The sequence below is a fragment of the Silene latifolia genome, chromosome 6 (assembly GCF_048544455.1).
Source record: "Silene latifolia isolate original U9 population chromosome 6, ASM4854445v1, whole genome shotgun sequence".
In the NCBI taxonomy this organism is placed as follows: Eukaryota; Viridiplantae; Streptophyta; class Magnoliopsida; order Caryophyllales; family Caryophyllaceae; genus Silene; species Silene latifolia.
In genome coordinates, this window is record NC_133531.1 from 366,293 (window position 1) to 486,627 (window position 120,335).

Below are 120,335 nucleotides of genomic sequence, written 5' to 3' on the forward strand. Positions count from 1 at the left end.
AGTAGGAGGAGGAGGAGGAATGCCGGTGAGTTGAAATTTGCCCAAAAAGTTGTTGTGTGTGGCCTTTGGAAATGACGCGACAGCCTCATCTGAGTTGATTTGGAAATTGGTAGTAAAACAAACGGAGTCACATACAAAACTGCGGATACGCACAACATACGTTAAGTAAAACATTTCGGATTTTGATTAACAAAAGATCATAAAAAATATTTGACTTACAAGCTATATGTTCTCTCATGTTACATTCCTATTTTCAACCAAAACTTCTTAACAACCTAACCAACTGCACAATCAATCAATACTATATATTAAATCCAGAAACCAAGGGACTTCAATGTAATTAAAGAAAGTTATACAAATTAATTATACTATATAGTTTTAAATCACTTGCACCGTGTGATGGACCCGATTAAGGGATCTTAATGCAAATATTATATAGTTTGGGTTAAAATTAAATTATATAGAAACTTGGTAATTTTCCTAAACATTTGTAAGAGACTAAAACATGGTCAATTTCCTCAAAATAAAATAATTAATTAAGATGGTCAATTTTCTTAAAATAAAATAATTAATTAAGATGGTCAATTTAAGGAGACTAAAAAAAAGATGCTTGGTAATTTTCCTAAATATTTATAAAAGATGGTCAATTTCCTTAAAATAAAATAATTAATTAGTATAAACATGCACACTTATGGTATTAATTATTATCATCATAAAATTATATATTAAATTTAAAATTTATGCAACTTTATTAAACTTTATAGTTTATTAGATGTATAGAGATGTTAATTATTTAACATACAAAAAATATAATATAAGTAGGTTATAAATATTTCAAGTTAGATTCCATAATATATAATATTGCATAATTTTTCGATTTGATTTAATGCATATATGTAATATATTTATATAAATATATAATCCTCCTAAAATTGCATGTCTAAGTAGTAAAAATAATATCGTCAGTAAAAAAAAGAATTGTAGTAACATTGAATATAGTTATATGATAATTGTTCCGGGTGTAAATCCAGAGCAAGTATAGTTACCACCCGTGGCTTGTCGAATGATGTCTTGAGTTGGATTCTCCCTTGGTCTTAATCGTTCCTCTCGGCCTCTCCTGCAACAATGAACGAACTGAGGGCTTGGCTTTGAGCCAAGCGTACCCACTCCGACGCCAAGTCGAAGAAACTTAGATGTATAAGTTGTATGCTAATAGGCTAGGAATATATTGTAGAGAGATAAGGAAGATTATACCAGATGAATAGTGTATTTAGGTTAAGTTGTGTATTTCTGGATTGGGATGGATCCTTTCCTCAATGAAGGTTGAGGAGTATTTATAGACTTCACCCTTTGTCACGTAGTGGCCAAGTGGCCAAGTGGCTAGCAGGTGGAAAGACTGATCTACCCCTCGGCCGAGGGACCTATGGCTGGCCGGCGGGCCCTGGTGACTCACCGCCGAGGGGTCTTGGGTATGAGTACGTGGGTATGTGTCCATTTGGCAGGTTGTCATGCCAGGGACCCAGTTGGCAGCCGATGGGCCGCATCGGCCAGGTCGTCTAAGTCGTTGACTTTTTGTGGATATCATTGACCTTGCTCAATATGTTGACTTGGTCAGCGGTGCGAATATGCCCCATCAATTTGCCCCGCCGTAGTCTATGCCGTGGTATGGGCTTCGATGTACGCCTACGAGCGTATATTCTCGCGCAAGTGATTTGTGAAAAATTTCTTGCATCGGCTTCTTCTGCGCGGCTTTCCTCGCTCTTCCTAGTCTTTCCTAGGCCGTCATCAGATCCCCCTCCACATGGATGTGTATTGGGCATCCGATGTGGAAAAGAAAGGGACAGTCGAGAGACTGGATTGAGAGTGCCGGTAGTTTTTGATTGCCCCGCCTGTTTGTCTAGCCTGGTTGTCCATGTGGCCGCGGAGAATGATGCTTGGGAATTTGTTGAGGAAGGTGAATAGGCGGAGAGATTTGAATAGGCGTGTTGAAGACGTTTGGTCACTGTTGCATTGATTGACACAACTGTTGTAACGATTGACATCCCGTGGTTGCATGTCCGACACGTGTCTGCACGCTGATTGGTTGACGCTTCATGGGCTGTTCTCTGATTGGTCCTGCTTCATGGGCTTTTCCCTATAAATAGGGTAGTTGCTCCAAAAAAATTGGCCACCAAATTCATTCTCCAAAATTTTCTTCTCTCTAAACTTCCAAGGGTTTCTTTGTCTTCTGATTTCCAGAGTTGTTACTCCGGCGAGCGTTTTCTTTAAGGTAAACAAACAAACTTTCCAATTTTTAATTTTGTAAGTTCATTGTAGACATGTCTTCTGCTGATGCCGGACCTAGTAAGCCGGGCCCTAGGTCTCCTTCTCCCGAAGTCGATCCTCGAATTCTGGAGGAATGGGAGGACGATTCTGATGTCGATGATGACGCAGGGGATTTTGGTGATGATGCTGAGGAGGCTCGTCCTAATAACGTGAGGCAGTACGTTATGGATCACGGCCTCGCCTGTAAGGTCCGTCTTGACTGTACTTGGACCCATAAGTTAGCCCGCTGTTCCGGCGAGGTATTTTTCGAGAAACACTTCTTCTTCGGTGAGGGCTACGAAATTGTTATCCCGGAGGAGGGTCAGGCTGTCTGTTGCCCTCCACCGGGCCACACCGGCGTATATATGCGACATTTGGAGTTTGGGCTCCGGTTTCCGCTGAATGGGTATGTTGTGGCCATCCTCAAGGCCATGAACGTCGCCGTTGCCCAATTGCACCCGTTGGCTATGAGGACCATAATCGGGTTTGTCTGGCTTTGTCTCTTCAAGGAGGAGGCCCCAACGGTGAACTTATTTCGCCGACTTCATTACCTCCAGCCGTCATTCTCTGGCCGTGCCGGGTGGCATAGTGTGCACACGGAGAAGGGTTATGTCACTGCTAACAAACTTTCCTCTTGCAAGGGCTGGCAGGGTCGGTGGGTGTACGTTAAGGTGCCGAACGACTATCCGCTACCCTGCTCCTTTCAGCATCAAGTTAACTTGCGGTGTGAGACTAAGGCGGAGCATGACGGATGGGTCTCCGGAAGAAACTCAAGATGGATCTTTGGCAAGGTTCTTCTCTCGGATGACGAGAGGCTGGCGATGCGGCTTTTTGAGGTAGACAAGGGTGGGCTGCCGAAAAGATGGATTCCCCCAACGCAGATCATTCTTCAGGACGAGCCGCTTTGCCATGTCGGCCTCATACCGGCCCTAGCGCAGGGTGAGTGGGGTCGGTGTGAGACCCATCACCGTTCTCATCGTGTCTTTGAACTTTGATTTATTTCTTCTTCTTAACTCTTGCTTTGTTTCCTTCGCAGGCCATTTTGGACCGGACACAATACGAGGATATCCTCAGGAGAATGGGATCGAACAAAGATAAGACCGTTGCTAACCTACATCCCAAAGCTCTCCCTAATGACCGCAGGAGGTCGCCGATCGATCTCTTGGAGCGGTGAAAAGCTTGAGTGCGGTGGAGACCCGGGCGAAGGTCGTTAGTAACGTGCCGCGCCACACACGAAAAACGAGGTCCTCGGCGGTGGTGGCGTCGACACCGGCTCCGCCTTCCATCCCCCCTGTTCAGAAGAAGGCGGTGGAGATCGTTTGTATCTCCAACGGGGATGACTCCGACGAGGAGGAGGGGTCGCCTCTTGTCCGTAAAAGAAAACAGACGGCCTTTACCGCGACCGTTGATTCTGCTGCTGACGAGGAGACGCGTCTTTCGGCCAAGAGGGCCAAGCACGGTATTGTTCTATCTGTGGCTTCAGATTTAGCCGGTTCTTTAGGCGCTGCTTGTGACAGGTTCTCCGGCATGTCTGCGTATGTCGATACTTATGCTTACTTTAAATTTTGTAGATCGGCCGCGGTCGTCCACCGCTCCTGTTGGACAGCAAGTGGAGGGGAGTTCTGTGCGGGCTGGTGATCAAAATGTCACCGTGAACCCTTCATCCCAGAAGGTTTTCCTCCCCAGCTGCAGGCCGGTGATCAAAATGTCACCACTGTCCCTTCATCCCAGAAGGTTCCCTTCTCCCAGCTCCAGGCCGGTGATCAAAATGTCACCACTGTCCCTTCATCCCAGAAGGTTTCCTTCTCCCAGCTCATAGATGAAGGCACAGAGCTTATCAAGGAGCTGGCGAGGTGGAACGGTCTTACCGGTGCTCGTATCGTAGAGCAGGAGAAGGCCTTGGCTCAATCCGCTTTTGAGCTTAATGCCACGAAGAAGGTGGCCGCGAAGGCAAAGCAGGGTCTTCTCAATGAGCAGAGGCTTAGGGGGATCTTTGAGAGGCGCTCTTGGCGGAAAGAAAACTTAGGCGGGACGCAGAAAAAAAGAGGTCCTTCTTGAGAGAGCCAAGGCCGAGGCGGCGGCGAAAGCTGCCGCTAAGTGGGGGAAGTGTACACTTGTTCGAGGCACGCCGACCTCTACCTCCAGCAGAGGAATGAATCCGGGGACTGTTTAAGGCCCGGGCGGAGGTGGTTCGGATCGGGAGATGCCGTCATTAGGCAAAAGGAGAAGGACATTGAGATGCTCCAAACCGTCATGCTCCCTAACATGTGTGTCTTTGAATTCGGGATTTAGAAGGAAAGGAGCTGCTAGGGAAGTGATTGAGGAGCTCTTCCCTCTTGATGGTTCCTTTCCGTGGGACGGATATGACAAGTCGCTCGATGACAAGCTCGAAGCCAAGGAGAAGGCGTGGCGGAGAAGGCTAAAGAGGCGGTGAGGGCGAAGGCGGAGAAGGAGGCGGCGGCCGAGAAGCGCAGCTCTGGCCGAGAAGGCTAAAGAGGCCCAGGAGGAAGCCAAGCGGGCAAAGGCGGCCGAGGTCGCCGAGGCTAAAGCCGAGGTCGCTAAGGAGGCTATTTGGGTTACCCATCGAAGAAAGTGCGTGCCGTGGCGATGGCGAGCAACAACGGACATAGGAGATAACATCAGTAACCTTTTGTCTTTTGGTGATCCTTGTAACTTCTTGTAATTCGTTGAACATATTTAATAAGAGTTTGTTTTTACTTCACCTCTTTTCCTTGCGCTAGTATTTGAGCTTCGATTTGTCCTTTTAGCGTCTTCGTCTTTGTGCAGGTTGTCTCCTTCCGTTATTAATTGAGTGTCTCTTCCGTTCCCGCCTTGGCTTGGCGAGGCGATCTAAAGTGCGTATCTCAACCGAGTAACGCTTCCAAGGCATTTTGATCGTTTGTTGAGTATCAACCGCGCTGGTTATAACCGTCGCGGTGTCTGCTTCCTTAGGGTGCATGCCACTCTTGTCGGTATGACAGTGTGAGCCGTGGCGTCTGCTTTTTGATGGAGACTCCCGTGGCGTCTACTACTTGGAGTGACTGCGACGGCGTCACACCTCTTGGGGTGACTGCCGTGGCGTCTACTACTTGGAGTGACTGCGACGGTGCACGCTTCTTGATGGAGACTCGTGGCGTCTACTACTTGAGTGGCTCTGCGACGGCGTCACACCTCTTTGGGTGATCGCCGTGGCGTCTACTACTTGGGAGCTGCGACGGTGCTGTTTCTTGACGGAGACTCCGTGGCGTCTACTACTTGGAGGATTTGCGACGGCGTCACACCTCTTGGGGTGGCTGCCGTGGCGTCTACTACTTGGAGTGACTGCGACGGTGCACCGCTTCTTGATGGAGACTCCGTGGCGTCTACTACTTGGAGTGACTGCGACGGCGTCACACCTCTTTGGGTGACTGCCGTGGCGTCTACTACTTGGAGTGACTGCGACGGTGCCTGTTTCTTGACGGAGACTGCCGCTCTTGTCGATATGACAGTGTGAGTCGGCGTCTGCTTTTTGATGGAGACTCCCGTGGCGTCTACTACTTGGAGTGACTACGACGGCGTCACACCTCTTGGGGTGACTGCCGTGGCGTCTACTACTTGGAGTGACTGCGACGGTGCCTGCTTCTTGATGGAGACTCCCGTGGCGTCTACTACTTGGAGTGACTGCGACGGCGTCACACCTCTTTGGGTAACTGCCGTGGCGTCTACTACTTGGAGTGACTGCGACGGTGCCTGTTTCTTGACGGAGACTCCCGTGGCGTCTACTACTTGGAGTGACTGCGACGGCGTCACACCTCTTGGGGTGACTGCCGTGGCGTCTACTACTTGGGTGCTGCGACGGTGCTGCTTTCTTGATGGAGACTCCGTGGCGTCTACTACTTGGAGGATGCGACGGCGTCACACCTCTTTGGGTGGATCGCCGTGGCGTCTACTACTTGGAGTGACTGCGACGGTGCACATTTCTTGACGGAGATCGCCGCTCTTGTCGATATGACGGTGTGAGTCGGCGTCGCTCTTGATGGAGCTGCCGCTCTTGTCGATATGACAAAGTGTGAGTCGGCGTCTGTTTGTTCTCTAGCGGCCGTGGGGAAAGCGAATTCTTGACGAAAGACTTGGGCAATTTTTATTCAGATGAAAACATGCGTCGGGGTGCCCCAATTTGTTTGGACACCTCGCCGCTACAAAAATTACATCCGAGATTCCCAGCGTTTTAATGGCTCATCAAGGGCTCACCTTCCCGATCAGCCGCTAGTTGCATCCATGAGGTCGCCCTCTGTTGTAAGGATGGACTTTTCCCCTTCTCGATTTCTCTCGCCACTTTGAGGGATTGCATGTTGCATCCTCGGCGACTATCCTGGACATTGACCACCTCGTCATTCTCGTCTTTGGAGACGAGCTTATGCGCTTCCCCCCGGTCCGAGACATACATCAGTGTCAGGGCCCGGATGGACATCACTGCGTCAGCCTCACTCAGGGTGACTCGGCCTATGAGGGCGTTGTAGGCGGACGAGCCGTCAATGACCACGAACTCAGCTAGGAGATTTTTGGCCGCATTCCCTCGGCCGAACATCATCGGCAGCCTGATTGACCCGAGCGGTACTAGGCCGGCCCAGAGAAGTCATGCGGTGGACTTGTGCGGGGGCTTAAGTCTTTGACCTTCAGACCGAGGCCGAGGAAGCACTCCCGAACATGATGTTCGTGTAGGCACCGTGTCAATCAGGCATCTCTTGACCAGGTGGTTGGATATGTCCAAATTGACTACAAGCGGGTCGCTATGAGGAGAGACGACTCCCTCGTAGTCCTTCCTTCCAATAGTCACATCGGGGATGTTGGAAGCGGGGGTCGCTGTGCTGGGCACAAAGTTGATGGCGTGGTATAGTTCGTTCAAGTGCCGCTTGTACCCATGAGCGGACCCTCCGTTCTCATTACCCCCTATGATGACGTGGATCACTCCTATCCGTTCGAAGACGGATTTCCTATCTGAACTGCTGGCATCGGTCTTTTGGCCTTTGGCGACGTACTTGCCGAGGCTCCCCTTCCGGATCAGCTCTTCAATGGCATTCTTCGGATGTCTAGTCGTTGGTTAAATGGCCGGTGTGGCCGTGGTACTCACAAAGATCTTGGCTCGTGTCACCGTCACTCTTCGGCTTGGGGGTCTCTCCCGCCGGCCCTCGTTTTTGCTCGGGCGAAGACTTGGCGGCCGACACAACGAGAGGGGTCTTATTATCATACCGCCTACGGTGGTACGTTCCCGAACTCCACCCGCCGCCCGCCGAGTCTCGTTTCTGGCATTTATCGACCGTGACCTATTATTCTCACGACGTCGTTCATCGGACCGTGACCCATTGTTATCACGGCGTCTTTCATCCGGGTCGTCCTCCCGGCGCTCTTCTTTCTCGAGTGCTCGGCCTCGCTGGGGCCTACCCGTGTCTTGTGGTAGTCCTCCACCTTAATGGCTTGGTCGGCCATCTTCCTGGCGGAGTCTAATCTTTGGCCGCCGCACTTGATGAGCTCATTTTTAAGTCCCTCTTGGGAGACCTTTCATCGGCGCGAAGGCGGCCACTCATTGTTCGATCCCGAACCTCCGAACCTTGGCGTCGAACCTCTTCACATAGCTTCGGAGAGTCTCGCCTCCCTCCCGCTTGATGGTCGGGAGGTCCGATGTTCGACGGCCCCCTCTTATTGCAGGAATCTTTGGGCCAAAATCTCTCTCTCGGTCGCCATACCGTATATCGATCCGTCGGGAGTCCTTTGTACCAGCTTTGTGCCATCCCATGCAAGGTCGTTGGGAAGACACGGCACCAGACCTCATCAGGCTGTTCCCATACCGACATGTGGGACTCGAAAGCCTCCGCGTGGTCGGATGGGTCGCCTTCTCCTGAGTACGATATGGGTGGCAACTTTAGCTTAGTTGGCACCGGGATTTCTAGGACGTAGTCGCTGAGGGGCTGTCTGACCACGTGTCGAACGGCACGCGGCGATCGGCTCCTCACGTCCATAGTTCGGCTCCTCTCCCCGTGGCGAGGAGGGCTTCTTCCCTGACTCTGGCGAGTCGGGCTTCTTCTTCTCCGGCTCTGGTGAGTCAGACTTCTTTCATTCCTCCGGGGCAGGCCTCGTGGCTGCTGCGGTGACGTTGTCCTCCCGCGAGTGCGGTTAGGACTTATGTCCATCATTTGCATTCTGGGCTCCTCCGGCGTTTTTACAGGGCCAACTTCTTCTAGTGCTCCATTCAAGTCTCTTGGAGTCACATTCTGGGCCCTGGTCTCCTGGGCGGGTTCCGTCGCTCTTGTCGGTGTGACAGTGTGAGCCGACGTACTACCAATGAGGTCCAGAAGTTGCTTCAGTAATGCCACGTCAACCACATGTCCCATGAGGGTGACTTGGTTGGCGGGCAGTGGCGCATCTGGTGTTATTGGCATCCCGAACTCCGGTTGGATTACCCCGCCGGTGGAGGGCTGCATGACTCCTGAATTGTTAAAGGTATCATCTGGGTGGAGGGGCTCGTCGGTTACGAACACCTCTTGCTGTTTCGACATCTTCTCAGCTTTTTGGGTGGGTTTTTGTTGTTTTTTTTTTTTTTTGTGTTTGGGAATGAATGTGACTAGCTTCTAGTGTCTTTTCCCACAGACGGCGCCAATTGTTCCGGGTGTAAATCCAGAGCAAGTATAGTTACCACCCGTGGCTTGTCGAATGATGTCTTGAGTTGGATTCTCCCTTGGTCTTAATCGTTCCTCTCGGCCTCTCCTGCAACAATGAAGGCGCGGGGCTTGGCTTTGAGCCAGCGTACCCCACTCCGACGCCCAAGTCGGTAAACTTAGATGTATAAGTTGTATGCTAATAGGCTAGGAATATATTGTAGAGAGATAAGGAAGATTATACCAGATGAATAGTGTATTTAGGTTAAGTTGTGTATTTCTGGATTGGGATGGATCCTTTCCTCAATGAAGGTTGAGGAGTATTTATAGACTTCACCCTTTGTCACGTAGTGGCCAAGTGGCTAGCAGGTGGAAAGACTGATCTACCCCTCGGCCGAGGGACCTATGGCTGGCCGGCGGGCCCTGGTGACTCACCGCCGAGGGGTCTTGGGTATGAGTACGCGGGTATGTGTTCCGGCTGGCGGGTTGTCATGCGGGACCCAGTTGCGCAGCCGATGGGCCGCATCGGCTAGGTCGTCTAAGTCGTTGACTTGTTGTGGATATCGCTGACCTTGCTCAATATGTTGACTTGGTCAGCGGTGCAGAATATGCCCCATCAATAATAATCACTCATTTGAATAGTAAAAGTAACAATATTATCAGCAATGCGGCAATAGTGAAACTAACAATAATTACGGCGGGAGTAGTGAAATTATCAATATTAATGCGGCAGTAGTGACAATAACAATAATTACGGCGGAAGTAGTGAAAGTAACAATGATTACGGGCAAATAGTGAAATGTTATTACTATTATTTCATTAATAAGAGTAAAATATTAACAGCGGGAGTAGTGAATTTGTCTTAAAATTTATTTTATCGTAATTTTAGGATGTCATAGAAAAATATATTAATGATAAATTTATGGATTATGCAACTTTAAGTAATTTTATTTAATGAAAAAAAAAATAATGGTAAGTAGAGGTAGCCCGGGCGAAGCCGGGCACCAATACTAGTATCTACATAGTATAAAAGCCAGGTTTTTCTTTGGCTTCTCATTGGTTGATAAGTTTTAGGAGTATAACTTATATGGGTCCCCCCATGTTTTTTGTGTCAATTAATTACCCTCTCTCCAACTCAATTCCTATTCTAATTAATTCTAATTCATCTTATTCAAATGTCTATTCTTAAATTGAGAGATTACTTATTAGTGAATACGAGGGCAGAAAAAAGTAATTTAAAAAAATTACCATAAAAACTATGAAATCAAAATGCTTTAATTATTGAAAGAAAACAACCGAAATCAAATATACTTCTAATTAAAGTTTAAATATTCTCTAATTTTCTAGATCTAAATTTAATCAAGGGATTTTATCAAAATAATAGTTTAAAAAATTGAATCTTTAATGGATTGAATCTTTAAAAAACAAGAAACAGATTTAAAAGATTGGATCTTTAATAACAAATTTAAAAAGATTCAATTGTTATATATGTCATGAAATCACAATTACTTAGAACGTGTTATAATAGCAAAATAAATTACCAGAAAAATGAAGAACTTGCTTGGAATAAAAGAAAAAAAAAAAGCTAATTTTGTAGAAAAATAAAACTGTAAAAAAATGTTAATAAGAAAATTAACATATACTGTACAATAATATCAATAAAAAAATTTGGAATTACCGTATGCAAAAAGAAAGAAATCATCTTCACTCGATTTATAATAATTTTTATATTTATACACCTCAACAAAATAATTTTTATATTTAAGGATGTAGTTATAGAATCGAATTTAATGGCGGCAATGTGTTTAGGTTGGGGGAGACAGAGTGAGAGAGGGATGTGAGTTGCGTTAAAGAGTGGTATATTTGGGGCGATGGATTATATTAGTGGGTAGTTTTACTTATATGGGTTTAGGCTAGGTTTCTTACTTTCTTTATGGGCCAAATTTGTCGAACAATTTTTTTTACTTAGATACGTAAATCCATTTAAATTGATTTCTTATGTGGGCAAATGTATGCATAAAAGTTATAATGAAATTTCACAAATTCTCATTTATATATAACGGGTATATCCGTTATAATTTTAAAACGAGCCAAGTAGTTAAAATAAAATAAAAGGAGAATGCATGTGTATAAGCAATATACATTTGTCTTATATGCACATGCAAAATAATACTTGACCTGTTTTACTGTTGAAACAGATATAAAGGAGACTTATTGTTGAAATTTATCATAGACATGGAGTATATGGCTCATAAAAACGAGTATTTTTATAAGTTTAATTTAAAAAATATTTCATTTTATCGAGCGTAGTTAAGTTTTCAATATTTATGCATTTACTTTATGATAAAAAGTACTGCATAGTTATTATGGTAAAATAAATGATACGTTATTTTTAAAAATATACTATACCCGTGCAATTTTGTTGCACGGGCTTAAAACTAGTTGCACATGTGAAGGTGAGACCATAAGAAAAACGTGCACTCCCTTTTTGTTACATTCCTATTTTCTCCCAGGTATACTCCGTTACTGCAAAAAACACCCCTAGGAGGCGGTTTTTTACTAAGCCGTCTGATGTTCCTGAGTTGTGCTCCCCCACAGCATTATCAGTACGACAAAAAAAGCTAACATGCTATCAACCGTATATTTACCCTCAAAACAGGCACCAATAAAACTTACTCCCTTCATACCACACCAATGGTAACATTGACTTTTTCACACTTGTCGAGACACGTTTTGTAACGTGAATATCTTTTGTTACACATTATTAAAAATTATAAAAATTTGATATTCTTATAACATTCATGACGATAAATCAATCAAGATCTCACATGACTATATTTTGTCTTATAGATTAAGAATAATATCAAAGATTCTCTATGACCATGAATAGTGGCAAAGGGGTCAATGTTACCATTGGTCTGTTATGGAGGTAGTATAACTTGATTAAACCCTCAAAACAAATCAAACAAAAAAGAGCAAAAAATGCTAGTTGGCAATTAAATTAGTTGGATCAGATATCTAACTTGGTTTCCTCATTTATTTTTCTGAAGTTTTGTTGACTACATATGCAAAAGAACAGAATGGCAGTTGTTGGGCGATATAAAAAAAGTTTTCGAGTTTCAATCAACAACTTGCATGTCTTGGAGGCCAATCTGTACACTGTTAGCAACTTAAGCATCTGGAGGTCATGCGGGTTGGAAGAAAAAGCGTAGAGGTTCTTGTTGAATTTTCTTTTCAACCTTTTCACTTTATCCAACAGCTGATTCTAGGTCCGTTCCTAAGCTTTCTGAAACCCAGGGCGAATCCAACAGTTGGTTCTAGGCCTATTCCTAAGCTTTTTGAGGCCCTGGGCGAAAGTGTAAATTGGAGCCCTTAGAAAAATTTAGCAAGCCAAATAATTATGTATTTATTTTTATTTTATTTTTTTTAAAAAGAAGAGAAAATGTTGAAAAAAATTGTAGTATTAATTCATTAAAATTTGACTTTTTATTCTAAAAGAAAGTAAATTAAACAATCATTAAACATAAAAACAAATACTATTAGAGATTTTATTGTTAAAATAAATCTTAAGAACAAAACCAACATTATTTTTATTTAAATATACAAATGACCGGGAGGAAAGAAGTATAACAAACAAGACGAAAAAATTGGAATACAACTACAATAATAACAATAATCGTGGCAAAACACTATAATGTAACAATATTCATGGCAAAATACTAATAATCCGTGGCAAAATTTTAGTAAATGGTGGTCAAATACATAACATAATTATAACGATATATTATGGCAATATACGTACTGATTAATAGAAGAAAAAAATTCTTATGAAGTTCTTTTCTCCGCAAATCCCAATGCGATCACAAATTTGGGCTTTCAAAGCACCACCAACTTCAAAAAAAATAGCTAATCCCGTAAATTTCATGGCGAACTAGTATCATATTCAAAAACAATCTCAATCGGCAGTCATATATCTTAACATTGTGCCGTTGAAATTAAGAAGTCATTACTTTAGAATTAGAAGTATACTAATTAAAAAACAAAATACTGGATAATTTGGGTCTTGAATTGGAAAAAAATGAGAGAATGTGTATTGAATTGGGCCCTAGGCCACCGCATTCCAGATTACCCTCAGAACCGGCCTTGGATAGTTCATGGTGAATTCCTTAGCAAACTTAGCTTTAACAAAAGCAAATTATAACCATTAGAATTGCAATCTCGTCTTCTAAACTCCAAAACCTAAGTGATTTCTTCACAACTTCCTCTTCAACTGGTTGGGGTTGGATTTCGGAATTAAGAACGGATTGTTGTTCTTCAAATTCATATTCGGATTGTTATTCTTCGGATTCATGTTCTTCCTACTCCTCTTTCCCATCTTCTTCATGGAAATCGAAAGGGTCGACATAAGGAGGAGTTCGATTTCCCATTGAATATGAGGGTAGGTGAATGAATGAGGGATTTGATTGAAGATTTGGGGAAAATGGGTTTATCGATTGGTTTCTCCCTAAATCTAGGGTTTGTTGGTTTCGATGAAAGGGAAAGTAGATTGTGCCGTTTGTGCGGGTTTGTGTTTTGTTGATATTTTTTTTTTTTTTGATAACAATGGACTTGTGACTAATCTAACGGACCAATACATATAACTACTCAGCTGGACTCTTGCTTGGAGACATGTGGACAAAACATGGACCTCTGACAAAGGACAATGCCTAGGACTAAAGTAGTTGACTCTCTAACACTACTTTTCACTACTTACAAAACCAGGGGCGGCCAATGAGTTCGGGAGGCCCTGTTCCGAATATTAAGTAGAGGCCTCAAACCTAAAATCAAACACAAATTCTTGTTTGTGACGGAGATACCCGTCGCAAACTTGCGACGGGTCAAATACATACCGTTTACATGCATGTGGTACCCGGTTGCACAAAACAAGCAGTTGACAGCACAACAAAAGCAGGCGGCTGCCATTGTTCACCTATTAATGTCTAATTGTACTCCATGCATTATTTAATTGGCAAATGTACTTCCCTTAACATATTAAATTCCAATTATTAGTAATAATACAACTTTGCATTTATTGCTTCTCAGTTCATCTCCTCCTATGCTTAACCCTACTTCCATTTTCACCATTATTTTCCACATTTTCCTTCCATTTTTCTCTACACTTTCTATAATTTACAATTGAAATGGCGTAAAAATTGCACGTTATCATTCACATAATTCGAAAAAAATGGCGGATCTTCAATAATCTTTCACAGAAATGTTAGTTGATGGTGCCCTAATCGTTCAAACAACCATGGATGACGAAAATAATCATGGTGGGATAATTCATCAACCTTCAACGAAAAACACGACGAGTAAAGGTATGTATTTTATGGCGTTTTTATTGTTGAGAACGTAGAGCAAATTATTGTTATTATTAATATTACTATAGAACATCTTAACAAGAAGCAAATAACAAGTTTCTATTTCATTATATTGATGAGTTTGTGATATTTATTGCATGTTAGTGATGTTGTCATCTCATGGAGTATAATGTTTGATTTGTGTGCAGTTTTATCATCATTAACTGGAATATTAGTTTTTAGGTTTGAAGTGTACCATATATGTTTGATTTTACGCTATATATAATGGATGTTTACATTTATCGTGTTAATGTCTGTACTGTTGGTCCAAATGTCACCCTGTCAATTCATTAACTTGATTATTATTTTTTAGGTTTTCAATGTAGCATATATGTATGATTATAATGAATGTTTAAATATAATGGATGTTTACAGTTTTTGTGTTAATGTCTGTACTGTTAGTTCTAATGTCACCCTGTCAACTATAATGTATATTCAAGATATTTATCTATTTAATGTCGTATATCACATTAATATCTGTACTTTTTCCCTAAGGTCACTCTGTCAACTATAGTGCATGTTGTTATTTATCTATTTAATGTGTGCATTTTTCTACATAATGTCACTCTGTCAACTACAGTGGGTCGGATTACTTGAAAACAGATTTTGTATATCTAACCAATGTGTCTAATTTTTGTCCTAATGTAACCCTGTAACTAGAGTAGGGATGAATATGTAAATGCAGATGTTGTTGTTTATGTCATAAATGTTTATACTTTTTCGCCTAATGTCACCCTGTAAACCTTTGCAGGTACAGATTATTACAAGTCACTGTTGGGAATGAAAGCAGAGAAATGAGAATTAATTTATGACATGTTTAAGAAACACTCACATGAATAGTAATTACGTCCTTTGTGATATCATTTTTAGGAAATGTGTATTAGTACTATATATGAATTTGTAGTCATATACTCTAAGAAAGTTTATAATTTTGTTCATTATGTCACCTTGTCAACATACATACTGATTATTGAAAGTATGTAATTGGGCTCAAATGTATGTCTATGTAAATATCCCAATATAAGTATAGCTATGAAATATTTTTAAACATAACAATGTTATGAGAGCAGGGCAATATGACACCATTTTTACATGATAAGTTACCACTTTATTGCAATACTAAATGATTTAACATCAGGTGTAATATGTTACTAAATTGTTATATTTTGTAAAAGCATATAAACATAGTGTTGTATAATAATGTTAACATATTACACATTACAACATGTGAAGTCAATGATCCAATATGTCACCATTTTAGGCTATTAATATGTTATCATCTCAGATCACTTACATTCAGCTATTACTGTAAACAAACATCTGCATAATGGAAACATATTACACATTAACACATGTTCACAAACATACTCAATATGTCAACAAATGTTTAATATTTCTTAATTCTTAAACATACAACAAACTGCAATAAAACCTAAGAAATCAACAAGACAACTATAACTAATTTCTCGCTTTTCTTATGTTTCATAATTTATATTTAATTCTACAACAACCATCTTCAACTTTTCATTTTTTATCTTCAGATTCTTCATTTTCTCTAGCAAGTCGTTTTTCTTCTCTAAATCTTCACTTTCCGTCATGACATCAACAAATTGAAAAAAGCCACAACCAGTGTACTGCAAGTGTTGAACAATAAGGAAAGGATTATGCAAGATATAATCAAATTCAATTACAAAAATAAATTAACAAACAACAAATGAAATCAAATAACATACCTGCCAAAGAGAACACCCATAAAACTTTTTAAGTCTTGAATTCCATGAATTAGATGAAGATGCATAACTTTTTCCCATCACTACGAAAATGTAACAACCTCCGTTTAACATGTGACCACTTCAATCGAACCACTTAAGTAACATACAGTCCATAACTGGTTACATATATACTTTCATTAAAATGTATATACAGTTGTCCAATATGTTACTATTAAAAGAACATTGGTATCAATTTGACAATCATTAAAATTGTAACAAATTACATTTTAAACTCATTGACAAATTACTGACTACTAGAGATATACAGTCTGAAAATGATCGCATACATACATTTTTCATGTAAGCATATATTTTCTTTATGTTACCATTCATTGAATGATAATGAATGATAACATGAATACCATAAATGTCAACATATAGACCATTCAATTTCCTTTATTAGCTTGTTGACAAAATTGTTCAATACCCAGAAAATCAAACGACAAACCCATAAAAATATCAATAAAGTTAGAGAATCCAACAACAAACCAAGGAAAACAAGCAACAAACCCAGAGATTCAAATAATAAACCCAGAAAATCAACACACGAGACAGATTTATCCATTCACAAGAAAGATTTATTCAAAACCTTAGAAAATCATAATATAAAACATTTCTCCACTCACATATTCCAAACAACATGAACTAAAATACTAAATTTAATTCTTTTTTTGACCCAAACAATATCATGATGATTCTAAACATTTGAAAATAAACAAATTAAATGCATGTTTGAAATTACCTTTGACATTGTTTTTCTTGTCACTTTTTTGTTGTGTTTTGATGATGCCAGAAGATGAATATGTTCTTGGTAAGAGTTTTTTGTATTTTTTTTTTATGATGGAAGAAGATTAAAGAGGGAGAAGTTTTTAATTTTCTTTGAAAATTGTAATCTAATTCGTCTGATATCACAATGTCACCATTTTTAGTTGATTTGTGAAGAGTTTGTGAAGGTTTGATATAAGAGAGAGGAGAGAAGATGAAGAAAGAAGATGAAAATGAGAGAGGATGAAAAATGTGGACGTAAATGAGTGTATTATATTAAAGATGCTTTTTCAAATTAGTGGTCAACAAGTACTGTGTAATGTGTATGCACAGTAATAGACAACAATTACTGTGTATGCACAGTACAGTTTTGTCTACCCATTTAGTACTTAAACGGTATTATCCAACCCGTCGCAAACTTGCGACGGGTATCTCCGTCACAAGTAAGACGGACTGAAAATCAAATTACACTACTACAAATCCAGGCAACTACAACGCCCCTTTAACAACGATTATTCACGAAAATCACAATAGACGTTGTAGAATGTATGGCGCGAATTTTACTAAAATCAATTACAACGGGTATGGTTATAAAAACCGTTGTTATTAGTTTTAACAACGGGTCACACATGCACAACCGTTGTTAATAATTTGGCGCAAAATTGGCGCAAAGTTAGTGAAAAGTAATCACAACGGTTATTTTTGAAACCCGTTGTTAAACCTTATTTAACAACGGGTGTTTTTTACTACCGTTGTTAAAACTTATTTCACAACGGTTGTTGTTTAATAACCGTTGTCAATACCTTCCATACTATAAACCACACAAACAGAAGTCTGCTGCAGCCACAAAACACAACCCTTAATACACAAACACAAACACAGCAGACAAACAAACACAAAACACATACACACTCTCTTTCTCTCTTTCTCTATTTCTCTATTTCTCTCTTTCTCATCGTCGCTTTATCTTCTCGCCGTCACTGTGATTTCATCGTCTATTACGTTCTGTATTTATCGGGTAAATCTCATTTCATCCTTTGTTAGTTTCATCGTCATTATTTTCTTTTTCTATTTATTTCTTTTGCATGTATGTGTTTTTATCGACCATTATGTTATTTGTTTAAGTATTGTTCGCATAATTAGTTAGTAAAACAATGAAGAAGCAAGATGAAGAAGTAAGATAAACATAATTAATATATATATATATATATATTTATAAATACATAAATTAAAAAAAAAATTACATATGTAAAAATGCAATTCTTATATTTTCATGGAGGATCTTATTCTGCTCTATCGTATCCGTCCTCTCCTCTTTGGCTATTTGGAGGTTCCGTTCAGCGGTTGCTATATCGTCATATAGCCGCAATCGCTCGGCTTTGCTCCGTCAAGCCATCTTCTTTGGCGTGCTTCAGTGCGGATCGAGCATCCGCAAGGTAGCTCCTGAAACTTTCCTCAATATGGAGGAACCGGCGGATGAAGTTGTTGTTGTTCTCGATCATGGTAAGAGTCTTAAGGATGAAATCATTCATTTTGTTGGAGTTTTTTGAGTTTGATTTGAAAGATTAAGTAGAGTTTGTTTTAGCAGTTAGAGTTTGGAGATGAATATATGAGATAATGGAAATGTTAGTTGAGATATGCAATGTATTTATACTAAGCAATGTGTGGGTTGAGTTAATTGCTTTTTAATTAATATATATGTTAGGAAGTTGTGCCATAATCATCATCATATCTCTCAATAATGCTGCTTCAAATCCTATTACTAACCCTTCTCATTCCATATTATCCGTTCATATGTACAGTGATGTCAGTAATAATGCATGCATCGTAATTCTAACAGCCGTAATTATGCATGCATCTAGTAATATTTAATTTAATTTTTTTTTATTTTTTAAGAACAAACAACAACGGTTATTTTAAAACAACCCGTTGTCTTTAGTTATAACAACGGTTTTGTATATTAAAACCCGTTGTTATAACTTTCCCCCCAAAATTGAGTCACACTTTCCACAACGGGTTTTTATACATAAAACCGTGGTTAATAGTTTTAACAACGGTTTCCTTAAGTAAACCAACCGTTGTTAAAACCTTCTACAACGGACGCTTTAACAACGTCCGCTTTTTTATATAACAACGGTTTTTGACCGTTGTTATAGCCTGTATCTGTAGTAGTGTTACCATTTACTTGAGGTCCTAAACGAAGATTATTGATCACCATTCACTGACTCTAAATTGATCATCATCGTACATTTATACGAAGCAAAAGGAAATGCTAAGTTATATTCTAGGCATTTGTAAAAAAACAAATTATAAAATAAGACGGTCTCACACTATAAAAACATATGGTGTTGTATTACTAGATATTATACTATGATTCTAGCAACATGAAGAACTGAACATAATTCAAATAACAACTACTGAGTACTTGAGAGCAAGTAGACATGAAACAAAGTACAAGTAAACAAGAATTATGGAATAAACAGGAAGAAAAACCAACAAACCAAAGATAGTATTGAGGAGGTTCTTAATAGCTTGATTAACAGCGGCTTCACCAATAAGAAGGTCAGAGTCATTGAAAGCGACACAAGAAGGAGTAGTACGGTTGCCCTAATCGTTAGGGACGATCTCAACACGATCATGCCGCCAAACCGCCACGCAAGAGTATATCGTCCCAAGATCTATCCCTATCACTCGCCACTCCTCTCCTTTTTTTGCCATTATCTTTCTTTTTCTGACCTCTATAATAATACAATCAGAAACAGTTTTATATAGTATGTCTTTCTAGTTTCTAAGAGTATTTAGCTGCCTAGTTTTATACTGGAGACTGTAGATTGTTATACCAGTTGGAATTTAATTAGTTGAACTTAAATGTGCGCCTCTTTAGTTTCTTTTCTACATTATTACTCCGTAGCATTTTCCCAGGAAAAAAAATACAGTACGTTATAAGGAGGGATGTATGTAGATTTGGTGAACAACAAAATTTATTAGGCACATTGATGCACGTAAGGTTGGCTGCTTGTACCGTTTATAATTAATAACAAATCTTGCAATGTACCTATATGAATTTGTATGAGTGATATATCACCATTTTCATATCTTGTGGAAGTGAGATTTTGGACTTTGTCTGTCCTTGAACTCAGTTAAGTGCTAATAATTTGATAGTCATAACTCGCGATTTTGAGGAATCATTAAAGATTTCGCTATCATAGGATGGAGAATCGCTACAAGGCAATAATGCGAAAGTTGGAACAGGCGCGGGATACAACAATTGGAAAGAAGGTACCGCACAAACAGCTGCACTAATGCTAAATAGCAAGTTGGTTATTCATTTTTTCCTTTGTTTTAGTTCTAAAGAAGGACAAAGTTGATCCAATCTAATGACAAAGTGACAAACATGGCGCATTTATAATTAAATGAGAGCTAATTGGTGAAAATTGATAGGGAAACAGTCGGATTGAGGGTCGTCGAAAGCACGTTGAGCAAGGATGGCGTTAGCGGCTTCGGTAGTATGATAAGCATCCCAGAACACATATTGATTCCTGTTTGGACAGGGTGTTGCTGCTGGCAAGCACGTTACTTGTCCTAGTCCACAACACGCTATGTCCACCACTGTAAATCCTACATTTACATAATGTTATTAGAAATTGATCGAGTACATAAAAAGGTAATACATAATAATGTTGAATAATGAATTGACATGATTACCATAAGAAGCTGGGTTGTTGAGGATGTCACCAACCACACCATATGCGTTGAAGTACACAAATATTGCAGCAGGATGGTTAGCATTTAATTGCACTGCAAGCGCTCTAAGACCTTCATTAAACGGGCCTACCATCTCATTTACTGGATCTAAGCATCGCCCTGGTGGAGCTTGACCCCCTCCTCTCTGATTCGGAATGCAACCAATGGGTGCCAGCCCGACAAGGAAGAACTTTCTCAGTCCTATATCGTATAATGCCTTCAAAAATGTCTTTCATTAGTTTTATTTATAATACTATACAAGTGTAGCCATATGAGTAGATATTGGACGTACCGAAAGTTGACGTGCATAATGATTTAAGAGAAGGTTGGCGAATTCTGGAGGTCTGTAATTGATGCTTGAACCATAGATAGATGGCAGAAGATAGTTGTTGATGTAATCGTTGCTACCGAATGACATGAAAGCTACGGATCTTTGGAGATACCGTGTCATATTTTGTCCACCTATCAAATTTCGTAGTTGATCTACAGTTCTTTCGAAGTTTACCACCTGCTGGCTCAAGCTAAATCGAGCTCCCTGTGTAAATTAAATAAGGTAGTGTTGCTATACACTAGACACTGATTTTATTGAATTTTTTTTCCAAAATAGGCATTTTCCACAACTTAATTATCAAAATGGGTCGACTTTCAAATTTATTACCGAAAATGAGTCCACGTAGGATCGGATTTATCGAACCTAGGTTGAGGAGCCAAATCGCCAGCCCGCTTGGCGACTTGTTTCGTTGTATAATCCAGAAATCACCTTCCACTTTCCCACTTCAACGCATTCCCGATCAAAAAAAATTGCAAAGATCGCCAGCCCACCTGGCGTTTTGAGAGCTGGATCAAATTTTGCAAAGCTTTGGCAATATAATTCCTCGCCTAGGCGCTTGGCGACCCCAGTCTTGATCGCCAATTCGGGTGACGACTTGCTCTAAAAGGCAAACATCAGGTTTGGTTGTCTATTAAGTGAAACTTTGGGTAAAGTCGCTGACCGACTTGGCGACTTGGATCCGAGCCTAACTTTGGTGATGACGTGGACCCATTTTGGGTTAGTTTGAAAGTCGACCCATTTTGATAATTAATTTGTTAAAAATGCCGATTTTGGAAAAAAATTAGATTTTATTTGAGTGTTTGTGTGGCTATATATGTTGTCACGTTTTTATGGGTACACAATTTTTAGAAAAAACTTTGTCGGAAAAATGAAGGCTACAATAGCAAGAATTTATGGTGGAGATAGGGAAAGGGAAATTACCCAATGACGGCCAGTTTCATCTAGGATTCCGGCGCCTGCAGACGCATAATTGACTCCTGATACGATCTTTAAGCCAACTGCAGTTGGATCAGCATATGCAGGAAGATACGACATACCCAATCTTTGTCCTGCTTTATATACGTGCACATAAGATCACAGTTGTATCATTATTATATACTTCTAACAAACAACTAATTCAACAAGGAGGACTAACAGCGACACTTATCCGAGTAACAAAAAATTTCAAGTTTCAAGTTAAGAACAACGATGTTTTTTGTATGTTTTAAATAAATCCTGGTTACACCATTGCATATGGTTAGCAATTAGCATAGACTTAGGAACAAAAATACGTGGAATTAATAAAAATAGGTTACCTAGCAAGTCTATTACAGTCTGGCCATTACAAAAACGTCCAGTAGGACCTTGACTGAAATCAACACCATAAGGCCAGTAATTAGATTTTGCAATAGAACTAAGGAAGTTATTATTTCCACTATCAATAATAGAGTCTCCAAAGGCAAACATGCCGGAAACTGGGGACGAAGATTGGCCTTGTTGTCCCGGAAATTGAGCAAGTGAGCATTTAAAATGAAGCATTAAGATCAAAGATGATATGTAGCAGTAGTAAGGCATGGATGCTGTTTTTGAAATAAAATTCATGCTTTTTTATGTTTAGGAAAAATGTACTCTAGTAAACTATAATAGAGAAGAGGTTTGTTTGTTGGAAAGGGATGTGATGAAATTTTAAGGTGGGTGAAGAGTGTTTTATACTGGAAGAGTAAGCATGGAATGTGATATTACTGTCACAAGTTTAGCACCATGCATGCATCATTGCATCATAGATTCATAAGGAAGGTTCATATCAATATTCATATACATACTTTCCCATTTAATCATAATATATATTGGATAGATGGATTGATTTATGTGCCGTAAAACGTTGTGTTAATAAAATGACATATTTAATCATGTGAGATAATTAATCGTCTTTGACAAAGATATTTAATTTTTAAATCATGACATATATACGGCGTGTGTGTATACGAGTTAGTGCATGTAACACCCCGTATTTTATTAAGATGGATAAAATTCTTTTAATTGCTATTTTGAATTTAATTACATCATTTAACGATTTATATATATATGCTTAGCTAATTAATTAATTTCATCATAATTCGATACGTTAATTTTAATAATCATTAATAAGTTTATTTAAAGTTAGTTCGAGTTTATTGAAATTAGTTCGAGTTTATTTATTTAATAATTTCCGTTTCTTTACGAGTCCTTATGAAAGTTGTTTTAAGTGAACCCGAGATGGATTTTGGGAACAAAACCGTCCAATTAGCTATTTTGAGCTTATTTCACTAAATTAGCAATTTTTATTAATATCCGTTAGTTTTGTAAAAATCGCTAATAATTCCGATTCAAACTGATGTTGTATTATTTACGTTAACTAGCTGAGTTTATTTTATTTTCACTCATTAAATTTATTTATTATTGATTCCGTTTTATTACTGAAACTTTTACTTAAATCGGTTAAATTTAACTCGAAACGGTTTTAATAACGATCGAAGTTTCTTAACGACGAAGAAACGTACGTATACTAAATAGCAGGCTAGCAGGCTGCTGTCTCATTTATAAACAACGCACGTCTTCTTTCCTTCTTCTTCCTTCTTTTTCCTTCCTTTTCGTACCTTTCTTTGAATTTTGATCTGTTAATCGACGTCGGTGCTTCGTTCCTTATCCGTTTTCAACTATTTTTGTTCCATAGCGCTCCTTTCGTCGTTCTCGTCAATCCGTTGTAAGTAAAATTCATTTTCGTTATGTATTTTTACAAACCCATTTATATTTTCAGCTTTATTTATTATAAGACGGTTGTATGTACTAAAATAGACGATGCAGTAGAAGATTTGTTAGTATGTTTTATAGTTGAGACGGTGTATAATTATATATAGGGATCCTTATGGATGTTAATTAGTCAGTTGTATAGTTGAGACGGTGTATACTGATATGTGGAGATGATTGAGACGGTGTATACTGACCTCTAGGGATCATTTGGGATGCTAGCTAGTAAGTGGTATATTTAAGACGGTGTATGCTGACATGTATGGATTGTTTTGGGTGCTAATTGTTGTCTTTTATATTTGAGACGGTGTATACTGACATGTAGGGTTTGTTTTGGGGCAGTTTGGGATGGATAAATGGTGCCTTTCGGGATTTGTTTTTAGGGCGTAAGAGTGATCGATGTTGGACGGTTTCTGTGTATTTTTGGGACCGCTATAATGTGTTGAGTAGGCTGTTTCGTGGGGTGATGAGGGACTATTTTAGGACTGTTTTGAGGTCTCTTTGTGCGGTTTTTTGAGTTGTTCATGGATTGTGGTGGGGTTGTTTTGGGATGTTCTGTTGCAAGGTTTTGGGACTATTTTAACGTGATTGAGTGGGCTGATTTTAGAACAGTCAAGCATGGGTTTTAGTGGTTTGAGATGGGTAGTTGTTTAGGTGGAGTGTTGGAGAGTGTGCTTTGGTCGTAGCTTAGCGATGGCTTTGGCCGTGGCCTAGGCAAAGTGGCCTAGCTAAGTCACGAGTTTGAGGTCATGTGTAGTTGGTGGTTAGGCCGAGTTTGAGGTTGTCATAATAACTTTTGAGCCGTGTCCATAAATTGTTTTGACGCTAGTTTGGTTTATTTAATATATAATTAAATTAATTTCCGTCTCATATTTTATATAAAGATAATTCGTTAATATCGTCCTTTCACATAATTATTTTAGGTGGCTCATATGTGGTTGAAGATGAAGAGTAATTTTGGGTTTTAGAAGCTTTCTCAAGTTTATTGCTTGTCTCTTTGCTAGCTTAAGGTAACTATTCCGAGTTACTCGACGAATTAATGTCACATAAGTAGTAAATGTGGTGCTTGTTGTTTGTTAAGTGTTTAGGTGATTGATAATGTTTTACTTTCATTTTTCACATGATAGAAATTGGAAATAGCATGAGAATAATATAGCGATAAAATTTGTAATTTGGGCCAAAGTAGGCCAAGACTCTGAGCTGGGCCAGTTGACCGAACGAGTTTGGTCAAGCTAGGTTTAAACCAGTCAGCCTCGATTTGACCGATGACCCGTCGCGGGACTCGGGTCGAGGGTTTGTCTTTGAGGTGAGATTGGTTGTTATTGGAAATTTCATGTTATGTCTTGATAATTGTAATTATCATTTCACATGTTGGTTGTTGGATGAATTGTCGCCTTATACTTGATCTTGTTGCCTCTTTGCCATTTTAGTTTGTTCTCATGAATTATGAAATTAACGGTTGGTGGAGTTTGGATTATTATTGATATTGAGGATATTGTTGGATTGTTCATTTGAATAGACATTTATATAGCCTTTCACATGATAGAATGTTAGCATTTATGTTGGTAAGTGGGACTTTCTGCCCTCTTATGGTTAAGTGGGTGTCTTAATTGACTTGTGTGGTGAGTCGTGTGTGGTGTGGGCTAAAGTATTCAAGCTGGGACTAGCTGGGACTAGGTCCTAGGTGAGTATTTCGGCCTTCATCATAGATAGGTCTTTATAGTCTCTGACGAGTATATGTTCCTTTGCTTGATAGCCTTTGTGTTCTGACTAGTGGATTTATATCCAAGTTGGGGCATGACCTCGGTACTTATTTTGATAGTATGGGGTCGCTTAAGTACTAGCCAACCCTTCGGTGGTGTCCTTAGGGTACTCACTTCACTTTGTTTTAAAAAAAGTTGTGGGTCTTGGGTGCGGTGGTGTGTATCCGCATGTCTAGGTCTGCATGTGATTTTAGGCTAGGGTTGTGTTGTCTCTTGGCCATGTTTTCTTAATAGTAACCGCTGAGCCAAGATACCGGTTCGATTACCTTCCCTACCTCGTGGTATAGACTCGAGTTACAAAGTGACTATTGACGGTACTAAGAACTTATGCCTGTCTTTGATATATTGCCCTTTCTTGTTTGATGATTTTATGAATCATAGAAGGTGAGATGCAAGCCGGCTATGGTTGATAGAGTTTGGATTCCTGGATGTTATGTGACTCACATGATAGTGTAGCTTGAGTCCGTCTAGTATTCACATGCTAGGACTGTGTTGTTATATTGTTGTTCACATGATAAGCACGATTGTCTAGCATCTATATGCTAAGGCATTGTGTGATTCGTATTCATATTCTTATGTTTACATGTTATATTAATTATGACATTTCGTGTCTGGGAGAACTCGGAGTTACTCCCCATTGACCGTGGCTTTCGTATTTGTATAAAATGCGATTGGCATGTAGGTGATGCATATATGGGGTACATGGACGAGCTAGCGAGCAAAGTAACCTTGGGACCTAGACTGGTTTTATTTTATTGTGACCCTTAAACCCTTTTTATGTCACATACATTTTAGGGACATATGTCTCCCTTTCTCATATTTGGTTTGTATAACTTTGTTTCACGACTTTAGCGATGTTTCATTCATGAGATTTATTTTGGACCTTGCATGTTTGACACCTTCCCTTTTGGATATCTTTATAACAGGTTCAGGTTTTAAAAATTACAGGTTTTTACTATAATGAACCTATTACAAACATATCCATGCAGTTTTATTCTAGAATTACGTGTTTACTTTTCCGCAATAAATGAGGGTGTTACAGTGCATCTTGATTTTCTTTAATTTAAATAAAATTTTATAAACTTTTTGTGCGTATGAACCATTGAATATAGGTTAACTGGTAAAATTATGAGTAATCCACTTAAAGTCCAAGCTCAAATCTCTCAATATAAAAATTACCCTTGTGATATGTTCACACCAAAAACAATTAAAAGTGAGTAAAGAACATGTGTATGAAATGTGATAGCTAAGCAAACAAGAGTAGTTGTTATTTGGTAAACTTTAATTCAATGCAAAACTAAAAATTGCTCACTATATGCATGCATGTATGAAAAACAACGTTGTTTGCAATATGAGGTCACATGTATTGTATGTATACTATACAATAGGATAGTGATAGGGCGCCACCGGGTGACGCCCAAATTGGGTGCCACCCTCTCACAACAATTGTTTATTGAAGGGGTCCTCACTCACCCCATGTGAGAGGGTGGCGCCCAAATTGGGTGTCACCGGGTGGCGCCCTTTCATTTTCCCTATACAATATACTCCTTTAGGCTTTACCCATATTGGCTCTTTATATATAGTAACGACTTAGATGACGTCATTAAGGACGGGATAACATTTTGTCTGAGTTCATCATCGCACCTTTCCTCAATTTAAGCTTTATTTTTGGAACTGCATAGTAACGTCTACTATACTATACGCCTACAATACCTTAACCCCCCTTTTCATGGTTTTTATTCCTCCATTTCTACTTCATTTTCAGGTTCTTTATCATCCTAATATTCGATATTTTGAATAGGGGCGAATCAAGGATTTAAAATCCGGAGTAGCAAAAAAAGTTTAGCTTATAAATATTAATAAATTTTTGAATCTTAAAAAATATACATAATTTGTTAAATGTAATCCACAAATGTATAAAATATTGAGAGGCAAAAAAAGAGAATATGCATGTAACGGAATTAGAACCTGGGGGCAAAAGGTGGAACCAAAGTTTTTACTTTTTACCATTGAATCATAAATGTTTATCGTACATTTCATAGGATAACAATTACTTATATACTATTCAGCAATATTTGGGGTAGCAAAAACCCGTCTTCTAAACCAATTTTTTTTATCTGACATTATACGTTATTGTACACCTCACATTAACAATACATTAATTCATGAACAAAAGTTTTCTAGATGGCAATTTATATTAATTCTTATTTAAGACGTCAATATCCGCTATAGAGGTCAAACAGATCCATATGATAAGAAAAGTTGCCAAGATATTAGCAAAGAATTTGCTTAACTATCATCAAATGGTAGTATTTAATATTTTGATTTGTCTTACACTCTTACCATTAAGACGGTTACTGTCGTCTTAAAAAGAGTGCAAGATTAATATATCAATTATTAAAACAGATATTGTTGCCTTATTATCAACGAGTGTTTGAATGACGAAATAAATATTTGTAATTCAGATTAACAGGTTCATTAATTACCGGTTCAGGTTTATTAGACTCGGGTTTCTTTCGGGTATATCAAAATTCGGTTTAAGTACTTTTTCAGTTCAGGTTATATCGGACAACATTGAGGTTATCATATGTATTCAATTGGTATCAATTTAGATAATTTTAATTGATCTTTAGGTTCAGTTTTATTTTGTCAGGTCTTTATTAGTAGCCCATAATTTACAGTGGGGATTATTTGTCTCATTCTATGTCCCACTTCAAACACATCTTAACATATCAACACATTAGCATATTTGTTTTTTTTTATTTGCAACTAGTGATTTGTCAAGATGTGTATGGAGCGAAATATAGAATGTTACACAAAAGTGGGACAGAAGATCTTCACTGCATAATTTGTCATTGATACGATCTTTAGAAAAAAAAAACAAATACTTTTAAATGGCAATAATTAAAATATGTGTTAAGCGGGTTAGATAGTTTGAATTGGGTTAGTTCTGATGGCGGGAATTTGGATGGAGTTTACTGTTTAGTCAAAGCGGGTATTGGATCAATTTCAAATTTGAGCAGTCGTCAATTTTGAGTGTTGGTCGGGTTTCAAGGGATACGGCATACATACATACATACATACATACATACATACATACATACATACATACATACATACATACATACATACATACATACATACATACATACCCCGCCAAATGAAAATTTAAATCTAAAAATCGACTCAGTTTCCTTTATATTTTTGGCAACCACAAGGAGTAAACCCTACTATATGATTATTTGCCTTCCATTCTGAAGATTGAATCATTAAAAGATGGGAGAAGATAACAAGGGAAAAGCAGCGGCAATAGGAATCGATCTTGGAACGACGTATTCATGTGTGGCAGTTTGGAGGCGTGGCAAAGTCGAAGTCATTCCCAACGATCAGGGTAACAGAACCACCCCGTCTTGCGTCGCTTTCACTCAAACTCAACGTTTAGTCGGGGATGCTGCCAACAACCAAGCAACCGTCAATCCTTCCAACACTATCTTCGGTTTGCTTGCCTTTTTTTCTCTTTTCATTTTCACATGTTTCCTTGATTCATCTTTATTAACCGTATTAATCTTTAATTTGCCTATATCGGAGGCTTGGTTTTACATAAAACTTATTGCTTTTATATACATAAGCCTGATCAGATGTTGTTTACGTCTTTTATGATTGAGTACAACAATAATATTACTACCTAAGTGTCTCAACTATGCAACCTTTCCCCTTATCTTAGCAACATAAAGGGATTGTTTCCCAAATTGTCCGTTTATATCAACTCATTAGTTTGAATTATGTTATCAAGTTTGTTTTTATTTACAAATTAAACCTGATTATTAATCTTATCGACAACTGATGATAGATGCAAAGAGGCTGATAGGCCGGAAATTCAATGATGAAGCTCTGCAGAAAGACATAAAACTTTGGCCTTTTAAGGTTAGCCCATCTTCTAATGATGACAAGAAGCCTTTGATTGTGGTCAGTTACAAGGGAGAAGAAAAGGAATTTGCAGCTGAAGAAATATCGGCTATGATCCTTGCTAAGATGAAGGAAGTTGCTGAGGATTATCTCGGAACTACTGTGAAAAATGCTGTAATAACCGTTCCTGCTTATTTCAATAATTTGCAGCGCCAGGCTACTAAAGATGCGGGAATGATCGCTGGACTTAATGTTATGCGTATTATCAATGAGCCTACGTCTGCTGCCATTGCGTATGGATACGATAACAAGGCTACCGTCACTAAAAATGTGTTGGTTTTCGATCTTGGTGGAGGAACATTTGACGTTTCTCTAGTTACTATCATAAATGGTTTATTCGAAGTGAAATCAGTCAGTGGAAACACTCACCTTGGTGGCGCAGATTTTGACAGCAGAATGGTTACCCACTTTGTGGCGGAGTTTGAGAGAAAACATGGCAAGGACCTCAGTGGAGACCCTCGGGCTATTGGGAGACTACGAGCTGCTTGTGAGAGAGCTAAGAGAACCCTTTCTTCGACAACCTCGTCCTTTATCAGTATCGATTGCCTCTATGAAAGCATTGATTTTTGTTCTACCATAACCCGAGCCAAATTTGAGAAATTGAACATGGATCTGTTCGAGGAGTGCATCAATCCTGTAGAAAAGTGTGTGAATGATGCTAAAATGGAAAAAGGTGATATTCATGACATTGTTTTAGTTGGTGGCTCCACCAGGATCCCCAAAGTTGAACAGCTGTTACAAAATTTCTTCTGCGGTAAGGAGCTGTGCAAACAAATTAACCCTGATGAGGCCATTGCTAGCGGAGCTGCCACCTATGCTGCTATCCTGAGCGGATTAGACGACAATGATTTCTCCCTGTCGGATGTTACTCCTTTGTCGTTGGGTGTCAAGGATCCTGATGGAGCTATGAGTGTCGTGATTCCTAGAAACACTCGTATACCATGTAAACGAGTGAAGACTAGAATTACTGTGAAAGACTTCCAGACTAGAATGCGATTCATTGTGTTTGAGGGTGAGAGACCAGTAGCGTGGGACAATAATCTTCTGGGTAGTTATCTTCTCACCGGGATTCGAGCAGAGCCCATAGGTGTAGTTGATGTAGACGTATACTTTGATATTGATGCTGACGGTATCCTGAAATGCTCGGCCCAGGAAAGAGATACTGAGAATAGGAGTGAAATAACAATAAGCAACCACAGTGGGAGGTTGCCCAAGCAGGAAGTGGAGAGAATGCTGAGGGATGCTGAGATGTACAAGGTTGAAGACGAGCAGTATCGACACAAGGTTAAAGCGATGAATGAATTGGATAATTATACTCATTACTTGGCGTCAATGCTAAAACGCAGTGGTAAAAGAGTTGGTCGAAAAGACGAGAGGAAGGTGGGTGATGCGATTGAGAAGACTAGACAATGGGTGGACTGGAATTTCATGCTTGCTCAAGGAATTAAGTTCGAAGATAAGTTGAAGGAAGTGGAGAGTATTTGTGAGCCCATCATTGGAAAGATGAATCAGGCGGAGAAAGACGGTGTCACACTTCAGAAAATTGAAGTAATTGACATAGATGATGAATAAATTAAATTAGATGCTCTTATTTGGTTGTTACTTATTTTTTATTGAAGTTGAGTATGGAGTAACATTATTATTATTATAGTGGAGTAGACTTAAATATTGCATTTTATTAGCTTAATCAATCTGGACGTCCCCGCGCATAAAATAATTGTGAAAGCCGCGGCTAGGTATATAAAACCGAAAGATAAGAAATTTAAGGTGTTGTTTGGCTTTGCTTATGGAAAATGACTTTCCCTTTTTTGAAGGAGTTTATTCACAAGTTACTTTTCGGAAAAGTTTTAGTTGTTTGGCCATACTTTTGTAAAAGCGGTGTCTCACAAAATTTATATGTTTGGCCTAACTACTTTAATACAACTTTTGTTTGCTTATTTGGTTATTTATGTAAAAAGTAGAATTAGAAGTAATAAATATCTACTTCTCGTTTTGGGGGTGAATATCACTTTTTGACTTCTCAAAAGCACTTTTAAAACTCTCTAATTTACCATGTTTGGCCAAGCTACTACTTTTTCAACTACAAAAACACTTTTTAAGCTTGGTCAAACAGCACCTAAATACTACTAGTGTAAATGTAGAATGTAACTATCTAGAGGAGGAAATACTGTATTAGTTATTACAAGTTGGTCCCACAGCCAGAGCGAGACCGACGTTGGAGGGAGTTGGATTAAAGAAGCTAAAATAAGAGTCAACAAGAAGCCACATTTAAGAAGCCCTCATCACTCAATCTCAGATCTACTCAATCAAAAACTAAACAAAATATCCCCCCTCTCCTCTCCTTAAACAAATTTGGAGGAGGAGGAGGAGGAGGAGTAGTATACGATTACAATTAAGAAATGAGAATACCAAGTTTGGGTGGTGTGTGTTCTTGGTTACACGACAAGATCATTGACCCTTTTCTCCTCATCCTTCGCAGGTCTCTCTTTCTTTTCTTTTCCAATTTCATCTATTTACTATCAGTCATAATATAATGAATAAACAAGGTCTATAAATGATTGGGTATATACTCCATATGTGATTAAATTTTGTGACCATTGATTGTTAGGGGTACAGAGCCTAAACAGTTGGCATTCTCAGCAGCTCTGGGTACCACACTTGGTATTTTCCCTATTGTTGGTATGTATCTTTCCTCTTTTTGCCTTTCTCAATTTTCCCTTGTTTTTTCTCTTTAATTTTAATGAATTTTTTTTCCATAATACTATGTTGCCTGTATTTCAAGTTATTGATGGAAGACTTTGATTATCGTATTACTAAATCCCTTTTGTTGCCTGTATTTCAAGTTATTGAATTAGAACAAAGTGATCATCTTTGATACATTGCTATTAAACTGATAACCTAATCTTCAACAGGGGTTACCGTATTCCTATGTGGACTGGCTATTCCTATATTGGGATCCCGCTGCCATCCCCCGACTGTCTTGTTGCTTAATTTTGTGGTTACTCCTATTGAGTTGAGGTATTTTTGTATGTTAGAGTACCATTTAACTATAAGGTTGCTGATACTACTTTTATTTTATGTCTGATCTTCTTACATTTTAATTCAGTCTCTTTGAATTGTAGTCTGGTTGTACCCTTCTTGCGACTCGGGGAAACTATTTGTGGCAGCTCTCATTTCTCATTGACCTCTGATGCTCTCAAGAAGGTCTTCACTGGCCAAGCTTCTACTCAAGTTCTTCTCACCATCCTTCATGCCGTAATTACTCTCTCTCTTTTTGATCTGAGGAAGTACTGCATATTAAGAGGCTTTCTTCATATCTTCTTGGTGCCTAATCCTTGTTTCCCTTGAACTGTGTTTGCAGATGTTGGGATGGCTATTTGTGGCGCCATTTATTCTGCCCTTGCTCTATCTACTATTGTTTCCTTGTTTCAAGGTTCTGGTTCGGAGATTTAAGCCCAAAGAAGCCCAGCTCAGAAGTGAGGCTTAAGGCTAAGGGGTATCTATCTCAAGTACATGTAATTGGTTTTTTTATTTGTAGGTCATCTATGTTTTAGCTGATGACCTTGTTGTATAGACTTCACTTGCTTGATTGTATTGAATTTGTTTGTATAGACCAGTTCAATGCTCTTAAAACTCACCTGAATTTTCATTGTGAATGGAACCTTTGCTCATCTTCTTCTGTGTTCGCTTATCCATAGTTCCAGCATTTTGAGAAGGATCAAGATGTGAGCTTATGATAAATGTTTTAGTAATGTTAAAGACTTTTTTTGTTTTGCTGTCAAGTATTGAAATTATAAAGATGATGCACAGGAACAGAGGTCTAGGTCTCTGTCTGTAAAAATCGAGTCTCTCGGTACTCCATTATCCCAGCAATGAAGCTATTGATCCATCAGATGATCAGATTCATGGCTGACATGGTATATTATATGCTGTAATGTTATGCTCAATCTTAGAGCAGTAAATTGCAATACTTTTCGAGGCATCCCTGGCCAAGTTCGGAATTTCCGACCAACAGAAACTGAGCATTAGTGCTCAGTCTCTGTAACTGGGGGCTGTTTCTTATGATTAAAAAAGAGATTATCATAATTTAGATGAAGCTTGCTATGCACACATCGAAAACTTTGTCTACAAGCCCGGCCCTTGCCATATGCGGCCTGTGATTCAAGAGGCCTATACATAATTTTTGCTATGTAATGTACTCTCAGACTGAATTGGTGGTATCAATAATTTTCATACTTTAAAGGACCAGAATTTGAGGAGCGGATTTTTAACTAACTCAGTCCCAAAGTGCACCTAAATCAGATACCATGATATCAATGAACTCTCTCAGGCAAAAATGTACAGCAAGGTCCTCACAACAGTAAGGTTCAAATCATAGAATATTGTACTCATATTATATCACCTGAAACATGTCTACGGCAAAATCAACGGCTTTACATAACTATCAGTGACTGTTCTGATGAAACTCTGATACAGCATTGAATATTATTAGCTCTATTACGAATTTAGTATTTACTCTCCAGTACCATAAAACAAAAGATTCATCGAATGCACTGGAAACCTTTACAAATGGCCAGCCAAACTACAAGTAGTATAATGCACACAACAGCATCAATAGCAAGAACCAAGCGCACCAAGCGACACCATTTTCTTCTGACAGTCTGAGAAGACGACCTCCTCCTAGATGCATTCATCTCCTTTGACAATGGGTCTGGAGACACTATCGTACCAGTTAACCCTCTCTCCGAAGACTGACACTGCTCTTCTACTTCAAAACCTCTCATGGTAATAACATGATCCTCACTCCTTTTCTCTAGCTTACCGGACTTGGTACCCAACAAAGGCGCCATAGTAGAACTCCCACACGGAGATAAGGACGAGTTAAACGTACTGTCACTGCTAGCCTGGCTCACATTCTCAAGGGAAGTAATCAACTGTTTAATAACAGGAATCAATTGCTCCTGCAAATTAACTGAGTTCAAATTCGAACTCGACCTACTTCCCTTCCCCTTTGCCTTCCAACTCAACCGAAAACCAGAATCTCTTTTCACAATCTTCTTAAACTCGTCCCTATAATGTTCTAGAAACCTAATTACAGCCTGATTTCCAAGACCCTCTTCAGCAATTGCAAAATAAACCAACCCATCTTCCATCAAATAGCAATAACTCCTCTTATTCATAGTTTGGGAATACCATCTATGAAACTGAGGAACTTTTTCCAAACACAAAGCAGCTAACTTTTCGATTTCCGGGTTTTCATTAGAATCACCATTTCCATCATTATATGACTGTAAAATTCTTCCCCCTTTTGCCACACAACAGTAATGCACAAAACCCTTTTCCATTGAACCCATATGGGTATTATAAAGATCCAAACTTTGATACACTTTACACAAGAGAATAAACTGAAAACAATCCAAGATTTAGCAGAAGATTAGATCTTTAAAGTAAAGAAAGAAGTGAAAATAGGGCATACCATACCATTAAAGAGATTACAATTTGATGAAGCAAAGAGCAGAAAGTTGGAAGCTTTGTTTTTGTGGAAACAAATGATGGTAGGTAGTGAAAGGAAGATGAAGAGGAAGATGGAAGAGACAGCCAATTATTCCATTAATCACACAATTCACAAGTCATACGCTTTTCTCAAATGTTCAAGTTTATTGACCCTTTCTTCTTTTAAGCTCTGCTCAGCTTTTCACGGTCCTCTACTTTTACACGCTTAACCGGTAATTTAAACGGTAATTTCCAAATTAAATTTAAAACAAATCAAATATACTACCTCCATATCCATCATTTGTTTACCTTCCGTTAGAGATGAAAGTGGTTGTGTTGGACGGTGTCTCGTGCTGTCCCACCGTACCTAGAAGAGGAAATGGCACGGCCCAGTCCCCGAATGTGGACTTCGAGCCGTGTCGGTGAAGTAGAATGGCGGCCCGAACACGACCCAACAGCGTGTGGTGTTTGAACATGTCTAAACAATTCCTCCAATTATGCTTTATTTCTTTGTATTTTAAGCGTGCCAGGTGGTGTTGTACCCAGGCTTGGCACATTCTTTTTTATTAAATTTCCACCCAGGCGGCAGGCACATGCCACGTCCCATGTCGTGTTGTGTCGTGTTGGGTCGTGTCATGCTAAAATAGACCTTGGACCGTGCTGGGGCGTGTCGGCTCATCGCCCTCGCTTGCCCACTTCCATCTCTACCTCCATTTATCTTTCTATTTTCCGGAATGCCTTTGGGCAATTTGATGCACTTGTCACCAGTAATTGGTCACATCCTCTTTTCTTGGTTTGCGCCAAAACAAAATGTAAACAAATAAACACGATAGAGAAAATACTAGATAAGACAAAAAACTACTTTTGATAAATACGTTTTCATCTTAAGATGGTGTTCGAAGAGAGACTTAAATGCATAAACTTAAAAGTTTTTTCGATTTAATTACTTTTATTGCAAGATCTTTAATTTAGAATAAAACATTTTCATTTTCTAACCTCAGGAGTTATATTTCATCAAAACTTTTTGATTGAATAAACATTAATTAAATAATCATAACCACGACAACAATTATAAAAAGAATGATGATTTACTTTCGATTTCGCAAACTCTCAGTCTTTATAAGATTTTTTATTTGTAAAAGAATTTTATCTTTTCTGATGATTAAATAACTATTTTTAATTCGTAATTTTAATTGAGTCTGAGCCTCATTTTAACTCTTCTTGATTTATAATAGAACACCTTTTCTTTTTTCTTTCGTATATAAATAAATGGGTTTTTTTTGTCGAAAACTACCTTACATTTAGGTGTCTTTGTAAAATAACTACCTTACTTTATTTTTTTTGTCAATTGCTACCTTTTGTATTTTTGATTTGTATTTTTAGTACCTATTCTAACTTCCCGGCCAAAAAAAGTCAATACTTAGGCATTGACTTAAGTTCACACATGAGAGCTTATGTTTATGTTCTTGTTTTCTTTATATCCCTCGTTCCCCTGCTTTTCTACCTCCTATTTCTCCTCTTTTTTTTACTTTTCTTTTTCTCTCTCCTATTTTATTCTCTTCTTTTCATTAAGATATAAAAGCTTTTGAGGAGAATTTGTGAAGACTTGAATCCAAGTACAATGACAGACTTGAAAATATTGAAAAAGAAGATGAAGAAGTACAAATTACTTATTGTTAAAAGTAGAGTTTTTCTTAAAAATTAATATATTTCAAATGCTAGAAGTAAACTCGAGTAGCTGAGAACCTGGATGATGATGATCAAGCCAAATGCAAGGACTTGATGAATTATTAACAAAGGCTTATACTTGTTTTGTTGAGAGAGGGGTAAGATGAGGGAAGTGTAAAAGTTAGAGGAGACACTGAAAGAGTGAAAGTGAAAAGGAGTTGATTAGGGTTAAATAGTAAAAATGTAAAACAAACACATAAGCTCTCACGCGTGAACAAGTCAATGCCTGAGATTTGACTTTTTTTGGCCGGGAAGTTAGAATATGTACTAAAAATACAAATAAAAAATATAAAAGGTAGCATTTGACAAAAAAAATAAAATAAGGTAGTTATTTTACAAACACCCTTAAATATAAGGTAGTTTTTGATAAAAAAACCCTAAATAAATAACTAAAACGGGGTATATTGAAGTAATTATGAGAAAATTTTTAGGATTTACGGCAAAACAAGTAAAACATCCGGAGCGAAAGTTCGTTTCCGTGTCGGCGTCTTTCTTTTCCACCGTGTAACTCTCTCTCCTTCTCTCAATCTCGTCACATCTCTCATTTAACACCTCAGCTTCCATTATTATTTTCTTTACGGAGTATTATTCTTATTTTAATTTTAATTTAATTTACAACGAAATTCCACCAAATTTCCGACATCATACACCACACCATCATCAATTCATCATCATCATCTTCGTCGTCGTTAATCTTGATAACATAATACAATCGGTTGAATCAATCGATTGTATTATGCATTAATCGTAATCATCATTATTATTCAATCATTTGATAATCCCCAAAATGTCGTTAAACATGAAAACCCTAACACAAGCCTTCGCTAAAACCGCTGCAGTGATCGAGAAAACAGTCCAAACAACGGTTCAGGAAGTGACCGGCCCGAAAGCGCTAACCGACTACGAGCTGCTAGACCAGATCGGCTCTGCCGGACCGGCTTTAGCATGGAAATTGTTTGCCGCCAAGCCACGTGGCACTGCGTCGGGACAGTACGCCGCGGTATGTGTCTGGTTACTAGACAAGCGAGCGTTATCGGAGGCGCGTGCGCGTGCGGGGATGTCGAAGGCGGCGGAGGATGCGTTTTTTGATGTGTTACGTGGTGACGCGGCGAGGTTGGTGAGGATGCGGCATCCAGGAGTGATTCACGTGGTGCAGGGGTTGGATGAGACCAAGAATGCTATGGCGTTTGTAACGGAACCGATTTTAGCGTCTGTGGCGAATGCGCTTGGTGATTTGAATAATCTTGGGGATAGTGTTCCTAAGGAGCTTAAAAGTGCTATGGTACTTGTATTCTTCTTTCGAATTTAAGTGATTATACTCGTGTTTACTTGATTATTTGATGACTTGCTGATTGAATTTTGCTAAATGTCTTAGGTTGAGTGTGTTTTGGTGTCGTAGATAGTGGTGGAACTAGGATTTCAAGTGAGTCGGGGACACGTAGATCGGAAACGTTAGGGTGTGAATTAGTAATGCTATTCAGTAACTTGGAAAAAATCGAAAAATGAGCTTTGTAGTGAATTAGTAATGCTATTCAGGAACTTGGATATACAAAATGTGAAATGAGATTTATCTTACTGTAGCAGTATATTGCTCTTTCTCCGCGATTCTATGTTAAGCTGAATTTTTTTATTAATTCAGCTTTAGTTTTGTTGGTTAAATTTGGCGGTCAAGTGTGTTTTTGTGTTATTGTCTAGATAATTTGTTTTCAGAGTGCTATGTGATAGTCGTAAATTGCAGTAACAATGAAAAGCAAGAAAACCAGAAGAGATATAACCCGATTAGTAGTGACGTGGTATGGAAGCCACTGCCTTGAAAACTATATTCCGGTACGACCGTGGTGGTGATCATCTAGTGCCGGTAGTTCCCCAAGGATAACACTACAGTCTCCACTCGCCGCCCACTCGGGCGTGAGACTTGGAACGGTAATTTGCTTCACCCAGAAATTATAGAGGAGAAGAGAAGAGAAGAAGAGATGTGTTGTTATGTTTTTTCTGAAGTGAAGGGAGTGTTTATATAGTAAAAAGAAGCAGTCATTAGCAGCACTTTAGTGGAGCATTAACAGCACTTTTCTACTAACAGCACTTCCCACTCAGCACTTCAGTGGCAGAAGCATTAACAGCACTTCCCACTCAGCACTTCAGTGGCAGAAGCATTAACAGCACTTCCCACTAACAGCACTTCAGTGGCAGGAGCATTAACAGCACTTTCAGTGGCAGGAGCATTAACAGCACTTCAGTGGCAGGAGCATTAACAGCACTTCCTACTAACAGCACTTTAGTGGCAGAAGTATTAACAGCACTTCCCACTAACAGCACTTCAGTGGCAGAAGCATTAACAGCACTTTAACCTCCATTAACAGCACTTTAAGCTCCATTAACAGCACTTTAAGCTCCCACTAACAGCACTTTAAGCTCCCACTAACAGCACTTTAATCTTTATAAGCCCCTATTTCCAACACTATGGTGGTACGAATTTGATTGATATTGAAGATGTTGTTCCAAGGAATTCGAGTGAAATTTTCTGCGTTATATAGCTAGTGATTCTATATCTGGACATGTGAATGGTTCACCATGTAATATTTCGAGGTGAATTATGAAAAATGAACTTGGAATAACAAAATTGGTGTTGCTTTGTCGTTTTTGGAATGTGTTTCCTATCGAATAGATACTCCCTAGATAAACACTGTTTTTTAAGGATGTGTTTTTGAGTGTGGATATTTATGATGTGTAGGAAATGGGACTGTTGGAGGTGAAGCATGGGCTGCTGCAGATTGCAGAATCGTTGGAGTTTCTGCACAATAATGCACGTCTTGTTCACCGTGCTATCTCGCCTGAGGTTAGTCGTCCTTTCAATCTACTAGGTTAGCTACTTTCTGTTATTAAAGCTTCATAACTGGTTAGAGTATTTAGAGGTGGTGTTAACTTTTGAAATAGGTTTTGCTTTTGGATTAGGAATACTGTAAATGTTGAGCAATTTGTGATAGTCAAATGTTCCAAGATTATTCAACTGTACTTTTGAAGATGCAAGCTTTAAATCACTAAACAATGGATTTGTTGATTGTCACATGCCGATGCTTTGGTGGACGATTAGATTGGAGTTTGTTTCCCTCCTATTTCATTTTTTCTTGCCTGTTATGGCGATGCTCTTAAACACTGGCGAAACATTTCTGAATGGAGTTTGATTAGGAATTGTTGCTAAATTGCCCACTTTGTGCTATCTACCATGATTCCCAGTTTACATCACATCATGTAGTGAACTTTTGATAAACTAATAAAGTGATAGTCAATTGTATGTTTCTGTTTCAAGGGAACTAATGACTCAGTATTACTTGGTTTTGGATTATGATGAAATAAAGCAAAATGGCTCGTTTCTTTTTTATTGCGAAGTAGTAATCATTCATGCAATTCTCAACAATTTTCATTTTGGGTCATCTGGAAACAACTTATTTGTGTTAGCATTGGTAAGTTTGTGAACATCCGACCCTCCCTTATCCCGTAACAAGTAGTAGTCGTTGAGGCATTTGGGGTAATGCCCTTTTATGAAAGAGCTCTTCCCCTACCCCTAGTTATGGAGAAGTGAGGAGGACTTGCTATCAACTGGTATCACTAGCACTAGGGTTTTTCCTTTTCAGAGTATCTTGATTACAGCAAGTGGTGCATGGAAGCTTGGTGGTTTTGGTTTTGCAATATCAAGTGATCAAGTAGCAGGTGGTTTGTCGAATGTGCAGGCTTTCCACTATGCTGTAAGTGTCCTCTTTGCTTCTCTGGACATTTGATTTATAGCAAGAAATTTGAATCCGAACAAATGTTTAGTTTAAAGGTGCATGTATAATCAACTAAGTATCCTCCATCTGTTCTTTTCTTCCTTGTTATACATCGGCCCTCATGTTAAGCTAATGATTTGCAGGAATATGATGTGGAAGATTCAGTACTTCCTCTTCAGCCATCTCTTAATTACACTGCTCCTGAGTTGGTTCGCAGTAAAGAATCTTCAGGTGGATGTTCCTCAGATATCTTCAGTTTTGGATGCCTTGCCTATCACTTGATAGCTCGTAAGCCTTTATTGGACTGCCACAACAACGTGAAGATGGTACCTTATCAATTTATTTGTTATTGATGTACTCTTTTCTATGTTATAAACTAGATATTATGAATATTTTAATGTGTATAATTTTGTGTTGAAGAGGGTTCTAGTGTATCTTATGTGTACCTTATGCATATTGAAATGAATTGAGGGATTGTTTTTTTCTTTGTATTTTAGGGTGTCAACTGTCAAGGATTAGTAAATTAGTCCGTAATATTGGAGGCTGAGAGGTAATATTGCTGGTAGAGGAGGCACCTAAGTTCTGATGGTAGAGAAAATTAGAAAAATATCTTCCCTAGCCATATATGTAGCTTAAAACTTAAAAAGGAAGGTGAATGCTAACCTCAGGTGTGTGGGGGGCCTGGGGCTGGTGATCACCAAATAAACTCCCAATAGTTGTTGTGACACTTATACATTTTCCTAGCCTGGAGTTTATCTCCTCTGCTATTCAAATACCTTGGGAATTGTGTCCTTATACTACTCTCCTTGGCTGTTTCTCAGTTAGCGAGTTAGCTGCTGGAATTGACTTTAGAATCCACAAGGTTTTCTAGATGATAGTGTACTCTTTTGTTTGTATAGATTGATAGAATATTAGGATGGAAGGGGAGAGGAGGGGGAATGGAGGGGGAAAGATAATGATGAAGTAATACAAACCGGGTTGGTTACAGGGGGATGCAGGATGATGATGATAAACATGATGCACAATGAGCAACATGCCTGTTTTTTTAGCTGGGCTTATCATTACTGTCCAGATCACTGTAGCCTCTCATGTGGCGTCCGTATGATGGTTTATCAGTAAGCGAGAGATTGGGACTGTTTCCCTTCCAAATCATTCCAAGGTTGGATAATATTTTGGCGTGGAGGAGGGAAAATGAATCTCTCCATTTGCCTTTCCCGTCATCCCCCTTCCCCCCATATTGCTAGCCAAAAGGGAAATTGATTCCCTCTCTTTACCACTAAATCCTTCTTCCAAAGAAACCCTTAAGAGGTACTGCTTCGGATTGGGTGTTTGTATTCCCATAAGCTTTGCAGTTTAAAGTTTCAGTGTATGGGTGCATCTCGACTTTTGCATATTATGCTTCTCAAGCCCATCATTTCTTTGGTGGTTGTGTAAATATAATGTGATTACAGGAAAAGTTCTATTGTTGAAGAACTGTTTGCTAAATTGTCATTGATTTTCCTGTGTCTCTTCTGCCCTTTAGTATCTTACAGTTTGTGTTATTTCTTTTATTTGTTCAAGTCATTTAATGGTTTAACTTTCAGCAGTTGCCACTCAGGATTAATGTTGACTTTCTTGTACTTTTCTTTTACAGTATATGAATACACTAAATTACATAACTAGTGATACATTCTCTTCTATCCCACCTGAATTGGTTCCAGACCTACAAAGGATGCTTTCATCTAATGAATCTTCGAGGCCGTCTGCTTTGGATTTTACAGGTACCAGGCGACACATATTGTTTTTTTTGTGGGATTATACTTGTAGGCAGAATTATATTGACTTACAAAAAGGCAAAATTTGTGGCATGAAATGAGACGGGTTTTATTACGCCTCTGATAATGATGGTTCGGCTCTTTTGGATACTAAAGTTGAGCCTTTGAAATAAAATGTAGCCTATGTAGATTGTAGGCCCATTGTTTCTACCTGTCTACATTTGGTCTAAACTAAAAGCAACAAAGAAGTCTATATACAAGGTTTTATAAGCCTTTTACTTCACAATATAGGCAAATAGAATCAATGTAGTCAATTTAGTTGGATGTATGTTTGACATTTGATTCTGCACTCTTGTTTGCAACCATGCAATTGGATTCCACAAGTCAGTACTGTGTATTAACTAAGCTGAAGTGCTAGTGGTAGGTTCTGAAATTTCCATAGATTCAAGGATATTCTGTATTTAAAAGATCATGTGTATCTTATGGCTGTCGTATGCAGGACAGAATGAGCTTCTAAGTCAACTTGGAACTTTACGAGCTCATCCCACGACACTAATTCCTCACCTTGTCCTACCTTAGGACTGTCTTTCTAAGTCTTTGTCTTTTTTAAAGAGAGAAGATATTTATAAATGCTATGATTACGTATTGTTAATATGTGCACGTAATCCAATGTGCTTCGTATTAATTAGTGAGACAATAAGTATACCCATTTAAGTGTAATGTAATGAACTTAGGTGTGGCAGCATTTACTGTTGTGATGAGTAATGAACTTCCTGTGACCAATATATGTTAAATTATGACCAATGAAACTTATATTTTCTGATTGTGCGTAGGTTCGCCTTTCTTCCGAGATGATACAAGACTTCGTGCTCTTCGCTTTCTAGACCATATGCTTGTAAGAAGGCTATATTTCCCCTTTAGCTTTTAACTATTCTTGTTTAATTAGTTTATAAGACAGATGTATTCTTGTTCTGTAGGGACGAGATAACATGCAGAAGTCCGAGTTTTTGAAAGCTTTGTCCGATATGTGGAAAGATTTTGACTCAAGAGTGTTGCGGTATAAGGTTGGACTATCTTTACTATACTGCATCTGTCTGTTATCTTTGCTTTTCATACTCACAGTGGACATTAGACTGCCTGGCTATGTGTTGGACTCAACAAAATATCTATTTGCTAGATAAGTTTTTTTTTTTTTTGAATTGACTCTGCAACATTTATCTCTTAACAAACCAAATGGGGTTTTATTTGGTAAATAAAGAGCAGCTTGGGGATGGATGCTCAAGAAGGCACCTTTTTATCTGTAATTGTTTGTGCATGATATAAATAGCTTTATTGGTGATGAAATGTCGAACAGAAATTGTTCTACTTCAACTCTACAATTAAAATTGGGGTTATGCCCTTTCGTGGACATGATTGACCACTTTACCCCTCACATTTCTACACCCATGTTTATCAATCTCCTGTCAACCACCACCCTTGCCACCGCCAACCCTCCCCCACCAACCACCAACTCCCTCCTGAGCAGCCGTTGGCCTGATCCGCCCGAGCCCCATCCCTCTAGACTCGCCACTCCACCACCTTTAGACCCACCGAGATCCACCCAAACTCGCACTCTCCTTCTCAACCCGACCAGACTCCTCCTCGCAACAACCCTCAGATACCCACCGTCTCCTCCGTCACCCAGCCGCCACCATCAGCCCCCTTCCCTGCCACCTCTTCTCCATAAACTCTACTTTTCATAACCCCCAATTTTTCTAACCCTAATTTAATTTATTTTACTTAATTGATACAAAAAAATTGATGCATAACCTAATGAAATTAGAATTAGTACTTGATTAATATGGGAATTAAATCCATGATTAAGTAATTTGTTGAAGATTTGATCAATTTTGAGGAGTAAAAGAGGGAATGTATTTCTTTGTTTTTTAGAGCAAGGGCAATGTATGGAAAAATTACGGCAAAATGTCCATGAAAGAGTAAAAATCGTACATGAAAAAGCAACTACATTAAAATTGTTGTTAAAAAATTAAGCTCCTTATGACAAATTTTAACTATGTTGTAACTTGTACATAGCTGATAGCTGGGTGGAGAGAATATAACTACACCAGGATTAAAGTGAATGCCTTGGCATGTAGCTCACCCTGATGTGAATCACATTACATCTGAGTTTTCCTTGTTCTCCACATCCTTAGAAATGCTCTATATTATCCTAGTGGTTTATTTTTTTATCATGCTGTTTACAGGTCCTTCCACCCCTGTGCGCTGAACTCCGCAATGTAGTAATCCAACCAATGATACTGCCTATGGTCCTCACTATTGCGGAATCACAGGTATAGTATTTTTTAAAAGAGCTGCACTTGGAATAATATTTTTCTTTGTAACCACATTCACAAGTGGCTTATTTGCATTTCATACTGTTTTTTTTACTCGAGGTTTCTCTGTAAAGAATAAAGATTACATGCCTATGGGAATGCACATTTAATTTACCCATATGGCAAAGGCAACTACAATATTTACTCGTGTATTATTCTTTTTCTCAGCAATCCTACAGTAGCTATCTTTATTGTGGATTTATTCCGTGAACTTGTGATTGGTTAAGTTGTCCAGTTTTGGCAACTGAATATCGTATAGTGAAACGGTAGTATGTTGCTTTTTGTTGCTATACCCATTTGAGTATTACAGGCATTACGTTGATGTCACTAATCCATTTCGATATGAACATATAGCAGTGGTCAATCTCTTGCAAGATTGTCACTGAGGTTCCGCTTGTGATAGCTCATGCTGGGGGTAGCCTGCTTGTTCCGTTTGCTAGTATAATTTCTCCAAGCATATTGTTTGATTTTGTCTTGCTTTCCCCGAGCTTGTCATGAAACATTAAGTTCTTTTCCAGAAAGAAAGTCAATCTTGAATGTTTCGTAGATTGACTTTATTTTACACGTCTTCATTTTTTAAAGGAATTGTTTTGCTATGATGAATGCATACTTTATAATTTATATCCCTTAATAAGCCGCACAAACATTGGATCATTGATTTCTATGTTCTTCAATACCTTTTCGCTGTTGCCAGTAGAGGACGGAGCTGTGCTCATAAGCTGCTTTTTTAGTAAATTTTTCTTAAGATATTATGGAATACATCATCACTACATAACTTGCGTTGGTTTAATGCCCATGCAGGACAAACATGAGTTTGAGCTATCAACATTGCCGGCTCTTGTTCCAGTTTTAAATTCTGCTGCTGGTGAAACGTTGCTACTGCTTGTGAAGCATGCAGAGCTAATAATAACCAAGGTGTTAAAAACTTGGCTTATTTTCTTCTTTTTTTTATTGTCATTGATTAATGCCTACATCTAGTTCGTCCCTTTCTTTCTTGGTCTCACATGGTGTTCCATGCAAAGTACAATTAGTTGTTCAATGCTTTGATATTCTTACCAGTTTGCAAACAGTGTATTGCTCAGTATGTGATTGAGTGCTTGATAGCATGCTCGACTCCTTCCCTCGACGTCACCCCTTTCCTCTCATCCTCGTCAATTTCTATTTCCCTAGGTGTGGCTTGGTGCCGTTGGACTTCCTCTCGTCGATTTTTCTGCCACTTCCTCCTTACTCTTTTGAGTTCTTATTTCCAATACTATATTTCTTCAAGGATGTATTGGGTGAAATCTTTCACTAGGTTTTGAGGCAAATGTCAGAAATGTGTTTGGCTGTTAATGGATGCTTACAATGTCGTTCATAAACCGTCAATGGATGTTTTACCTAGACGCCCGCCGACATTGGGTGGACAGTTATTACAATTGTCCCCATCTCTGGGGACAGAAACTGCTGTAAGGTGGGCAGAAGTGTGGGGGTAGGGGTTGTTGGGGAGGGGGCGGGTCACAGAGGGTCCGTGGTAAAAGAGTTGTGGGAAGGGAAGCTACGGGGGAGGAGAAGTAGGTGTGTTGTGGGAAATACATGGGGCTGAACAATGGATATAGTGTGAGGCTTAGGATGCTTGAACTTTTGAGTTTGAGACGTGAGAAAGGCACAGGAGTAAATTTCAAATTAGGTTGGATAATGTAGTAAACAGACAACAGATGAGTGACAAATAGCTTTTAACTTATGGAAAGTAACAAACATGTCATTCGGTGAAATTTGAGAATCACAGCAGCAGTGTTACCCTTATTGTGAGGGAGGATTCTATCACAGCAACATAATGTTTTTTTTTTATTGTTAACAAACAATTAGAAAAAAAATTGCGTAGCAGAGTGGTGGGTATGTTGCATTTGTGATGGTGTGTTGGACATGCCAGACGCAAACAAGCCTCTGCCACCTAGGACGCCCTCTTTTTTCAGTTCAGAAATTTACCTGTGAAAAGTGAAAACTGTAGATGTGGAATTCAGGCGTCAGTTATAATATAACATGGGCCCTCCAGCGATTGGATTAAGTTGGCTCCCATTATGAGATCCTTGAAACTGATTGCTAGTCATACCGACTAGTCATATAGAACTGTGGGCCATGATATATTGTATTCTCTTTTTAGGCAGAACTGCTAACACAGGACTAGTATTTGAAATGTTACTTTAGAAGTAAGCGGATTAAATGCCACTTCAGGCTACCAATTTTCTCTATTTATGTGAAGGTTTCTACTTTCTACCACGATGTCTTAAACAATTGTCCTAGAAAATAAAGAGAACAGAGGAAGTAGCCTTACTCATGTAATCCAAACTTCAGTCTGTAAGGATTTACCTAGATATTACTCCATCCCTGACAAAAGGAGGTTCAGATTCTACCAACTGTTTTGCCTGCAAACAGGCTTGAAGTAATATATGTGTATACATGTTGCATGCTTAATGTGGAACAGTTAGACCTTCTTGTGTTCCATAAACCTGTTTCCAGGCTTTATAATTTTAAATTCCTTAGATCGTTCCACTTCTTTCTTTTTTTTTTTTTTTTTTCTTTTTGATGGCTGCTGGTTTGATGGCTGCTATTAAGTATCTCTATGTTTGTCATGACTCAGACTGGTCATGAACACTTGGTATCATGCGTGCTTCCAATGCTTGTTCGTGCTTATGATGATACTGACCCTCGCATACAAGAGGAAGTTTTGAAGAAAACTCTTGCTCTTACAAAGCACTTGGATCCTCAGGTGTGGCTTGTCTTTTATGTTTCATCTTTCAGTTAGTGGATGAATTTAATGCTTGTAACTTGTTTAAACAATCTTATTTTTGGGTTTTATGTATTTATACTGAAATTTGTTTGTTGGATCACTTGGATGTCACAAATGGTGGTTGTATATCTTGTTTGGACCACTATTTTAATTACCTTGATAAATGAGCAATTAACTAATGTTACACCGCAAATGTTTCAATTGTAGTTGGTTTGTGTTGCTAACACGCATAAAAATTAACTCCAATTGTATTTATTACAGTTGGTGAAACAAGCTCTAGTTTCTCGTGTGCATGCCTTGGCTCTTAAGACAACTGTTGCTGCAGTAAGTATCTATTTTCTCTATCTTCATCCTTCTTGCCTGTAAAATGGAAGTTGTTGGATCAACTGTCTAAGTTTATTCACAGTACGTTCCAAAGCTTTTATCACTATAAAGGTAAATAGGAGGAACAAAAAGATGTGAAAGGAGTAATATTTATGTTGGTTGGGACACTTGAATCAGGTTGGTCAAATCTGCAAATCATCACCAAATGGCCACTCCAATTACAGTCTCCAACCCATGGGAACGGAAAGAGTGGGGGTAGTGAGTTTATGACTCAACCACCACGAGATAAGACTCCGTTTTATTTACTTTTGAGTTCGTACAAAAAGGTTTTGGTTTCTAGATTACAAGCATGGGCATTATGGAGTTACAAACATATATTGAGCTAACCGAGTATCAAAATCGTTGACGTTTTTTAGGGTGGCTGGTAGTGGACCATTAATTGTGGACATTAGCAAAAGGTCACTCCAATTGTTTGCAAAACAAATGAACTTGGGGTAGAAAAGAAAAGAAGTTATTGTGCAACATGTCATCTGTCGTCAAACTAAAGACAAAGTAAAACAGAGTTAAAAACCACAGTAAATTTGGCTACTAATCCAAATGGAGATTATTGTATAAAGGAGCAATGTGCCTCTCAAATTCTGAATATCTGATTATTATTCTCTCATTGGTAGGTGAGAGTTAATGCTCTCCTGTGCTTAGGGGAGTTGATTCACACGCTTGATAAACAAGCTGTTTTAGAAGTATTGAAAACAATCCAACGATGTACTGCTGTCGACCGTTCTCAACCAACTCTTATGTGTACCCTTTCTGTGGCGAACTCTGTCCTAAAGCAGGTAAGCATTCCACATTTCTGGCTTTACTTTTTAACGAAGGATATCTACTTGTATTAATCCATGTTAGAAACAAGATATATGTATTCCACTTCATCGTGCCTTTTGCAGTATGGGACGGAGTTTGTTGCGGAAAATGTCCTCCCTCTACTGGCTCCGCTTTTGATTGCCCAGCAGTTAAATGTCCAACAGTTTGCAAAATACATGGCCTTCGTTAAGGACGTCCTAAGGTATTAAATTCTGGGTTACACGGATGGCTATTTTTCTGCACCAATTATTCATCATTATCTATTTTCATTTTAAACTTTAATATGCAAATGTTGACTCACCTAACTGGTAAAGTTTTTTAGTGGTGATACCCGTGTCTTAGGTTCGATACTTATTAGGATCAAATAACTCGTGTTTCCTTCACAGTGGAATCAATATTATCTTAATTTATGGTTATGGTCTGATGACAGGAAAATAGAGGAGAAAAGAGGGGTGTCCGTGTCAGATTATGGAATTCCAGAGGTAAAAAAATCACCTGGTCCAGGAACTCAGTTGGAACCGTCAAAAGAAATCAACGGAAAAATCTCGGTATCAGCTGTAAAAAAAAGTGCGTCATGGGATGAAGATTGGCCTGGTGAGAAGAAACCAGGCACGTCTACCCAATATTATGCAGGCAATGCGTCTTATGTGAAGCCTGTCAATGAGACCCGGTTGGGAAATGGAGTATCGGTTCAGTCCCATTCAACGTTGAAACCTGTTGTCTCTGATTCACAATTAATGAACTCGTACCCGTCAGTTGACCTTGAATGGCCGCCTCGGACATCTTCTGGTGCCATCTCTCAAAGTGATAATGTAAGACATAATCAAAGCACATCTACAACCAGCTTTGATGACATCGATCCTTTTGCTGACTGGCCACCTAGACCGAGTGCCACCGGAGTATCCTCTAACAATGACGTATCCAATTCCAGCTCAGTTTTCTCAAACAATTCAACTCTACCGGTCAATAATGCAGCAAATATGTATCAGGGAAGTTCGGGATTCAACAATTTTTCTTTTGACAATGGGCTAGGATCCGGCCAGTCCTTGGGCTCCCTTAAACACAATCACAACAACTCCGGGGCTGGGAGTAGCTATTCTAGTAAGAGCGGGTCTGATCTTGGTTCGATTTTTGCTTCTACGAAAACCGACAATAATGCCATTAGGCTGGCCCCGCCACCCTCCACTGCTGTCGGAAGAGGGAGGGGACGAGGTCGAGGAGCTCATGGTCAATCAGGGCCAACACGTAAGGCTCCTTCTGAACAGCCGCCTCTCTTGGATTTGCTATAATGGTGTCAGTGTTCAATTGTTGAGAAATGTGAAGATTCAAGATCATCTTACGTACGAGATTTTGTTGCTGATTCTGTGATTCATAATTTCATACAGACATGGGAGTGGTGATGGTGTAGGCTTAGCTATTTTTTCATTTGTATCTATTGTAGGAAATTTGTATAATGGTAATTTTTTGTGCTTTTGCTTTCCTCACGACGTTTCAGTGAGTTGTAGTAAGCTTTTGACGTATACGAACATGAAGATCGAAGAAACAGGTAAAACCAAGATGAAGAGCCCACATGTTGCAAAATATAGGTGTATGAAGAAAATTTGATATTGTGACTTGTAAATTTATAGTATTTCAGTTACCATTGTGAAAACTCGAGTTAATAGAGGCATCACTTCTCAGTTCTCATGTCCAACCTGACCTGTTGTCGATAATTGCTGGGTGGAGCATGCAATAAGTAGCGAAACAAAGTTGATCAATATGGAGTACTATTGTTCTTTTGTGTATTCTTAGATGCTCTTAAGTTTATTTAAAAGATCGTCGTGTTGGGTAATTTTTTTTTTCTAATTTCCTTCTTATGTGCATTCATGGCTTCATGCTCATGCTTATGTGCACAAGACGAAATGATTACAGTACCACATTATTAAAAGAAAGTAGGAAAACAATCCGAAGCCAAATTATGTTCCCAACTAGTTGAAATTGGGTGTCCATTATTTTGTTGCATAATGAGCGCGATTTCCTTTAACCTCCTCTCTTTATTGTATCTTGGAAACCTGAATATATTTGGCAGTTTTTAGGAGGGCTACTTCCAATAATATAGGATCTTGGCCATCGACCTTTTATTTTCAACACTTGGCCAACAAATTATATTTTAATTTAATATTTTAGGCTTCTTTCACATTCTAATCACGCCCTTTATGTATCGATTAATAGTTATCTATTAATCTATTATCGTTGACATAAAGACCTGGAGGAGAAAAATAGGTGATTTTGTTGCCAAGAGTTAACCCTAATCGATGTTAGCCCCAAGTAGTAACAAGTATTAAAACATTTCTAACGAGTCTTTGATTTCCGTTCAAAATCGGTTTATCGCACAAAGGCAGCCTCAAATGTCCTCTGTTGCTCCTAAATTTTGTGAGGCCACTTCATTTGACCCAAGAAATCACCCGTAAATTTTACGGACAATTTTTTTCAAAGAGTTTAGAATCCCGAAAAACGTGTATTATACCTTACAAGTTGAACCGTTCGACAGACCGATCCGAGTGGTGTTTCTTTTTCTCCTGATTTTTCTACCACATGTACGAGTTTGCTTCAAGATGTACATTATTCATTTTCAGCTCCATATAAATAGTATTAAACCATTTTTAACAAGTATCTGATTTCCGTCTCTCACTTAATAATAGCACACCGACAACCTCAAATGTCGTTCGTTATTCTTCAAAGTTTGTGCGAGCGCTTTATCTGACCCTGTTTCTATATCTCCTGGTGTTTCTACCACGTGTCCAAGGTCGTTTCAGAAGTTACCCTGTTTAATTTTAACACCAAATAAAAAATACTAATCGATTTCAAAACCCCAAAAAACAAGTATTAAAACATTTTCAACTAGTCTCCGGTTTCTGCCCAAGACTTGTTTATGGCACACCGACAGCTTCAAATGTCCTTTATTGCTCCTCAAATTTTGTGAGGCCACTTTGTCTGATCCAATAAATCATCCGAGTGATTTACGAACATTTTTGTTCCAGGACCTTAGAATCCCGAAAAATGTGTATTATACCCTTCAATTTGAGCCGTTCAAAAGGCCGTACCGGGTCGTGTTTCATTTTCTCCTGATTTTTCTACCACGTGTCCGGGTTCGCTTAAGGAGATACATTATTCATTTCCAGTTCCAAATAAATAGTATTAAACCATTTTTAACGATTATTCGATTACCGTCTCTCACTTAATAACCGTACACCGGCAACCTGAAATGTCATCCGTTATTCTCAAAACTTGTTAAGCTGCTTTTATCTTACCCTAGAAAGCGACTGTGCGATTAACGAACATTTTTTTTCAGGACTCTAGAATCCTGAAAAACGTGTATTATACACTTCAATATAATTTGAGCCGCTAGAAAGGCCGTACCAGGTCGTGTTTCAATTTCTCCTGTTTTCTACCACGTATCCAGGGTCGCTTTTGGATTTAGCCTGTACAATTTGAGCACCAAATAACAATAATTAAACCAATTTCAACGAGTATACAAGATTCACCCGAGATTGGTTTTATTGCACACCTACAACCTCAACTGTTATCCGTTACTCCTCAAAAGTTTTGAAGACGCTTTGTCTGACTCGAGAAACCGTCCGTATAATTTACGAATATTTTGTTCCGGGAACCTAAAATCTCGAAAGTCGTGTATTATACACTCCTTTTTTAGCCGTTCGGGAGGCCGTATAGGACCGTATTTTTTTGTCCCACTTTTTCTAGCACATTTCCACGGTCATTCAATTTCAGCTTCAAATAACAAGTATTAAACCATTTTTAACAAGAATCCGATTTACGCCCGAGACCGGTTTATCGCACAACGCCAGCCTCAAATGTCCATTGTTCTTTCTCAAATTTGTGAGGTCGCTTAAACTGACACGAAAAACCGTCCTTGTGATTCAAAGACATTTTTATTCTCACACCCTAGAATCCCGAAAAACGTATATTTCTCCCGGACCCTCTTTCTTTTTCTCCCGGGTTTCTATCACGCGACTAAGGTCATTTCAGGAGTTAACCTTATCGATTTCAACCTCGGATAACGAGTATTAATACATTTTTCACGATTATCCGAGGTTCGACGAATGCTGGTTAATGGCATACCGGCACCTGTGTGGCCGCTTTATCTGACCCGAGGAACTTTCTGCGTGATTTCCGGAGAATTTTGTTCCGGGACCCTGATATCCCGAAAAACCGTGTTATACACTTCAATTTCAGCCGTTCGAGAGGTCGTACCGGACCATGTTTATTTTTCTCCCGAGTTTTCTATCACGCGTTAGAGGTCATTTCAGGAGTTAACCTATTCGATTTCAGCCTCGGATCACGAGTATTATTACATTTTTCACGAATATCCGAGGTTCGACGAATGTTGGTTTATGGCATACCGGCACCCCAAAATGTCTTCCGTTGCTACTCAAATTTTACGTGGCCGCTTTATCTGACCCGAGGAACTTTCTGTGGGATTTCCGGAGAATTTTGTTCCGGGACCCTGAAATACCGAAAAACCGTGTATTATTTACTTCAATTTCAGAGGTTCGGGAGGTCGTACCGGACCCTGTTTTTTTTCTCCCGAGTTTTCTATCACGCGTCCTGGGTCATTTCAGGAGTTAACCTATTCGATTTCAGCCTCGGCTAATGAGTATTACTACATTTTTCACGATTATTCGTGGTTCGACAAATGATGGTTTATGGCCTACCGGCACCCACAAATGTCTTCCGTTGCTACTCAAATTTTGTGTGGACGCTTTATCTGACCCGAGGATCTTTCTGGGTGATTTCCGGAGAATTTTGTTCCGGGACCCTGGAATCCCGAAAAACCGTGTTTTATACACTTCAATTTGAGCCGTTCGAGAGGTCGTACCGGACCCAGTTTCTTTTTCTCCCTGTTTTTCTATCATGCGTCCGAGGTCATTTAAGGAGTTAACCTATTCGATTTCAACCTCGGATAACGAGTATTAATACAATTTTCACGAGTATCCGAGGTTCGACGAATGCTGGTTTATTGCATACCGGCACGCCCAAATGTCTTCCGTTGCTTCTCAAATTTTGCGTGGCTGCTTTATCTGACCCGAGGAACTTTCTGTGTGATTTTCGGAGAATTTTGTTCCGGGACCCTGAAATCCTGAAAAACCGTGTATTCACTTCAATTTCAACCGTTCGGGAGGTCGTACTGGACCCTGTTTTTTTTCTCTCGATTTTTCTATCACGCATCCGAGGTCATTTCAGGAGTTGACCTATTCGATTTCAGCCTCGGATAACGAGTATTATTACATTTTTCACGATTATCCGAAGTTCGACGAATGCTGGTTTATGGCATACCAGCACCCCCAAATTTCTTCCGTTGCTACTCAAATTTTGCATGGCCGCTTTATCTGACCCGGGGAACTTTCTGTGTAATTTCTGGTGATTTTTGTTCCGGGACCCTGGATTCCTGAAAAACTGTGTATTAAACACTTTAATTTCAGCCGTTCGGGAGGTTGTACCGGAACCTGCTTCTTTTTCTCCAGGTTTTTCTATCACGCGTCCGAGGTCATTTCAGGAGTTAACCTATTCGATTACAGCCTCGGATAACGAGTATTAATACATTTTTCACGATTATCCGAGGTTAAACGAATGCTGGTTAATGGCATACCCCCCTCCCCTCCCCCCCCCCCCCAATATCTTCCCTTGCTACTCAAATTTTGTGTTGCCGCTTTATCTGACCCGAGAAACTTTCTGCGTGATTTAAAAATAAATTTTGTTCCGGGACCCTGGAATCCCGAAAAACCGTGTATTATACACTTCAATTTCAGCCGTTCGGGAGGTCGTACCGGGCCCTGTTTATTTTTCTCCCGGTTTTCTATCACGCGTCCGGGGTTATTTCAGGAGTTAACCTATTCGATTTCAGCCTCGGATAACGAGTATTATTACATTTTTCACGAATATTCGAGGTTCGACGAATGTTGGTTTATGGCATACAGGCACCCCAAAATGTCTTCCGTTGCTACTCAAATTTTACGTGGCCGCTTTATCTGACCCGAGGAACTTTCTGTGGGATTTCCGGAGAATTTTTTTCCGGGACTCTGATATCCCGAAAAACCGTGTATTATACACTTCAATTTCAGCCGTTCGGGAGGTCGTACCGGACCCTGTTTTTTTTTTCTCCCGAGTTTTCTATCACGTGTCCGGGGTTATTTCAGGAGTCCGCCTATTCGATTTCAGCCTCGGCTAATGAGTATTACTACATTTTTCACGATTATTCGTGGTTCGACAAATGCTGGTTTATGGCCTACCGGCACCCACAAATGTCTTCCGTTGCTATTCAAATTTTTTGTGGACGCTTTATCTGACCTGAGGTACTTTCTGGGTGATTTCCGGAGAATTTTGTTCCGGGACCCTGGAATCTCGAAAAACCGTGTTTTATACACTTCATTTTGAGCCGTTCGGGAGGTCGTACCGGATCCAGTTTCTTTTTCTCCCTGTTTTTCTATCACGCGTCCGAGGTCATTTCAGAAGTTAACCTATTCGATTTCAACCTCGGATAACGAGTCTTAATACAATTTTCACGATTCTCCGAAGTTCGACGAATGCTGGTTTATGACATACAAGCACCCCCAAATTTCTTCCGTTGCTACTCAAATTTTGCATGGCCGCTTTATCTGACCCGGGGAACTTTCTGTGTAATTTCTGGCCATTTTTATTCCGGGACCCTAGATTTCTGAAAAACTGTGTATTAAACACTTTAATTTCAGCCGTTCGGGAGGTTGTACCGGAACCTGCTTCTTTTTCTCTCGGTTTTTCTATCTCGCGTCCGAGGTCATTTCAAGAGTTAACATATTCGATTTCAGCCTCGGATAACGAGTATTAGTACATTTTTCACGATTATCCGAGGTTCGACGAATGCTGGTTTATGGTATACTGGCACCCCTAAATGTCTTCCGTTGCTACTCAAATTTTGTGTGGCCGCTTTATCTGACCGGAGGAACTTTCTGCGTGATTTCCGGAGAATTTTGTTCTGGGACCCTCGAATCCCGAAAAACCGTGTATTTATACACTTCAATTTCAGTCGTTCGGGAGGTCGTACTAGACCTTGTTTCTTTTTCTCGTGGTTTTTCTATCACGCGTCCGAGGTCATTTCAGGAGTTAACCTATTCGATTTCAGCCTCGGATAACGAGTATTAATACATTTTTCAACATTATCCGAGGTTCGACGAATGTTGGTTTATGGCATACAGGCACCCCAAAATGTCTTCCGTTGCTACTCAAATTTTAGGTGGCCGCTTTATCTGACCCGAGGAACTTTCTGGGTAATTTTTGGAGATTTTTGTTCCGGGACCCTGGATTCCCGAAAAACCGTGTATTATACACTTCAATTTCAGCCGTTCGAGAGGTCGTACCGGGCCCTATTTATTTTTCTCCCCGTTTTCTATCACGCGTCTGGGGTCATTTCAGGAGTAAACCTATTCGATTTCAGCCTCGTATAACGAGTATTATTACATTTTTCACGAATATCCGAGGTTCGACGAATGTTGGTTTATGGCATACAGGCACCCCAAAATGTCTTCCGTTGCTACTCAAATTTTACGTGGCCGCTTTATCTGAACCGAGAAACTTTCTGTGGGATTTCCGGAGAATATTGTTCCGGGACCTTGAAATCCCGAAAAACCGTGTATTATACACTTCAATTCCACTCGTTCGGGAGGTCGTACCGGACCCTGTTTTTTTTTGTCCCGAGTTTTCTATCACGCGTCCGGGGTCATTTCAGGAGTTAACCTATTCGATTTCAGCCTCGGCTAATGAGTATTACTACATTTTTCACGATTATTCGTGGTTCGACAAAATGCTGGTTTATGGCCTACCGGCACCCACAAATGTCTTCCATTGCTACTCAAATTTTGTGTTGCCGCTTTATCTAACCCGAGAAACTTTCTGCGTGATTTCCGAATGAATTTTGTTCCGGGACCCTGGAATCCCGAAAAACCGTGTATTAGACACTTCAATTTCAGCCGTTCGGGAGGTCGTACTGGGCCCTGTTTATTTTTCTCCCGGTTTTTCTATCACGCGTCCGAGGTCATTTTAGGAGTTAACCTATTCGATTTCAGCCTCGGCTAATGAGTATTACTACATTTTTCACGATTATTCGTGGTTCGACAAAATGCTGGTTTATGGCCTACCGGCACCCACAAATGTCTTCCATTGCTACTCAAATTTTGTGTTGCCGCTTTATCTAACCCGAGAAACTTTCTGCGTGATTTCCGAATGAATTTTGTTAAAGGGACCCCGGAATCCCGAAAAACCGTGTATTAGACACTTCAATTTCAGCCGTTCGGGAGGTCGTACTGGGCCCTGTTTATTTTTCTCCCGGTTTTTCTATCACGCGTCCGAGGTCATTTCAGGAGTTAACCTATTCGATTTCAGCCTCGAATAACGAGTATTAATACAATTTTCACGATTATTCGAGGTTCGATGAATGCTGGTTTATTGCATACCGGCAACCCCAAATGTCTTCCGTTGCTTCTCAAATTCTGCGTGGCCGCTTTATCTGACCCGAGGAACTTTCCGTGTGATTTCCAGAGAATTTTTTTCCGGGACCCTAAAATCCCGAAAAATCGTGTATTTATACACTTCAATTTCAACCGTTCGGGAGGTCGTACTGGTCCCTGTTTTTTTTCTCCCGGTTTTTCTATCACGCGTCTGAGGTCATTTCAGGAGTTAACCTATTCGATTTCAGCCTCGGATAACGAGTATTATTACATTTTTCACGATTATCCGAAGTTCGACGAATGCTGGTTTATGACCTACCGGCACCCCCAAATGTCTTCCGTTGCTACTCAAATTTTGCGTGGCCGCTTTATCTGACCCGGGGAACTTTCTATGTGATTTTTGGAGATTTTTGTTTCGGGACCCTTGATTCCCGAAAAACTGTGTATTAAACACTTCAATTTCAGCCGTTCGGGAGGTCGTACCGAACCCTGTTTATTTTTCTCCCAGCTTTTCTATAACGCGTCCGCGGTCATTTCAGAAGTTAACCTATTCGATTTCAGCCTCGGATAACGAGTATTAATACATTTTTCACGATTAGCCGAGGGTCGACGAATGCTGGTTTATGGCATACCGGCACCCCCAAATGTCTTCCGTTGCTACTCAAAGTTTGCGTGGCCGCTTTATCTGACCTGAGGAACTTTTTGTGTGATTTCCGGAGAATGTTGTTCTGGGACCCTCGAATCCCGAAAAACCGTGTATTAGACACTTCAATTTCAGCCGTTCGGGAGGTTGTACCGGACTCTTTTTCTTTTTCTCCCGGTTTTTCTCTCACGCGTCCGAGGTCATTTCAGGAGTTAACCTATTCGATTTCAGCCTCGGATAACGAGTAACAATACATTTTTCACGATTAACCGAGGTTCGACGAATGCTGGTTTATGGCATACCGGCACCCCCCAATGTCTTCCGTTGCTACTCAAATTTTGTGTGGCCGGTTTATCTGACCGGAGGAACTTTCTGCGTGATTTCCGGAGAATTTTGTTCTGGGACCCTCGAATCCCGAAAAACCGTGTATTTATACACTTCACTTTCAGCCGTTCGGGAGGTCGTACCGGACCCTGTTTATTTTTCTCCCAGTTTTTCTATCCGGCGTCCGAGGTCATTTTAGGAGTTAACCTATTCGATTTCAGCCTCGGATAACAAGTATTAATACATTTTTCACGATTAGCCGAGGTTCGACGAATGCTGGTTTATGGCATACTGGCACCCCAAAATGTCTTCCGTTGCTACTCAAATTTTGTGTGGCCGCTTTATCTGACCGGAAGAACTTTCTGTGTGATTTCCGGAGAATTTTGTTCCGGCACCCTGGAATCCCGAAAAACCATGTTTTATACACTTCAATTTGAGCCGTTCGGGAGGTCGTACCGGATCCAGTTTCTTTTTCTCCCTAATTTTCTATCACGTGTGCGAGGTCATTTCGGGAGTTAACATATTCGATTTCAGCCTCAAATAACGAGTATTAATACATTTTTCACGATTATCCCAGGTTCGACGAATGCGGGTTTTTGGCATACCGGCACCTCAAATGTCTTCCGTTGCTACTCAAATTTTGCGTGGCCGCTTTATCTGACCTGGAGAACTTTTTGTGTGCTTTCCGGAGAATTTTGTTTCGGGACCCTGAAATCCCGAAAAACCGTGTATTAAACACTTGATTCGGTAGTTCGGGAGGTTGTCTAGGACCCGCTTCTTTTCTCCGGTTTTTCTATCACGCGTCCGAGGTCATTTCAGGAGTTAACCTATTCGATTTCAGCCTCGGATAACGAGTATTAATACATTTTTCACGATTATCCGAGGTTCAACGAATGCTGGTTTATGGTATACTGGCACCCCAAATGTGTTCCGTTGCTACTCAAATTTTTTCTGGCCGGTTTATCTGACCGGAGGAACTTTCTGCGTGATTTCCGGAGAATTTTGTTCTGGGACCCTCGAATCTCGAAAAACCGTGTATTTATACACTTCAATTTCAGCTGTTCGGGAGGTCAAACCAGACTCTCTTTCTTTTTCTCTCGGTTTTTCTCTCACGCGTTCGAGGTCATTTCAGGAGTTAACCTATTCGATTACAGCCTCGGAAAACGAGTATTAATACATTTTTCACGATTATCCGAGGTTAAACGAATGCTGGTTAATAGCATACCGGCCCCCCAAATGTCTTCCGTTGCTACTCAAATTTTGTGTTGTCGTTTTATCTGACCCGAGAAACTTTTTGCGTGATTTTCGAAGAATTTTGTTCCGGGACCCTGGAATCCCGAAAAACCGTGTATTATACACTTCAATTTCAGCCGTTCGGGAGGTCGTACCGGACCCTGTTTATTTTTCTCCCGGTTTTTCTATCACGCGTCCGAGGTCATTTCAGGAGTTAACCTATTCGATTTTAGCCTGGGATAACGAGTATTAATACATTTTTCACGATTAGCCGAGGTTCGACGAATGCTGGTTTATGACATACTGGCACTCCCAAATTTCTTCCGTTGCTACTCAAATTTTGTGTGGCCGCTTTATCTGACCAGAAGAACTTTCTGTGTGATTTCCGGAGAATTTTTTTCCGGCACCCTGGAATCCCGAAAAACCGTGTTTTATACACTTCAATTTGAGTCTTTCGTGAGGTCGTACCGGACCCAGTTTCTTTTTCTCCTTGTTTTTCTATCACGCGTCCGAGGTCATTTCGGGAGTTAACCTATTTGATTTCAGCCTCGGATAACGAGTATTAATACATTTTTCACGATTATCCGAGTTTCGACGAATGCTGGTTTATGGTATACTGGCACCCCCAAATGTCTTCTGTTGGTACCCAAATTTTGCGTGGCGGGTTTTTCTGACCCGAGGAACATTCTGTGTGCGAGGTCATTTCAGGAGTTAACCTATTCGATTTCAGCCTCGGATAACGAGTATTACTACATTTTTCATGATTATCCTATGTTCGGGGAATACTGGTTTATGACATACCGGCACCCACAAATGTCTTCCGTTGGTACTCAAATATTGCGTGGCTCTTTATTTGACCTGATGAACTTTCTGTTTAATTTACGGAGAATTTTTTTCGGGGACCCTGAAATCCCGAAAAACCGTGTATTATACACTTCAATTTGAGTCGTTCGGGAGGTTGTACCGGAACCAATATCTTTTTCTCCCAGTTTTTCTATCACGCGTCCAAGGTCATTTTAGGACCTATTCAATTTCAGCCTCGGATAACGAGTATTATGGCATACCGGCACACCCAAATTTCTTCCGTTGCTACTCAAATTTTGCGTTGCCGCTTTATCTGACCCATTGAACTTTCTGTGTGATTAACGGAGAATTTTGTTTCGGAACCCTGGAGTCCCGAAAAACCGTGTATTATTTAAATATATAGACTTCAATTTCAACCATTCGGGAGGTCGTACCGGTCTCTCTTTCTTTTTCTCTCGGTTTTTCTATCACGTGTCCGAGTTATTTCAGGAGTTAATCTATTCGATTACAGCCTCGGATAACGAGTATTAATACATTTTTCACGATTATCCCTGTTAAACGAATGCTAGTTAATGGCATACCGGCACCCCCAAATGTCTTCCGTTGGTACTCAAATTTTTCTGTGGCCGCTTTATATGACCCGAGAAACTTTCTGCGTGATTTCCGAAGAATTTTTTTCCGTGACCCTGAAATCCCGAAAAACCGTGTATTATACACTTCAATTTGAGTCGTTCGGGAGGTCGTACCGGACCCATTATCTTTTTCTCCCGGTTTTTATATCACGCGTCCGAGGTCATTTTAGGAGTTAACCTATTAGATTTCAACCTCGGATAACGAGTATTAATACATTTTTCACTATTATTCGAAGTTCGACGAATGCCCGTTTATGGCATACCGGCACCTGTGTGGCCGCTTTATCTGACCCAAAGAACTTTTTGCGTGATTCATGGAGAATATTTTTCCAGGACCCTGAAATCCCGAAAAACTGTGTATTAAATACTTCAATTTCAGCCGTTCGATAGGTTGTATAAGATCCTGCTTCTTTTTCTCCCAGTTTTTCTATCACGCGTCCGAGGTCATTTCAGGAGTTAACCTATTCGATTTCAACCTCGGCTAACGAGTATTAATACATTTTTCACGATTATCCGAGATTCGACGAATGCTGGTTTATGGCATACTGGCACCCCCAAATATCTTCTGTTGCTACTCAAATTTTGTGTGGCCGCTTTATCTGACTGGAGGAACTTTCAGCGTGATTTCCGGAGAATTTTGTCCTGAGACCCTCGAATCCCGAAAAACCGTGTATTATTTAAATACATAGACTTCACTTTTGTGTGGCCGCTTTATCTGACCCGAGGAACTTTCTGTGTAATTTCTGGTGATTTTTGTTCCGGGACCCTGGATTCCTGAAAAACTGTGTATTAAACACTTTAATTTCAGCCGTTCGGGAGGTTGTACCGGAACCTGCTTCTTTTTCTCCCGGTTTTTCTATCACGCGTCCGAGGTCATTTCAGGAGTTAACCTATTCGATTACAGTCTCGGATAACGAGTATTAATACATTTATCACGACTATCCGAGGTTAAACGAAAGCTGGTTAATGGCATACCCGGCACCCCCAAATGTCTTCCGTTGCTACTCAAATTTTTCTGTGGCCGCTTTATATGACCCGAGAAACTTTCTGCGTGATTTCCAAAGAATTTTGTTCCGGGACCCTGAAATCCCGAAAAACCGTGTATTATATACTTTAATTTCAACCGTTCGGGAGGTCGTACTGGACCCTGTTTCTTTTTTCTCCCGGTTTTTCTATCACGCGTCTGAGGTCATTTCAGGAGTTAACCTATTCGATTTCAGCCTCGGATAACGAGTAATAATACATTTTTCACGATTATCCGAAGTTCGACGAATGCTGGTTTATGGCATACCGGCACCCCCAAATGTCTATCGTTGCTACTCAAATTTTGCGTCGCCGCTTTATCTGACCCGGGGAACTTTCTATGTAATTTCTGGAGATTTTTGTTCCGGGACCCTGGTATCCCGAAAAACTGTGTATTAAACATTTCAATTTCAGCCGTTCGGGATGTTGTACCGGACCCTGTTTCTTTTTCTCCCGGTTTTTCTATCACGAATCCGAGGTCATTTCAGGAGTTAACCTATTCGATTTCAGCCTCGGATAATGAGTATTAATACATTTTTCACGATTATCCGAGGTTCGACGATTGCTGGTTAATGGCATACCGGCACCCACAAATGTCTTCCGTTGCTACTCAAATTTTGTGTGGCCGCTTTATCTGACCGGAGGAACTTTCTGTGTGATTTCCGGTGAATTTTGTTCTGGGACCCTCGAATCCCGAAAAACCGTGTTTTTATACACTTCAATTTCAGCCGTTCGGGAGATCGTTCCGGTCCCTGTTTATTTTTCTCCCGAGTTTTCTGTCACGCGTCCGAGGTCATTTCAGGAGTTAACCATTCGATTTCATCCTCGGATAACGAGTATTAATCTATTTTTCACGATTATCCGAGATTTGACGAATGCTGGTTTATGGCATACTAGCACCCCAAATGTCTTCCAATGCTACTCAAATTTTACGTGGCGGGTTTATCTAACCTGAGGAACGTTTTGTGTGATTTACGGAGAATTTTGTTCCGGGACTCTGGAATCCCGAAAAACCGTGTATTATACACTTCAATTTCAGCCGTTCGGGAGGTCGTACCGAACCCTAACTCTTTTTCTCCCGAGTTTTCTATCACGGGTGCTAGGTCATTTCTGGAGTTAACCTATTCGATTTCAGCCTCGGATAACGAGTATTAATACATTTTTCACGATTATCCGAGGTTAAACGAATGTTGGTTTATGGCCTACCGGCCCTCACAAATATCTTCCGTTGCTACTCAAATTTTGCATGGACGCTTTATCTGAGTCGAGGAACTTTCTGCGTGATTTCCGAAGAATTTTGTTCCGGGACCCTGGAATCCCGAAAAACCGTGTATTTATACACTTCAATTTCAGTCGTTCGGGAGGTCGTACTAGACCTTGTTTCTTTTTCTCGTGGTTTTTCTATCACGCGTCCGAGGTCATTTCAGGAGTTAACCTATTCGATTTCAGCCTCGGATAACGAGTATTAATACATTTTTCAACATTATCCGAGGTTCGACGAATGCTGGTTTATGGCATACCGGCACCCCCAAATGTCTTCCGTTGCTACTCATATTTTGCGTGGCCGCTTTATCTGACCCGCGGAACTTTTTGTGTGATTTCCGGAGAATTTTGTTCCGGGACCCTGGAATCACGAAAAACCGTGTATTATACACTTCAATTTCAGTCGTTCGGGAGGTCTTACCGGACCCTGTTTCTTTTTCTCCCGGGCCCTTCAGTTTGAGTCGTTCATGAGGCCGTACCGGGTCGTATTTTTTTTCTCTTGATTTTTTACCTTGTGACAATGGTCATGCTAGGAGTTACTCTAATCGATTTCAGCCCAAGAAACAAGTATTAAAACATTTTTAACGAGTCTCCGATTTCTGCCTAAGATTTGTTTATCGTACACCGAGAGCCTCAAATGTCCTCTGTTGTTCCTCAAATATTGTGAGGCCGCTTTGTCCCACACAATAATTCATCCGTGTGATTTACGGACATTATTGTTCCGAGACCTTAGAATCCCGAAAAACGTGTATTATACCTTTCAATTTGAGCCGTTCGGGAGGCCGTACCGGGACGTACTTTTTTTTTTCTCTTGGTTTTCATACCTTGTGGCAATGGCCGTGCATGGAGTTACCCAAATCGATTTCAGCACCAAGAAACAAGTATTAAAACATTTTTAACGAGTCTCTGATTTGTGCCTGAGACTTGTTTATCGCACACCGGCAGTTTCAAATGTCCTTTGTTGCTCCGCAAATTTGTGAGGCTGCTTTGTCCGACCCAATAATTCATATGTGTGATTTACGGACATTATTGTTCCGGCACCTTAGAATCCCGAAAAACGTGTATTATTTCCTTCAATTTGAGCCGTTTGGGAGGCCGTACCGGGTCGTATTTTTTTCTCACGGTTTTTCTACCTTGTGGCAGCGGCCATGCTAGGAGTTACCCTAATCGATTTCAGCCCCAAAAAACAAGTATTAAAACATTTTTGATGAGTCTCCGATTTCTGCCTAAGACTTGTTTATCGCACATTGACAGTTTCAAATATCCTATGTTGCTCCCCAAATTTTGTAAGAACTCTTTGTTTGACCCAATAACTTATCCGTGTGGTTTAGGGACATTATTGTTTCGGGACCTTAGAATTACGAAAACTGTGTATTATACCCTTCAATTTGAGCCATTCAGGAGGTCGTACCGGGTCGTACTTTTTTTCTCTTGGTTTTTCTACCTTGTGGTAATGGTCATGCTAAAAGTTACCGAATCGATTTCAGCCCTAAGAAACAAGTATTAAAACATTTTTAACGAATCTCCGATTTCTGCCTAAGAGTTGTTTATTGCACACCGACAACCTCAAATGTCCTCTGTTGTTCCTCAAATTTTATGAGGTCGCTTTGTCCGACTCAATAATTCATCTATGTGATTTAAGGACATTATTGTTCTCAGACCTTGGAATCCCGAAAAACGTGTATTATACTCTCCGATTTGAGCCGTTCATGAGGTCGTACCGGGTCATACTTTTTTCTCTTGGTTTTTCTACCTTATGGTAATGGTCGTGCTAGGAGTTACCGAAATCGATTTCAGCCCCAAGAAACAAGTATTAAAACATTTTTAACGAGTCTCGGATTTCTCCTAAGACTTGTTTATCGCACACCGACAACATCAAATGTCCTCTGTTACTCCTCAAATTTTAGGAGGCCTTTGTCCGACTCAATAATTCATCTGTGTGATTTAAGGACATTATTGTTCTCAGACCTTGGAATCCCGAAAAACGTGTATTATACTCTTCAATTTGAGCCGTTGGGGAGGTCGTACCGGGTCGTACGTTTTTTCTCTCAACTTTTCTACCTTGTGGCAATGGTCGTGCAAAGCCTTGCCCTAATCGATTTTAGCCCAAAAAAAAGTATTAAAACATTTTTACTGAGTCTTCCACTTCTGCCTAAGACTTGTTTATCGGATACCGACAGCCTCAAATGTCCTCTGTTGCTCCTCAAAGTTTGTGAGGCGCCTTTGTCCGACCCAGTAATTCATCCGTGTGATTTACGGACATTATTGTTCCGGGACCTTAGAATACCGAAAAACGTATATTATATACCCTTCAGTTTGAGCCATTCGCGAGGCCGTACCGGGTCGTACTTTTTTTTTTCTCTCGTTTTTTCTACCTTCTGGCAATGGTCGTGCTAGGAGTTATCCTAATCGGTTTTTCTACCTTCTGGCAATGGTCGTGCTAGGAGGCCGTAACGGGTCGTACTTTCGAGAAATTTTATTCTAGGGGTTTAATCGGCCAGAAAAACATGGATTATTATTTTCAAAATCAACGGTTTTCGGCGATCAACCGAATCAGAAAAGAATTTTGTTAAATCTTTATATATGGTCATTATGTCTTAAAATGACAATCAGGTGTCTGGATCCTTCTCAAAACGCCAATGAATGAAGTATACAAGTTGTTTTGTCTATTTAAAAAGTAGTGTTAATTAAGGTTTTTAAATTTCTCTATTTAAAACTGTATGTTAAGTCTGTTGCCTTAAGATATTTTTATATGGTATATAAAGTTCTTTTAGAGACCGATATTCAACTTTGAAATAAATCTATTTTAACTCAACTTCATTAGAAACTAAATTACATGGTACTCCGTAATATCGAGTCCAATATAACCAAATAAAATGAAGATATTTTGTGATCTATGAGTCTATGACCACCCCAAGCAGAGGTCGCGACCTGGTTTTATTCTTAATCCCACTTTATTTATCTTGACTTACATTTACCATTTCCAGCAGAAGGTCACGATCTAGGCCATTAACCCAAACATTTTTCACATTCCAACCAATTACATCTCTCCACATTATATCACCTTTTCATGTATATTTTTTTGTATTAATTATTAATATTGTCAATCAATCACATATTTTAACATATAAGGCTATAAGTTGGGTCAATTTGCTCTATCAAAGGTCACAAATTAACCTCTTCTCTTCAAAGATCATCATAATTTTCTAGTTAAATGATGATTAGTGTGACCAAGTAAGGTCATGAGTTTCATGACCTAGCAATTGATCTATAAGAGAGTTTTATAGTAGTCACCTTCATGTGCCGGGGGCATGTGTGTTGACCTGCCTGCCTTGGACCTAAGTATGCATTTTTTTTAATCAATAACACAAATTCTCATTATAAGTGGAAGATATCCGTTTATAATTATAGACGGGTTAAATATTCACCCACTTTAAGCATAAGACAAGCAATTAGTTGTATGGTAGGCCCAAAAATGTCACCACTTTAAGTATATTTGATCCGTCTTTCTCTTTAGACGGATATATCATAGTGAGACTAATTGAATCAATAATTGTATTGCGTCCCTTAAGAATGATTGTTTGGATATATTCATATCATATATACCTTCCTACCATTTCCGTTAATCTAGTTAGCTAACCAAACAACTAGTTTACACTTTACCCTAAAGTACTTCACATTCCAACTTTCTTAAGTTTTACCCAATTGACCACTTTTAAATCTTGGGAGGAGTTGCACTCAAAATTAGCACAAGCAAGTGTAGAAGATCAGATTTTAGAAAGTGTGACAAAATTAAATAAATTATGATAGATATTATTTTAATCATAATAACTATCGAGTATGATCTATCATCTGCGCGATATCAGTCACTACCATAGTATCATGCCAGTAGGCTAAGACTTCTTGATTCGAATTTGATATCATGCACGGAGTAATAATATAACCGTGAACGATCAACTTACATAACTTAGAACTCCCGGAAATAATAATAAGGTCAATGATTTGGGAGATAAGTCCCAAAATGGCTAACATAAAGTAGTAAAATGTCAATTGTAAGGACGGGAAACAAGGGTACGTTAGGTGGATGATGAACAACCTAAAATGAGGAGCATATAGTGAATAATTAAGCTGCTAATTTCCGGAATACAAGTACGTAATTTAGAAAATACACAAGATTGCTTGTTAGATAACCAAATAAACTAAAAGGAAGTTGCATGCAAAGCCTTAATTAACGCATAATCATCTCAATTACCCAAATCTACCTTTTTTCTTCCTTAACTAATACGTAGTCTAATGGAGTAATACGTTATGTATACACCCGTACGTGCAAGTATATATATACTTGGGATAATTCAAGCTTACTAGACCACACTTAATTAGATTACCACTAATCATACATTTAACTTATATTAGTGGTAATTAACAGCCACGAGTATGGGTTCATTTAGAGGTTCGAACCTGTTCTCGTTGCTGTTTTTTGTTTACTGCTTAGGAACAAGTACACGAGTTGACGCTGCCCAAAACTACAAAGATGCCTTGTCTAAATCCATCTTGTTTTTCAAATCCCAAAGATCTGGTAAACTTGCCAAAGACCAACAGATTAATTGGCGTGGCAACTCTGGCCTTCGTGACGGCTCTCTTGCCGGTGTATGTTAGTTACCCTCTTAATTAATCGGCCATCTTATTTATTCTTGTATAACACGCACGGTCCTACAATATAACCTGAATACGCACTTAATTAGATGAGTAGCACCTGATGGAGTAATAATAACCCATTTAAATTAGTCTTACTAAAAATATACCGACTTGAAAACCACTATCTAACACAAATACTTGATTTTGTTTCTTGAAACAATGCAATGGCAGGTGAATTTGATTGGGGGCTATTACGACGCAGGTGATAACGTCAAATTCAATTTCCCAATGGCCTTTACCGCAACCATGTTATCATGGGGAGTACTCGAGTTTGGGGGTACCATGGGCCCACAACTGAACACGAGTCGAGCAGCAATCAGATGGGTGACCAGCTACCTATACAAATGTGCAACTGCCACTCCTGGGAAGCTCTATGTAGGTGTTGGTGACCCTAATGCTGACCACAAATGCTGGGAGAGACCCGAGGACATGGATACCCCCCGAACTGTCTACTCAGTCTCCCCCAGCAACCCAGGCTCTGATGTTGCAGCAGAGACTGCAGCCGCACTAGCAGCAGGTGCTTTAGTTTTCAGAAGCACTGACCAAAAGTATGCAAGTATGCTTTTGACAACTGCAAAGAAAGTCATGCAGTTTGCTATACAGTATAGAGGTGCTTACAGCGATTCACTTAAATCCGCTGTCTGCCCTTTCTACTGCTCATATTCCGGTTACAAGGACGACCTGCTATGGGGTGCAGCCTGGTTGTATAGAGCCACAAAACAGACATATTATCTGGATTTCTTGAATTCTCTGGGCGCTAATGACGGGACTGACATCTTCAGTTGGGATAACAAGTTGGCGGGTGCACGCGTTCTCCTTTCAAGGGTTAGTAGCTTACCAAACACATCTAAGTTGTAACTATATAAACCAGCATATAAGTGATACATGGATGAGGAGTAGGTCAGATTTTGTATATAAGTGATCACATAATTAAACTAAGAGTTGCTTGGTTGTTTTCAGGGAGCATTGGTGGATAATAACAAGAATTTCGAGGGTTATCAGAAATCAGCAGAAGACTTCATGTGCCGAATACTGCCTAATACACCGTCTACCTCAACTCAATACACACCTGGTACATTTTCCTTTTTGTTTTTTGTATATAATTAGTAATTAAGAGTTTGTTAACAAACATTAATAATGTCAGGTGGTCTTATATATAAGCTGAGTGGGAGCAATCTCCAGTATGTGACATCCATCACCTTTTTGCTTACAACTTATGCAAAGTTAATGAAGTCTTCAAAGCACACTTTTACATGCGGCTCTGTGGTAGTCACCCCCACCACTTTAAGACGTCTTGCCAAACGACAGGTTTATGTTTTCTTTTAACATTTCTATGCTTAACACTAGAAACAGCAGCAAAGCTAATGCAGAGTTATTAAATGATCAATTTCAGGTAGACTACATACTCGGAGACAACCCTATGAAAATGTCGTACATGGTTGGGTATGGCGGAAACTATCCAAGAAAAATTCATCACAGGGCATCATCCTTGCCATCGATGACCAGCCGTCCGCAAAGTATTGGTTGCAGCGATGGGTTTCAATACTACACAAGCTCCAATCCAAATCCAAATGTTGTAATAGGGGCCATTGTAGGAGGTCCAAACAGCAATGACGCTTACAGTGATGATCGGACGGATTACAGCCACTCAGAACCTGCTACATATATAAATGCAGCCATTGTTGGACCGCTTGCCTACTTTGCTCAAACATAATCGTCAAATGTATGACACATGATCAAGAACGTCTAGTTTAAATGTAGGGATTCTCTTTTGTTCTATTATTATATCCTATCTTGTAGTGGAGGGAATTGATCAAAAAGTTATGATCGATATATCAGTCTCCCTCAAGAAGTTAAATGTATTCATGAAACCAACTTAATTCAGAACAACATAAACCTGTCGCCATGCATGTTAATCATCAAAGTTTCGAGTTAAACTAAAGTCACAAACGGAAATACATAGGAAAAATCGTCTTGGACCAAAGCGGCTGATGATGAATCATTTAGCAACATTGTTTAATTTTATAGTGTGGAGTTGCCAAAAACTACCAAGTATTATTATAGCAAACGGAAATACATAGGCCACTCCCTCATTCAGCAGCTTCCATCGCCGCTGACCCATTTAACAACTTAAATATACAACTATAAGTAGACCCATTTTTTAATTTTTTGATGAATTGTTTCACCTTTATTTGCCACATTTTGATTATTGTTTTACTTCTAATACTTTTTCTTGTATTTATCGTACAAAAAATCTCAAGGATGCTTTTGGTCTATACTAAAACCAATATTACATAGGGACCATTACATAATTAAATTTGATGGAATAAATATTTAATAGAAAGAATCGCATAAAAAACAAAAATAAATAGTATCACTATTTCAGTGTATTCTTCTCATTTACTTTTTAGAGTTAAAATTACATAACTTGACCGTCACTATAAATAATAAAATTATTAATAATAGTCTAATACTAAAATATTTACTTGTATTATTAAATATAAAAAACGTACATATAGATACAAATAAACATATTTTAAGTTGTCTCAAATACCGCAAAAAAAAAATTAATAACAATTGATCTTCCTTATGATAACATCCATTAAAAAATTAAATTGTCACTTTTAGATATAAAAGTTACACCAGGTTATTCAACATTATTTCTCCCTTAAGATAATCCTAGCTAACATTCTGTTAGACATGTCACACACAATCTTAACCATCTTTAAGTCATATTTTCTACCCATTTTACTTTCTATCAGATCCATTTATTTGATCAATTGTATGTTCTAGTCAATACATCGGTCTTAAATAAAAATTCGTACCAAAGTTGCCGGTGTAAAAAATAAGGGCTTTTATATCTTAAACAAGTGGTCGGAGTTTCGATTTCTGACTCTGCCTTGAGTACCCCGAAGAAGATACTCGTGGTCAACCCTAACAATATTCGCATGACCCTCAATGTCAAAGGCCTCAATCCTGAAAGCCCACACCTATTGAAAACCCCCAATTAGCACAGCCATAAGAAATCGAAAAACCCTAACCTCCAAATAAAACCCTCGTCTGCTCCCTCCATCAACCTCTTTCGGCTATCCCTCATTGTTTTTACTGTGAGTTTTTCCTCTATACAATCTTATTTTTTCGTTTCTGATTTTAGTACTCTAGGATTCAATCCAAATTGATGTTATCTTGTTTCTCATCATTCAATTATTTAATTATTCGATGATTGTGAGTTGTTTTCTGTATTGTTTTGTTAATTAGTCCGTCAATGTGCGCTAATCTACCCAATTATCGATTGTTTTTGTGTTGCTGTCAATTTTAATGGTTATGTATTGAATAATTTGTTTGATTTTGTAAGAATCCGGAACTGTTGTTGATTGCTGAGATATCGGATAGTCAAAATTCCAATTTTCCAAGTTGGGTTTGTAGTGTTAGGTTGTTAATTAATGTCCATCAATTATCGTTCGTCGTGAGGCATGTGTTGTCTATGTTGTTCCAGCCTTGAGGTTTTTGCTATTGTTCTTCTGATTGATTTTCAGTTATCGGTGGTCGTAAAACATGTGTTGCCTATGTTGTCTCAGCCTTGAGGTTTTTACTTTCTTTTTGTTACGCACTCACCATATGAAAGATTATAGGTAAACAACTAAAATATGAGATGATTGAGAGTTTAGGGGTAGCCAAATATGAATTTTTTGAGCTTGTCAAATTGTTCTTCAGCTTGCAAAGTTAAGCCGTTGGATAGTATAATTATAATTATTACTCCCTTTCTCCCAATCATTTATTTAGCTTTGATTAAAATACCCCACACAATGAATATAAAAGATAAACAAATAATTAGGATGGAGGGAGTATATGTAAATCCTTGGGCCATATTTTTGGTAGTTCAGTGTGGACTTCTTGTCTTTTTTATGTGTTGATGGGTATCTAGCTATTTGTTCTGTTTAGGATCTAGAATAGCATTCCGTACAGGGACGGCTATTAGTTGGTTCATCTGGTTAACGGAACAGAGCCCCTACATTTGGGCTGAAAAAAGGAAAATTATATACTCCGTATTATGTTCAAGGGTCCGATGAACGTTAAGACTTCACGCTTGAATGCTTTCTATATAAAGTAAATTGAATGGCCTTTGTTGTTTAGTTTATACTGTCTAACTAAATGTTGTGTTTCTGTCAGGGACTTGAGTAGAAATGGCGGAAGATGCAGGGATGTTTCATGTAAATCAGACTATTGGCAGTGTACTATGCTGTAAATGTGGTGTTTCTATGCAGCCAAATGCCGCTAATATGTGTGTCAGATGCTTACGTTCAGAAGTAGACATTACTGAAGGTTTGCTCAAGCATGTGACCATCTTATTTTGTCCTGATTGTGAGACGTACCTACAGCCTCCAAAGACTCGGATTAAAGCTCTGCTAGAATCAAGGGAACTCCTGACATTCTGTTTGAAGAGGCTGAACTTAGATAAAGCCAAAGTAACATTGGTGCATGCCGAGTTTGTATGGACTGAGCCTCACTCTAAGAGGCTTAAGGTTAAACTGAGGGTTCAAAAGGAAGTTCTTCATGGCGCAGTCTTAGAGCAAGCTTATTTGATCGAGTATGTTGTACACCATCAAATGTGTGAAAATTGCTCTAAGCTTGCGGCAAATCCGGATCAGTGGGTGGCATCAGTTCAACTACGGCAACATGTTACTCATCGTAGGACTTTCTTTTACCTCGAGCAACTTATACTCAAGCATGATGCTGCTACTCAAGCTGTGAGGATCCAACAGTTGGATAAGGGTATTGACTTCTTCTTCGCTAATAGAAGTCATGGGGTGAAATTTGTTGAATTTGTTGGTAAAGTGGTACCCATCAAGAGTCGGAGCGATAAAGAGCTTGTATCTCAGGATTCAAAGAGCAATGTTTATAACTACAAGCACACCTTTTCTGTTGAGATTTGTCCTATTTGCCGTGAGGACCTAATTTGTCTCCCTCCAAAAGTCTCCCTTGGTTTAGGAAATTTGGGTCCTCTCGTGGTGTGTACCAAAGTGAGCAGCAGTATTATGTTAATGGATCCAAACACCCTGCGATATTGTTTCTTGGATGCTGATCAGTATTATAGGTCACCTTTCGAGAGCCTGATTTCTAGTAGGAGGCTTGTGGAATATGTTGTCCTAGATATTGACAATATCTCAGCTGAGATTAGCGTTGCAGGTTCAAGATATTGTCTAGCTGATGCCCAATTAGCTCGAGTCTCAGATTTTGGAAAGAATGATAGGATTTTTAACATCAGGACCCACCTTGGCCATCTCCTAAATCCTGGGGATTATGCCCTTGGTTATGATCTTTACGGGGCTAACCCTAATAGCTCTGAACTTGAGAAATATAGAGGACTTGTCCTTCCTGAAGCAATCTTGATAAAGAAAAGTTATGAAGAGAAGCGTCTAAGAAAGCGTGGGAAGCCTCGTGCTTGGAAGCTAAAGTCCCTTGGCATGGAGATTGATGAATCTGCGAGGGGTAAAATTGACCAAGATAAAGTGGAGGATGAGTATGAAAAGTTCTTGAGAGATATAGAAGAAAACCCAGAAATGCGTTTCAACATATCTTTGTACCGTAACAAGGAATATCAACCTTCGGAAACTGCTTCAATGACTGATGGTGACGAATTGCCTTTAAATGAGCTGCTTGCTGATCTTGAATTGAATGATGACGTTACCGAAGAGGGTAACATGACGGAGTAATAAAGTTTATTAAGTTTGAAATTTCCATATGTTCCCCGGTGTGCGCTGTGTTTTTGCTGCTGTCTTTCTCCTTGCAAACCTTAAGCTGTATGTTTACATTTATAATACAAATATTGAGTATGCTTTGCTTCTATATTGGTTTCCCATAAAATTCCGTAACAGGCTCTGCTTGTGTGACTTGCCTGATCCTGTATCACTCACTGTATGTATCTGCTTTGTTGTGAGATTTGAATACGATTGAGGTAATCATCCTCTGCATCAAATGATTCATTACCTGTTCATATGACCTGAACTTGTTTCATGCCTACAGGTGTAGTGAATGACCTTAAGAGGTTAATATATATTAGTATATTTACGGGTGAAAAGAGGGTGACCGGTAAATGGTATGTCGGATGAAGCTTCATCCAATTGGGGTGACGGGTAAATGGTATGAATCTTCATCCAAGCTTTGCCAGGTCTAGACTACTCACTAGTCACCAACATTTTCTCCGAAATGTTTAATTAAGATATTCATTTTATTCACTCCATCCGTTTCATTTATGTATGAACAATGAATGGTAAGCGTCCTGACATATTTAATATTTTGTGGATAACAAATTATAAGGCGAACCTTTTAAAATAGGAAGATAGAAACTAGATGAAGGAGGAATCACTCAATCCAAACTCGACCCATTGTTTTTTTTTTTTGGAGGGTAAACTCAACCCATTGTTGAATAAATAAAATACAGTACTCATTAAACCTCAATTTAAGATTGATGAGATGATTTGCTATGAAATATTGTACGAGTAAACAGACAAAGTAGAGAACGGGGTAACATGAGGGGATCCAATGTTGCGATCCCAGCTCACTAACAGTTGTATTTGCCCATCTTTCCAATTCCCAAAACTTAAGGTACACCCAAACAAACATATGGACTACTTTAAAAACACACACCGACTTCTATTGAGTATTGAGTCACTAATTGTCCTACTGCTTTCTTACAAAAATTAAAATAAAAACTCACTTTAATTGCATAATACCACCAATGATTCTCGGTTTTTTTTTAATTAGTTTCTTAATGTATGTCTTAAAGCACATTTTAGAAAAATTGCATCATTCCCGATATCCCGTCACAGTTATTTGTTTACGATTAACATTTTAATGTGTCTCATTCACTTGTTTGTTTTTTTAATATTTGCAAAGTTTTTATAAGTAATTTAATCATCAAATGACTCTACTGTCTACTTGTCATCCATTGACTATAACCACTTGGTCACCTATTCCCTACTTGGTATTTGTACTAAAAGTAAACGTAAATAAAACCGATAATAAAGGGAGTATAAATTGTAACCTATCCTTTATTTTATCTAAACAAAGGTGAAAATATAATACAGTAATATATGTAAATTGTTGTATGTATGTATGTATGTATGTTCAGGGGCGGACCCAAGTACAGCCATGGTATGGCAATTGCTACACCATAATCCAAGAAAATTAAGAGAAAGTAAAAGTTTGCTACACCATTAATATATCATTAATCTATCATTAACTTTCCTTATTCTTCCCGTAATGCTTGCTCATTATTCCCTATAATGTATGTACTGTATTTAATTATCTTAATGACTCTTTATTACTCCATATTTTCCTTGGAATCTTTTCTCATTGAACATCACAATTTCCATAGCACATTAATTAGTTTTTGCTTAATATCACTTTGCTCTTTTCAAATTCAATAAGAAGAGAGTACTGATCAATATCTCGATGTAGAAAATATGTAGTTCATTTCGTAACATACTTTCTGATGTTCTTATAGTTTTTTTTCCATGAATTTTATTGTGTTTGTGTTCAAAATTTGCGTCATTGTTACATTCTTTAGCAATTGAATAGAGGTTGAAGGACATTAATAAGTTTGGGTATTGATTTTATTTCGGAAAAATGTACTGTATTATCTAAAATGTATTCAGCGAAAATAAACTACACTAAGTTTCTATGAAAAAAAAAAATGGCAAAGAATTGAAATGTATGGGCTTATTATAAGCGATATCGTAAATTTCGATCGATCCAAAGTTTATTTTGAGAATTGTATTTTTTTTTTGCTACACCAAATTCTAATGTCTGGGTCCGCCCCTGTGTATGTTATACATGGAGTATACATGAAATCAGTGACGGAGCCAAGATTACCCATTTCTAAACGGATCGTTCCTTAAATTATATGCTGTTCAAGTCTTTAATTTATCAAATCTGAGTTGTTAAATTTTAGTAAGCATGGTCAGAGTAGTCATGTTTGATGTCGGTCACATACATAAACCCAAAATGATGAACAGAAAACAGTTTGAAGTGAACCAATGACGTGGAGTCTACACGTGGAAGATCGGCGCATTAAAGATGACGTGGCTTATACGAATTCCAACCAATGAGTCGACTCCAGTTCATTTTATTTAACGCGCCATTAGATACAAACAAAAAGCATGCATAGTCTACGTAAATATTGTACGGAGTACTACAAATCAATCAACTCAAATTGTACTACAAATCAATCAACTCAAATTAAACCACTTCACTCGCATCATACTAACTTCAACCAAATTCAAATATCACAAAAATCTTGTTTTGTGACGACATATCAAATCATTTCTTGATGATTTGATACCATTTTCACTTACAAAGATCTCCACTTTTTCTCTCTGCATATTAAGTATTCATGCCATTCCCTTTCTTCACTAACTCATTTTGTTACCATTTTATCTCACAAAATATCCGGCACAAATGGTAACCCGTCACAAGGGAGACCAATTGTTCAAACATATAGATATATTCGTATTAAACTTAAATTTATAATGGATCGAATAAAATAAAATAATATACAAATAAAATGTCTAAAAATTATCAAAAAAACGTCTTTACTAATTGTATAAAATGTTTATAAAATATAACTATTTTAATAATCACTAGACACTATACTTACGGGTTGTTTTGCTAATAATTGTATTAGTAGGTACACTTTGCATACTTTATGGAACACGCCTAAACTAAATGACTAAAGTCACTAATACACTAATTGCATTCTTAGGATTAGTTCGTACTTAGTAGGGCCGTATTTCGTCATGCTAAAACAACAAACACCAATTTCAATTATAGACCAAGTGACCATTTAAATTTCTAATCAACGCCAATAAAATGTGCAACTTTTATTTAAAGAAGTTTATAAGCTTGTATAAGTGTATAACCTCAAGATAATATATAAATTATATTTATTTAAAAAAAAACAAGTTACGCAAAGCATGTCGAGTTTATTCTGATTTACATCAGAGACAATAACTAACAGAGTAACAGTCGATCTAAAAACTTATTTGCATTAATCTTATTTGTAACCCAAACTTGTGTACAGAAGAGAATCGCCATCTTACTATAAAATGACACAATTTTAAGCGATAAATTATCATATATAATCGCCGCACATGTGATGGACTTGTAATTAGAACTAACAAACTTGATACGACAAACTTAACACTGACTCGATCCAATCTAAACCTATCTCAACTCGAGCCTGATCTGGGTCGAAGTGAGTCGGCCCAACCTTGAGCAGACTCGAGATGACCTGACTCAAATGTCCCATGTGATAAATCTACTTGCAAAGTTGCAATTGGTTTATATTCCATCTTGACAAAGACTTGAATTTTCAAATTATAATTTGAGGTACACTCCAATTCCATAAATGAGGAATTTAAAAAGGAAGAAAAAAGGAACAAGTCATCTGAAATTCCAGAAATACCCTTAAAATATGGAATACATATAAACAAGTGCAAATTAGCATTGACATTTGGAAATTGGCAACTGGAGAGCCTTCCTTCCAATTTTCAATTTTCAACTCCACCAATACTAGTTGATTTTGAATTAATCAACAATTATTTGCCTTCTTTCTATCAGTTACAGACTTCTAATTCGATTCGAATTTCCCAATTTATTCCGTTGTAAATAAATTACATTCCTTTGATAAATTTATTACACAAAAAACCCTGTTTATTGTGTTAGAAAAGCTTAATCATAGTTCATGAGTGCAATAAAATTGTGTTAAGCATTGAGACAACAAAATTATGATCTGGGTTACTTCATCTTCAAGCTTTCTTATCAATTCTTGTTTATCAATTATAATTGGAGATTATATTCCTCTGATTTTCTATGACTGTAAGCTTCTTGATCTTCGTCTTTTTTTTTTGATGGGTTTTATTTTAATTAATCTGGGATTTTGTATGTCTTTCTGTAAGTTTGATAATCAGGGTTTGATCAATAGGATATGTATAATTTTCTTCCAATTTTGAAATAATTGTTGCGAATGTGATCAAATTAGGATTATGCTGATTTCTTTCTGTTTCTGGGTGATTTGTTAATTTGTTTCTGGGTAATTTAACTATTTGTTTCTTTTTATCTGCATAATTTGAATGAAATTGCATAATTTTATTTAAAGGGGAGAAGAAAGATGGGTGCTTTAATTAATTAGTTGATTGATTGATGCAGTTCTGGTGGTATGTATTAAGAATTTACTTAACTTTGAATGTTTGTTTAGGCTAATGCACAAATTCTTACTTGAGACGTCTCATAACCGTTTTAAATAATCTTAAAAAGGAAAGGGGCTGTGAGACGTCACAAGCAAGAATAGCGGATTCTAATGAAAGCTAGTGTTACTGAGCTGTCATTCTTTAGTTGCAAGCCAAGTGAAATGGGCTTGCTTTACTCATCATTGGCTTTGCTTAAGTTCAAATTTTTGTTCTTTTTCAATGGGGTTTAAGTAGTTCAATAATGATATTCATGTGTTTGTTTTAAAATGTTGTAGGGTGAGAGACTATGGTGTAAAAGTTGTTAGCTTTGCTTGATTCTTCTGTTTTGGATGGTTTGTCAATTACTGAATGATTGATGATGTTTTTGTGTTTGTTTTTTTCGAATTGGTGCAGGGTGAAGACTGGTGGTGTAAAGGATTGATGAACGATGCAGAAATCACGTAGAGCTCTTCTGCAACGAAGAGCCTTAGGGAAGGTTATTGGTAGGGATCATTTGTTTAAGTTTTCGCTGTCACTCGTTATCGTTCTTTGGGGCCTCGTCTTTCTTTTGAACTTGTGGATCAGCCATGGTGATATCGATACAGATACAGGTAAGCTGTTTTTTGGTAGTATACTAGTATGTGTGCTGTTTCTTGTTAATACTTGGTTTTCGCATCTTCAATTCTATTAGTGGTTGAACCTGAGCCTGAGGCTGTGTATATCTCAAGCTCTTCTATTTATTTTATATATCTATTTAGTGGAGTTGTTTTTCTGCACTTCTGCGGTCTTGATTCAATAAAGCAAAATGACTCACTGAGCTAGTTTTGTTCCTTTTCATTGTGAAATACTTGTCATTCGATGCAATTGTTGATCCAGTTTTCATTATGGGTCATCTTAAAGGCCTTAAACCAGCCTATCGGTATTAGAGTTGTTTTTGTAACAGAAGTTAATGATGGACCTGCTATCTTAGTAGCTCACTTCTTAGCTGGTGGCCTGTAGTGATTGCTTTCCTATGTTTGTGTGAAAGCCCGATAGGGGACTGTAGATCTACTCAGGTTGGCTGATCAATTTGGGGGTGAATGTTAAAGACACTTAGATTTGGTTGTCCCTGCGCTAATCAAGATTATCACAGAATGCACATGTATCTTGACCTTTTATTGAAGTTTTTCTTCCTCATCATCTTTCAATTATTTATTTGCTGAAGAGCTACTTTTACTGCAGAAGAATCAAGGCCTATAACCGCGCATAACACCTCAAGCTGGGACGAAGGGAGGCCAGAGAAAAACCCATTGCTTGATTCCTTAGAAACAAATTCTTTTCCTTCATTAGACAATCAGCACTTATCGGAAACTTGTGCTAATGTAGATGAAGTCACTGGCGAGGTACAGTCTGAAAACACCACGAAAGACAAGACAGTCATTGGTGGCTCAGGTTCTGAGGAAAGTTCTGCTGTAGGAAGTACCAATTCAGTTGTGGAACACAGAAAAGAATCAAAAGATAATGGAAAGGCTGACAGGCAAACTCGTACTGTGCCTCTTGGTCTAGATGAATTCAAAAGTAAGGCTCTCAATTCTAAAAGCGCTTATGTATCTGGTGGCACGGGGGGTGTCATTCATCGTATGGAACCTGGGGGTGGTAAGTACAACTATGCTTCTTCTGCAAAAGGAGCTAAAGTGTTGGATTCTAACAAGGAAGCCAAAGGTGCTTCTAATATTTTGAACAAGGATAAGGACAAGTACCTCAGGAACCCATGTTCAGCTGAGGAAAAATTTGTTGTCATTGAACTTTCCGAGGAAACTCTAGTAGATACAATCGAGGTTGCAAACTTTGAGCATTATTCTTCCAATTTGAAAGAATTTGAGCTTCTGGGTAGTTTAGCTTATCCTACACAGAAATGGGTTGAATTGGGTAACTTTTCAGCTGGAAATGTGAAGCATGCTCAAACATTTACTCTCTCAGAACCCAAATGGGTGAGATATTTAAAATTGAAGATATTGAGCCATCACGGGTCCGAATTCTATTGTACACTAAGTAGTATTGAAGTATATGGCGTGGATGCTGTTGAGAGAATGTTGGAGGATCTTATTTCTGATCCCGATAATCATCACGCAGCTACTGAAAAGGAATCAACACCCCATGTTCCTGAATCTTCTGAGCAGAACAGCCCTGATAAGAACGCTTCCAATGGGAACAATTTGGAAGCGAGCCCAAAATCGAAGACGGAATCCGTGACCGATACTGCTCTTGATCCAGTAGAAGAGACACGTCCCCAGCCAGTTAGCAGAATGCCTGGTGATACTGTTCTTAAGATACTAATGCAAAAAGTTAGAGCACTAGACTTGAGCTTATCTGTTTTGGAAAGGTATTTGGAGAATGTTAATGCCAAATACGGTAGCATCTTCAAGGAATTTGACCAAGAGTTGGAAGAGAAAGATGTGGTATTGGAAAAGATAAAATTGGATATGAAGAATGTCGTGGATAGCAAGGATCTCATTGTAAGTTTCTCCATTTATATATTTGCCTTGACTGCTGTTCGCGCCTTCGCAAAGTAGTCCGTACATATTTCTGACCCTTTTTGTTAATGACATATTTTGTTGTTCTAGGCAAAGGATGTTGATGACCTCATGGCCTGGAAATCGCTCGTTGCTGAGCAGATAAATGACTTAATAAAGGATAATGCCATTCTCAGGTTGGTCATTGGTGTTTGCTTCCTCAGCTTCTGTGTTTTTAGTTCCATTTTCTGCTTATTTTTCCCCTGTGAACATATAGTGTTTCAAACTTCAAAGTATTCTAGTGGAATGAGGCTAGTCGGGCAACACTACAGTTTCCTGGCCACACGGGCTTTTCTTTCTCCTTTCGGTTAATTGCAACAGATTGCAACTTTATAATCTATTGCATAATCATCACTTTTTTATCTGCAGCTCTATACCATTAAGTATGAGGTGGCTACATGTAAGCATCGGCGAAGGCATATAAGTTTATCGCTGGGTTTATTTCCTGACAACTGTGAGATGAGGAACTCAATAGGGTCATATTTTAGATCCTCAGCCCTAATTTCTTCCCTTTTTCCCCCTTCACTTCAAGCTTTTGCCTTCCCGACTTAATGTTCGGGTTTTGTTCGGTTACGAATGTTGTTGACCCAAGTTTCAGCTACATAATTCGCGAATTTTCATGATTAATGCAAGCTGATTGTGTTTGTGGTTCTTAAGTTATATCTGACTGCCATTGTAATAACTAATTACAACTGTTTTGCAGGTCGGACGTGAGAAAGGTGCGGGAAAATCAGATGTACATGGAGAGTAAAGGGATTGTGGTGTTTGTGATAAGCCTGTTTTTCGGGTTTTTGGGCATTGTAATGTTATTCCGAGATGTAATAGTAAATAGTGTTAATAAGTCGCAGAAGTCCGGGAAATTTTGGTGGGTGAGGTCTTCCTGGAGTTTCCTATTTTTGAGCTGTAGTATTACTGTACTCATCCTTTCATTATAATTAAGTAATAGTATCTGCTATTTATCTTTCAAGTTCTCACATGTACATATTAATTTGTATTCCAGATTATTATTGTGATAGTCTCTGCATTTTCAATTCTGATCTCAAAACTAGATTTACATACAGTGTAACTCTTGATGCATACTTTTTTCGCAAATCGTGGGATCCAATACAATATGATTATATGAACCACACACGCCCCCTCCCTAAAAAAAAGATCTTGCTTTGATGAAGTTTACAGAACTGAAGAATGTATGATCTCTGTTTTCTCTCACTTGTTCATTTTGACTTTGTGGACCTTGACTAGACCATGCCATCTACCACAGTCCATCGCAGCAGCCACTTTAGCAACAGACAATCTGTCGTTGCAACAAATGGGGACACTCGTTTCTAGAGATGGGAGACAATCCGCCGCAAAGACAACTTGGCAAAACACTTCCAGTATTTCCGATGAATTTTTCCGTCGCAAATCCCATGTTTAGTAGCGGACAGGCCGTTCCATCATTACAATAGGAGTTGAGTAAATCCGATCCAAATGGTCTCATTCATTGAGATGACAATGTCTATCTTCCCCATGTAGACTCAGTCACATGCTGATTATGTAATCACATGAATTCCACCCGAGTTTACGACAATTTCATCTCATATATTGAGGAGAGATTTGAAATCAACAGGGAAAATATACTGATCACTCCCCAAGATATTGAGATCTGCGCCTGTGTACAGAAACAAGTGACTGCCTTCACAGCTTTGTGCAGCTCAAGTACATATTTCACATGTTTCAAAGAATCCACCATGAATAACAAGAAATTGCAATAATCCGTGTAAAAAAGAACTGCACTGGGTCATTGTTGTGTAACAAAAAATTTATCCAAAAATGAACAGTTTTGACAGATGTTAAGTAATGTTCCCCATTTAGGCCTCTGAGAATACAACTTAGGGAGAAACAATGAAAATAACGAGAAATGAACAATATATCAAATATGACAGTGTCTAGTTAATGTGATCCTGGTTGGAGGAGTCAGTCTGAATAGGGGTGTCTGTGTTTGGGCCTACAAAATCGGCTTCAGCAAACAGTTCCCAAGAAATGTTTCAGGATGAGTTCCTTAAGCGGTTTTGAAGCTCTTGGACCATTGTATCTCTAGGGATGGAGACCTCTAACTTGGTTTTTACGTCTCTCACTTTGACAATCCCGGCATTCAGTTCCCGGTCACCGACCATCACTGCTAAGGGAATTCCTGATGCTTCGGCACGCTCAAATATTTTCACAACCTTTTTAACAATTGTGTATTCTGCTTTTATTTTGGCCCTCCATAGCTCACTTACCAGTTCTGCTGCCAGGGTTAAATCGTCCCCCATTACACCAACCAATACCTCGGTTTCATTAGCTCGAATCACCTGCCACAAATGTTACATTGGTATCCTTGTCAGTTGTCAGTTGTCAGTTGGATGATCGAAATCTTTTAAATTACATATTACCACGGAACTGACTCAAAAAAAAAAACCAAGAAATCTGGGCTAAGTATCCTTCCACAAAAAAGCCTAAACTGAATTTAATTTAGAAGTTAGAGTTTACATCACTGAACTCCATTGTCTCAGATTCTCAGAAAATTGTTTCAAATAAGGGTAGGGAGGATTACAATTAACATATTTCAAGAAGTTCGGAACTTCAAATAAGGGTAGACAACCAAAGTGGCTTGAGTGTAGTGGAGTGCGGGAGTGCCTCAAAGCATTGCAATGGCAACGAATTGAGAGGTCCCGGGTTCGACTCCCTACACGGGAGTGCTGCGGTTACCTGTCACCCTAAAGGATGTCTTACATGGCACACGTGGTTTGCAGGGTATTGCATGTGCCCGGGGGGATTCAACCCCTCGTCACCAAAAAAAAAAAAAAAAAAAAAGGGTAGACAGTCCCTGAGTCCCACTAAAAAAAATGGGAGTCTGTCCTTAAGATCAAATTTCTACTGTCAATGACCTTTATTAATAGAGCAACAGATAGACATGATGAACAGTTGAACAATCACATAACTGCATAAAATATGAAAAGATGAAAGCAAAGAACTGCAGAGAATAAATATTTCTGTGACATAGCCACACCCATATCATGGATGGCACAGGCAAACTAGCATTCATTTTTTCACCTACAACCTGAATATAGCACATGATGTGTCAACTAAACAGGAACCAGCTATCTTTTCATATTCACCTGATTTTGGTCCTTTTGATTTTGTTCCATTATAGCGAATACACGCTCAATTCCCAGACTGACACCAACCGCAGGAACTTGTTTAGATCCAAACATCCCAATGAGATTGTCATAGCGCCCTCCTGCAGCAATTGAACCAACCTGCAACAGATTTTTGAGTTGGTCATTTACTTGGTGTGTACTAAGAGAGGAATATATACATGAAAAAGAATTGAGAAAGTGCGCGGTGTTTTTGCTTTTTAATTTTCTGTAAGACAGAAGTTACATTCATAACCCCTTTCCCTTTCTCCTAATTGAGGAATGGGGAGCAAAGGATAAATTGAACAACAGCACATTGCAATCGCACAAAAGCAACAATGATCATAAATGTCCAAAAAGCTTTCCACTTCAGGATACTACTGATTATATAATAAATGGCCTTAGTAGGTTCTTTTTTTTATTCTTATTTCGGTAAAGTAGTAGGCTGGTCAGTTTGAATATACGTGGGTACATTCCCTGGGGAATTTCGTAGCTCAAGATGTAAGAGCCTCCTCCCAATCGTGTGCATTCCAATTAAGAAAAACCCTCTAAGGAGCCTTGTTAACAGATTGACATACTGGCTCAAAAAGGAACAGACTGAGGTGTGCCTATATTCATGAGCTTTAGGAGAAGAAAACAGTATATATATCATCACTTAATGTCGACAAAAACTTTAATGGATGAAAGGTAATATGGTGTTATATAACCATGAACAAAACATAAGGAGTAATAAGAAAGACGGTAACTTAGATGCAAAAAAAAAAGGTTCACTGTCACCTGTGTGGTTCCTTTAAAGACAGCTTCATAAATCACCCCAGTATAATAATCAAGACCTCTTGCTAGACTCAAATCAAAAACTATGTTGTCTATGCCCTTTGCCTTTGCAAGAGCATTGAATAGTGTCTCCAACTCACTAAGTGCGAGCGCAGATCCTTCATGTTTTAAGAATTCACTGCCTTCTTGTTTGAGCTTTGCTAGTAGTTCAAGAGGAGATCCCCTGTCTTTAACAAAACTGCCAATCCTGTCAGCTATTTCAGCAGTTAAACCCTTTTCTTCCACCTGTATATTAAACGCCCAACCAATCAAATAAAGTCTTCCTACAAACGCGCAACTAAAAATTAAATGAATGTGTGAAAATTTTTACATGTGGATCTAGAATTTCAGTAAATTTTATATCACAATATAAGAAGTCCATATTGTTAAGTGAGTCATTTTGCATGATTCCAAGCTACGGAGTACTTCAAAGCCAAGCCATATAATACTAGTAACATTAGCAAGTTTTAGCTCTAGTGGAAAAAAAAAAAAAAAAAAAAAAAAAAAAAAGGAACATGATACAAGGTAACAAATTAAGAATAACATTAACAGGAGAAGTTGGAATAATTTATCAGTCAAAGGGCAAAAAGAAAAATTAAAAAGGGCATGAAAATAAATCTCACCATCTCCTTTTTTACTTGGTCAAATGATTGCTTGTCTAGCTTATCAATACTTGAGCAGATAGTTCTAAACTTTTCAGGAGGAACACCACAAATGTCTAACATACCATCCAGTAACTTGCGGTGATTCAGTTTTACCTGAAGCCACATTTTCAAGGAATAAGACAATTTAGCAATCACACATTTCTTGATAGATTATAGTAGTGTATGCAAATATGCAATCTGTGTAGTTTCATGTAACATAAAATTGAAAAGACAACGAAAATTACGGGAGATTTATAAGATAGATAGAAATTGACACATGTATTTCATTCGCATATGCGGACTAATTATTTCGGCATCAGCTTTTAATACAATTATTTTAAGATAGTATCATACAAACGGCTTCAGTATCATTAAAATGGTAAAATACATGTGTTCAAAAGACATACCTCATAGTTACCAATATTCAATTCATCAAGAAGTTCCGTCAAAATCTTGATCACCTCGAAGTCAGGCCCCATCTTCTCATATTGGCCAGCAATGTCAAAATCACATTGATAAAATTCCCGATATCTTCCCTTTGACGGGTTGTCCCTCCTATATACTTTAGCAATTTGGTATCTTTTGAATGATGTAAGACTATTCATCGCCACATATCGAGCAAATGGAACAGTCAAGTCATACCGCAAAGAGCAGAGCTCTCCGCCCTGCAAAATTGTTCATCATCCCAGAGAAAACATAATAAGCAGCATGAAGGTCCAGAATAACATGACAGGAGGCAAGATGTACAGGGTAGGCCACATTATGGGTGCTTAGAACTTATTTTCTTAAAACAACAAAAAACCTGTAAGATGCCCAATAATACTCAAATTATATTTTGTGTCCTACTGACCCTCGTCCCATTTACTGGGGGTGATGTAATAGTAACAAAACATTAAATAACTTGATAAAGGAAGAGGCATAACAGAGATATAACCAAAGGGGCAAATAAGAGTACTTAGAGATGGGATATCGAAAAACGATTCTTGTTTGTCGCTGAAAATCATAATACTACTACTAGGCTTTAATGTTGAGATGGTGTTGCATAACCTTCACCACCATCTAGACAATTGAAAACACTCGATGGTCATTTTAAGACATGCTCGCCATTTAGAAGATTGCCTAAAATGTCGATTTTAAAGGCTATTATCGACAGTTTTGGGTCAACTTAGCCCAAATAAAATTCGCACCACAAACACTACATACCATATCAAAATGTCCAGGAGTAACAAAGGGGGATACGGTTGGAAATAGAGATATCTACAAGTCTTAATAATCCTTTTCTGGGTCCTGTAGGAAATAAACAAAACATAATATATCCACCATCTAAGTCGGTTTAGAAAGTTTTGAACACTCAATAGTCATTTTAAGGCATACTAGCCTCATTGAGAAGGTTTCGGCAAAACATATCTCTGCTATCAACGGGTCGCCGAAAAATGCCGATATTAAAGGCTATTATCCACAGTTTTTGGGTCGACTAGGCTCTGAAATAAAAGGTCTAGAAATTCACACCGCAAACACTACGTACTATATAAAAATGTCCAGAAGTAACAGAGGGGGCATATTATTTGAAATAAAGACATTTAGAGGCTTAAAAAGTAAATTCCAGTCATGGTCGGAAATAAACGAAGTGTGATATATATAATATGGGCAGTACTAAATCTGCGGGGAAAGAATACGGAGTCACGGGAGTTGTTGCACACTTCACTATGCTGCCCTTGCCCTTGTTTTACGGTTTTTCCCCTATTAAGCAAATATCTGTCTATATGAAATAAATCCAGTGGGCCAGTTCCTTTTATGCGTGAATTTATGCATGCCCTATAATATACCCCATTTTAAAGTAGGTCTCAAAATTTGAACCGCAAAATTTGGGTAAGCTGGGGGCAGAATAGTAGGTCTCAAAATTTGAACAGCAATCAGTCCATACCATATAAAATTATACCAGGGTAGCAGAAGAGGTATATGGAGGTTTGAAACAGACGGCTACTCTTAAGCGTAGTTTTCCAGCCGTGCCGAAAGTGGAAGAAAGAAGCTCTATATTTCATTATAAGTCATTTCAGAGGGTTCGATAATCATTTTAAGGCATAATGTCCCTACTGACAAGGCGGTTACAGTAAAACGCTAAAAAATGTCGACTCTAAAGGTTATTTTATCCACGTTTTTTAGGCCAACTCCGCAATAAAAGGTCCCAACATTCACACCGCAATCACTACATACAATATAACAAGATTTGGGATAACATAAGGGCCATATGGCTTGAAGTAGAGACATTTAGAGGCCTTAAAGTAATTTTCGAGTAGTGTCGGAAAAAGATGAAAAAAGCTATAGGCATACCCGCCCTACAAGATTTTGGCAAAAAAATTCACGAGTTTCGGAAAGCCGAAAAATGCCGATTTTATAGGCTTTTATGCATGTTTTTTTTAGACAACCGGGACAGGAACATGCCAAATTTGCAATGCAATCACCCCTACCCACAGGAGAAAAAAAAGTTAAGGCACAATACAAAGAAAACATAAACTTGGCGAGGCCCATCCCAACGACTTGGAAGAAAAGCTATACAACAGAAATGGTTAGCATTTTGTCATATTTAATAAATAATGAATCAGAAATATACCAACTAGGATAATGATATACTTCAAAAACTCAAAACATCGATAGACTAAACAACAGGTGGTGTCTACAGCATTGATTAACCATCAAAATTCAATATAACAAAACTAGTAAACACTAAACAGTCAAGAAAAATGGTATAGATAGAGAGCAAGAGAAAAGTAACAGTACCTGATCAGCCAAATCATATATTAACTTTGAATCCTCTCCATATTTTCCCATCAAAGTTTCCCGTAATTCAAAAACAGGAGTATCTAAAGCCATTGCTCCATGCCTCTTGAAAACTTCGGTAATTATAGAAAAGGCCTTTTCCCGCACAGCCATCTGCTCTTTGGCAAAATCACGTGTGCCCTGGTATTTAAAAGAATTGACAGATTCTAGTTAAGTATTAGTTGGCAATTGAAAGGGCACATATAAACACAAAAAAGTATAATCAATGGAAATACTTGATAATAACAAATACCATTGTATTGACTAACATACAGCACTTCAAACAAATTCAGATTATTAATACATCAATAAATATATGTAATTGCTCATTCATGGACGAGTTTTACACTTTCATGTACTTTTTGTCATAACTTTTCCTAATACCACCCTTCTCAATAACAAATCTTCTCTTCTCTCTCTAAACCCTAATCAACTCCTAAATCCAATCCGAATTTGAATGGTGTCTACATAAAATTAAAATTCATCTTACATAACAAGAATTAAAATTTCAAGTTTACGAAAGCCTTAATTTTAAAAAACGCCCAGGTTCGAGTATCAGTTGGTCGATGAATTTCGTTCAGGATTTGCAATAATGGATTTAGATACAGATGTTTAAATAGCGGATTATGGTATTAGCATTTAAAAGTTAGAATTTTTCCTTTCAAATCGATTCGATTTCAGTTGAATCTCGCCCTTAATTACCATCATCCCTACAATGCTGCAAGTACATGATATTTGATCCTAAGAAAAGATTGTATGGGGCCAATGATGGTACAACAAAATAGATGGAGAAGTACATTACATCAACTGGAAATAAGATTCGCGTTTGCCTGGAAATAAAAAAGTCATTTATGTCCATGAAAGAGTAAAATTCGTCCATGAATGAGCACCACCCTAAATATAAAGATAAAAAAAGAGTTCTTAAAAATAAATCTCTGTTTGAGAGCTACATGGAAGTCGATAACATTAGCTCTATGACACGTACTCTGCAAAAAGGAGACGTCATTAGTTACTGATTGAAAGCTTCTCTCAATAATTACTAGTGTTATAACTAATGTTAACGTAACCCTCATTTTGTGGTCAAAAGTCAGATCTGCGTATACATATAAGTGTCACAATTATTTACAAAATGCTTCAAAAAGGAGTCAAAGTACCAATGGGCTCTTAAAAAAGAATATTTGTTGTTTACACACTGACAGGAAATAAGACCACATACAAACTTGTACAGAAATGGCAAACATTATAGTTCAGCACATTTTTTTGGCACAAGGGGTATTTATTACTCCCTCCCATTCACTCAATTAATATCATATTGACTTTGGCCTAATTCTAAGGAAAGATAATAATAATAATAATATGTATAATTTGACACTTTTACCCATACCTTATTCATCTTCTCTCCGCCCCACCACTGACCACCACCTTCCCAACACCGCTGCCCTCTCCACCACCGGTGAATTTGACCCTTTACCGCCAACCTCCTCAACCCACCCACACCAGAAACCTTTACCCATCATTAAAACCACCTCAACCAATCCGGAAATGTCCCCAGCCACCAAAGGTTTTGGGTCGACATGGTGGTGGTGGTGGTTAAGGTGGTCAGCTTGAGCTGGGGTGGGGGGAGGGGAATGGTGATGGGGTGACTGGTGCCTGAATTTTGGAGCTGGGAGGAAGAAGGGTATGGGGTAGTTAATATGACAAGGGAAATGGGTCAATTGCAAGATTTTTTTTGCCATTTAAGGAAATGGTATGAATATAGTAAATGAGCCGAAAAAGGAAAGTGGTACGAATCCAGAGAATGGGAAGGAGTATCTATTAAGCAAACTCCAAGCTACAATTATAAGCAAATTAAGAGCCTGTCAAATGGCGCTCTTTGAACAGCATGCTAGCAGAAGACGAATGAAAGCACTTAAACTTACTTTGTTATCCAAACTCAAAAGACCACATGGTTGATAATAACACATGCTAATCATGTGTTCGAATACAAAAAAACAAAAACAAAAAAAAAAGGAAAGAAAATAAAAACGAAGGGAGGGTCGGGGAATGGAGAAATGCGATTTTCCATTCAAATCCTAAGTTGGATGCCGCTATTTCCCTCCCACCACACTAGCTAAACGAACAAGAGATTTTATCACCTTCACTTTTCCACCAAAACCTTCCATTCAAACAAAACACAAGTTTCAGAACACAAGGAAAAGCTAGATTAAAAGTGAGACAAAAAGGAGAAAATGTAGCTACATTAACAAGCTTTGGTTGGGCAGGTTCAATTGTTCAAATTTGTTGGCTCTAGAAGAAATACCACCAGTTACACAAAAATGGTCTCAAATGAACATAGAGAGATGCGTAAGAGCATAGAGCACTCATTGAGATATTAGATATGCTAGGCCGAAAATACGAACCACCCATGACCTGCCTCCTTTATTGTACCGGCATTGAACCTCTTATCTGACAAATATGTTACAAAAACTTCACAACCCCAAAATGTATATCATGGCTACATCCCCGCATATGAACAATCGCAGGGATATATATGTCTGCTTTAAACATTTAATTCTCCCATCTGATAAGCCAGAGAGGTAACAATTATAGAAAAAAAATCACATGGCATTCATAATGACACAAGCACACAACAATATAAAAAGACTAGATAAAATCATCGAACCTTTGCAAGCTTCGGAAGTCTTCTGCTCTCATTGCTTTCCACAACTTCTTTAATCTTCTCTAAGAAATCATCAAATCCAGGGACTTTGGGATCCAACATGGAGTGAATCTCCTCAGCTAACTTTTGCAAGGAAGTAAACTCATCAGCGCTATCAAGGAAACTACCTGGTAGTCTATCTTTAATAAACTGCAGAACAACTGCCGTCCCCTTCCCTAAAATTTTCTTCCTTTTCTCACTCTTTTTATCCACTTTCGCATCCCCTTTGTTAGGCACACCACCCTGCTTTCTCTCGAGCAAATCACTACCCTCCAGAGCAACAACAGATGTCACCAACTCCCATGAAACCACACTCTTCACCAAGCAAAACAATGTATTAACTGTCTGCGCCAACTGAACATACATCTCCTCAAAAGCCGCATCTGAGGCAATCTTAAAAGCTTCTCTCAAACTCTTACGACTAGGACATTTCTCGTCAATTAAACGCTTCAAACTCTCCCTGAGATCCTCACTACCAACGGAACCAACATTAATCTCTACCCGGCTTAAACTCCCCTCACCCAAATTCCTTAGTGCAACCGCCAAAGACGTCAGTACTGTCCCCCACGCCTTTTCGGACCCGTTCACCCCACCCTTAATCCCGGAATTCAAACCAACCCTTACCCTTGAATGCACCGCCCTCACCACCTCCCTGAAGCTCCCATAAAGCTCAGGGATACTCGATACCGCTTCCACCTCAATCTTTCCAGTCAATTTTGACCCATTAAGCAAAACCTTGACGTCACTAGCAACCCCAGCCTCATCCTTCAAACACTTCCCATCCCCAGAATCCACCAGATTAAACGCCGAAACCTTCGCATTTACCGCCTCACACGACAATGCCGCCACCATTTCAGCAACCGGAGATAATTTCGACACCCCATGATCTAACAAAGCACATATACCATCCAATGTAGCAATCGACAAACAATTATCGAAAAACCCCTTTTCCCCTTCACTAACATCAACCGAATCAAAAATTGTCCTACCTGAGCACAAATTTAGGGTTTCCGAAATCAAATTGGGGATTTCAGCGTTAATTGAGGACGTTGAAAGTAAAAGCTTATTTAAGAGCACAGTAAGTGATGCTCTATATTCTTCTAGGGTTAGGAAATCTGGAAATGTAATTTGATGTTTGATAGTCGATGATGATGAAGATGATGAAGAAAGTTTGTCGAGGATTGAAGAATCGATGCGTACCTGGGAAAGATTGTTGGCGATTGAGAAAATGGAGGTGGAGGTGAGAGAAGAGCCTTTGCCGCCGATATTAATGGCGGTCAATTGAGGTTTTTCTGCCATGATTAATGGAGTTTTTGATTTGATAGGAGGGAGGAATTGGGGGGGTTTAGGGTACTTCACTTAGACGGGAGAAGTATGCAGTGTCCGGTTCGACTTGGGGTACGTACGGTGACCCAATCTGAGAAACCCGACTCAACTTATGCAAAACCCAATTGGCAATTACAAAAGGTAAAATGGATAAAAGATAATCCGTACAACTCCATTTAAACCTACCCAAAAGATGAAATTAAAATAAAATCGGAATTGGGATAACCTGTACCTAATAATGACTAAACTTATGACCGATAAGAAACAATTTATATAGTAAAATAATTTAAATAAGACCAATTTAACATGGGTTTTTCTAACGTGTGAGGGCATACATTAATAAACCAAATAAGGAAAGATTCGCATTAGTAAACCAAATAAGAAAAGATTCATAGAATATGTTGTAAATCTTTCCATATTTGGTTTATTAATGTGTGCTCTTACATTATAAAAAACCCATTTAACATTAATCTTATTTTATTTTTTTGAAAAGAAATTTAACATTAATCTTATTGATTATATCTTGAAAACAAAATTAGTATGGAATAAAACTCATGATAGCCTAACTAGGAAATTACCGAACCAAACTTGAAAGTAGAGTACACGATAAAGCGATGATAAATAGCTTAACTCAATGATGTTTCAATTCGGAGTTCCTAACCCTTCACCCATGATGAACCCAGTTGACACCAACTCGGCCCGATAGAAGATATTGATATGACAAAATCTGAACTTGATGTAGTCCAACCCGCCTAACTCGCTCGTGTGCTAATTCTTACATATTTAATTGAACGAACCAAAGCTCATAAGAAATTAGGACCAAAGCAAAAGAACAAACATTGACATAGCCAACCATAACCTTTAGCAAACAACGGCAAAATAAAATGTCTATGCAATGTCCTACTCGTAACCTTTAGCTCTGAAAGTCTATGTGAAGATACCGAATATCTATGTTTCTATGAACAATGTAGTCAAGCTAGCTTGCCTAGAAGAGACTAAAGAGTTCTATTCTGAACATTTCATTCATTTAATTTTTGGAATATGGTAGAATTTCGGATCCCTGAAAAATCTCAAGGTAGTCTCTGCATTGTCAGCTGAAAGGTCGATGGTTTACAAAATATATTCCTTTGATGCTTAGGCTGTTACTTCAATTGATCTGATAGCTTGATTGAGCTGGAGAAGGAAGATATACAGTTACAAATTAAAAGGTTCATCACTAGTTACAAGTCTTACAACTGAAATAATTCACCGAATGAATAAACTTAGAGCAAGGATAATAAATGATACTCCGTATAAGAGACCAACTTACACATGAAAAGACACTCGTATATGCAATTATCCAACTTATTTCATATGTTCAACCCTTTTAATCAATTCAATAATTAATATCATCCTCATGTTAGTCCATCTATTCCTCATTTATTTAACTTTGATTTTCGCATATATAAAGATCAAAGAGAGAAAAGATGACCATTTGAAGGTATTATTATTAAGTGACAAGTGGTCAATAAATTATATAAAATAAATTACATTTGTTTTGACATAAAACTTAATCACGTTGTTAAGAGCGAATTCTTATTAAAACGTGTCCGATTTTCAAGATATTTTAGTTTAACATTGTCATTGAAAACTTGCCAACCTTTACACAAGTCTTCCCCATTAAAGCAACCAGTGATCATCTAGTCATCACACAATTATTAGACACTACTACAAATATACAGAGTATAAGAAAACAGCCACAGAATTAACGAGTTAACAAAGTCGTTGCTATAAAGTCAACCATGAAATGTTTCTAGAGGGCTGCAAGCCTGCAACCCAACTGCGTTGACCAGCATTCCTTCCATATATACATACCCGGATACCCCATACGATAAACAAACAAGCCAAAAGACCCGTAAATTCAAATATATAACAAATTGAGGCGATGTCTAAAATAACCTTGTTATATTCATTAGTTTTTGGCATTTTTTGCTTACAAAGCTTAATACAAGGGTGTTTAGGTGAAATGGTAAACCGTCAACTTAGTGAAAACTCAAATTTTAAAGTGAAAGCAGTTAATTTGGGAGGTTGGCTTGTTACTGAAGGATGGATTAAACCTTCTCTTTTCGATGGCATTCGTAACAAAGATTTGTTGGTTGGTAATTTTGCTTTTTTTATATTACAGTAAACAATCTTACGTCATATTAACTGTTTCATAGTCAAGTCACATTGTTATGACTTATGAACGTAACTTATGTATATGAATAATATATGTTTCGTTATATAGTCCCTCTTGTTTATGACACACAATTAATGATGTAGCGTTGTTGCTGATGTTATATTGTCATAACGATAATCTTTCCAGACTATAAATTGTAATACTAACTAAATGTATACAAAAATAATCAGGATGGAACACAAATACAGCTGAAGTCAAGGTACATAGGCAAGTATGTATCTGCTGAAAGTGGTGGAGGAACTATCTTAGTTGCCAACAGAACCTCTGCATCAGGTTGGGAAACCTTTAAGGTATACACCGTGTATGTCGAAATTACTAACGTGCCAATGTTGTGTTTATAAAATGGATTAATTTGTTCGAGGCGCATGGTTTTTGTCAATATAGCTTTGGAGAATCAATGGAAACACGTTCAATCTCCGCGTTTTCAGCAATCAGTTTGCAGGAGTGCAGTCTAATGTCAGCGGTCCTGGAGTGGTAGCCTTCGCCACCACTCCTGGACACTTTGAAACCTTTCGGATTATAAGGAAATATGATGACCCTTCTCGTGTTCGAATTCAAGCTCCAAATGGTCGATTTCTCCAGGTTGAGGCATAGCATTTTGACTTCCATCTCGGTTAGTTCAAGTAGATTGTGGCTGCGGCTTAACTGAATTTTCTGAGCATATATTTGGAATTGCAGGCAAAAACACAAGATTTAGTGACGGCAGATTATGTAGGCTACGGCGGCTGGGGATATAATAACCCATCTGTTTTTGTTATGACCATAGTTGCAACTCTACAAGGAGAGTACCAAGTCACTAACGGTTATGGACCTTACAAAGCTCCTCAAGTCATGATGGTAAGTAGTAGTATATTATCAGACGGTCTTTCAAGAGATTAATTGTTGGCTAATTTGTTTATATCGGCAGGATCACTGGAACACATTCATTGTAGAAGACGATTTCAGGTTTATATCAGAGAATGGATTAAACGCCGTTAGAATTCCTGTGGGATGGTGGATAGCCAGTGACCCAACACCACCTAAGCCTTTTGTAGGCGGATCTTTGGCAGCCCTGGATAATGCCTTCATTTGGGCACAGTATGTACCGACTACTGAGCATTGATCGTATTTTTTAAGTTTTAAGTACGTACATTCACATTTGTTCATGATACCAACATTATTCTGAACCTGTAGAAAATATGGCATCAAGGTGATTATAGACCTGCACGCAGCTCCTGGATCGCAGAATGGTGATGAACACAGTGGTAGTAGAGATGGGTCTCTTGAATGGGGGAAAACTGATCAAACTATACAGCAAAGTGTTGATGCTATTGAATTCTTGACTGCCAGGTACTTACTTGAATTCTCGACCCCATTAATTTGACAGCCCGTCTTATGTTCAACTCTGATATGTAAGTCGATGCAATTTTCATCTTTGTAATGCAGGTATGCGCAAAATACTCAATTGTACGCAGTGGAGTTGATCAATGAGCCACAGTCTTCAGGAGTAGCTTTGGACACCCTCACAAAGTATTATCAAGAAGGATATAATGCAGTACGCAGGCATTCATCAAGCGCCTTTGTGATAATGTCGAATCGCCTAGGAGGTGGCGTGGACCCAAAGGAGTTGTTTCAACTAGCCAGTAACTTACAGTTGACTGTTATAGATGTCCATTATTACAACCTCTACTCTGATATGTTTAACACCATGACTCCCCAACAAAACATCGACTACGTCAACCAAAACAGGTCATCAGATTTGAGCTACATCACTACCTCTGATGGGCCGCTCACTTTTGTCGGTAATTTACCTAAAACACAACTCTCCAACTGTTAACATACATACACAGTCAATAATTACACATATGCTCATTGTACCTGATGCCTGCAGCATTTATACATTGGATGATATAATGATTGTTGTTGAATTGCAGGAGAATGGGTGGCGGAATGGGTGGCAAGAGATGCAACAGAGGGTGACCTGAAGAATTATGCTAATGCACAACTGCAAGTGTACGGTGGCGCATCATTTGGATGGGCTTACTGGACGCTGAAGAATGTCAACAACCACTGGAGTCTCCAATGGATGATTCAGAATGGATTATATTAACCTCACCAACTACATTTAAATGTGGAATCTTAGATCCGATCTTTAAATGTGGAATCTTAGATCCGATCCTATCAACATGTAACAAAACTACCCAACAGTTTATCTTTAATAAACTGCTGAACAACTGCAGTACCCTTCTCCAAAACCTTCTTCCTCCGCTCACTCTTTTTATCGACCTTCGCATCATCACTACTAGGAACTCGAGCAAATGACTACCCTCCAGAGAAACAACAGATGTCACCAACTCCCATGAAACCACACTCTCACCGAGCAAAACAATGTATTAACAGTCTCCACCAATTGAACATAATACACTGATACAAGTGGATATTTGCGACAAAAAATGAATCTTAATTTTCATCACCCAATTGAAACCGACACGACCCGATAGAGGATACTGATACGACAAAATCTGAACTTGATGTAGTCCAACCCGCTTTAACTCGCTAGTGTGCTGATTCTTCCATATTAACTGAAGGAACCAAACCTCAGAAGAAATTAGGAGCATGGCAAAAGAACAAACATTATTTGTCCATCTATCGGCATAAATCTATACGACGAAATTAAACTAAGCTAACACGATTCTTAATCTTCATGCTCCAATTCAATAGATAACTTTACAATTCAATCAAAGAGCAGCGTTCTTGTAGAAATTCCAACGATTTTGAGCCTTATAATAGCATTAACACTAACATTTAAAAGAACATTGTTCAATTCAAACAAATAGTTCGGCGCAATTACATTAACATTTAACATTTCCTTCGTTAATCGTAAAATCTAAGACAATTCTTGATATCGCCTAATTCTACCACTAAATTAAAATTTCCTGCATATTGATTGAAAAAGGAGATGAATAAAGCTTGAAATGATAGTAATATTAAGAATTGTGACCTGATTCCATTGCGTTTATGATTCAAATCGAGGAAGAAAAACAGTGTTATGAAGCAGAAATTGCTGAATTGATTCTTCTTGACATCTACGGCTTTGAATTTTCGATTATTTTGCTGGAAATTCTAGGGTTTTGTTGATTGGGGAATTCAATTTGGGAAAAGAGGAGAATGTGCGCGCGAAATGGAAATCAAATGAGGTCAGAATGATCAAGTCGTCGGTTTATTTCCGTCGGGTCATTTTCTTGTGGGCTTGAGCGGTTGAGACTTGAGCGTGTCTAATGGTTTAAGTCGGGTTAGTTTTGGTCAGATAGTCTGTATATGTGTAATCTGAATTCGAGTCGAGTAGATCTCTATCTAACGAGTCACGAGTTTTACCTCGGTTGTATTCTCGAGACTTAAGTTCAAGATCTTTAATTAAGGTAGAACAATATTTTAGGAGTTGATCTATTATTTGTGATATCTCGTATATTTAATAGGTTTTTCTAATGTGTGATCATATAATTAGCCGCATAATATAATCTAAAGCCCAACTTGCACATGAAAAAAATGTGTTTACAAGTTCTCAATCATGCTGATGGGCATATTCTGCACCGCTGACCAAGTCAACATATTGAGCAAGGTCAAGGATATCCACAGCAAAGTCAACGACTTAGACAGTCTAGCCGATGCAACCCATCGGCCTGTCACCTGGGTCTCGGCTAGGCAACTAGCCAGCCGGGATACATATCCGCGTACTCATATCCAAGACCCTCGGTCGGCCTGCCATGGGTCCATCGGCCGAGGGTAGAACGGTCTTTCCACCTGCTAGCCACTTGGCCACTTGGCCACTACATGACAAAAGGTGAAAGCCTATAAATACTCCTCAACCTTCATTGAGGAAAGGATCCAGAAATTAACCTAAGAATCACTATTCATCTGGTAATATCTTCCTTATCTCTCTATAATACCTCCTTAGCCAAGTAATAACAACTTATCCCCCTAAGTTTACTGACTTGAGCGTCGGAGTGAGTACGCTTGGCACAAAGCCAAGCCCTCAGTTCGTTCATTGTTGCAGGAGAGGCCGAGAGGAACGATAGAGAGGAGGGATTCAACTCAAGACATCATTCGACAAGCCACGGGTGGTAACAATACTTGCTCTGGAATTACACCCGGAACAATTGGCGCCGTCTGTGGGGAAAGACACTAGAAGCTAGTCACATTCATTCCCAAACAAAAATATACACACAAAAAAACCCACCCCAAAAGCCAAGAAGATGTCGAAACAACAAGAGGCATTCGTGACTGACGAAACCGAATTCTACCAAGATGATACCGTCCACAAACTGAGTTGTGCAACCCTCCGCCGATCGGGTGATTCAACCGGAGTACGGGATGCCAATAATACTGCAGACACTCACGCCCGCCGACCAAGTCACCATCATGGGGCATGTGGTTGACGCAAAGAAAAGCGAAGATGCTCCGGACCTAATTGTGAGTACGCGGCTCATCTTGTCACACCGACAAGAGCGGTAGTCTCCATAAAGAAGCGTGCACCGTCGCAGATCACCCCCAGTAGTAGACGCCACGGCAGTCACCCCAAGAGGTTTGACGCCGTCGCAGTCACTCCAAGTGGTAGACGCCACGGCCGTCATCAAGGAATAGACGCCGGCTCATACTGTCACACCGACAAGAGCGGTAGTTTCCATAAAGAAGCAGGCACCGTCGCAGTCACCCCAAGTAGTAGACGCCACGGCAGTCACCCCAAGAGGTTTGACGCCGTCGCAGTCACTCCAAGTGGTAGACGCCACGGCCGTCATCAAGAAATAAGACGCCAGCTCACACTGTCACACCGACAAGAGCGGCCGTCATTACCAATAAGCAGACGCTGGCTCACACTGTCACACCGACAAGAGCGGCAATCACCCTCAGGAAGCAGACGCCGCGGCAGTTACGGCCAGCGCAGTTGATACTCGCAGGAACGATCAAAACGCCTTGAAAGCGTTTAAACACAGTTGGGATGCGCACTCTAGACTGCCTCGGCCAGGCCGAGGCGGAAACAAAAAGGCAACCCAGACGAAGACGAAAAAAGACCTCGGCAAAGCCAGAGACAAAGTGAAGACGCTAAGTACAGTTGATACGCTCAACTATTAGCGCAAGGAAACTCAAAGTGAGGTAAAGACCTCGGCCAAGCCGAAGACAAAAGAAACGAACTCTTATTAAAAATGATAAGTTACAAATGAGGAGAATACAGACGACGGCCGTCCCCATAAGGACAAGCCAGAACACAACCTACCAAAGTTGTACGGAATACAAGGAGAAGAAAAACAAAAGATTACAGGTATCATTTGAAGCGCCAAAAATGGCGGGGAGGAAGGCTTAATAATCGGCTCCCGACAGTGGCTATCCGAGACGCCGGGTGAGCCTCGGTGACGACCGCCCGTCTCCCTATGCTCGTTCTTTGCTTGCCATCGGCAGCGGTAGCAAGCATCTTCTTCGATGGGCAACCCGGCGGCGTTCTTAGCGCCTCGGCCGGCGGCCTCGGCCTTCGCCTCGGCAGCCTCAGCTGCCCTTGCCCTCTCGGCTTCCTCCTTGGCCGCCTTAGCCTTCTCAGCGAGGGCTGCACTCTCCGCGGCCGCCTCTTTCTCTATCTTCACCCTCACCGCCTCCTTGGCCTTCTCCTCCACGGCTTTCTCCTTAGCTTCGAGCTTATCGTCAAACAGCTCGTCAAATTTGCCCCACGGGAAGGAACCAAAGAAGAGGGAAGAGCTCCTCAATCACTTCCCTGGCGCTTCTTCGCCGATCCCGAATTCGGTGCACATGTTAGGGAGCATGACGGTTTGGAGCATCTCAATGTCCTCCTCCTTTTGTCTAATAATGGCCTCCTTGATCCGAATCACCTTCCCCTGGATCTGAAATTTGCCCCTAAATTCATTCCTCTGCTGAAAATAAAGGTCGGCGTGCCTCTGAACAAGGTCACACTTCTCCAGCAGCTTTGCAACTTCGGCCGCAGCAGCCTCGGCCTTGGCTCTCTCAACAAGGACCTCCTTTTCAGCGTCCTCCCTAAGTTTTCTCTCAGCCAAGAGCGCTTTCTCAGCATCTCCCTTGAGCCTCTGCTCATTGAGAAGATCCAGCCTCGCCTTCGCGGCCACCTTCTTAGTGGCATTAAGCTCAAGAGCGGACTGGGCCACGACCTTCTCCTGCTCTATAATGCGAGCACCGGTCAGCTCGTTCCACCTCGCCAGCTCCTCGACCAACCTCGCGCCTTCCACTACAAGCTGGGAGGGGGAAGCCTTCTGGGATGAAGAGTCGATGGTGACGTTTCGATCACCAGCCTGCAGCCGGGAGGGGGAAACCTTCTGGGATGAAGAGTCAATGGTGACGTTATGATCACCAGCCTGCGCGGATTTCTCCTCCACTTGCTGCTCATTAAGAGCGACGGCCGACAGCGGCTGCTCTGCAAAATTTAACGAAAGCATCAGTACCAACATGCATAGACATGCACTACTACAAATTTAGGCAACTACAACGCCCCTTTAACAACGATTATTCACGAAAATCACAATAGACGTTGTAGAATGTATGGCGCGAATTTTACTAAAATCAATTACAACGGGTATAGTTATAAAAACCGTTGTTATTATTTTTAACAACGGGTCACACATGCGGAACCGTTGTTAATAATTTGGCGCAAAATTGGCGCAAAGTTAGTGAAAAGTAATCACAACGGTTACTTTTGAAACCCGTTGTTAAAACATATTTGACAACGGGTGTTTTTTACAACCGTTGTTAAAACATATTTCACAACGGTTGTTGTTTAATAACCGTTGTCAATACCTTCCATACTATAAACCACACAAACAGAAGTCTGCTGCTGCCCACAAAACACAACCCTTAATACACAAACATAAACACAGCAGACAAACAAACACAAAACACATACACACTCTCTTTCTCTCTTTCTCTATTTCTCTCTTTCTCATCGTCGCTTTATCTTCTCGCCGTCATTGTGATTTCATCGTCTATTACGTTCTGTATTTATCGAGTAAATCTCGCCATCCTTTGTCATCGTCATTATTTTCTTTTTCTATTTATTTCTTTTGCATATATGTGTTTTTATCGACCATTATGTTATTTGTTTAAGTATTGTTCGCATAATTAGTTACTAAAACAATGAAGAAGCAAGATGAAGAAGTAAGATAAACATAATTAATATATATATATATATATTTATAAATACATAAATTAAAAAAAAAAATTACATATGTAAAAATGCAATTCTTATATTTTCATGGAGGATCTTATTGTGCTCTATCGTATCCATCCTCTCCTCCTTGGATATTTGGAGGTTCCGTTCAGCATTTGCTATATCGTCATATAGCGCAGCTGCTCGCCGCTCCGTCAAGCCATCTTCTTTGGCGTGCTTCGGTGCGGATCGAGCATCCGCAAGGTAGCTCCTGAAACTTTCCTCAATATGGAGGAACCGGCGGATGAAGTTGTTGTTGTTCTCGATCATGGTAAGAGTCTTTAGGATGAAATCATTCATTTTCTTAGAGTTTTTTGAGTTTGATTTGAAAGATTAAGTAGAGTTTGTTTTAACAGTTAGAGTTTGGAGATGAATATATGAGATAATGGAAATGTTAGTTGAGATATGCAATGTATTTATACTAAGCAATGTGTGGGTTGAGTTAATTGCTTTTTAATTAATATATATGTTAGGAAGTTGTGCCATAATCATCATCATCTCTCTCAATAATGCTGCTTCAAATCCTATTACTAACCCTTCTCATTCCATATTATCCGTTCATATGTACAGTGAATGTCAGTAATAATGCATGCATTGGAATTCTAACAGGCCGTAATTATGCATGCATCTAGTAATATTTATTTATTTTTTTTTTTTTTAAGAACAAACAACAACGGTTATTTTAAAACAACCCGTTGTCTTTAGTTATAACAACGGTTTTGTATATTACAACCCGTTGTTATAACTTTCCCCCCAAAATTGAGTCACACTTTCCACAACGGGTTTTTATACATAAAACCGTGGTTAATAGTTTTAACAACGGTTTCCTTAAGTAAACCAACCGTTGTTAAAACCTTCTACAACGGACGCTTTAACAACGTCCGCTTTTTTATATAACGGTTTTTGACCGTTGTTATAGTCTGTATCTGTAGTAGTGATGCCAGAGAGCCCGTCATCAGCAGCGCCTAATGAACCGGCTAAATCTGAGCCACAGAATAGATCAGTATCATGCTTGGCCTTCTTGGCCGGAGGACGCGTTTCCTCGCCAGCAGCAGAAGCAACGACAGCGGTAGAGGCTGTCCCCCTTCTCTTACGGACAAGGGGAGACCCCTCCTCATCAGAGTCCTACCCATTGGTGATATCAACGATCTCCACCGTTGCCCTCTGAACAGGGGGAATGGGAGGTGGAACTGATGTCGACGCCATCGCCGCCGAAGACCTTGTTTTTCGCGTATGGCGCGGCATGTTACTAACCACCCTCGCCTGGGCCTCCACCACATTCAAGCTCTTCAGCTGCTGATCCATGAGATCATTCGGCGACGTCCTGCGGTCATGGGTTAGAGCCTTGGGATGCAAGTTAGCAACGGTTTTATCTTTGTGCAGCCCCATTCTCCGGAGGATATCCTCAGACAAGTCCGGTCCAAAGTGGTCTGCGAAGGAAGCAAAGCAAGAGTTAAGTAGAAGAAATAAATTGAAGTTCGAAAAACAGGAACATTGAGAGCGGTGATGGGCCTCACACCGACCCCACTCACCCTGTGCTAGGGCCGGTATGAGGCCGACATGGCAGAGCGGCTCATCCTGGAGGATGATCTGCGTTGGGGGAATCCATCTTTTCGGCACCCCACTCTTGTCCGCCTCAAAGAGCCTCATCGCCAGCCTCTCATCCTCCTTAAGAGGGACCTTGCCGGCATCCATCTTGAGTTTTTTCCGGGTGACCCATCTGTCGTGCTCCGCCTTAGTCTCACACCGCAAATTAACTCGGTGCTGAAAGGAGCGGGGCAGCGGATAGTCATCCGGCACCTTAACGTATACCCACCGATCTCTCCAGTCCTTGCAAGAAGTAAGTTTGTCAACAGAGACATAACCCTGCTCCATGTGCACACTGTACCATCCGACGCGGCCAGAGATTGATGGCCGGAGGTGATGAAGCCGGCGGAATAAATTCACCGTTGGGGCCTCTCCCTTGAAGAGACAAAGCCAGACAAAGCCGACTATGGTCCTCATAGCCAACGGGTGCAGTTGGGCAACGGCAACGTTCATGGCCCTAATAATGGCCATAACGTACTCATTCAGCGGAAACCGGAGCCCGTACTCCAAGTGCCGCATGTATACGCCAATGTGTCCCGGGGGAGGGCAACAGACGGCCTGACCCTCCTCAGGAATAACAATTTTGTACCCCCTGCCAAAGAAGAAATGGCCCTCGAAAAATGTCTCGCCGGAACAACTGGTGAACTTATGGGTCCAAGCACGGTCAAGGCGGACCTTACAGGCGTCACCATGATCCATAACGTACTGCCTCCCCTCTTTAAGAAGAGCCTTTTCAGCGTTATCACCAAAATCGTCTGCGTCATCATCGACATCATCGTCATCCTCCCATTCCTCCAAAATTTGAGGATCAACTTCAGGAGAAGGAGACCTAGGGCCCCCAGGCCTCATCAGGAGGGCATCTAGCTTCTCCTCCTCATCAAGACGCGACGGGGAACCCCCCGGCGCAGAAGTACTAGCCCCGGCGTCAGCGGAAGACATGATAGCAATGACTAAACAACAAGATAAGAAGTGAGGAAATTTGCTTGTTTACCTTGAAGAAAAACACTCGCCGGAGTAACAACTCTGGAAATTAGAAGACAAAGAAGCCTTTGAAAGTTTAGAGAAGAAAATTTTGGAGAGAATGAAATTAGTGGCCAAATTCGCGGAATAACTGCCCTATTTATAGGGAAAAGCCCATGAAGAAGGACCAATCGAGAAGAATGACCCATGAAACGACAATTAATCAAAGATGCGGACACGTGTCGGACATGCAACCATGGAAAGTCAATCAATGCAACAGTGATCAAGCGTCTTCAACACGCCCTTTCATATCTCTGCCTTTTCATCTTCCTCAATAAATTCCCAGGTATCTGCTCTCCGCCGGCCACAAGATCAACCAAGCCTGGGAGCACCGGCCCGGGGGCAATCAAAAACAACCGGCACTCTCAACCCTGGTCTCGGCCAGCGTCACTTCCTCTTCCACATCGGATGCCCTTTGCACATCCATGCGGAGGGGGGATATATATGGTACGGCCTAATAAGAACCAGGCCGAGATAGAAGAAGCCGATACAGAAAAAGTTTCAGAAATTACTTTCGCAGAATATACGCTCAGCATACATCGGAGCCCATACCACGGCATAGACTACTACGGGGGCAAATTGATGGGGCATATTCGCACCGCCGACCAAGTCAACATATTGAGCAAGGTCAAGGATATCCACAAAGAAAGTCAACGACTTAGACAGTCTAGCCGATGCAACCCATCGGCTCTGTCACTGGGTCTCGGCAGCAACTAGCCCGGTAGGGATACATATCCGCGTACTCATATCCAAGACCCTCGGTCGGCCTGCCATGGGTCCATCGGCCGAGGGTAGAACGATCTTTCCACCTGCTAGCCACTTGGCCACTTGGCCACTTGGCCACTACGTGACAAAAGGTGAAAGCCTATAAATACTCCTCAACCTTCATTGAGGAAAGGATCCAGAAGTTAACCTAAGAATTACTATTCATCTGGTAATATCTTCCTTATCTCTCTATAATACCTCCTTAGCCAAGTAATAACAACTTATCCCCCTAAGTTTACTGACTTGAGCGTCGGAGTGAGTACGCTTGGCACAAAGCCAAGCCCTCAGTTCGTTCATTGTTGCAGGAGAGGCCGAGAGGAACGATAGAGAGGAGGGATTCAACTCAAGACATCATTCGACAAGCCACGGGTGGTAACAATACTTGCTCTGGAATTACACCCGGAACACATGCATTGTATCAACGTACTATAACTATAAAATAATCCATAACATTGTATTTATTAATTAATGAATATTAAACTAGTTTGGACCCCATGCATTATATGCACGGTAGTTAAAGTTTAATTTTTTAAATAAAATTACTTATATAATATTGGTATCTTATAATTTTTTGCATTTCTCATAATTTTTTTTTGCTGATAAATAAAATTTAGAACTGAAAATTAATTAAGAGAATTGAGTAATGAGTTGAAATATATTTTAATGAAAATATTTTTATAGCACAAAGCTAAATGAGTTTTAATTTATATTTTTTTTAAAAAAAATTTGTCACGAAAGTAATAACAACGATTTCTAATTTTGGTTTTATTTAAAATATGGGTCAACTCATCATCTATGATAGTATCAATAAAAGATTTACCAATTTACATTTTTATAACAATTTTGTTTTATTCTAATTAAAATATTATAGTTTAGAATTTAATGAAAATAATATAAGTTGATGAAAAGATTAATTTTAATGAAAATATAATAGATGTATTAAATTGTAAATTATTAGTTTCCCTATTTAGTGAATAAACATAATTATCATTAGTTTCCTTTATTGAGAAGATGTTTTTTGGCGGAAAATGATAGAAATCACCTATTCTTTTAGTAGATAGGGGATTTAGTGAATGAACATAATCCCCCTACTACTAAGAGAATAAAAACTCTTAGTAGTTTTCCCGCCTAAAAAAATAACTCTTAAAACTATACATGGAAACAATATTACATTTATATTTTACCTCTTTTACAAGAAACAATTATTCTAATTTATTATACAATATTTCCCGTAAATGTTATCTTTCACCACTTACACTCTAAAATTACGCAAATCGCCTTTTTATACTATCCTTCATCAGTTAGACTCTAAATATGATTTTCTAAATGATGAGGTAACAAATTTTTACATATTTTTTTATTAAAAATATAAAATATTAGTTAATTATTTGTAAATTGTCCTTTTAAATGCGTAGTATACTGTTTTTATCTGTTTTCATTATAAGGTAATGCGCATTTTAATTAGATCTTACATCACCTAAACTTATTTTAATGTCATATCATGTAACGATATAACATTATAGTATTATTTTTAACAGTAAAACAAAAATAGTTTGAGACAAAAATAACTCAACTTAAAGTGTCTTTTGATGGTAGTAAACTTTCTCTTACTAAGATTATATTTAGTACTCTGCACATTATAATATTAAACTGTAAGTATAGTTAATTTATGCAATTAATTTAATAAGAAAGTTTCTTTATAAAATAAATCTAAAAAAACACCGTGCTGTAGCACGAGAACTATACTAGTTATCATTAGTTACCTTTATTGAGAAGATGTTTTTTGGTGGGAAAATGATACAAATTACCTATTCTTTGAGTAGATAGGAGAGGAAATGGATATATTATTACAACCAGAGGCGAGTCCAGGATTTTGATTTTGGTGTAGCAAAATATATACTCAAGATAAAGTGTATAGATAATTAGTGTGAAAGCGGTAATTATTGGTGTAGCAAATCACGAAATTCTAACCGAAATTTTCGCTTTCGGTGTAGCGGCCTCGCCCCTGATTACAACACCATTATACTTGCCACTGTTTTGTCAAAAGTCACTATATATATTAACAACATTCTATGTGGCAAAGGTAAATGGTACTCGATCGGTCCGTAATGATTTATTGGTTTTGTAATATAAATGCTTCCGAGTACAGTGAAAGAAATTTCAAAGAATGGAAGTATAGCTTTTGACATTTTGCTACTTAGAATATTGTATTTTGGAATGAATTACTTTGCTATCAAAATATATTGACTGGGGAATTGCTATGTATGTGAGTCCTCCTATCAATGTCATACTCTTATCAATCAATTGTCAAAGTGTTCTGAAAGACTTGTTGCAAAGGCTATAGACAACGGTGGATTTAGGGGGTTAGTAGGCCTAGTAGGGAAGGTCGTTCTCATTGACAGTTGGAAATTTCAAGATTTTTAGTTAAAATTTTCCATTTTTTTCCACGTTTCTCTTACAAAATTAGCAGTTCGTCCTCGTTGAGATTTTTCTGCCTTTGTCGGGGTCAATTCCTAACTTCGCCACTAACTATACAGTATTTTACCAGTATTTACAGTTTTTTCATCTTAATCACTTTGTTAAGGCCTTTCCGATTTTCAGATATTTTAGTTTAACATTTCTTTGGAAGACTTGCTAACCTTTACACAAGTCTTCTCCCTTAAGGCAATGATCATCTAGGCATCACACAATTATCAAACAATACTACAAATATTATAAAAAAAAACGGAACAGAATCAACGAGTTGACAAAGTCGTTGCTATAAAGTCAACTATGACATGTTTCTAGAGGGCTGCTACCCAACTGCGTTAACCAACATTCCTTCCATACATAGTATATACCCCAAACGATAGGAAAACAAGCCAAAAGACCCATAAACTCATAAGAAAAAAAAAAAAAAAAAAAAAAAAAAAAAAAGGGTTTTATTTTTGTAGTATATAGAAAATTGAGGTAATGGCTAAAATAACATTGTTATCATTGGTTTTGGGCATTTTTTGCTTACAAAGTTTAATACAAGGGTGTTTAGCTGCAAGGGTAAACCGTCAGCTTAGTGAAAACTCGAACTTTAAAGTGAAAGCAGTTAATTTGGGAGGTTGGCTTGTTACTGAAGGATGGATTAAACCTTCTCTTTTTGATGACATTCCTAATAAGGATTTGCTGGTTGGTATTTTTTAAACTTTGTTATATACTTACTAGAGTCTATTTATTCTGTATACGGTCTCGCAATCTTACCTCATATCAATTGTTTTATAGTTAAGTCACATTGTTATGAAAGTAACTTACGATATATGAATAATAATGTCGATAGTCTAATGTTTCATTAAATAGTCCCTTGGATTTACGACAAATAAATGATGATGTCGTTGCTGTTGCTGATGTTGTATACTTGTATGGTCGTAGGCTCGTAAGGACTTAGTGTGAAAGCAAGTGACCATGCAAAATGATGATAATCGCAAAATTATACACGACCTTACCTAAATATAATCTGTTTTATAGGCTCGTACCTCAAATAATCACGATATTATACGAGTAATCTTTCATATTTGGTAACGGGTTACAAAAATAAACAGGATGGAACACAAGTACAGCTAAATTCTACGTATATAGGCAAGTATGTATCTGCTGAAAATGGAGGAGGAACTATCTTAGTTGCCAACAGAACCTCTGCATCAGGTTGGGAAACCTTTAAGGTATGCATTACGTCGAAATTATTAGCCTAGCAATGTTGATTTTTGTACATGCATCTTTATATAATGGAATGATTTCAGCTTATATGGTTTTTGTCATTATATATAGCTTTGGAGAATCGATGAGAACACATTCAATTTCCGCGTTTTCAGCAATCAGTTTGTAGGACTGCAGTCTAATGGAGTGGTAGCCGAGGCTACCAATCCTGGTCACTCCGAAACATTTCAGATTATAAGGAAACCTGACGATACTTCTCGTGTTCGAATTCAAGCTCCAAATGGTCAATTTCTCCAGGTTGAGGCATACTATTTTTACTTGCATCATTTTGATAGCGGTTGAGCTGAATTTTCTGAGCATATATTTGGAATTGCAGGCAAAAACACAAGATTTGGTGACAGCAGATTATGGAGGCGATGGCGGTTGGGATGATAACAACCCATCTGTTTTTGTTATGACCATACTCAATGGAAGTCTACATGGAGAGTACCAAGTGACTAATGGTTATGGACCTGACAAAGCTCCACAAGTCATGATGGTAAGTACTCGTAGTATAATTGTAATAGCGAATATTACCAGACGGTCTTTCAAGAAATTAATAGTATTTGGCTACTTTGGTGTGTATTGCCAGGATCACTGGAACACGTTCATAGTAGAAGACGATTTCAGGTTCATATCAGAGAATGGACTAAACGCCGTTAGAATTCCTGTGGGATGGTGGATAGCCAGTGACCCAACACCACCTAAGCCTTTTGTAGGCGGATCTTTGGCAGCCCTCGATAATGCCTTCATTTGGGCACAGTATGTACTGAGCATTGATCGTATTTTTTAAGTTTTAAGTACGTACTTTTACATTTGTTGATGATACCAAAATTATTCTGTACCTGTAGAAAATACGGCATCAAGGTGATTATAGACCTGCACGCAGCTCCTGGGTCGCAGAATGGGGATGAACACAGTGGTAGTAGAGATGGGTCTCTTGAATGGGGGAAAACTGATCAAACTATACAGCAAAGTGTTGATGCTATTGAATTCTTGACTGCCAGGTAATTACTTGAATTCTCGACCCCATTAATTTGACAGCCCGTCTTATGTTCAACTCTGATATATAAGTCGATGCAATTTTCATCTTTGTAATGCAGGTATGCGCAAAATACTCAATTGTACGCAGTGGAGTTGATTAATGAGCCACAGTCTTCAGGAGTAGCTTTGGAGACCCTCAAAGACTATTATCAAGCAGGATATAATGCAGTACGCAAGCATTCATCAAGCGCCTTTGTGATAATGTCGAATCGCCTAGGAGGTGGCGTGGACCCAAAGGAGCTGTTTCGACTAGCCAGTAACTTACAGTTGACTGTTATAGATGTCCATTATTACAACCTCTACTCTGATATGTTTAACACCATGACTCCCCAACAAAACATCGACTACGTCAACCAAAACAGGTCATCAGATTTGAGCTACATCACTACCTCTGATGGGCCGCTCACTTTTGTCGGTAATTAAACACACTGTCGATAAACATATGAATAAAATACAGCATTGCATCTTTTCTGTTTCAGCTGGTACTTTTTATGCATCAGATGATATAATAATGATTGTTGTTGAATTGCAGGAGAATGGGTGGCGGAATGGGTGGCAAGAGATGCAACAGAGGGTGACCTGAAGAATTATGCTAATGCACAACTGCAAGTGTACGGTGGCGCATCATTTGGATGGGCTTACTGGACGCTGAAGAATGTCAACAACCACTGGAGTCTCCAATGGATGATTCAGAATGGATATATTAACCTCACCAACTAGATTTAAATGTGGAATCTTAGATCCGATCTAATAAAAGCTAGTGCTGTAAACTTCAATCTTCACTGTACCAAAACAAGTCCAATTGTACGCAAAACTTCCTAATATAAAATAGAAGACGTGTTTCATTGTCATCTAATATACTCCGGATTTGAACAGAGTAGACTATAAAAATAGAGAAATTTAATTTTAGTCCTCAAGGAGTTGAAGGTGAGCCAATTCTAAGTCTGGAACTACGGAAGCACACAGAACAATATATATTAAAAAAAAGAGAGAGAGATAAAAACCTTGGCAATTTCGGAAGTCTTCTGCTGTAATTGCTTTCCACCTCTTCTTTAATCTTCTCTAGGAAATCGTCAAAGCCAGGAACTTTGGGGTCCAACATGAAGTGAATCTCCTCACCTAACTTTTGCAAGAAAGCAAACTCATCAGCGCTATCAACATGTAACAAAACTACCCAACAGTTTATCTTTAATAAACTGCAGAACAACTGCAGTACCCTTCCCCAAAACCTTCTTCCTCTGCTCACCCTGCTTTCTCTCGAGCAAATGACTATCCTCCAGAGAAACAACAGATGTCACCAACTCCCATGAAACCACCGAGCAAAACAATGTATTAACAGTCTGCACCAATTGAACATACACTGATACAAGTGGATATTTGCGACAAAAAATGAATCTTAATTTTCTTCACCCAGTGATGAACCCAATTGAAACGACACGACCAAATAGAGGATACTGATACGACAAAATCTGAACTTGATGTAGTCCAACCCGCTTTAACTCGCTAGTGTGCTGATTCTTCCATATTAACTGAACGAACCAAAGCTCAGAAGAAATTAGGAGCATGGCAAAAGAACAAACATTGACAGAGCTAAACATAACCTTTATTGTCCTTTAGCAAACAGCAAAATACGTTACATAGTAACTCTGTTCTAACTAACATGACTATGCAATGTTAAGTTGTAACCTTTAGCTCTTAAATTCTATGTGTAGATACCGAATATCTATGATTCTATCAACAATGAAGTAAAGCTAGCTTGCCTAGAGAAGACTGGACACATCTCAGGGTTCTACTCTGAACATTTCATTCATTTGATTTTTGGACTGAGATACAACTTCGGATCCCTGAAAAATCTCCAGATAGTCTCTGCCTTGCCAGCTGAAAGGTCGGTGTTCTCCACAATATATTCCTTTGATGCTTTGGCTATTGCTTCAATTGATCCGATAGCTTGATTGAGCTGGACAAGGAAGATATACAGTTACGAATCAAGAGGTTCATCTAGTAGTTACAAGTCTTACAGCTGAAATAATTCACAAAAATGGAAAAAGCTAGAGCAAGGATGATAGGTCTTTTATTTGTTATCCGGAAAACAAGACGGTAATGGCCCACTAGATGAACCAAGAACATGAACAAAGACAATCATTCTTAGCCTCTCAGCAAGTGGATCAGTGGATGTTAGTCATGCTACAGATAAAACAATTTGAGGATAAACTATTTTTCTACTATAACAGACTTGAGGCTTTTGCTTAGTGTTAAGAGACCTGAGAGCACAGAAACGTGACAGGTGCATGCCTCGTGCAAAATAACATGTTGTGTTGAGCTCTTTTTTATTTTAAAAAGAGTTAACATGCAAAGAAATAAATCTTGGTAAATGGGGAAAATGGAAGGCCACAATTAGAAGAGAGAAAAACTAGAAGTTAAAACATGAAGATTCGCATAGTAGTGTGCTTCACTAGATCTGCCTTATGCAAAAGGCCAACTCAGTGAGCATTGCGCAGGGGCGCTGTATAAAAAACTAAGGGCTCTTGTATCATGTACTACACGATCCATAAGCACTCATGTCCACCAACGTAAAAAAAAAAGATATTTCCTATCTCGCATCCTCAATAACCAATTAGAATTTATCCAAATGATAGTTAACCCTCAATGTGACAACACAATGTGTCAAGCCAACTTCATGCTATAAGATCAATGTAACCGCCTGATACTATGTCGACTCTCGATTAAAGATCCTATAGTTATCAAGTTTAAAGTTCACAAGTGTTTGCCATGTCTCTTTATCCTCTATGCCTGAAGTTCCTCTTCCACTAGCACTAATCTCCTCCATCCAAGGATATTTCTTTACTACTATTGTCTGGTTTCTACACAGGTTTGAAGGATCAAGGAGTCAAAGACTCAAAGTAGCTCTCTCTTCCTATTAGAAAGCTTCAAACTTCAAAAATAAACCTATACTTCTATTAATATAGGAAGTGAAACAAGTGGGTAATTCAGAATGCTCTACTTATGTGGCAAATGACAGGACAGACAGCTAAAGCTAAAGCAAGGATGGTCAGTCAATTACCGAGTTTGCATCATGGTTGTCTATACCAGTTATAGATGTGATCACCTTGAGGAAAACGTCCATCCGTTGCACAGATTGCTTCTTCTTCAGATAAAAAGAGATAAATCTCACTTGTCACGAACTTACAATCTCATTATGAAGTATGATGGATAGAGAATTTGACTGACCTCTTCCTTCATCCTTGTTATGATATCATGCTGCTTACATACTGCAACGTTTTCATCAGTAAACATATGAAATGAAAGAGGGAAGAAACGATATCTGACATGATATTATCAAACTCTCTCAACCTTACCACCACGAGCATGAGCAATTTTCACAAGCTTCTCAAATCCCATCTCCAAGTCTAGAACTGGTACAAAAGTCGGCCTCCCAATGTCAAAGCCACTCCTTCACATAAAAAAACAAATGCATATCTTACTACTTGAACATAGAGCTGAACTGCATAACCCTTTGTTTGGAGGGAAAGGGGATGGATGGGAGGGAGGGAAAAGAAAGGGAGATGGAATGGAGCAAACACCATTTTCTTTTCGAATTTTTCCTATAATGGAAGGGGTTTTATTTTGGCATGCGGGATGGAAATAGAGGAGTTCAATTTCCCTCTTCTCCATTTCGCATTCGACTCAATTTTGCTAACAAAACAAAGAAAACTAGACCCCTCCCTTTCCCTCAAAACTCTTTCCATCCAAACAAAGAGTAAAAGTCGGATTGAAATAAATGGACCAGCTCATGACAGATATACTTGATATAAGACTGCACAAAGGAGTCATTCTGCTCTCTGGTTGGGAGCATGACAACCACATAGAGATGTGCAAATTGTTCCTTTACCTTGTGTACCCTATACGCAAATATCAAAATCAGCAAGCAGCCACAAGAAAACATTATAATAAACCACCAACAATCAACATACTATCACCTGTTGTACATCTGTGAGGTGTTGTTGCAGTCCCAAGAGGTCACAAATAAGAATGCCACTGACATACCTCCGCAATTGAATATGAAATCCTGAAAAAAAAAAAGATGCTATTAGCCATAAAATATACCTGACAGAAATCATAGAAAAAGGGTCCATACTTCACTTATAACACAATAAAGAGAATTACAGGTGTAATAGGGACAACATTCAGCCGGAAAGAGTTAGCACTGAGGAAACTCGAGATGAAACTGACGAAGGATGGGTGCTGCTCCTGTTTCCACTTGCTACTTATCATGCATACGCCACCACTACCTGCATAATAATATTGGATTCAAGGTAACTAGGTTATCTTTAGTTCTTCACTGTGAAATAGAAAATCACAACCCCCTACAGAATATTAGAAACATCAAAGGCCACATAACAATGACATTGCTACAGTCTGTCAAGGGACCCCGCTTTAGCGGGTAAAGAAGAGTGGGTGTACAGTACACAGCCTTATCCCTGTGTAAACTGTAAACATACAAAAGGGGACTATTCTCAGATGACCAACAACGAAGATTGCATTGAATGAATGAGTACTACGTCACAGTAAAGGAAGGGTAACGAATTGACTATTGAGGAAATTTTTACCTTATTCCTTTATAATTCATAACCAAAGAATAGCGAGTCCTTGACTCTATTGTACATGTAAACATTAAAAGCCACATAATCAAACTAAAATATTTCTTCCTTGTAACTATGATGCATTGTCGCTTCCAAACACGGACATCACTGGAGTTGAAAATGCTACGACTTTCCTCAACCAAGGCAACAAGCTCATTTCATCAGTCGTAAGAAGACTACTAAACCTTTTAATTCCTATCTATTATGACTTGTCAAGTAAGACTTATATCTTCTAGTTCTAATTAATGCAAGTGTTCCGTAACTTCAGGCTACTACAAGGATGCACGAAATGTGAAATGACAGTGCTTCTCCTGTAGAATTTCCAACAATTTTCAGTCTTCTTGTTGCATTAAACATGTAGGGAGTACTATCATTATTTGTCCAGAAAGCAGCCTAAATCTATACGACATAACTATAAGGCAAGCCAACACAATTCTTAATCTTCTTCAAAAAAAAAAAAAAACACAATTCTTAATCATGAAGCTCCAATTCACAAGATAAATTTTCAATTCAAACAAATACCAGTGCTTCTCTTGTAGAATTTACGACAATCTATCAGCCTAAATCTATACAACATATTAAAACCAAACTAACACAATCCTTAATCTTCATGCTCCAATTTAATACCGAAATTTTCAATTCTAACGAATAACGGTGCTTCTGTTGTATAAATTCCAACGATTCTTAGTCCTCTTGTTGCTTTAAACATACAACAACATTATTTGTCCATCTATCAGCATAAATCTATTCGGTCAAATCAAAACCAAACTAACACAATTCTTAGTCTTCCTGCTCCAATTCAATACAGAAATTTTCAGTTTCAGCAAATAACGGCGCTTCTCACGTAGAATTTTCAACGATTCTTAGTCCTCTTGTTGCTTTAGACATTCACTATCATTATTTGTCCATCTATCGGCATAAATCTATACGACGAAATTAAACTAAGCTAACACGATTCTTAATCTTCATGCTCCAATTCAATAGATAACTTTACAATTCAATCAAAGAGCAGCGTTCTTGTAGAAATTCCAACGATTTTGAGCCTTATAATAGCATTAACACTAACATTTAAAAGAACATTGTTCAATTCAAACAAATAGTTCGGCGCAATTACATTAACATTAACATTTCCTTCGTTAATCGTAAAAGCTAAGACAATTCTTGATATCGCCTAATTCTACCACTAAATTAAAATTTCCTGCATATTGATTGAAAAACGAGATGAATAAAGAAATGATAGTAATATTAAGAATTGTGACCTGATTCCATTGCGTTTATGATTCAAATCGAGGAAGAAACACAGTGTTATGAAGCAGAAATTGCTGAATTGATTCTTCTTGCGATCTACGGCTTTGAATTTTCGATTATTTTGCTGGATATTCTAGGGTTTTTGTTGATTGGGGCATTCAATTTGGGGAAAGAGGAGAATGTGCGCGCGAAATGGAACTTAAATGAGGTCAGAATGATCAAGTCGTCGGTTTATTTCCGTCGGGTCATGTTCTTGTGGGCTTGAGCAGTTGAGACTTGAGCGTGTCTAGTGGTTTAAGTCGGGTTAGTTTTGGTAAGATAATCTTATCTTTATTAATTCAGAAGACAATACTCAACCCAGGGCGTGTCATGTCATTAATTCAGCCTATTTTTTTTTTTTTTTTTTTTTGGAAATTCATGATATGGTGAGACCCGTTAGTGTGCAATGTTTTTTTTTCTTCATAATTCTGGCTATACAAACATACGACAAATTTGTCTCAGAACAAATATTATGAAAACATATTATACATTCGGAATAAATGAAATTAATGGATATAAGCGAAATGAATTACAAATCGGAATAAATAAAACTAATTACAAATAAACGAATTACGTAACTTTTAAAAAAAATAATAATAATAAAATTACATATTTACGAGAAGGAATTACATTTAATTGCGGGATTGAATTACATATAATGAGAATAAATTACATGCATAATTTGTGACTCAGATATGTGTACTTTTATTACGACTATTAATGTAGTGGATCATGAAATTTTTCAATTTTTAGAATAAGTTGCATATGTTAAAGTTGATTATTAAATTATATATTTCTTTTATTCGAATGTAAAGTTTTTTATGTATGCAATTCTTTTTTACAAGAGTAGATTACGTTATTTCCTCATAAACTAGTGCATGTGACCACGTATTTGTAACAAATTTAAACATTACGTTGATTTAGACCAACTAGATAAGTACAATAGAAATGCAAAAAAAAAAAAAAAAAAAAATATACATCCAAAAACATTAATACCGGCCCAAATACATACCCGTGCAATTTTGCACGGGTTTAAAACTAGTATATGTGTAATCTGAATTCTAGTCGAGTTTTCGGTTGTATTCTCGAGACTTAATTCAAGATCTTTAATTAAGGTAGAACAATATTTTAAGAATTGATCTATTATTTGTGGATGATGTTCATTCATGTACGGTTTTACTCTTTAGTAGGCGTAAATGACCATACCCTTTTTATTTTAATGATTTAATTTTAATACTCTTCTATCACTCTAGCTCTCCCTCTTCTTCGTTTACTCTTTTCCCACTCTAATTACCACAATCCAACCACTACTCTTACCGCCGCCACCCTTGCAAAAAAAATACAAAATACAACCAATCCGGCACTAATAACGTTGTGCGTTACAAAATACAAAATAACAAAAAAAACATTTTAAATTTTTTTAAAAAAAAAAATCAAACAAGCATAAGTTGTGCGTTGGATTTTGATGTACTAATTTGACGACACATCCCTCCGCATGACCAAACCTCTACCATTCCACCACCAGCACACAGTAACACTATCACCACTGCCGGCGAGTCACACATCATGCATCATGCATCACTATAACATCTGCCATCGTCCCTCACCCCAATGTCGGCGAGGGTTCAAGCAAATCTAATTTAATTAGTATATCAATTAATTCCTTAATTTGATATAATATAATTAATAAAATTAAGAATTAGAATTATTAATTGATTGACACAGGAGAATTAGCATTCATAATTGTGTAATTGACGGATTTGAATGATTTTGTGGATTTGATTAATTTAGTGAGGGAGAGAATTAGAGAGTTTTTTGGTTCTCTATTTCTAGTCAAAGGGTATACAATGGAAAAATAATGAAAAAAAAAGTCCATGAATGAGTAAAACTCGTACATGAATGAGCAACTACGCTATTCATGATATCTCGTATATTTAATATGTGTGATCATGTAATTAGCCGCATAATATGATCTAAAAAACCAAGTTGCACATGAAAAAATAGGATTATTTCTCATGGAAATAATCAATTTTATAGTTGCCCTACAAATAACTCTCTATCCTATCAGTAATTCCAATTAAATCCATCGTATCCGTCATTCTTCCTCAAACAAACTCACTTAAAATTATAACCTGTTACCATAGTTAACTTTCTTTTCCTCCTTATTTAAGTATTTTTCGACAGATTTCCTTGACTTTTGTACATTATCCTCTTATCTTTCTTACAACGAGAATTTGCAAAGACTCTGCGTCAGCAGGATCAATGACTTTCTCGCAAATAGACTGGAAGAAGACACAAAATATAGCTAAAGCATATCGTACCTTGTTGGGCAAAATGGACTGAATAGCCACAGGTAATAATTGTTGCCTCAAAGTGTGACAGTCATGTGACTTTAACCCGATGAGTTTTAGGTCCTGCATCGACACAAGGCTTATGATATTCGACGAATAACCCTGTGGCACATTAATTCCATTCAAGCATTCACAAAACTGTTATATCTCATCCCGTGAAAGGGTCAAAGCTGCTGGAGGCAAAAATGTACGATTACATCTCTTTTCTAGTGCCAACTCTGGCTAATACCCATCACTGTCATATCTTCCGTATTTGCCTTGTTGTCTTTTGTTTTGCCGAGAACATTCAAGAGGGTGTTGCTGATATTATCACATACATTTTTCTCGATGTGCATGAAATCGAGTCAATGTCTGACCTCCAGGTCAGGCCAATATAGAAGTTTATCAAAGAATATCGATCTTTTCTTATACCCACGGGTAGACAATTTAGAGCCCTTTTTCCCATATATTACCTCAATTTCCTTAATTTTCTCATATACTTCAGGCCCATTCAAAATCTTAGGACTCGCACGAGGCTCGGCGTACCCATTAAACGCTTTATAAAGCTTACGATAGGGATGATCATGGCGTAACCCCCTACGATTTCCCATGTATACGTGCTTGCGAGAAAGCTTCAAGTATTATGATACAATATTCTCTCCACACAATGGGCAAACCTCTTTCCCATGGATAGTATGTCCACAAAGGTCGCCATAAGCGGGATAGTCTGATATTTTTCACAACAGCATCACTCTTAAACTGAAAGTTCCATTCTTATATCCATCGAATACTTCTATCTCACAATCCCAAAAAAATCGCAAATCATCTAGAAGAGGTTTCAAATAGATATCTATATTGTTTCCAGGTTGTTTAGGGCCGGAAATTAACTACGACAACATCAAATGCTTTCTTTTCATGCACAGATGTGGAGGTAAGTTATAAATAGCCAACACTACTTGTCAAGTACTATGTTGACTCCTCAGATTTCCGTGTGCGTTCATTCCATCAGTGGACAGCGCTAGACGTAAGTTTCTAGGTTTATTGCTGAACCCGAGATACTTAGAGTCAATCGCTTTCCATTGTATACCATCTGCTGGGTGTCTTAGCTTTCCATCGTTTATTCTTCCAATTTTATGCCAAGTCATCATACTTGCATCTCTTCTACATTCGAATAAATCCTTATGAATCTTGGTATTATTGGAAAATATCACAACACCTTAGCCGGGATCCTTTCCTTATTCTTTTAATGCCACTGAAAACAAACAGGACAATTAGTTAAGTTTTGATATACTTTTCGGTACAATAAGCAGTCATTTGGACATGCATGTATTTTCACATATTTCATACCCACTCCTCTAATCAATTTCTTAGCCTCATGTGTTCTAACAGAAAGAACATTACCAGCTAGAAGCAAGTCGTTTATCAAGGCTAATAAACTGGTGAAACACATATCGCTCACCCCATTGGCCTCTTCGATATTATACAACTTTACCACAGCCGACATTTTAGTGTACTTAAAACCGGGGTACATAGCCGCTTCACACTCTTGCAACTTCTCATACAGGTTGTTTAGGTCATCCAAATTAGTGTCATCACCTACATTTTCAAAAGCATTCGACTCGTCATCTTTCTCTTCATACAACTTGTCACCCGTATCAACACCAGCTTCGGATGTACTACATATGTCTGCTTCCAACTCAACAAACTCAGCATCACTCAGCCTTTCGTATTCCACACCTACCCCCTCATCTTCATCTTCTTCAAAACCATCCTAATATTAAAACTATACTTTTCGAAGTGAATTTTTACGTCCGGAAAGGCCATATATCTAATATTAAAACATCTTTCACAAGGGCATGGAATACTAGAAGAACCTTTCAAATTTTTCAAAACAAATTCATAAAATTCAGCTAAACCATCCTTATAGTTGGGGTCACTCTTATTTGCATCAGTTATTCAAGTTCGAGCCATATATCTACATTCATAAGATAATTAGAATAATCCTAAAATCATATCTAAATAAAGAGAAAGAACAGACAAAACGTAGGCTAAAGAAAGACATGCATAGACGGTGAGAAAGAGACGATGAGAAAGATACGACCGCAACATTGACGGAGATGACAGAGGAAAAACAAACAACCATTAAGGAAAAATAAACAAGAACAACTATTGAATTATACCCATCAAACAAATAATCAGCAACATCAAACAAACCAAAACAAAAATATAAAATATTCAGAGATATACCTGATGATAAAGAGAAAGAGACGATGAGAAAGAGACGACGAAAACGACGACAACAGTGACGGAGGTGACAGAGCGACGACGACGGAGAGTAGTGACGGCGAGGGAGAGGGTCGACGGTGAGGGAGAGTGTGCGGTTGTTTGTGTGTTTGTGTTTATATCCGTGTGACATTCTCGTGTTTGTTTTTATTTTTCTATATATTGAATGTATTGACAACGGTTTTGTATATTCTTAACCGTTGTCAATACAACGGTTGTAACAAATAAACCGTTGTTATTACTTTCATTATTGACAACGGTTTTTAGTTATATATATCCGTTGCTATTAGTATTGACCACGGTTGCATAAATTAACTGTTTTTATTATTTTTCACTAATTTGCGCCAAAATAAAATAACCCAAATAACAACGTTATTACGTATTATGCGTTAAACCGTTGTTAT

The 120,335-nt window shown here is 38.8% G+C and overlaps 11 protein-coding genes and 1 pseudogene across 17 annotated transcripts; 8 read left to right on the plus strand and 4 right to left on the minus strand.

Annotated features, from left to right (window-relative positions):
- Positions 1 to 20,193: 20,193 nt before the first annotated feature.
- LOC141658439 (GDSL esterase/lipase At1g71250-like) lies at positions 20,194 to 22,603 on the minus strand. The gene is made up of 5 exons (XM_074465388.1): positions 22,243 to 22,603; positions 21,869 to 21,996; positions 20,909 to 21,151; positions 20,578 to 20,833; positions 20,194 to 20,490 (listed from the first exon to the last, which is right to left on the minus strand). Exons 1-5 carry the CDS (start codon positions 22,526 to 22,528, stop codon positions 20,282 to 20,284), a joined length of 1,122 nt encoding a protein of 373 aa, XP_074321489.1. The 5' UTR covers positions 22,529 to 22,603; the 3' UTR covers positions 20,194 to 20,281.
- A 6,032-nt stretch (positions 22,604 to 28,635) lies between these two features.
- LOC141658440 (heat shock cognate 70 kDa protein-like) lies at positions 28,636 to 31,294 on the plus strand. The gene is made up of 2 exons (XM_074465389.1): positions 28,636 to 28,972; positions 29,327 to 31,294. Exons 1-2 carry the CDS (start codon positions 28,753 to 28,755, stop codon positions 31,012 to 31,014), a joined length of 1,908 nt encoding a protein of 635 aa, XP_074321490.1. The 5' UTR covers positions 28,636 to 28,752; the 3' UTR covers positions 31,015 to 31,294.
- A 411-nt stretch (positions 31,295 to 31,705) lies between these two features.
- On the plus strand, positions 31,706 to 33,115 carry LOC141585828 (uncharacterized). The gene is made up of 5 exons (XM_074406872.1): positions 31,706 to 31,921; positions 32,051 to 32,121; positions 32,355 to 32,460; positions 32,565 to 32,697; positions 32,804 to 33,115. Exons 1-5 carry the CDS (start codon positions 31,842 to 31,844, stop codon positions 32,927 to 32,929), a joined length of 516 nt encoding a protein of 171 aa, XP_074262973.1. The 5' UTR covers positions 31,706 to 31,841; the 3' UTR covers positions 32,930 to 33,115.
- Positions 33,116 to 33,783: 668 nt separating this feature from the next.
- Positions 33,784 to 35,150, minus strand: LOC141585827 (phytolongin Phyl1.1-like). Its single transcript, XM_074406871.1, has 2 exons — positions 34,924 to 35,150; positions 33,784 to 34,828 (listed from the first exon to the last, which is right to left on the minus strand). The coding sequence occupies exon 2, from the start codon at positions 34,794 to 34,796 to the stop codon at positions 33,984 to 33,986; it is 813 nt and encodes a 270-aa protein (XP_074262972.1). The 5' UTR covers positions 34,797 to 34,828; positions 34,924 to 35,150; the 3' UTR covers positions 33,784 to 33,983.
- A 1,925-nt stretch (positions 35,151 to 37,075) lies between these two features.
- On the plus strand, positions 37,076 to 50,181 carry LOC141585826 (SCY1-like protein 2 A). The gene is made up of 14 exons (XM_074406870.1): positions 37,076 to 37,945; positions 39,395 to 39,499; positions 40,296 to 40,406; positions 40,571 to 40,753; positions 42,061 to 42,187; positions 43,015 to 43,076; positions 43,159 to 43,245; positions 44,425 to 44,511; positions 45,355 to 45,468; positions 47,171 to 47,299; positions 47,582 to 47,644; positions 48,316 to 48,477; positions 48,586 to 48,704; positions 48,933 to 50,181. The coding sequence occupies exons 1-14, from the start codon at positions 37,451 to 37,453 to the stop codon at positions 49,789 to 49,791; spliced, it is 2,703 nt and encodes a 900-aa protein (XP_074262971.1). The 5' UTR covers positions 37,076 to 37,450; the 3' UTR covers positions 49,792 to 50,181.
- A 17,592-nt stretch (positions 50,182 to 67,773) lies between these two features.
- On the plus strand, positions 67,774 to 69,512 carry LOC141658441 (endoglucanase 9). The gene is made up of 4 exons (XM_074465390.1): positions 67,774 to 68,421; positions 68,557 to 68,668; positions 68,741 to 68,904; positions 68,990 to 69,512. Exons 1-4 carry the CDS (start codon positions 67,825 to 67,827, stop codon positions 69,308 to 69,310), a joined length of 1,194 nt encoding a protein of 397 aa, XP_074321491.1. The 5' UTR covers positions 67,774 to 67,824; the 3' UTR covers positions 69,311 to 69,512.
- Positions 69,513 to 70,549: 1,037 nt separating this feature from the next.
- LOC141585830 (uncharacterized) lies at positions 70,550 to 73,440 on the plus strand. Its single transcript, XM_074406873.1, has 2 exons — positions 70,550 to 70,703; positions 71,767 to 73,440. The coding sequence occupies exon 2, from the start codon at positions 71,781 to 71,783 to the stop codon at positions 73,308 to 73,310; it is 1,530 nt and encodes a 509-aa protein (XP_074262974.1). The 5' UTR covers positions 70,550 to 70,703; positions 71,767 to 71,780; the 3' UTR covers positions 73,311 to 73,440.
- Positions 73,441 to 76,971: 3,531 nt separating this feature from the next.
- On the plus strand, positions 76,972 to 81,422 carry LOC141585831 (SUN domain-containing protein 4). Of its 3 annotated transcripts, none has more exons than XM_074406874.1 (5): positions 76,972 to 77,475; positions 78,240 to 78,436; positions 79,047 to 80,320; positions 80,429 to 80,514; positions 81,081 to 81,422. In XM_074406874.1, exons 2-5 carry the CDS (start codon positions 78,274 to 78,276, stop codon positions 81,310 to 81,312), a joined length of 1,755 nt encoding a protein of 584 aa, XP_074262975.1. In that variant the 5' UTR covers positions 76,972 to 77,475; positions 78,240 to 78,273; the 3' UTR covers positions 81,313 to 81,422. The 3 variants fall into 3 exon arrangements, with proteins under 3 accessions (XP_074262975.1, XP_074262976.1, XP_074262978.1); XM_074406875.1 differs by lacking the exon at positions 76,972 to 77,475 and adding an exon at positions 78,080 to 78,143; XM_074406877.1 differs by lacking the exon at positions 76,972 to 77,475 and adding an exon at positions 78,104 to 78,122.
- Positions 81,423 to 82,108: 686 nt separating this feature from the next.
- On the minus strand, positions 82,109 to 92,017 carry LOC141585832 (histidine--tRNA ligase, cytoplasmic-like). Its single transcript, XM_074406878.1, has 7 exons — positions 90,472 to 92,017; positions 87,771 to 87,950; positions 85,400 to 85,657; positions 84,972 to 85,106; positions 84,313 to 84,594; positions 83,518 to 83,658; positions 82,109 to 82,710 (listed from the first exon to the last, which is right to left on the minus strand). The coding sequence occupies exons 1-7, from the start codon at positions 91,804 to 91,806 to the stop codon at positions 82,405 to 82,407; spliced, it is 2,637 nt and encodes an 878-aa protein (XP_074262979.1). The 5' UTR covers positions 91,807 to 92,017; the 3' UTR covers positions 82,109 to 82,404.
- A 1,725-nt stretch (positions 92,018 to 93,742) lies between these two features.
- Positions 93,743 to 110,190, plus strand: LOC141585833 (putative glucan 1,3-beta-glucosidase A). Of its 2 annotated transcripts, none has more exons than XM_074406879.1 (8): positions 93,743 to 93,967; positions 94,222 to 94,341; positions 108,420 to 108,605; positions 108,685 to 108,846; positions 108,940 to 109,109; positions 109,199 to 109,354; positions 109,451 to 109,806; positions 109,924 to 110,190. In XM_074406879.1, exons 1-8 carry the CDS (start codon positions 93,758 to 93,760, stop codon positions 110,109 to 110,111), a joined length of 1,548 nt encoding a protein of 515 aa, XP_074262980.1. In that variant the 5' UTR covers positions 93,743 to 93,757; the 3' UTR covers positions 110,112 to 110,190. The 2 variants fall into 2 exon arrangements, with proteins under 2 accessions (XP_074262980.1, XP_074262981.1); XM_074406880.1 differs by lacking the exons at positions 93,743 to 93,967; positions 94,222 to 94,341 and adding exons at positions 107,533 to 107,783; positions 108,194 to 108,313.
- LOC141658616 (putative glucan 1,3-beta-glucosidase A) lies at positions 94,449 to 96,637 on the plus strand (annotated as a pseudogene).
- A 538-nt stretch (positions 110,191 to 110,728) lies between the features above and the next one.
- LOC141585834 (protein PARTING DANCERS homolog) lies at positions 110,729 to 115,503 on the minus strand. Of its 4 annotated transcripts, XM_074406882.1 has the most exons (9): positions 115,291 to 115,499; positions 113,556 to 113,680; positions 113,369 to 113,457; positions 113,195 to 113,290; positions 112,748 to 112,842; positions 112,620 to 112,660; positions 112,453 to 112,536; positions 111,152 to 111,348; positions 110,729 to 110,920 (listed from the first exon to the last, which is right to left on the minus strand). In XM_074406882.1, exons 1-8 carry the CDS (start codon positions 115,298 to 115,300, stop codon positions 111,199 to 111,201), a joined length of 690 nt encoding a protein of 229 aa, XP_074262983.1. In that variant the 5' UTR covers positions 115,301 to 115,499; the 3' UTR covers positions 110,729 to 110,920; positions 111,152 to 111,198. The 4 variants fall into 4 exon arrangements, with proteins under 4 accessions (XP_074262983.1, XP_074262985.1, XP_074262984.1 ...); XM_074406884.1 differs by lacking the exon at positions 110,729 to 110,920 and having other exon boundaries at positions 110,973 to 111,348; positions 112,498 to 112,536; positions 115,291 to 115,503; XM_074406883.1 differs by lacking the exon at positions 110,729 to 110,920 and having other exon boundaries at positions 110,973 to 111,348; positions 112,453 to 112,533; positions 115,291 to 115,501.
- Positions 115,504 to 120,335: the final 4,832 nt, after the last annotated feature.

What these genes read in the sequence shown, in the direction of transcription:
- LOC141585828 (XM_074406872.1), top strand. Translation starts at nt 31,842, where the DNA reads ATGAGAATACCAAGTTTGGGTGGTGTGTGTTCTTGGTTACACGACAAG. An exon ending in TTTCTCCTCATCCTTCGCAG is followed by an intron (nt 31,922 to 32,050) that starts GTCTCTCTTTCT and finishes ATTGATTGTTAG; the next exon opens with GGGTACAGAGCCTAAACAGT. An exon ending in GTTACTCCTATTGAGTTGAG is followed by an intron (nt 32,461 to 32,564) that starts GTATTTTTGTAT and finishes TTTGAATTGTAG; the next exon opens with TCTGGTTGTACCCTTCTTGC.
- LOC141585832 (XM_074406878.1), bottom strand. Translation starts at nt 91,806, where the DNA reads ATGGCAGAAAAACCTCAATTGACCGCCATTAATATCGGCGGCAAAGGC. An exon ending in TCTTTAAAGGAACCACACAG is followed by an intron (nt 83,659 to 84,312) that starts GTGACAGTGAAC and finishes AATCTGTTGCAG; the next exon opens with GTTGGTTCAATTGCTGCAGG. An exon ending in ATCAAAAGGACCAAAATCAG is followed by an intron (nt 82,711 to 83,517) that starts GTGAATATGAAA and finishes CATTTGTGGCAG; the next exon opens with GTGATTCGAGCTAATGAAAC.
- LOC141658439 (XM_074465388.1), bottom strand. Translation starts at nt 22,528, where the DNA reads ATGAATTTTATTTCAAAAACAGCATCCATGCCTTACTACTGCTACATA. An exon ending in GACTGTAATAGACTTGCTAG is followed by an intron (nt 21,997 to 22,242) that starts GTAACCTATTTT and finishes TATATAAAGCAG; the next exon opens with GACAAAGATTGGGTATGTCG. An exon ending in ATTATGCACGTCAACTTTCG is followed by an intron (nt 20,834 to 20,908) that starts GTACGTCCAATA and finishes ACATTTTTGAAG; the next exon opens with GCATTATACGATATAGGACT.
- LOC141585827 (XM_074406871.1), bottom strand. Translation starts at nt 34,796, where the DNA reads ATGGGTTCAATGGAAAAGGGTTTTGTGCATTACTGTTGTGTGGCAAAA.
- LOC141585830 (XM_074406873.1), top strand. Translation starts at nt 71,781, where the DNA reads ATGGCGGAAGATGCAGGGATGTTTCATGTAAATCAGACTATTGGCAGT.
- LOC141658441 (XM_074465390.1), top strand. Translation starts at nt 67,825, where the DNA reads ATGGCCTTTACCGCAACCATGTTATCATGGGGAGTACTCGAGTTTGGG. An exon ending in CTCAACTCAATACACACCTG is followed by an intron (nt 68,669 to 68,740) that starts GTACATTTTCCT and finishes TAATAATGTCAG; the next exon opens with GTGGTCTTATATATAAGCTG. An exon ending in GACGTCTTGCCAAACGACAG is followed by an intron (nt 68,905 to 68,989) that starts GTTTATGTTTTC and finishes GATCAATTTCAG; the next exon opens with GTAGACTACATACTCGGAGA.
- LOC141658440 (XM_074465389.1), top strand. Translation starts at nt 28,753, where the DNA reads ATGGGAGAAGATAACAAGGGAAAAGCAGCGGCAATAGGAATCGATCTT. An exon ending in TCCTTCCAACACTATCTTCG is followed by an intron (nt 28,973 to 29,326) that starts GTTTGCTTGCCT and finishes AACTGATGATAG; the next exon opens with ATGCAAAGAGGCTGATAGGC.
- LOC141585831 (XM_074406874.1), top strand. Translation starts at nt 78,274, where the DNA reads ATGCAGAAATCACGTAGAGCTCTTCTGCAACGAAGAGCCTTAGGGAAG. An exon ending in TGGATAGCAAGGATCTCATT is followed by an intron (nt 80,321 to 80,428) that starts GTAAGTTTCTCC and finishes TTGTTGTTCTAG; the next exon opens with GCAAAGGATGTTGATGACCT. An exon ending in AAGGATAATGCCATTCTCAG is followed by an intron (nt 80,515 to 81,080) that starts GTTGGTCATTGG and finishes ACTGTTTTGCAG; the next exon opens with GTCGGACGTGAGAAAGGTGC.
- LOC141585833 (XM_074406879.1), top strand. Translation starts at nt 93,758, where the DNA reads ATGTCTAAAATAACCTTGTTATATTCATTAGTTTTTGGCATTTTTTGC. An exon ending in TTCGTAACAAAGATTTGTTG is followed by an intron (nt 93,968 to 94,221) that starts GTTGGTAATTTT and finishes AAAAATAATCAG; the next exon opens with GATGGAACACAAATACAGCT. An exon ending in AATGCCTTCATTTGGGCACA is followed by an intron (nt 109,110 to 109,198) that starts GTATGTACTGAG and finishes CTGTACCTGTAG; the next exon opens with AAAATACGGCATCAAGGTGA.
- LOC141585834 (XM_074406882.1), bottom strand. An exon ending in ACCTCACAGATGTACAACAG is followed by an intron (nt 113,291 to 113,368) that starts GTGATAGTATGT and finishes ATTTGCGTATAG; the next exon opens with GGTACACAAGGTAAAGGAAC. An exon ending in TAACAAGGATGAAGGAAGAG is followed by an intron (nt 112,537 to 112,619) that starts GTCAGTCAAATT and finishes TTTTATCTGAAG; the next exon opens with AAGAAGCAATCTGTGCAACG.
- LOC141585826 (XM_074406870.1), top strand. Translation starts at nt 37,451, where the DNA reads ATGTCGTTAAACATGAAAACCCTAACACAAGCCTTCGCTAAAACCGCT. An exon ending in CAGAGCTAATAATAACCAAG is followed by an intron (nt 45,469 to 47,170) that starts GTGTTAAAAACT and finishes GTCATGACTCAG; the next exon opens with ACTGGTCATGAACACTTGGT. An exon ending in CAAAGCACTTGGATCCTCAG is followed by an intron (nt 47,300 to 47,581) that starts GTGTGGCTTGTC and finishes TATTTATTACAG; the next exon opens with TTGGTGAAACAAGCTCTAGT.